The 104,178-nt window shown below is 34.9% G+C and overlaps 3 protein-coding genes across 4 annotated transcripts; 2 read left to right on the plus strand and 1 right to left on the minus strand.

Moving 5' to 3' along the window:
• Positions 1–13,488: 13,488 nt before the first annotated feature.
• LOC104881154 (cell wall protein IFF6-like) lies at positions 13,489–20,507 on the minus strand. The gene is made up of 2 exons (XM_010660349.1): positions 20,309–20,507; positions 13,489–13,739 (listed from the first exon to the last, which is right to left on the minus strand). The coding sequence occupies exons 1-2, from the start codon at positions 20,505–20,507 to the stop codon at positions 13,489–13,491; spliced, it is 450 nt and encodes a 149-aa protein (XP_010658651.1).
• Positions 20,508–42,284: 21,777 nt separating this feature from the next.
• Positions 42,285–87,733, plus strand: LOC100258101 (regulator of nonsense transcripts UPF2). The gene is made up of 18 exons (XM_010660161.3): positions 42,285–42,460; positions 43,393–43,491; positions 44,423–44,510; positions 52,160–52,362; positions 52,686–53,030; positions 57,694–57,798; positions 57,948–58,075; positions 60,098–60,271; positions 60,418–60,499; positions 73,275–73,568; positions 73,678–73,875; positions 73,974–74,075; positions 74,546–74,797; positions 74,885–75,103; positions 81,373–81,543; positions 83,391–83,576; positions 85,871–86,344; positions 86,757–87,733. The coding sequence occupies exons 2-18, from the start codon at positions 43,429–43,431 to the stop codon at positions 87,252–87,254; spliced, it is 3,582 nt and encodes a 1,193-aa protein (XP_010658463.1). The 5' UTR covers positions 42,285–42,460; positions 43,393–43,428; the 3' UTR covers positions 87,255–87,733.
• Positions 87,734–95,004: 7,271 nt separating this feature from the next.
• LOC100263240 (AP2-like ethylene-responsive transcription factor TOE3) lies at positions 95,005–98,922 on the plus strand. Of its 2 annotated transcripts, XM_002275591.4 has the most exons (10): positions 95,005–95,917; positions 96,005–96,030; positions 96,159–96,189; positions 96,328–96,415; positions 96,490–96,635; positions 96,854–96,898; positions 97,011–97,114; positions 97,228–97,316; positions 97,562–97,678; positions 98,458–98,922. In XM_002275591.4, exons 1-10 carry the CDS (start codon positions 95,370–95,372, stop codon positions 98,755–98,757), a joined length of 1,494 nt encoding a protein of 497 aa, XP_002275627.1. In that variant the 5' UTR covers positions 95,005–95,369; the 3' UTR covers positions 98,758–98,922. The 2 variants fall into 2 exon arrangements, with proteins under 2 accessions (XP_002275627.1, XP_010658461.1); XM_010660159.3 differs by lacking the exon at positions 96,854–96,898 and having other exon boundaries at positions 95,006–95,917.
• Positions 98,923–104,178: the final 5,256 nt, after the last annotated feature.

Genomic DNA, 104,178 nt, shown 5'->3' on the forward strand with positions numbered 1-104,178 from the left:
TTCAATTATGTGCCTATTGTGATTCTGATTGTTGACGTTCCATTATGGGGTATTATATTTTATTTCCTTGCCCACCAATCTCCTGAAGATCTGAAAATCAATCAACATTATCATGCTCATCGGCAAAAGTGGAATATCGTGCTATGGCTACTATTTGCTATGAGATTACTTGATTGCATTATTTACTTGCAGATTTTTGAGTTCACCACCTTAGCCAATGCTTCTATACTACATATTGCTATTAATCCAACTTTCTATAAATGATCTAAGCACATTAAATTATTATCACTTGGTCCGTAAAAATATTTGAAATGGAATTGTTTGTACTCAGTTTATCAAGTCACAACAATTCGTGGATATTTATTTTGATGAAATCCCTTGGTATTGATATTTTCCATTGCTTAGTTTTTAAGATGGGTGTTTGTGATCTTTAAATGCCAGAGAAAGGGGATATTTAAGATATGAATTTGTTCTTGCTTAATCTTCTTCATCATGCCAACCCTTGATCGTGATTTGTTTATATATATATATATATATATATATATATATATATATATATATTTGAAAGTAGAGAATTTGTCCCTACCATAGTCATTCTTTGGCATGCACAAGTAACATGGAGGACCCATGCACTACAAAAACGATCATGTGATATTGTAAATCCTTGAAGATGATATGCGTAAGCGGCATGCTTGGGAGGTTGTTATGCACACAAATATACACAAGCCATTTACGCTTAACCTGCCTAACGCATACCTGCACAACTCTTAAGCAAGATTTGAGTTCCAATTCCTCATGCTATAAAGCTCTGCCAACACTTCTTTCTAGTGTTTTAGGGTTTTTAATCAGTTTATGTTGCTTATTAGGGTTAGTTTTTGGGTTTGCCACGACCCATGCACCTTAAATTGTATATGCGTAGTCATAGGGTATAGGGAGAAGATAGTAGAAAAGAGAAGAATATCATACTAAGATAGGAGAGTTGGGAGGCAATTTTTTTATTTATTTCCAATTTAATATAATTTCAATTCATTTAATTCCTTTATTCTTTCTTTTTCATTGCAACCAAAAAAGGGTTATGAGGAGGAATCGTCCATCATGTTTGGTTGATTTTATTTAATCTAGGGAAATTAGTGTTAAAAAAAGTAAGCATTGTCGTTGGTTCAATCATATTTTAATAGGGATGAAAATAGAATTGGTTTTTTCAGGTAGCTGTCTGCATTAGAATATTTTATACAAACTTAGGGGATTTTTTTTACAAAACTTGAAGATGACTCAAATATTGCCTTATTCCATCCTACCCCACCCCACAACCTAACTTGATTTATTGTGATTGCATTTGAGGAGGGATATACAAAATGAATGACAAGTTTACATGTTTGTAGACATAAAATTTTAGTGGATTAAATTACCACTAATTTAGTCTTCAAAATGAATAAAAATAAAATAAAATTTTCTTATGGATAAGTTTCCTAAAAAAAAACTAATCTCCAATAATAATAATAAGAGAAATATTATTAAAAATTGCTAAAATCAAGAAATTAAATCATTTGAATTAAGCAACTAAAATTTGGGAATTTCAAAATTCAAATTCCATATCTTCACCTATAAATAAAGGTGTAATCTTTCAAGAACAAAGGGGGCGGGGGGAATTCATAAATCAGAAATTGAGAAAAAAAATTCAAAAAAAGAAAATCCTAAGGAGAAAATCCACAGGCAATACAAAAGAACTACTACACATGTTTTTCGCCATTCAACGAGTTCATTTGGAAATAAGTCACTTGTGACTCTCGATTGATCTTCAAACTGCTACACACGTTCTTTACTATTCAACGAGTTCATTTGAGAATAAGCCACTTGTGACCCTTAATTGATCTTCAAAATCAAGAAAAAATTTCATCATCGTTCTTCAAGTTGTGATCAAAGCGAAAGAATCAGAGGGAAAATATTCTTTTGTAAAGAATATTATTTTTGATATTGTACCGTAATATTTTCAATTTTGATAAATATTTTGACTTTTATCTGACCTCTCTTTGGGGGAATTCTAACAGATTTTCCCTCCTTCAAAGGTTTGGTGGACTTGTTATCCATTGCTTTGATTTTTTTTTTCCATATTTACCAGAAGGGGAAATAAAGTGACAAAAGATATCAAACTCACTAAAGAAGAAGAAGAAGAAAGAGGAAGAAAACAGGCAGGCAGGTGTTGTGCAGAGACAAGTGCATGGGGTCTATATATATACAACTCTGTTGGGGGAGCATATAAGTTAATTAGTCACTTACAGAGTTTCATGCAGTGTGTCCATGAAGAATCTTCGATTCTAAATAGATTATTGAGTGGTCACGCTTTAGTGGATTTGCACCAAACCATCACACACTAGATGGAACTTGTTGAACTTTATACTACATCTTCCAGTTTCTTCTATGCTCCCCCTCTTTCCCGAACTTTATTCTAACAGTACACATTACTCTTTCCTGAATACACAGGAAGTATTTCAAGGTTACATTAAGGAAACCAAGCTCAATGATCACTAAATTAATGGAAAACAAGGCAAATAAAAGTGGCCTGGAGCATTAAAAGAACTTATGAACAACCAAAACATGTAATTTGTTAATTGGGTCTGGACTATTAATCCAAAGCTTTCAGAAACTGTTCTCATTTAGGAAGCATTAGGTTTTTGTGATCATTTTTCAATGACTCGTGCACACACAAATTTTCAGTATATGTTTTGAAGACTTTTCTGCAAGTTCTAGAAAAGTACCCATTGTAAAGTCCTTGCTAGTCTTAGTACAAGCCATCATATCTTTTATATTCAAATATACGTATGTATATTGTCTCTTTTGAACCTTTCATTACAACTTATGCTCCTGTCTTTTTGAAACATTTGGTATCAGAGTTGGTGCCTTCGTTATCTGCAAATGGCTGGCTACATGACTACAGTTTTGAAAGATTCATGTTCGGTCAAAAGACATTGTTTTATGCTTTCTGGTAACAGAATACTGGGTTATATATTGTATATGAGGCAGACCTGTTCGAATCTTTACTTTCTGCCTAATGCATTTTTCTCTGGTTTTTATTTCTTTTCTTTTCCTTGACCTTTTGGGCAGTTATATCATGATGACCAGATCACATAACGCAATGACGTAAGACAATGAATTACACGAAATGAGGATTTCGACAACTAAAATCAAGACACAAATTGCAGTGCTTCCTCCACGTTGATGCGTTACGGTCCAAGAATGGGATTTATTCGAGTCAATGAAAATATGTTCTAGAATTACCGGAAGAGTTTGGTCTTCTTGAGACACATCTTTCAAAAACTCCAATAAAACAAAGTATGAAATTGAGTAAATCAGATGGAGAACCTTTGTTAAATGCTTCTTATCACGGACGTCAAAAAGGGAGGGTTCCTTTATCTCACAGTGACAAGGCTTGACATTGCTAATTGTGTTCAAATTGTAAGCCAATTTCTTGAAGGGAAGGTTCCTTTATCTCACACTGACGAGGCTTGATATTGTTATTGTGTTCACATTGTAAGCCAATTTATTGATTACAAACCAATGCAGTCTCATTATCTTGCGGCTACACGTATACTACACTATTTAAAGAATCATTGAGGTCAAGGAAGTCTTCTGTCTCCCTCCAGCACTACCCAATCACATGCCAACTGTGATTCTTATAAGGGAGTTGTCTAGATTCTTGATGTTCCATTATGGGGCATTTTATTTTATTTGATGCCTCACCAATATCCTAAAAATCTAAAAAGCAATCATCAATACCTCGCTCATCAACATAAGCAGTATATCATGCAATGTCTACTACTTGTTTTAAGAATACTTTGTCTAATCTTTACTTCTTGTCGTAAGATTACTGTCTTTGATTCAATCATATTTTGATAGGTATGATAATGAAGTGAGTTTTTCACATACTAGTCCTACATTTGAGAAATTTAAATAGGTTTGAGAATTTTTTTTTAAAACTTGGGTAAGACTTGGGTATGAGAAATTTCCCTACTTGTCTTATATGCATGGTTAACGTTTTTCATTTTTTTATTTATTAACATGGATGGGAATTAATTTAATCATAATGATGGGTATAGGAGTGACTTGTCCTATTGCCTTCCCTATGTTATATTAATGGAATGAATATATCTCTATGTACTTTGCCCCTAATAAATTACTATGGATGGTTATTAGTGTCCTTTGATGCTTGTGGAACACTAGATCATTAACCAGACTTGATCTATTATGATTGCAAATTGAGGAGGATATATGTGTTAGAAACAAAAAAACAGAATTAATGTTTTATGTTAGTCTTTATTATTAATTTTATTTTTTATTTTTTTTATGATGATTATAATCTCTATGGAGTTCCTCTTGGTTGAGGGATGGTCAATGCATTACTTGGTTTGGTGATGCTTGATCGATGGTTAACAAGTTTAGATCGATCATGCATGAGATTGAGAAAATTATAAATCTCACAAATGAATTAGTGCTTAATTGTTAAAACAAAAAACAAAGATTTAATAGTAATATTAGACACTATCAAGATCCAAACTTAACTTACTAAATTAGAGTTCTATATTTAAACTAATTTTAGGATTTGGTTTATCATTGGATTGACACTTTAATCATCAAAGTGATCGGAAAACCTCCACTTTCTTTTAGCAAACTTGAAATCTGATTTGTGGCTATCTCCGGATGCTTTTTTTTTATTTGTTAATTTTATTAGATATCTTAGTTAATAATTCCTTAACTTCATTTATTTTAGTTAATTTAAGTTTCTATTTAGATTCAACATAACTTAATGATGATCACTAAAAACGATAACCCCATGGTAGAACATACTATGATTTTCAATATATATAACATGCTGATATGAGGCATGTGTACAGACCATAACTCCTATTGGCCTAAACTTAGTGCAGGCCACCCATATTACTTCATAGCTCATTAGTCATTACTTTCACTTAAAATGCAGGCCTTGTTACTGGTTTCCACCACCACTGCCACTGCCACCGCCATTGCCACTGCCACTGCCACTGCCACCTTCATCTGGGCTGGTTTGCACTCTTGCCTTGCTGTTTTTCTCGGCCACTGCCCCTTTCACTCGCTCAAACATCTTGAACAGTACCTGACCTCTCGGTGGAGGAATTTTGGCAGACTTCCCCCCCTTGGATGGGTTAGTGGACTTGTTTTCCATTGCTTTGGTTTTTTTACCTAGAGCAAAAGGAAAGTAAAAGGACAGAAAGATATCAAATTCACTGAAGAAGGAAGAAAAGAGACAGGCAGGTGTTGTGGAGAGACCAAGTGCATGGGGTCTATATATATACAACTCTGTTGGGGGAGCTAGCATATAAGGGAGTAAGTCACTTACAGAGTTTCATGCAGTGCGTCCATGAAGATTCTTCGATTCTAAATAGATTATTGAGTCTTCATTCTTTGGTGGATTTGTGCCAAACCATCCCATTACATGGAACTTGTTGAACTTTATGCTATATATTCCAGTCTGATCTATGTTCCTTCTCTTTCAGGAACTTTATTCTAACAGTGCACATTGCTCTTTGCTGCATTGGAAGTATTTTCAAGGTAACATTAAGGAAACCTAGCTTAATGATCACCAACTTGATGGAAAACAGGGAAAATGAAAGTGGAAGCTTCAAGAAAACTTATAAACAACCAAAAAAATATAATGTTGTAAACTGGGTGGGACTATTAATCCAAAATTTTCAGAAACTGTTCTCATTTAGGGAGCATTAGGTTTTTGTGATCATTTTTCAATGGCCCATGCACATACGAATTTTCGGTATAGTTTTTGAAGACTTTTCTACAAGTTCCTGAGAACTAGCCACTGTAAAGCCCTTGCCACCCTTAGTACAAATGCCAAGAGAGCCAATTATTTTAATCAAAGATATCTTAATTATATATAGATTATGTCTCTTTTGAACCTTGCATTAGAACTTATGCTCCTGTCTTTTTTAAACATTCATGATCAGAGTTGGAGCCTTCATCATCTGCAAATGGCTACATTACCACAGTTTTGAAAAGATTCAGGTTCGGTCAAAAAATCAACCTAGTTTTACGCCTTTTCATAACAGAATAGTCAGTCATATATGGTATAAGAGGCAGACCTGACCTGTTTGATAGGTTCTTTATATCTTTGCTTTCTGCCTAATCTTTACAATATGTTAATTATCATCTTGATATTAATTTAAACAAGCTGCTTGTCCAACTATCTCCACTGTGTATAATGTAATGGAATTCCAGATATTGAACAACTAAACAACATTGGCTGAAAAATTCCTATAGTTTTAGTGAGGACATTGTTTTCTTAAAGTAGTATGGATTACTCTGATGAATTACAACAAATAGACCGACGGTGCAGTAGACATCGATTAATTATCACAAAGGCTTCTAATTACCTCAAATCCCAATCTCAGGTAAACAACAGGTAGAACAAGCAGGGTACTTATTATTAGAGATCTAAATTTCAGTTTAAAAGATTTCCCACTTTCCATGATATATTTATCATATTAATCTGGTAATTTAGGGGCAATTTTTGAGCTGGATTTTTAATAATCTTTACTTCATCTTTATTGGGCATTTCTATTGGTGAGATTCTCGGATATTGACACCTAATCTTTACTTAATTTCCTTGTTTGGAGTGTAATCCTACGCTTAAAACTTGTCAGCAGCCATATTTTGACTTCATTGTGTTACATCTCTCATTCTTTTAGAGGCAGGCTGGGGGTGGAAGTGTCATAGGGACTTGGACGAAGTGTCATTTTCAGATTCCATTGGTGGGGGGTTTAGGCTATGAAATAATTTCTTGTTCCTCGTTTTTCATCAGTTCTTTTAGGTGTGCCTTGTACACTGTATGGGTATTTTGTGGGTTTGCTAATATTGTGCCCATGTACTTGGGTTGCACTAGTGCCTTTGTCGTTAGGTGCTTTTAATAGTTTTCTTCCTGGTTAGAAAAACATAGTTTAAAATTGATCTTATGTTCGATTTCAGGTCAAAGAAAATTCTGCTGCTGTACTTTGGGATGATGATCTTTTCTGTTTTGTTCTTTGTTGTGTTTGGTCTGGGATTACGGCTAAGTTTTTTTATATAAGGCAGCATCCAATATTTTGATTCAGGCTTTGCCTTAGTCGTCAACTGTCAGTTAGAGTTGTTAAGTAGTTAGAAGGCTGTCTGTTGTTTGGAACTAATTCCTGTATATAAGAAACAGAGCACTTATCAGTGGACTGTTGAGTTGTTCAATTTTTCAGTTTTATCTCTCCTGTTTTCTCTCAAACAGGTGCTCTGAATCTCTTCTTCTCTCCATATCTCTAACTTCTTTCTTCAACATCCTTGCTCGGGAAATTCTTCCGCCTGATATCTCTGTTAACAGTTTCTAAAACTTTTTTTTTTTTTTTTTTTTAATGTAAGCTTCTTAAAATTGAGTGTGTTGATGATAGGGGAATATTTTGAGTTTTTGAGGGCATTGAACATGTTTTCAAGGTCAGGATTGTAAACCGACCAATGGAGTTGGATTCTTCAGTGTGTATGGTGGTGCAGTTCTGTATATTTTGCTGCTATGGGTTCTTTTGGGGTTGGATTGGAATCTCAGTGAGAATTTAAAAACCATGCAACCCCACTCACAAAGTGATGCCCGCTTGTCATCTCATCATATATGCCGTGAAATTGTATGCTTCTCTTCCTTTCTTTTACTTCTGGGTGGTTATATATGTCATAGAGATGTGGTTTACAGGATGACATGATGCCATGATGTAAGACACTGAAGTCAAAGAAGACGCTGAGAAGTGGGTCTGTTCATATCCTTTCTCACTGTTATCAACCTGTCTGTTCAGGCGAGTCTTTCACTTTTTCACTTGCAGGGAATCGTATTCCAAAACAAAGTTTAATTCAATGCGCCCCACAAAACCAACTAAAGCTCGGTTCCTTAGTCAAAGCCTATTAATTTACTAGTATGAGGAATATGTGGAGGATGTGGGTCACCAGCATTCAGGGTTCTTACGTGTAAGTTGCTTGCCTAGTTTGAAATTAATAGACACATAACTGTTACTGTAGCATAGAAGAAATGTAAGTTTCCATAACCAAAACCTCCCAAGAGAATTCTTCTTGTTGCTTGTTCTTAAATCCATATATGATACTTCTGCCTTGTGAACTAAACCCATGCCGCACCGTTTTTGGAAGACAATAGGCGGATCGCAGCACCAAAATTTTAAACTGAATTGAACCTGCCTGTTGAGGTTCAGAGCTCAAATTTTATATGAGAAGCAATGATGAGGTGGGTATCGAGGAATTTTATTCCTTCGCTACAGATTAATTAATTCCTCTTCCATGAATAGGAAATATTTTCAAGGATACCAAAAGGAGACCAAGCACAATGATCTAAGCACATTAAATTATTATCACTTGTTCCGTAAAAATATTTGAAATGGAATTGTTTGTACTCAGTTTGTTAAGTCACAACAATTCATGGATATTTATTTTGATGAAATCCCTTGGTATTGATATTTTCCATTTCTTTGTTTTTAAGATGGGTGTTTGTGATCTTTAAATGCGAGAGGGAGGGGATATTTAAGATATGAATTTGTTCTAGCTTAATCTTCTTCATCATACCAACCCTTGATCATGATTTGTTTATATATATATATTTGAAAGTAGAGAATTAATTTGTCCCAACCATAGTCATTCTTTGGCATGCATGAAAATGCACAAGTAACATGGAGTAAGCATTACATGGAGGACCCATGCACTACAAAAACGATCATGTGATGTTGTAAATCCTTGAAGATGATATGCGTAAGCGGCATGCTTGGGAGGTTGTTATGCACACAAATATACACAAGTCATCTACGCTTAACTTGCCTAATGCATACCTGCACAACTTTTAAGCAAGATTTGAGTTCCAATTCCTCATGCTATAAAGCTCTGCCAACACTTGCTTTCTAGTGTTTTAGGGTTTTTAATCAATTTATGTTGCTTATTAGGCTTAGTTTTTGGGTTTGCCACAACCCATGCACCTTAAATTGTATATGCGTAGTCATAGGGTATAGGGAGAGGATATAGTAGAAAAGAGAAGAATATCATACTAAGATGGGAGAGTTGGGAGGCAAATTTTTTTATTTCCAATTTAATATAATTTCAATTCCTTTAATTCCTTTATTTTTTCTTTTTCATTGCAACCAAAAAAGGGTTATGAGGCGGAATCCTCCATCATGCTTGGTTGATTTTATTTAATCTAGAGAAATTAGTGTTAAAAAAAGTAAGCATTGTCATTGGTTCAATCATATTTTAATAGGGATGAAAATAGAACCGGTTTATTCAGGTAGCTATATGCATTGGAGTATTTTGCACAACTTAGGGGCAAGTTTGGGGATTTTTTTATAAAACTTGAAGATGACTTGAGTATTGCCTTATTCCATCCTACCCCACCCCACAACCTAACTTGATTTATCGTGATTGCATTTGAGGAGGGATATACAAATGATATACAAATGAATGATAGGTTTACATGTTTGTAGACATAAAAATTTTAGTGAATTAAATTACCATTAATTTGGTCTTTAAAATAAATAAAAAATAAATAGATATCACTTTATGGATAAGTTTCCTAAAAAAAGAAACTAATCCCTATAAAAAGGATAATAATAATAACAAGAAAAATGTTATTATTATTATTATCTTGTTGGTAAAACCTTCAAGAGAGAAATTGCTAAAATCAAAGAACTAAATCCCTTGAATTAAGCAATTAAAATTTAGGAATTTGAAAATTTTACCTATAAATGAGATGTCTTCTTTCAAAAACAGAGATGAGAGAAATTCAGAAATCAGAAATTGAGAAAAAAAAAATCAAAGAAAAGAAATTCCTAATGAGAAAATCCAGAAAAAGAGATTTCACAACAAAAGAACTGTTACACGTGTTCTTCTCCATTTAAGAGGCTTCACAATAAAAGAATTGCTACACGCGTTTTTCCCCATTCAACGAATCTATTAGGGAATAAGCCATTTGTGGCATTATCTTCGAAATCAAGAAAATGTCATCATCGTTCCTCAAGTTGTGGTCAAAGCGAAAGAATTAGAGGAAAAATATTTTTTTGTAAATAATATTATTTTTGAGATTATATCCCAATATTTTCAATTTTGATAAATATTTTGTTTGCATTATTTTTGCTATTGTTTTACTAACATCGCAGGACCATTTGCGAAATTTGTGCATACAATGTTATAAACAAAAAATAGAATATTTCATGTTGTCTTTAATCTTAATTTTTAATTTTCTTTGTGATGATTATATTCTTTATGTAGTCCCTCTGGGTTGAGAGATGCTCATTGCATAAACTAATTAAAGGAGGCCAGACCTCTTACTTCATAGCTCATTAGACATTAGTTTCATCTAAAATGCAGGTGATAGTAATCGGTTACACCACCATTGCCACTGCCACTGCCACAGTTTTTGGGGCTGGTTTGAACTCTTGCCATGCAGTTTTTGGCAGCCACTGCCCCTACCACTCTCTAAAATATCTTGACTTTTATCTGACCTCTCTTTGGGAGAATTCTAACAGATTTTCCCTCCTTCAAAGGTTTGGTGGACTTGTTATCCATTGCTTTGATTTTTTTTTTTTTTTTCCATTTTTATCAGAAGGGGAAATAAAGTGACAAAAAGATATCAAACTCACTGAAGAAGAAGAAGAAAGAAGGAAGAAAACAGGCAGGCAGGTGTTGTGCAGAGACCAAGTGCATGGGGTCTATATATATACAACTCTGTTGGGGGAGCATATAAATTAATTAGTCACTTACAGAGTTTCATGCAGTGTGCCCATGAAGAATCTTCGATTCTAAATAGATTATTGAGTAGTCACGCTTTGGTGGATTTGCACCAAACCATCACACACTAGATGAAACTTGTTGAACTTTATACTATATCTTCCAGTTTCTTCTATGCTCCCCCTCTTTCCCGAACTTTATTTTTACAATACACATTACTCTTTCCTGAATACACAGGAAGTATTTCAAGGTTACATTAAGGAAACCAAGCTCAATGATCACTAAATTAATGGAAAACAAGCTAGGCAAATAAATGTGGCCTGGAGCATTCAAAGAACTTATGAACAACCAAAACATGTAATGTGTTAACTGGGTCTGGACTATTAATCCAAAGCTTTCAGAAACTGTTCTCATTTAGGGAGCATTAGGTTTTTGTGAAGACTTTTCTGCAAGTTCTAGAAAAGTACCCATTGTAAAGCCCTTGCTAGTCTTAGTACAAGCCATCATATCTTTTATATTCAAATATACGTATCTATAATGTCTCTTTTGAACCTTTCATTACAACTTATGCTCCTGTCTTTTTGAAACATTTGGTATCAGAGTTGGTGCCTTCGTTATCTGCAAATGGCTGGCTACATGGCTACAGTTTTGAAAGATTCATGTTCGGTCTAAAGACATTGTTTTATGCTTTCTCGTAACAGAATGCTGGGTTATATATTGTATACGTTACAGACCTGTTCGATAGATCACTAAATTAATGGACCCATGCATTTTTCTCTGGTTTTTATTTCTTTTCTTTTCCTTGACCTTTTGGGCAGTTATATCATGGATATATAGCTTGAAGGATGACCAGATCACATGACGCAATGACGTAAGACAATGAATTACACGAAATGAGGATTTCGACAACTAAAATCAAGACACACAAATTGCAGTGCTTCCTCCACGTTGATGCGTTACGGTTACGGTCCAAGAATGGGATTTATTTGAGTCAATGAAAATATGCTCTAGAATTACCGGAAGAGTTTGGGTCTTGAAACACATCTTTCAAAAACCCCTATAAAACAAAATCTGAAATTGAGTAAATCAGATGGAGAGCCTTTGTTAAATGCTTCTTATCACGGACGTCTAAGAGGGCAGGGGGGTTCCTTTATCTCATAGTGAGAAGGCTTGACATTGCTAATTGTGTTCAAATTGTAAGCCAATTTCTTGGTTCCTTTATCTCACACTGACGAGGCTTGATATTGTTATTGTGTTCAAATTGTAAGCCAATTTATTGATTACAAACCAATGCAGTCTCATTATCTTGCGGCTACACGTATACTACACTATTTAAAGAATCATTGAGGTCAAGGAAGTCTTCTGTCTCCCTCCAGCACTACCCAATCACATGCCAACTGTGATTCTTATAAGGGAGTTGTCTAGATTCTTGATGTTCCATTATGGGGCATATGATTTTATTTGATGCCTCACCAATATCCTAAAAATCTAAAAAGCAATCAGCAATACCTTGCTCATCAACATAAGCAGTATATCATGCAATGTCTACTACTTGTTTTAAGAATACTTTGTCTAATCTTTACTTCTTGTCGTAAGATTACTGTCTTTGATTCAATCATATTTTGATAGGTATGATAATGAAGTGAGTTTTTCACATACTAGTCCTACATTCGAGAAATTTAAATAGGTTTGAGAATTTATTTTAAAACCCGAGTAAGACTTGGGTATGAGAAATTTCCCTACTTGTCTTTATATGAATGGTTAAGATTTTTTTTTTTTTTTTTTAACATGGATGAGAATTAATTTAATCATAATGATCGGTATAGGAGTGACTTGTCCTATTGCCTTCCCTATGTTATATCAATGGAATGAATATATCTCTATGTACTTTGCTCCTAATAAATTACTGTGGATGGTTATTAGTGTCCTTTGATGCTTGTGGAAAACTGGATCATTAACCAGACTTGATCTATTATGATTGCAAATTGAGGAGGATATATGTGTTAGGAACAAAAAAACAGAATTAATGTTTTATGTTAGTCTTTATTATTATTATTATTATTATTATTATTTTATGATGATTATAATCTCTATGGAGTTCCTCTTGGTTGAGGGATGGTCAATGCATTACTTGGTCGATCCGGTGATGCTTGATCGATGGTTAACAAGTTTAGATCGATCATGCATGAGATTGAGAAAATTATAAATCTCACAAATGAATTAGTGCTTAATTGTTAAAACAAAAAACAAAGATTTAATAGTAATATTAGACACTATCAAGATCCAAACTTAACTTACTAAATTAGAGTTCTATATTTAAACTAATTTTAGGATTTGGTTTATCATTGGATTGACACTTTAATCATCAAAGTGATTGGAAAACCTCTACTTTCTTTTATCAAACTTGAAATCTGATTTGTGGCTATCTCCGGATGCCTTTCTTTTATTTGTGAATTTTATTAGATATTTTAGTTCATAATTCCTTAACTTCATTTATTTTAGTTAATTTAAGTTTCTATTTAGATTCAACATAACTTAATGATGATCACTAAAAACGATAACCCCATAGTAGAACATACTATGATTTTCAATATATATAACATGCTGATATGAGGCATGTGTACAGACCATAACTCCTATTGGCCTAAACTTAGTGCAGGCCACCCATATTACTTCATAGCTCATTAGTCATTACTTTCACTTAAATTGCAGGCCTTGTTACTGGTTTCCACCACCACTGCCACTGCCACTGCCACCGCCATTGCCACTGCCACTGCCACTGCCACTGCCACTGCCACCTTCATCTGGGCCGGTTTGCACTCTTGCCTTGCTGTTTTTCTCGGCCACTGCCCCTTTCACTCGCTCAAACATCTTGAACAGTACCTGACCTCTTGGTGGAGGAATTTTGGCAGACTTCCCCCCCTTGGATGAGTCAGTGGACTTGTTTTCCATTGCTTTGTTTTTTTGCCCTAGAGCAAAAGGGAAGTAAAAGGACAGAAAGATATCAAATTCACTGAAGAAGGAAGAAAAGAGACAGGCAGGTGTTGTGGAGAGACCAAGTGCATGGGGTCTATATATATACAACTCTGTTGGGGGAGCTAGCATATAAGTAAGTCACTTACAGAGTTTCATGCAGTGTTTCCATGAGGATTCTTCGATTTTAAATAGATTATTCAGTATTCATTCTTTGGTGGATTTGTGCCAAACCATCCCTTTACATGGAACTTGTTGAACTTTATGCTATATATTCCAGTCTGATCTATGTTCCCTCTCTTTCAGGAACTTTATTCTAACAGTGCACATTGCTCTTTGCTGCATTGGAAGTATTTTCAAGGTTACATTAAGGAAACCTAGCTTAATGATCACCAACTTGATGGAAAACAGGGAAAATGAAAGTGGAAGCTTCAAGAAAACTTATAAACAACCAAAAAAATATAATGTTGTAAACTGGGTGGGACTATTAATCCAAAATTTTCAGAAACTGTTCTCATTTAGAGAGCATTAGGTTTTTGTGATCATTTTTCAATGGCCCATGCACATACAAATTTTCGGTATATTTTTTGAAGACTTTTCTACAAGTTCCTGAGAACTAGCCACTGTAGAGCCCTTGCCACACTTAGTACAAATGCCAAGAGAGCCAATTATACTAATCAAATATATCTTAATTATATAGATATTGTCTCTTTTCAACCTTGCATTAGAACTTATGCTCCTGTCTTTTTTAAACATCCATGATCAGAGTTGGAGCCTTCATCATCTGCAAATGGCTACATTACTACAGTTTTGAAAAGATTCAGGTTCGGTCAAAAAATCAACCTAGTTTTACGCTTTTTCATAACAGAATAGTCAGTCATATATGGTATAAGAGGCAGACCTGACCTGTTTGATAGGTTCTTCATATCTTTGCTTTCTGCCTAACCTTTACAATATGTTAATTATCATCTTGATATTAATTTAAACAAGCTGCTTGTCCAACTATCTCCACTGTGTAACATTTTATATGTATGTATAAGGCCATATGCTTTATGTAATGGAATTCCAGATATTGAACAACTAAACAACATTGGCTGAAAAATTCCTATAGTTTTAGTGAGGACATTGTTTTCTTAAAGTACGTAGTATGGATTACTCTGATGAATTACAACAAATAGACCGACTGTGCAGTAGACATCCATTAATTATCACAAAGGCTTCTAATTACCTCAAATCCCAATCTCAGGTAAACAACAGGTAGAACAAACAGGGTACTTATTATTAGAGATCTAAATTTCAGTTTAAAAGATTTTCCACTTTCCATGATATATTTATCATATTAATCTGGTAATTTAGGGGCAATTTTTTTCATAATCTTTACTTCATCTTTATTGGGCATTTTTATTGGTGAGATTCTCAGATATTGACACCTAATCTTTACTTAATTTCCTTGTTTGAAGTGTAATCCTATGCTTTGTCAGCAGCCATATTTTGACTTCATTGTGTTACATCTCCGATTCTTTTAGAGGCAGGCTGGGGGTGGAAGTGTCATAGGGACTTGGACGAAGGTGTCATTTTCAGATTCCATTGGTGGAGGATTTAGGCTATGAAATAACTTCTTGTTCCTCGTTTTTCATCAGTTCTTTTAGGTGTGCCTTGTACACTGTATGGGTATTTTGTGGGTTTGCTAGTATTGTGCCCATGTACTTGGGTTGCACAAGTGCCTTTGTCGTTAGGTGCTTTTAATAGTTTTCTTCCTGGTTAGAAAAAACATAGTTTAAAATTGATCTTATGTTCGATTTCAGGTCAAAGAAAATTCTGCTGCTGTACTTTGGGATGATGATCTTTTCTGTTTTGTTCTTTGTTGTGTTTGGTCTGGGATTACGGCTAAATGTTTGGTATAAGGCAGCATCCAATTTTTTCATTCAGGCTTTGCCTTAGTCGTCAACTGTCAGTTAGAGTTGTTAAGTAGTTAGAAGGCTGTCTGTTGTTTGGAACTAATTCCTGTATATAAGAACAGAGCACTTATCAGTGGACTGTTGAGTTGTTCAATTTTTCAGTTTTATCTCTCCAGTTTTCTCTCAAACAGGTGCTCTGAATCTCTTCTTCTCTTCATATCTCTAACTTCTTTCTTCAACATGCTTGCTCAGGAAATTCTTCCGCCTGATATCTCTATTAACAGTTTCTAAAACCATTTTTTTTTTAATGTAAGCTTCTTAAAATTGAGTGTGTTGATGATAGGGGAAAATTTTGAGTTTTTGAGGGCATTGAACATGTTTTCAAGGTCAGGATTGTAAACCGACCAATGGAGTTGGATTCTTCAGTGTGTATGGTGGTGCAGTTCTGTATATTTTGCAGCTATGGGTTCTTTTGGGGTTGGATTGGAATCTCAGTGAGAATTTAAAAACCATGCAACCCCACTCACAAAGTGATGCCCGCTTGTCATCTCATCATATATGCCATGAAATTGTATGCTTCTTTTCCTTTCTTTTACTTCTGGGTGGTTATATATGTCATAGAGATGTGGTTTGCAGGATGACATGATGCCATGATGTAAGACACTGAAGTCAAAGAAGATGCTGAGAAGTGGGTCTGTTCATATCCTTTCTCACTGTTATCAACCTGTCTGTTCAGGCGAGTCTTTCACTTTTTCACTTGCAGGGAATGTATTCCAAAACAAAAATTTAATTCAATGCGCGCCACAAAACCAACTAAAGCTCGGTTCCTTAAGTCAAAGCCTATTAATCTACTGGTATGAGGAATATGTGGAGGATGTGGGTCACCAGCATTCAGGGTTCTTACGTGTAAGTTGCTTGCCTAGTTTGAAATTTATAGACACATAACTGTTACTGTCGCATAGAAGAAATGTAACTTTCCCTAACCAAAACCTCCCTAGAGAATTCTTCTTGTTGCTTGTTCTTAAATTCATATATGATACTTCTGCCTTGTGAACTAAACCCATGCCGCACCGTTTTTGGAAGACAATAGGCGGATCGCAGCACCAAAATTTAAAACTGAATTGAGCCTGCCTGTTGAGGTTCAGAGCTCAAATTTTATAAGAGAAGCTATGATGAGGTGGGTATCGAGGAATTTTATTCCTACACTACAGATTAATTAATTCCTCTTCCATGAATAGGAAATATTTTCAAGGATACCAAAAGGAGACCAAGCACAATGATCATGAATTTGACAGAAAACATGGCAATCAAAGTCGGGAGTGAAGTATAAATTTGGAGGAAAAATTTAACATATGTATATAATTTCACAAAAGAAATTAGTTGCAGAGACTATAGCTAGCAGTTTCACTACAATTTCTTGAAGATTTTACAAGTTCGGAAAACTGACAGTTGGCTTTCTGAAACATTTGAAATCCAATTGATGCCCGGATTATCTGCAATTGGCTACATAACTAGAGTCTAATCTTCACAGCAAGCCTCCATGCATTAGTTAATATGGAATCCATGACGTGTATTTTTCTTTATTAAAAGCAATGAAATCAAGACATTTTCCCTTTTAATAACTTGGAAGCTTTAAGTAAAAGCATCTAATGAGTTAATAAATCCTCACTTTCAGTGACTTTTCAACGGCTATGACTTTCACCTCTCCTTTCGTTTCTGTATATTTATATATATCATGAATAGATGGAGGGCGTGGATTACCAGCATACAGGCTTCATAGATGTATGTTGCCCACACAATTTGAAATTCGAGCCATTTTCTAAGAAATGAGGGGTTGATAGAACTCATGCATTCCTTAGAGTTCTGTTTGTTTTTAGAAAATCTAATAGAAGAAAAGTAATTTTTCATGAAAAGGCTCCTATAAGAATCATTCTCATAGCAGGTTTTCCTTGAACTTGTTAGCTATACTATGAACTCCTGCCGTGCTATTCGCAGAAGATGGATGAGTGGATCTTTGCGGTGCAAATTTGAATCTAATTTTGTTTTAATGAAATAGTCTAATTTGACATGAGATTGTTTGAATTTGGAGGCTTACTTAGTGCTCAAATTTTATAAGTAGAACTTACTATAATTTTCAATATAACATGCTGGTATCAGGCATGTGTACAGACAGTAAATCGTATTGGCCTAAACTTAATGCAGGACTCAACTCTTACTTCATAGCTCTTTAGTTTCGTCTAAAATGCAGGCATAGTTAGTGGGTTCCCCCACCACTGCCACTGCCACCTTCATCTGGGCTGGTTTGCACTCTTGCCTTGTTGTTTTTGGCGGCCACTGCCCCTGCCACTCGCTGAAATATCTTCACTTTTACCTGACCTCTCTGTGGAGGAATTTTAGCAGACTTCCCCCCCGTGGATGGATTGGTGGACTTGTTTTCCATTGCTTTGATCTTTTAACCTTGAGCAGAAGGGAAGTAAAAGGACAAAAGGATATCAAACTCACTGAAGAAAGATGGAAGAAAAGAGACAGGCAGGTGTTGTGGAGAGACCAAGTGCATGGTGTCTATATATATACAACTCTGTTGGGGGAGATAGCATATGAGTGAATGAGTCACTTACAGAGTTCCATGCAGTGTGTCCATGAAGATTCTTAGATTCTAAATAGATTATGGAGTATTCATTCTTTGGTGGATTTGGGCCAAACCATCCCAATATTAGATGGAACTTGTTGAACTTTATACCATATCTTCCAGTCTTCTATGCCCTCCGTCTTTCAGGAACTTTATTCTGACAGTACACATTACTCTTTTTCTGAATAGGAAGTATTTTCCAGGTTACATTAAGGAAACGAAGCTTAATGGTCACCAAATTGATGGAAAACAAGACAAATAAAAGTGGGAGCATTAAGAAAACTTATGAACAAACAAAGCATGTTATGTTAACTGAGTGGAGACTATTAATCCGAAAATTTCAGAAACCTTTCTCATTTAGGGAGCAATAGGTTTTTGTGATCATTTTCCAATGACTCGTGCACATACTAATTTTTGGCGTATTTTTTGAAAGCTTGTCTGCAAATTGTGGAAGACTAGCCACTTATCAAAATTGCCAACAGAGCCCCGTGCACAGTCTCTTTCGAACCTTTCATTAGAACTTATGCTCTCCTATCTTTCTGAAACATTTGATAACCTTTCATTTGAACTTATGCTCCCGTGCACACAGTTGGTGCCTTCATTATCTGCAAATGGCTTCATGACTACAATTTTGAAAAGATTCAGGTTCGGTCAAAATCAACGTAGTTTTAGCTTTTCATATATTGTATAGGAGGCAGAGCTGTTTGTAGGTTCTTTGTGTCTTTGCTTTCTGCCTAATCTCGACGAGGAGGACCCATGCATTTTTCTCTTGTTTTTGTTTGTTTTCTTTTCCTTGATCTTTTGGGTAGTTATACCACGGATATGTAGCTTGAAGGATAACCCGATGACATAATGTAACGATGTAAGGGAATGAATCACAAGAAATTAAGATTTTGAGAAATGGGATAGGTTTGGGGAGTTTTTTTTTTCAAAACCTGAAGATGACTATAGGTATTTTCATATCCTATCCCATCCTATCTCTTGATTATATGTATGATTAAATAAAAATATTTTTTTTTTATTTTTTAGCATATTAAGATAAAAATAAAAACTTATTTCTCATAATAATAAATTATAAAATTTATATTATTTATTGAAGTGTATTTACTTTTTTTAAAAAATAAAAAAACAAAACGAGATAAGACAAGTATAGAATTAACCTCTAATAAATGGATGATTATTGGGGTCTTTTGATGCTTGTGGAAAACCTGGTCATTAGCCTAACTTGATCCATTGTGGTTGCAATTTGAGGAGGATATACAAGATGAATGATGGGTTTACATGTTAGAAACAAAAAATAGAATGTTTCATGTCTGTCTTTAAGCTTAATTTTTAATTTTCCCGGTGATGATTATATTCTTTATGTAGTCCTTCTCGGTTAAGGGATGGTCATTGCATTACTTGGTTTGGTGATGATTGATCGTTGACCAATGAGTTTAGATTGATCATTCACAAGACTGAGAAAAAAATCTCACAAATGAATTAGTGCTTAATTGTCAAAACAAAGAAAACAAAGATTTAAGGGTAATCTTAATTAGAAGACTAATTTAAGAATCTGGTTTATTATTGGATCGACTCTTTTGATCATTGAAGTGAGGAAAATTCTCTGCTTTCTTTTACTAAACTTGAAATCTGATTTGTTGACTATCTTTGGAAGCTTTTCTTTCATAAAAAACGCTCCTAAAAGAATCCATCTCATAGGTTTTCCTTCAATCTGTGTGCTATACCATGATGAAACTCCTGCCATATCTATTCTCAGTACAAGATGGATGAGTGGGTCTTTGCTGTGCCAACTTTGAATCTAATATGTTCTAACAAAAATATCTATTTGGAAATGAGATTGCTTGAATTTTGGAGGCATACTTAAAGCTCAAATTTTATTAGTAGAACATACTATGATTTTCAACATAACATGCTGATATTAGGCATGTGTATAGACAATAACCGTATTGGCCTAAACTTAATTTAGGCCACACCCCTTACTTCATAGCTCATTAGTTTCATCTAAAATGCAGGCGATGTTAGTGGGTTACACCACCACTGCCACTGTCGCCGCCATGGCCACCTCCATTGCCACTACCTCCTTCCTCGGGGCTGGTTTGAACTCTTGCCATCCAGTTTTTGGCGGCCACTACCCCTACCACTCTCTCAAATATCTTGACCTTTATCTGACCTCTCTTTGGGGGAATTCTAACAGATTTTCCCTCCTTCAATGGCTTGGCGGACCTGTTATCCATTGCTTTGATTTTTTTACCTTGAGCAAAATGGGAAGTAAAAGGATAAAAAGATATCAAGTTCACGAAGAAGAAGAAGAAAAGGGACAAGCAGGTGTTGTGAAGAGACCAACTGCATGAGGTCTATATATATACAACATTGCTGGGGGAACTAGCATATAACTGAATGAGTCACTTACAGAGTTTCATGCAGTGTGTCCATGAAGATTCTTAGATTCTAAATAGATCATTGAGTACTCGTTCTTTGGTGGATTTGCGCCAAACCATCACACTAGATGGAACTTTTTGAACTTTGTACTATATCTTTCAGTTTCTTCTATGCTCCCTCTCTTTCCCGAACTCATTCTAACAGTACACATTACTCTTTCCTGAATAGGAAGCAATTTCAAGGTTACATTAAGGAAAACAAGCTCAATGATCACTAAATTAATGGAAACCAAGGCAAATAAAAGTGGGAGCATTAAGAGAACTTATGAACAACCCAAACTTGTAATGTGTTAACTGGCTGGGGCCTATTAATCCAAAATTTTCAGACACCATATATTCTCATTTAGGGAGCATTGGGTTCTTATGATCATTTTTCAGTGACTCGTGCACATACAAATTTTCAGTATAATTTTTGAAGACTTTTCTGCAAGTTCTGGAAAACTACCCATTGTAAAGCCCTCGCTACACTAAGTACAAGCCATCATACCTTAATTATATGTATGTATATTCTCTTTTGAACCTTTTATTAGAACTTATGCTCCTGTCTTGTTGAAACATTTGATATCAGATTTGGTGCCTTCGTTATCTGCAAATGGCTGGCTACATGACTGCAGTTTTGAAAAGATTCATGTTCGGTCAAAAGACATTGTTTTGCGCTTTCTCGTAACAGAATACTTGGTTCTATATGGTATATGAGGCCGACCTGTTTGATAGATTCTTTGTATCTTTACTTTCTGCCTAATCTCGACAGGAGGACCCATGCACTTTTCTCTGGTTTTTATTTCTTTTCTCTTCCTTGACCTTTTGAGTGGTTATATCATGGATATATGGTATTAGGAGAGAATCAATCTCATCCACAACTCAAGCATCATAGTCAACAGTCAATGTATCTTTACTTCGTATAGCTTATATGTATTTTGAAAAGTGTTGTATATATTTAAAGGGTTGTAATGTATGCTATAGAATAATATACTTTGACCATTCTTCTTTCCTATATAGCTTGAAGCTAGGATGACCGGATTACATAATGCTGATGTAAGACAATGAATTACAAGAAATGAAGATTTTGAGAAGTGGGATAACTAAAATGATCAAGACACAAATTGAAGTGCCTCTTTCACGTTGGAGTGTTATAGTCCAATAATGGGATTTATTTAAGTCAACGAAAATATGTTCTAGAATTACTCGAGGAGTTTGGTCTTCTAGGGCACATCCTTTAAAAACACGATCCCATGAAGCAAAATTTGAAATTGAGTAAATCAGATGGAGATTGAACTTTGCCAGATGCTTCTTATTACAAACGTTTGATATGGGAGGTTGCTTTATCTCATGGTGGCTAATTGTGTTCAAATTGTAAGTCAAGTTCTTGACAAACTAATGCAGTCTCATTATCTCGCAGCTACAAGCATGCTACACTATTTAAAGAAACATTGAGGTCAAGGAAGTCTTCTGTCTTCCTCTAGAACTACCCAATTACATGCCAACTGTGATTCTTATAAGGGAGTCGTCTAGATTCTTGATATTCCCTTATGGGGTATTGTATTTTATTTAATGGTTCACCACTATTCTGAAGATCTAAAAAGCAATCAATGATACCACACTCATTGACAGAAGCGATATATCATTTTTGTAAAATTACTTTGTCCTTGGTTTGATCATGTTTGATAGGTATGACAATGAAGCAAATTTTTTTAAGGTACTCATTCTACACTCATAACTTTAAATAGGTTAAAGGTGGGTTTGGGAATTTTTTTTCAAAACTCAAGAAGGACTCAAATATTGCTTTATGCCACAACTTTCTTGCTCCACCGCACCTTGATTATATGTAATTAAATAAAAAAAAATTAATTTTAATTTAATAATTTTTTTTAGAAAAGATTTAAAAAAATGAAAACAAATTTTAAACTTTTTCTTTAAAAAAAAATAAATGAGGTGTGAAGGGTTCCCGTTTAGTTTGTTTCTTTTTTTTTTCCTAACATGGATGAGAATTTATTTAAATAATCTGGTCAAGATAGCAGTGAGTGGAAAATTAGATCATTAACTTGACTTGATACATTATGGTTGCAATTTGAGAAGGATATACAAGATGAATGATAGGTTTACATGTTATAAACAAAAATTAGAATGTTTCCTGTCTGTTTTTATTTTTAATTTTTTTTTATGATGATTATATTCTCTACATAGTTCATCTTGTTGAGGAATGGTCAATGCATTACTCGGTCTAGTGATACTTGATCATTGGCTAACGAGTTTAGATTTAATCATTCGTTAGATTGAGAAAAAAAAATTTTACAAATGAATTAGTGCTTAATTGTTAAAACAAAAAACAAAGATTTAATAGTAATATTAGAGACTATCGAGATGTGAACTTAACTAAGTTAAGAGTCCTATATTTAAACTAATTCTAGGATTTGGTTATCAAAGTGAGGAAAAACCTCTACTTTCTTTTAGCAAACTTGAAATCTGATTTGTGGCTATCTCGGCTTTTCTTTTATTTGTTAATTTTATTAGATATTTTAGTTAATAATTCCTTAATTTCATTTATTTTAATTAATTTAAGTTTTTATTTAGATTCAACATAACTTACATAATTAAACACATTAGTGATGGTCACTAAAGACAACAACCCCATAGTAGAACATACTACGATTTTCAATATAACATGCTGATATCAGGCATGTGTACAGACGATAACTCGTATTGGCCTAAACTTAGTGCAGGCCACCCTTACTACATCATAGCTCATTAGTCATTAGTTTCATCGAAAATGCAGGCGTTGTTACTGATTTCCACCTCCACTGCCACTGCCGCCCCCATTGCCACTGCCACTGCCACTGCCACTGCCACTGCCACTGCCGCTGCCACTGCCGCTGCCACCTTCATCTGTGCTGGTTTTCACTCTTCCCTTGCTGTTTTTGGGGAGCACTGCCCCTTTCAGTCGCTCAAATATCTTGGACATTACCTGACCTCTCTTTGGAGGAATTTTACCAGACTTCCCCCCCTTGGATGGGTTGGTGGACTTGTTTTCCATTGCTTTGATTTTTTTTACCTTGAGCAAAAGGGTAATAAAAGGACAAAAAGATATCAAATTCACTGGAGATGAAAGGAAGAAAAGAGAGGTAGGCGTTGTGGAGAGACTAAGTGCATGGGGTCTATATATATACAACTCGGTTGGGGGAGCTAGCATTTATGAGAACAAGTCACTTACAGAGTTCAATGCAGTGTGTCCATGAAGATTCTTCGATTCTATATAGATCATTGTGCATTCATCCTTTGGTGGATTTGCGCCAAACCTTCCCATTAGATGGAAATTGTTGAACTTTATACTATATCTTCCAGTTTCTTCTTTGCTCCCCCTCTTTCAGGAACTTTATTCTAACAGTACGCATTACTCTTTCCTGAATAACAAGTATTTTCAAGGTTACATTAAGGAAACCAAGCTTAATGATCACCAAATCGAAGGAAAACAGGGCAAATATTCAAAGTGGGGGCATTAAAAAAACTTATGAAAAAACTGGGTGGGGACTATTAATCCAAATTTTCCAGAAACTGTTCTCATTTAGGGAGCATTAGGTTTTTGTGATCATTTTTCAATGGCCCTTGCACATACAAGTTTTCGTATATTTTTTGAAGACTTTTCTACAAGTTCCTGAGAACTATCCACTGTAAAGCCCTTGCCACACTTAGTGCAAATGCCAAGAGAGCCAACTGTATTAATCAAACATATCTTAATCATATATATATAATGTCCCTTTTGAACCTTGCATTAGAACTTATGCTCCTGTCTTTTTTAAACATTCATGGTCAGAGTTGGAGCCTTCATCATCTGCAAATGGCTACATTACCACAGTTTTGAAAAGATTCAGGTTCGGTCAAAAAATCAACCTAGTTTTACTCTTTTTCATTACAGAATAGTCAGTCATATATGGTATAAGAGGCAGACCTGACCTGTTTGATAGGTTCTTCATATCTTTGCTTTCTGCCTAATCTCGACAGGGAGGCCCCATGCATTGATATTGAAATCTATACAATATGTTAATTAGTATCTTAATATGAATTCAAACAAGTTGCTTGTCCAGTTCTCTCCCTGTATATGTATGTATAAGGCCATATGCTTTTATGTTTATGGAATTCTAGATATTGAACAAGCATGCAACATTGGCAGAAAATTCCTAGAGTTTTAATGAGGGCATTGTTCTCTTAAGTAGTATGGATTCCTCTGATGAATTGCAACAAATAGACCGACCGTAATATATACTATGAACTAGATTTTTTATAACTTGTTCCATCTCATGTCTCAATTTTTATCTTCATTTATTTCTTGTATGAACTAGCTAGATTTTATAATATATACTAAACTGACATGATGAGCTTGAAGCAAGTCTATCAAGGGCATCCGTTCAAATTTGTGGGCCTGGTGCAGAGGGATTATCAAATTATTAACTGACAAAGGAAATAGTATGTTAAGTTGGGGGGCCGGAGCTGAGGTTAAGGCTATGTTTGGTACAGGGCAGAATCCAATTTCTGAGTCGGGCTTTTCCTTCTCTGTGAACATCAGCTATTTCTAAGCATTGTTGTATGAGATTACTATTTGATATCTGCCTCAGCAAATGTAAACTGGCCCTTTCTCTAACCCCTTGGCTGATCTTATCCACATGTAACTGGTGATTTAGACTACAATTTCAACCTTTTAAAGGCAAAGAACTTGTTTTCCGGCTCAGTTTTGCAGCAATGGACCATCATTGGGACATGTAGATTTCCACATGGGCGGGGGTGGGGTTTGGCTGAGAGAAAGATGCTGTCGTGATGTGGGGTAAGGTAACGAATGCCCTTAAGCTCATTCAAAGATCCAAATGGACAAGACTTTTAAGCATTGGTTTCGCAACACAAAAGACAAGCCTCACGCACATGGGCTATAGCATGCGGATCCTCTCAAAGCTTGGCTTTTAATCAACGCCAAGTGGAATCTACCCCAGACCCCAATTTTTCTTTTTTCCTTTTTTTATTCTATACTTAATTAACTGTAATTTCTCTCTGCCTTTCTTCTAGTTGTGGGGGAAGCTACGTCATACATATGACATAATGTTATGATGTAAGCCGCTGAAGTGAATGGAAGATCTTAAGAAGTGGACCCATCCAAATCTTTCCCTCTCCTTGATCAGTAGTTTTCCTGTCAATGTCTTTATTCGGAATTGGAGGATGCAAAACATTCAACTCACTTCAGTGGACCCCATCAAACCAATCAAGCAGAAAATGGTTTCCGCATCATGACTCTGCCTTATCCTTTAGTCAGAATTTTTATTACCCAACTTTGAACTCCCACCCCCAACCACCTCTGTTTTTTGGTTTATTCGTATAAAAGGTTGATTGAAACCCAGCTTTGGAATTTTTATTTTTTTTTGTCATTTCTGGTCTTATTTTACCCAAAATACCTTTACTTTTTTTTATATAAAAATAACTTTAAAAAAAAAATTATATACACGATGGTATTTATTTTTTTATTTAATTTTAAATAAAATTTTAATACTTACTAGGATCAGGATTATTTGTTTTTTTTAATATTTTATTTTTATTAAGTATTAAAAAATAAATAAAAATTAATATTTTACTTTTATAAATAAAAAAAATTAAATATTTTATATTTTTTTATTCAATAAAAAAATTTATAATAAATCATAAATAAATAATTTAGAGTGTAAAAGCAAATTACTTCTTCTTTTTAACTAATTAATTCTTTTTTTTCCCTTCAAAAATAATATCACTAGCAAGCACAAAGGGAGACGGTCTTTATTCCAAGTAAGTAATCAATCTTTTTGTTTTTGTTTTTTTCCATGAACATGATTTTTGAGCTGATCATTCAGATTGGAAGCCAGTCGACTAAAATTAAACCTAAGAAGAAACAGAGGGAAAATAGAAGTAGGCCCGTTCACTATGGCTTCGTCTGGTTTACCAACTTATGATTTTGGATACAAACCTAAGCTGAATACATGTCACTCCTCGCCAGTTTCTAGGCGCTGGTAGCGGTTGGGGAAAGCTGAGCGTTTGGCACCCCCTCCTGCTTCCGGGCATCCTTGTTCCTCGTCATTCGGTTGAGTAGGTTTACGGCGATCACCGCATCTACCGCCGCCTTGAAGATCCTGCCTTTGACCTGACCTCTCCTTGGGGGGACTCTAACTAATTTCACTTGCTTGGAGTCTTTCTGTTCCATTGCCTTCTATCTTCTGTTTTTTTCTGAAAGTGTCGATGAAGAAGCAGAAGGAAAGAAGAAAACAGAGGAGGAGGTGCGATGTGGAGAGCCCAAGAGCATGGGATCTATATATAAGAAATTCTCGGGTTAGTGAGCCCATGAAGTGTCTCCCTCATGATTGTAAATAAACCATTGACTACTCATTCTTGATCTGAATATATGCCAAACCCGAGCGCCCCATCAGATTTTGTCCCTTTTTTTTTATATGATGGATATTTAGCTTTATTCTAACTTTATAAATTTCTTTACAACAAAAATTATAAGTAATATTCACAACAAAATTAGTTATACTCCCCGTAACCATTATCGGGTACTCCAAGCAAGGATCGAACCTAGGACCATACATAGAGAAATTCATCCCAACAAATTAGACACACTATCAAGCTAAAAAAGATTTAATTTCATTCTTTGATTTCAAATTTCATCGATTGTTTACCCAAAATCTTTATAAAACATTATAATAGAAATTATGCACATGTCTTTTTGAAGGATTTAATATCCAAGTTGATGCTTCCTTATCTACAAATGGCTGCATAACTCCTAGTCTTAAAAGTACTCAAAAGAGGTTTTGTTAAATCAACCTATTTTTTCCCTATAGTTCCTAATGTGATTAGGACCCATAAGGCAATATGTGAAGGATGTGTTACTTTATACCTCTACTTTCTTCCTAATCTTTCTGATTGGGGCCCATAATGGTGAGATGGTATTGATTTGATTGTAATTAAGAAGATGGAATAATATCATGGCTACTCCTTTGCACAAATTCCTACAGTATTAGTTTCTACTTGAAATGGTGTGAGTTCCAACTTTAATGCTAATCAGAGTTTTGGGATCCAGCTATAAATGAATCCCAGCTTAGTTAATTAGTTGTTAGGTATAAAATATTAAAAAATTATCGGGTATTCAATCGACGCCTATCAAACTTGTAATTTCAAGTATTAAAAAAGTATAATTAAACTAAAGTCGGTTGATGACGATATGAAATTAAAATATTAAAAAGTAGGATGCAAGTTTGAATATAAAAATAACGTGACCAAATTAATTAGTCCTGCTTTTTTGATTGGTAAATTTGTGAAATGGGATGAGGTCCAAAGGCTCTACGTGGCTAAATCCAAGTCATTCAACTCTCAACAAATTTTTGAGAATCCTAGCTTGAGCTTCATGCCATGGCCCTAGTAGAATTGACGCTTCAAACAGGCCCCTATCCTACCCTTAATTAGTGGATGACGGCCTTTGACCAAAGGTTTAGTCCAATATCCCAATCAATCCAAGTCTTAGCCCATTGAGCACACCAGCACAAAAGGCACGTTTTGATTATACAGCAAGGCCAGAAAGTAGTAGTGGGCGATGGTCTGAATGGTTGTTTGACTGAAAATCAAACAAGAAGTATATTTTAGGGGCAAACTTATATTGTCGCTTGAGTGGCTTTACTTTAATTGCGTCACATAGCATGTGAACTTATGTAAGAGAGTGATAAGCCTTACATTTTTAAATATACATTATACCCACTTGTTTTCTTTTTCAAATGTTTTATTTAAAAAAAAAAATTATCTGTTTGGTTCCCAATAAGAAAAAAAAAATTACTAAGTAAGGGATGGAAAAAAATGATTTTCTTTTTTATGCTTAGTTTTTTATTAAAATAATAAAAATAAATAAATATAATTAAAATTATTTAAAATTTATATATTTTTAAATTATTTAATCTTTATAAATTAAAAAATAAAATAAAATAAATTTAAAGAAATATATAAAATTAATTTATTGATTTTAAACTTTATTTTTATTTTTTTTTCTTATTTTCTTTTCCTCGTATTTTTCTACAAGTTTTTTTTAAACCAAATATAACCAAAATGATTCATACTATATATTAAATCTGAATCCTATAAATTTAAATATTTAAAAAAGTTTTAAAGCTTAATTTAATGGAACCCTCTCAAATTTATATGTTTATTTTTTTTTCAATTTTTTGGCATCTCAACCCCGAGCAGAGGATTATTTAAAAAAAAATCTTATTTATATTATAATTATATAAGAATGACGTGTCAAAATAATAATAATAAACATGTTCTAAAACAATAATTTTGGAATAATAAGAAAAAGGTAACAATATCTTCCGGATTGAAAGCCTAAAAAATCTTATCCATTGATGGCGATGAATTCCTTTCATTTTGAAATTATTATTTAAATAATAATAATAATAAATAAATAAAAACCCTAAAAAATAAGCACGTTCCTAAGGTTGAATTCAACGGATGACGCAACGTCAAATAATTAATATACGCAAGGATTGAGGATATTTTCCTTTGGTCTTTGCTTAAAATCATGTGCCAAGGGGGATGAACCGCTCATGCACATGTGCTACCAGTATGCGTCTCTTTTCACTTGGAGTCTGTAAAGTATCACGAGGCAAAAAAATAATAAGGAAAATATTTTTTTATTTGATTTATTATAAAAAAATAATAATAATAATAAACTAAAATATAATTAAAATTTCATGTCTTTTTTAATTTTCTAATATTTATATAGAAAATAAATAAATGAAATGATTTTGAAAAGTATGTAAAAATAATTTATTAAGTCTAAATTTATTTTTTATTTTATTTGATTTGTCCTTTTTCTCTTTTTAATTTTGTGAAAATAATGAATGGATGTTAAATGGAATAAAAATTGTGATGAAAAAAAAAACTAAAATTTGAATAGAGTTAAAATTGTTAAAAAAAAAAAAAAACATGTATATTTTAGTTTTTTTGGAAAAAAAAAATTGTCTCAAATTTAATGAATTTAAAGATAAAGTTTTCGCCCCAAATATAACTCTTTGAGCAAACTCATCTACTATTGGCTTTTCTACACATGGTTGTGCCTTATTGCTAATCAAAATTTTGGGATAGGAAGTGAGTTCTATTTTAATTTATTTTTTTTATTACCCAAAATATTGGATAATTAAGCAATCCCTTGAATAATTGTGGATGAATAATTTCCAGTTCTAAAAACATTGTTTTTAATTAAAAACTGATTTTAAAAATATTATTACCAAACAAGCCAAAGTGAAAGAAGAGGACGGTACTCATGCAAATCAAGAAAGAGAGGTAGGATTTCACAATGAAAGAGTCTGAAATCAACATTCAAACCCTTCTTATTCACAAGCGCCTTACTAGTTACTTCAACATTCCACTGCGTCACTCAAAACAACATAGAATTTATTCAATCACTGCAAGCCAAACTAGCTGAACCAAAGTCGATGATCACTCTCCTCCTCAGGCTTTGATTTTTCTCGCTGGAAGCGCGCGGCCGCTTTAGCCGGTGGGATTGCAGATTTTTGAGCTTTCGCCACCTTCTCCTTCCTCTGTCTTCCCTGTTCGCACTCCCATTACGGAGAATACCTTCTCTGCCACATCTCCCATCACCCAAGCTTTTACCCGTCCCCTCCTGGGTGGAAGATCGGCCCTTTCTTTCTTCACTGGCTTGGTGGATTTGCTGTCCATGGCGGCTTTCAATCGAAAGGGCAGAAGGGAAGAAGTTTTCAGTGCCTACAGGGACTGAAGCACGGGAAAAGAAGAAAAGCAGATGGAGGTGGGTGTGGTGGTCAGACCAAGGAACTTGGTGGGGATCTATATAAGGTCTTAGAAGCCGACGGGTGAGGTGTCACCGCACCCAGTGTGAATCCATCGAGTTGAATTTGACTAATGGCTTTTTTCCTTAGGTGAGCGCCTCCAAGTCTCTACAAGCAAACAACGGCATCGGCAAGCGGATTTGGATTCATGTCCCACTTACTAATACCACATTTTCATGTATTCACTACTCACTTTAACCGATCAATTATTCTTCATATTTATACACTTATCTTTTAAAATATCTTTTTTAAAAAGTGAAAATAATAAATAAATAAAAATTAAAACATAATATTTGGGAACACTATTTAAAACAAATTCATAAAAAATCCCCTTCCATAATATAAAAGATGCTTTAAAAATATGGACACAGTTTTTTGTTTTTAAAAAATAAAAAAATTGTCTTAAAAATAATTAATTCTCCAACAAGGGCTTAACTTTTTTTGTGAACCAAACTAAAGGGTAGGAGCATTTTCAAGTGACGGCACATTCATCCATTAGTACCGAACTCCATATGTTTTTTAATTAATAGGTTAAAAATAATGAAATAATCCTCATATTTATGAAATTAAACCCTCCTATGTATTTATTTAAAGAATAACTCATTTTTGACATAAATGTCCTTAACTATTTCAAGTATTTATACGTACATTTTAAAAGAAATTATTAATTTTACAATAAAAAATAAGGATATTTTGATGAAAATGAAACCAAAAAATGATGGAGAATTAAATTTCTAAAATCAGGTTTTCAATGACCCTTTTAATCAATTAACATTATATTTTTTCATTTAGTGGGCTATTTCCTAGAAAACTCTACCTATCTATGAACTAGGGTTTAGGCCCGGACAAATAGAATAATACAAAAGATACATGCCAATTTTATATACATATAGAAAGATTCATTGTCTGCTAATGGCCACATTACTAACTAAATAACTAAAAGAACTGTTTACCCCCAATTCCCAAGTATTTAAAAAGAGGCAAGAAGAAGCCAACTTCCACCCAAACTTGTCTTCATTTTTTTTTAGTTTATAACAACTACCTACCGTCTCAGGATAGAATTTTCAACCATATTCTAGAGGGTTTTTCTCTTTCTTTCTCACTTTTGGCTTTTTTTTCCTTGTCATATTTTTATTCAACAAAAAGTATTCATATTAAGGATAAGGAATAACAAACTGAAATTCAATTCTACATGGGAAAAAGGAGAAGAAAAGAAAAGAGAAGAAACAGGGGAATCTGCAACTACAGAGCCAATCCCTGTGTGGATCATCTCCTCCAACCAGATAACCCACATTCTAAATCTTTGAAAGACAAGGAAAATGAAACTTACAGGGCTAAGACTTTACAGACCTATGCTAAATAAACTATACTGTAATTTCCCAAACCAGAGAGATCCATTTTTCTATGATAAAAATGTTATTTTCTTCAACACCCATCTTTTCATCAGTGAAAAGAATCTGAGAATCTATCAGACTGCAACTAAAAGGGGCAGAATTTTGAGGTTCTGCTTTTAGTTATTGGTATTCAGGCATCATCATCCTGGTCACAAATCTGAGACTTCCCATTGGAAGCGCCTGCACAAGGAGGGTTTGTCCACCGACTCCACCCTGAGCTTCCTGTGCCACCTTCTTTCTTTTTTCCCAGCCCTGCTACTGATGCTGCCCCCGTTACTTTCTTCGCCAAGATCCCAAAAATCTTGCCTTTTATGCTTCCTCTTTTCGGTGGAATCCTTGCTTTCATTTTCTTCTGGGGACTCGTATCTCCAGTGTCCATTGCTTTGAATTATGGAGAACACTGAAATCGAAGTGGAAGGATTTGTGACAAAGCAGCAGAGAGAGAAACAGGGGAGCGAAAGTGCCTGTTTTCTATAAAGGAGAAGAGAAAAAGAAGGAAAACCAGAGAAAGTGAGGAAAAGACTGGTGAGACGGGGGTATATAATATGACGTCGTGGGGGCACAAGCCAGTTCAGTCAGAAGGGTTCCCACAGTGTGAACAAGACTCAAGTGGGGCTTGAATTCAAAACCAACAAATGAAAATTCTTCTTCTCATTTGGAACTCTCTCTCTCTCTCTCTCTCAAAGGTACACCTCACCCATAGCTGTTTTCCTCCAGATGATAGTGTGGTATCACATAGGATGACTTGGAAGGTTTATGGATATGTTGGGTTGTCATCTTCTCAAGTCTCAATAGTGACAACAATGGCTCAGAAGAAAACTCACTTTGAAACCCGTTCACACTTCTGTAAAATATATGAGAGGGACAGAATCTAAATCATAAAAGATAATGAGAGAGATAGGCAAGCTATATGCAAATAAATTAAAATACTCAAATAACCTTTTTGGACTTATATGTAAATGGGGAAATAAATTTGTAAATTATGAAAAGACCCGTTAAATCAAGTTCTGATACTATGTTAAAACCCATTAATTATTCTAAAAATTTGAACTTATAAGATTTAAGGTCGATATACATATAATACTCTTTAACAAACTCCCACCATTCATTGAATTTGGCATGCCTCCCTGGTATGAGAAGCACAGGACTCTTCCATAGAACCTTCGGGGAGAAAATTGAATGAAGGAGAAGAATTTTCAGAGCATATATCTGGAAAATTAGGCACCATTTGATGTGAAGTGATGAAGAAAAGGATAAAGCCTAGTCAAAGTCAGCTACTCTCTTGGAATTTCTTTATTAATGCTTCTGCTATATAGACTTTATTTCAAGTGTGAAAGCAGAAATCTTAGCCGACCGCATAGTCAGCTAAGATAGTGTCAAGAAAAGGATGTCAGTAGGACCCTTTTTTCCACGGCCAATTTACCACCCACTTGATGGTGTTTGAAAAAAATAGGAAGTGATAGTTTAACGTAAAGACTTGAATATTTTTACCTCTTTATGCTCTTTGATTTGTACATCCTTGTGATCATGGAAAATTCTTCCTTTGATTTGTACATCTCTAGTGACCATGGAAAACCAAGGATGACAAAATTGACTCTATATCAATTTGATATATCACAAAATGGGGAAGTCGGTATTGAAATTTAGAGTATTTTATGAGTTATCAAAAAAATAGTTAAACATCATTAATGAATTACTTTTTCAAAAGAATGTGGTAATTTGTAGAGTCTTGATTCATAGAATATCATAATTTTAAAACTCATTATATATTTATATTCCCCTAATTTACTATATTTATGTGTAAAACCGAAGAAAAAATTCTCCAAAAAAGTAAATAAATAAAAAGATATTGTATCCTTGTGCATGTCATTGCATTGTTCCTTTGATTTGGATGTCTTTCATGTCCGTGGAAAACGATAAAATTGACTATCTATCAATTTGATATATTACAAAATGGGGAGTGTCTCTCACCCCCATAGGACGAGAAAAATGACTATATAACAATTTGAAATATCACAAAATGGGGAACATTGATATTGAAATTTAGGGTATTTTATGGGTCATAGAAAATCATATAAATATCATCGTTGGATTACTTCTTCAAAATAATGTAGTAATTTTATATCATATGACTTTTTCTAAAATTGAAAATATTTATATATGTTTTATAAAATTCAAAATATTTATACATTTTACAATTTAAAAGTTCAACTATCAATTATTTTTCGAACTGCTTTTGAGAGGAAAAAAAAATTAAATACAAATCAAATTTATAAACATAAAATTATAGAACATGTTATCTAATGACTATTGTTAAAAGGGAGTATTTATTAATTAAAATTCAAATTTTATAAAGTTCATACTATGTTACTAGTGGTTATAGAATATAAAAGTTTAAGAGACAATTATGCTTTAAGGGCAAATAAAACCAATAATGGGCCTAAGATTCAAAAAATGTGTAAAATTCAGTTCAAAGGTTAACAAGCATTTATGATTGAGTTAAAATATATGATTTTTTTTTTTCATAATGTCAAAAAAAAAAAAAAACCATGGATATGAAAATTATATAAAATGAATTTATATTATGTGACTATATTGTATCATTTATCATGTACCCTACTTCTTTTTTTTTTCTTTAGATTTTAAATTTTCTAGTGATTTATTTTTTTAATAATAAAAATAAATAAATAAATTAATCTCAAGTACAAAATAAAATCTCTTGATTTGAAATGTTTATCTCAATGTATAACTTTAACAAATTTTTCAAAATACAATTTAAAATGAAAATATTAATTATTTTTTAAATGTTTTCAATATGATTTTTTTTATTTCATTTAATAACAATATATATATATATATATATATATATATATATATATATATATATATATATATATATATATATATAGGATCAAAATTCTAAAATATATACAAAAAAATCTAAATAAAATAATAATTGCTTTCTTTCAAACATATGAAAATTACATTTAAAAAATGGTATTATCAATATTAAATTTTAATGAAAATTTTATTAATTACTTTCAACCACGTTACTAAAATTTTATATTATTAATAATAAAATAAAATAGGAAAATAAAAATAAATTTAAATTATAGAAAATATTTGTTTTTACTTAAAAATTAACTTAAATTAAAAAAATATAACCAAAAGTCTATTAACATGTCCATTGTGCTTTCCTTTTTCAAATTTTTTTAATAAAAAATATTTTTTAAAAAATAAAAAAGGTGAAATAAATGTGATACTTTGAGATAAAAAAAAAGTAAAAAAGAAAAAGAAAAATATATATAAAAGTTAAAATTAAATAATCAAAAGGATGAGATCCATAAACATATTTATTTTCCTGATTTCTTTAGGGATGTTTATGTTTTTCATATTTCATATCCTTATTATCAACTACGTTAGATATGTGAACCTTAAATCTATAATCTGTTTTAATTAATCCTAAATCATGATTGTCCCAAACTTTAATATAAAACTTTTCCCAATAAAAAATTAATTTTTTTTGTATATTAATGAATATTTTTTATAAGTAAAATGCTATCCATGTATATCGAAAAGAAAATAACAATAACTCTAAAATAAAAATTTATTGAACAAATTAAAAACCAGCTTGATTAGTGAATATTTCATTCAAAATTTCAATTATCGATTTATTTATTTATTTATTTATATTCTGTAAAATTCAACTACCGATATCTTAATTACAATTAAAGTTTTCATCGTTTTAGACAACTATATACCCATAAAAGGAAAAAGCATAAGGAGACTGCCACAAAATTTGCTTGCCACGTGAACCAAACGATGTATTTCAAACCTAAAATATGTACATGAGATTATGTTTATTCTTTAAAATCAAATGACTAATCATTTAGGACAAAAGCATCAGCAGCAGTTATGCCTCAAAAATTTCACATGTGTTGGGGGAACTTAAAGATGGAAACTATGGGTCATATGTTAGACAATGATTTAAGAAAGTGTTTCTAACTTTTTTCAACACTTAAGAATTTGTATCATTCAAGTATTAGGAATGTTATAAACGTTTTTTAAAATTACTATCAAATATACTCTTAATTTAAAAAATGATTAAAAAAAAACATTAGGTATTTGATTTTTAGGAAATACTTTTAAAATTTTAAAAAATCATTTATAATATTAAAAAATCACTTTTCCTTTTTTTAAAAAAAAAAAAAAATACTTTATAGGTAATTTTTCTAAAAGCACTTCCAGATAAAACATTTGTACTCAAAACATTTCGAGTAGAAACAATGTAAAACGCACTCTTAATTATTGGATTGCTTTGCGAGCAAAAATAGAAATGAAAAATTATTGGGAATTTGATGGTTAAAAGTTTAAAATTTATAAAAATAAAAATAAAGTAAAATATTGTATTGATTTGGTAAGCCAACAAATATTATGAAGTAAAAAAATTCATAATGAATGGAAACCACAAGGTACCAAGAAACGACGGCATAAAATTCCCTTTAGATTGAACACTTGGCGAACGGCCAAGGAGCCCTAAATGAGAGGACAAGAGCTCTCATATTTGTCATGTTTATCATGATAAGAGGCATTTTTTGGAATGAAGAGGTGTCACTTTCCAAAGTCCAGACCAGGGCTGCAGGCACCATGGCCACAGGATGATGAGTCCAAAATGCATCACTAATCATTCAAACCCTAACTTTTGTGCCACAACAAGATGTGGACGCCATGAGATGCCTACTAATATCAGACTCTTTTCATACTTTCTACCCCAATCATTCACTTCAGTCTATATCAACTATAATCCCTCCCTTGTGAACTCCACAACGAACTATCCAATTTCAGCACTGCTCTCTCTCCCTCCCTCCCTCTCCCTCTCTCTCTCTCTGCGAAGCGAAAATGGTAACAACTTTCTCTATACAATAAAAATTTATTAGAATGGAAACAAATTTTTGTTAATAATAATAATAATCTCTCTCTACGAATCACCGTTCCCGTCCCATAATTACTTGATACCTAAAGTCTTTGGGTTAAAATAAAGACTTCAACATTTTTATCTATTTTTACTTTTTTTTTTTTCAAGGAAGAGATATCGTATCCTTGTGTGTGCACTTGCATTGTTCCTTTGATTTGGACGTCTCTTGTGTCCATGAAAAACCAATGGTGGCAAAATTGACCATATAGCAATTTGATGTATCACAAAATGAGGAGCGTGGATATTGAAATTTAAGGTGTTTTAGGAGTCATATAAAATTATTTTCGAAAACAATTTTTAAAAATAGTTTTTGAAAAATATTTTTTTGATATTTTGTATAACAAAAGTTTATTTAGAAACTTAAAATATTTTTAATCTATTTTTAATATTTTAAAAATTAGTTTTTATATCTAATGTTTTATTTTGAAAAATCATTCTACACCTCTATCTATTTCTTAATAGTTCAACAAAGTCATTTATTTATTTTATTAAGGCCTTGTTTGGTAACTATTTTTTAAAATTATTTTGAAAAATAGTTTTTGAAAACTGTTTTTTGATGTTTTGTAAAACAAAAATCTGTTTTGAAACCCAAAATGTTTTTAATATTTTTAAATATATTTTTAAAATATTTTTTTTATCCATAACTTTATTTTTAATCATGATATATATATTTATATAATTATTTTTTTAAAACATCTTAATACAACTAAAAAATGTTATTTGAAAACACCACATTTTTTGTTTTTTGATAACAAAAAATAGAAAAATGCTCTTGGAAGCAATTCCCAAATAGGGCCTAAGCTTCTATTAAAATATTGTATTGATTTGGTAAGCCATCAGTATGTAATTAATATTCTTGAATATTTCAAAATGTTAACTTTTGTATTTTTATGATCAACCAAATTTGGATAGTTCAATTAGTCTCATAAGGAAAATATTGTAATCATAATTAAATCTTAGTTCAGTCATTTCATTTATATATGTTAACATTTATACAAGTAAAAATTTTCATAATAAAACTTTATAAGAATGGAAACAAATTTTTGTCCTACTTCTATTTTTATTCCCAAGAACCACCAAAAATATAAATAATAATAATTCTGATATGTAAAAACCCTAAACTTGATAATGTCAAGATTTTGAATTTTTTAAAAGTTTTGAGTTGAATTGTGATTTTTGTATATAAAACAAGTTTTATTTTTTCTTTGTTCCTTGTTAGCACAAACAATGAATTTTACGTTTTGGCTTTATTTGATTATCGAAAAGTATCAAAGATAGAAAAAATGTTAAGAAAAATAGTTTTGGTTTTCCCATATTTGATTTCATCATATATATATATATATATATATATATATATAAAATCAAATATTATTAATATTCCTCAAAATTTTATATATTTTAAAATTATTTAAATCGAGAAAAATAAATAAAATTAGTTTTAAAAAACAGTAAAAAATAATTTATTAAATTTAAACCTTTTTTTTTCTTCCTTCTACTTTTCCTCTATATTTCCTTTCTCTTGCAATTTTTCCTCAATCTTTTCATGGCTAACACTTAAATGAATTGGAAATAAAAAAAAATATGAATTTCAAATTCTCATTTCTTATTCCAATTTTTGGTTCCTCCTCGATATCTATCCATTTAGCTTGATTAACTAAAACACAATAAGAGTGTGTTTGATAGTAATTTTAGAAAGCGTTTTTAATATCTTTAAATATAAAAAATTTTAAGTATTAGAAAGATTAGAAATACTTCCTAAAATCGTTATTAAACATACTATAAGAACGTATTTGATAGTAATTTTAAAAAGTATTTTTATCATCTTTAATATTGTGAAAGATAAAAAATTTTAAATGTTTAAAAAACTATAAATACTTCATAAATTCATTGTCAAACTTACTCTAACTTATACAAACATATTTGGCGAAAACTTCAAATTAACATGTGTAATAAAACATTTTTTTTTCTTTCCACATCATACTTTCCATACATTGCATACTCATTTTCTCAACACATAGAAGTCAACTAATCCTCTTGTTTGTGGGGTTTAGCATCATCGTCATCAAGCTTAGAAGCCGGTACAAAAAAATTTGGTTTTGATCTTATTCTGTACAGAGGCGGACCCATCTTGTAATTAGCTTTTGACATTGTAGAATATCTTGGTTCCCCTAATAGCGAATGAGTACCGTCTTCGTCGATATCTGCAGAAACCTTTGACGCTATGAGGATCATCATCAACATGACAATGAAACTCATTGAGATCTTTTGGTTTGAAGTCGCCATGTTGAGTGGGGCTCAAGAAATGTTGGCTGAAAAGGATTTATTAGTGAAAAGATGGCTCATTCTGAAAGCAAGGAATGATGAGTGAGATTTTATAAGGGGGGAGGAGGGGGTGTTTGGATGGAGTTAAAATTGGTGGAAAGTTGTTTTGATGGTTATTTTGGGGTTTGATTTTGTTGTTGAATGGCAATTATGTCTTGGAGATTTGGTCAATTTTAATTCCAAGAATTACGGATAGCCATTAATTCTAATTACTCCAAATAGTCACAACTTACGGAAGAGGAAATTTTTTTTTTTCGAAACGTGTAAATAAATTTAAATTTAAAATTTTTAACATACAATTTCTTTTTTCAAAAGTAAAAAAAAAAAAAAAAAAAAAGTAGGTTGCAACTTCGACAGGTTGATTGAATTAATGACTAATTTAAATTGAATATGAATTAATAAATAATTAATTCAATCTCAACCGTATTGAAACTCTAACCCAAGATACTCAATTCAAACATAATTGAACTTAATTTTTTTTTTTTTAACTTAGATTGAATTTGAGTTAATTGAGTTAAACTCGGGTTGGTTGGATTAAATTTGGGTTAATAGGATTATATAATTCAAAACTTATCTATAATGATTTTTAAAAAACTTTATATATATATATAAAGTGGTGAATAAGATAAAATTTTAAAATAATAATAAAAAAATGAATAAGTTTTTGTATTTGTTCCAAAAAATGAAAAAATATATGATATAATTATAATGTGATTTTTAAAATTTTTTAAAAATAAATATTATTATACATAATAATAAATATTATAAAAAATATTAAATCGGATTTAAGTTAGATTGTTATTTAAACCTTAGTTTAAATCCAACCCAAATTGAGTTCGAGTTAAGAAGACTTAACCCAAACTAAACCAAAAAATTGAAAATGTTTAGCCAAACCCATTAAAACATCGGGTTGGATTCTAGTTGGATTGGATCAACTTATTCAAGTTGCACACTTTTTTTTTAAAAAAAAAAGAAAAAATAGTTTTAAAATTTTTACAAAAGAAAAAGAAAATTTTGAATTAACAAAAATGTAAAATTATATTTGATTTTTGAAAATTTTGAAAGAAAATACTAAGAAAAGAAAATAAGGAGGAAAACTAGAAGAAAAAAAAAATATTTTTATATGTTTCTTTAAATTTATTTTACTTATTTTCTTTTATTACGTAAAAATTAAATAATTTTAAAATACATAAAATTAATTTTAATTATATTTTGTTTTCTTCTATACTTTTCTAACCAAATATAATAAAACTATTTTTCTTAACTTTATTTTACGTAAAAATTAAATAATTTTAAAATACATAAAATTAATTTTAATTATATTTTGTTTTCTTCTATACTTTTCTAACCAAATATAATAAAACTATTTTTCTTAACTTTATTTTTTTTATTTCTTTAATACTTTCAAGAAACCATACAAAGTCTAAATGAAAAAAATGTCAATGAAAAGACACATTCAATTGGAATTGAAATTACAATACTTTTATAATGTACTTATTTTTGCTTTAATTTTATATACTCCCTTTTGGATGGTAAAATTTAATTAAAACATCAATTTAAGCATAGCATATTCCTAAGACTAGATAACATGAGTATCCATTTTTATAATTATCGAAAGATAGACAATAAATATAGTGAAAATACATATTCTTTGGAAGGTTTTATAATTACCATTTTCAATGATCCAAGACAAGAAAAATGATTATTTATTAGAAGAGAACTTTTTAAAAAATGACATGGAAATAACTAGAAAACAATCGATAAAACTTGGATGAACTAACAAAAATCAATTGAAAATCTCAAAAATTTAATTGGACAAACATGAATCGCATGATACATCAAAAATATTTGAAGGTACATTTGGATTCACGGTATCGGAAATAGAAAAGGTGAGTTTGTAGAGACTCATGTAAAATAATTACAAAATAGAAATCCCTAAAAATAATTCTATTGGAAGAGAACTTTTAAAAAAAATGATGTGGAAATAACTAGAAAACAATCAATAAAACTTGAATGAACCAACAAAAATCAATTGAAAATCTCAAAAATTTAATTGGACAAACATGAATAGCACGATACATAAAAAATATTTGAAGGTACATTTGGATTCTCAATATCTAAAATGGAAAAGGTGAGTTTTTAGAGACTCGTGAAAATAATTACAAAATAGGAATCCTTAAAAATAATTCAAGTTTCATATACTCACGGTTTAAATATAATACCTAAATGATCAAATGTAGTATCTATATCACTAAAATGTAGTATTTGAATAGTTAAAGTATTACATTTGACCAAAAAGTCCATGAAATGCTAATTATTTGTAGATAAGTGTTTGAAATTTATATTTTATAAACTTAGATTCTTATTTTATGGTGAAGAAGAAGAATAAAAAGTTTTTATGCTATGAATAAGGTAATATTAACCTTATAAAATTTTTTTAGCTTTAAGCTATGTTTGGTTCAAAAAAAAAAAAAAAAGGTAAAGAAAATAATTTTCTTATGTATGATTTTATGGTAAAAAATCCTAATAAAAGTAAAGTATAATTAAAATTATTAAAAATTTATATGTGAAATTATTAAATTTTTATATAAAGAAAATTAAATAAGTAAAAAAATAAAAATAATTTATTGAATTTAAATCTATTTTTTATTTTTCTTCACTTTTTTATTTTATTTTATTTTTTTCTTTATTTCCTTTTTCAGATATATTTTCTAAAATTTTTGAGTAACCAAACATCACCTTAAATTTAAATTTTCATATACTTTAGACCATAAATTAAGGCAGAATTCATCCAAATATATACCTTATAAACAACATTTTATGAATAATTTTAAATCTTGTGATTGATTTTCTTCATGAATTGTATTAATTTAATAAAAAAATAATCTTTTATTAAAATAAACTAGAATAAAAAATTATCATCACTAAGGCAGGAAAGCCACGTCGGATGCGACGTTTCGGTATGTAATGTGGGGCCGATGTTCTGACGTGTAATTATGTGCCACGTGGTAGAGAAGTATCCCGTATGGACAACCCTTGCTCTGAGACAAGCGGCCTCGCACCCACCCACACCCAAGTAAGTTCCCATTTGGGGGTTTCGTTCCAGACTAGGGGTTAGCCTTTCTCTTTCTCTCTCTAAACGACTCGCCGCTGTGCTGACAGAGACTTTCCCTACTTGTTCTCCGGCGACTCTCCGACCAGGTACAGCCCTACCTCCACCTTATTTTTTTCTCTCCCTTTTCTCGTTTCCCATTACCAGGATCTTCGATACTAGCCGTGAGCAATCTCGTGTTTCGATTCCATTTTCCAATCATATTCGCGTCGTTGCAGTTCTGTCTCTACTCAATTTCCGTTAATTTTGTTTTATCTAGTTGAAATTGGATTCGTTTTACGCTATTTTCCTTCTTTTTTTCTTTTATGTATCCTAATCCAACCCAGGATTTGGTGAAATAAATTTTTTATTTGAGTAATTTAGTTCCGATTACATTATGCTTTTCAACTGGTTGTTTGGAATAAGGGAAATAATCCATAATCATTCGCTCAGAATATATGTATTCTAGCTCATTTTGTGATTGTTGTAATGGATGTAGTGGTTATTCGGACGAGGTTCCGCAATTAATTAAGAACAATCAAATTGTCTTTTAGGGTTTGTAGAGGGGGGTATGGACATCTCAAAATAGGAAGCCAAAGCCATAGTCTCTCTTTTTGCAAGCTTGTGGGCCTTCAAATCAGCCAAACCTAGAAAGTTAATAGAAGCTATGCCTAAAATCCACTGAGAGGTTACTAATCAGTTTATATTGGATGAACAAGTGGGCATATTTTGTTGGAGGCCTTTGCTCCTTCACTTGACGTTGACTGAAGAATACTTTCTTTGGAATTTCTATTACAATTGGAAATGTAAAATTAATGAAAATTTTGTTGTTGAAATGTATGACATATTTATTGGGCAACTTGGCAGTTTTCTAGAATCAACTGGAATACTGCCTAGTTTGCAAAGATGTTTTGACCATTGAAGAGGATTTCTAGTTTCTACAATGGTTTACTGCATGTTCAATATTGCATTTCTGTTTTGTTTGCCTTGTGTTTGGGTGCAAATATTTTGCTTATTAATCCATTTGTTGCTTATTATACAGGTGTCTGTTGAGCCATTGAGGAATAAAAACAGGATAATGGATCACCATGAGGATGACTGCCGTGTTGGAGGTGACCATCATGGAAAGCAAGATGGCGAGGTGAGATATCAGTATTAGTATTTGATTCTTTGAACCTATGATTAATGACTTGGACAATTTGAGGCCTGCTGAACAGTTTAGTTAAATTTACCTGGTTTATAATCCAGAACTGTTATCATTTTATTTCACTTACTAAGAAGAATTTGTCTAGGTAACTAAGTGTGTGTTTGGATACAAGACCTCTTAGAGATTTATTTTAAAAAGCTAATGGTTTTTAACACTGTTTAAAGAAAATTGAGGTAGTAAAATTTTTTTAATACATAAAGTTTTAAAATTTTGGAAAGTGATTTTTAAAGACATAGGCTCAGCCTATATTTTTTGTATGACAGTTTCACTTTTTATATGGAAGTTCTTACTACTTTTTTTTTTTTGGTAGATAAAAAGATGTATATATAACGAAAAGAGGAAGCACCAAAAGCAGTGCCCTCAAAGTATACAGGGAGTATACAAAAGAAGCCCAAAGGTTCAAACCGAAGGGGCAGGGATAGAAACAAAAAACATCACCTGCCCTTACTTAGAGCTTAACCAATCAAAGAAACTTACAAGAGAAATTACATACAAAAAATTTTTCAATCTTTGGAGCGAAAGCGCCTCGGTACCAAAAGTTAACATATTCCTTTCCTTCCAGACTGACCAAAACTGTGTGTCCAAATGGACACTAAGTTAATTTGGTAGCTCAGGAAGATTTTAGAAACTACGTAACTTTGATTTTGTGGCTTAGACCTTGCATTTAGTCAAGGTTTTCCATATTCCATATATCCAGTGGAATTGGAGTCACCATTGTATGAGTACTAGTTTTGCTTTCTCACATGGTGAAGGTTTATTCTTTTTTAACATTATGACTGAGTATTTTCCTTGTTCACTTGGCCCCCTATATCTTATGGGTCTCACTTTTAGGAAGGAACTTTGTTAAGATGGTTTTCTGTTTCAGGAAGCCGTTGCTCGTCTAGAGGAATTTAAGAAATCAATGGAAGCAAAAATGGCCCTTCGTCGGACTAATTTGAACCCTGAAAGGCCTGGTTAGTAAAATTGCAAGAATTTGAGGCTTTATTGTGCACATTATCGTTTACCGGTTATTCTGATTAAAAAAAGTACTTAGTTAATAATCTAATGTCAAAGTTATATATAACCTTTGCTAATTATTTATTGAAGAATTTTTTTTGTTTCAATGGGAAAAGAACACACTTGTTGATTACTTCATGTTTCCTACTTAACTTAATTACATAAGTTACAAAGGAAAGCTAATCATGCTCTGGATAATTAAGACTTAAAGTTTGTTAAATGTGCTAGAACCATTATCACTAGTTTTTTGTGCATTAATTTGTGTATATGTGTGAGGGTGGATGCGTGTGTGTTTTACCTGTGAATATTTAATGTTATCTACATAAGTGGAAGCCCGAGTGTCTCATTGAGAGTCCTACCTGCCCCAACCTTGTCGCTTGTTGAGTCTCTCTTTCAAAATTTCACATATTTTCATCTCAAAAGAAGTGCTGCATTGCCGCTTATATCCATGTTTTAGTTGTTGTTGCTTCTCAATTGTAGAGTTATTCTAGAATTATACTGCCACTTTGTTTGGGGGTGTTCCATTAAGTTATAAGTGAGTTGGCATCTTATTAAGAATTGGGAACCATTTAATACTCACGGTTGAAATTGTATTTTCAGTCGTTAGGTTCAAAAAGGCTTTGGGAAGACTGAGTAAGAATTTGCATGTGAACTTGGGAAGTAATAAATGAAATTCTGTATGCTGGGTTAATATTTTGCATGTACAATGAAGGCAAAAAAGGAAATTTTTAAAAGATAGGCTAGTATTTCGCATGTGAATGAAATTAAAATGATGCAGAAATGGAATTTTTGTTCTGTAGGAAATTGGGTGAAGTGAAATTTCTGTTCCAATAGGTTATACCAACAGTGTGCATGGATGTGTGCTGTTTGTTCACTACAATAGTTTCAGTTTATGAGATCGAAATAGGGATAAATAGCATGTTAGAAATTATAGAATCATGCTTTAGAATCAAAAAGTTTTAGGATATGAAAAACTAAAGGAGATTATATGGAATGCGAGTCTAGTAAAGCAAGGACTAGAAACACTATGGCTAATATATACTTAAAATGGACTATTTAAGTTAATTTGAATTGTTCATCTTTACATATGGGTGAATTTAATTTCCAAGGGATGGTTTATTTAAGAAAAAGGTAGGGAACGTTGTTCATGGATTAAATGTGGGATGGAGAAATTTGGAAACTATCATATAGGTGTTGGGGGATGCAGGGAATATCTTATAAAAAAAAGGGCTGCCATGATTTATGGTGCAGAGTGATGGGCATCTAAGGATGGCACAACTGTGAAATTAGTGTTGCTGACATGATGGTAAGGATAGAATGAATGGTGTATCAATGCCCACACTCTTTTATCTGTTTGGTGCATGATACTGAGTTTCTTAAATATAAACACAAATGTTGCCTTGAGAAGCTTTTTTTCTTTTTGATAGACAAAGAGAAAAAATTAAATTAAAACACGCCAAAATAGGGGGCGCTCCCTACGTACACAGGCAATATACAAAGAAAGTCAAACCCAAGGCAACAAAAGAAGGAAAAAAACCTATAAAGGAAAAAGTTAAACAACAATCCAATCAGCCAACAAATTCAGAAAAGAGAGATAGTCCAGGTCCAGAAACTGTTGAGACCACTCAAGAAGAGACCGAAGAAAGCGATTCCTCAAGCTCGTATCTGACATCTCTTCCTCTTGGAACATTCTTCGATTTCTCTCTCCCCAAATACACCAAAACAGACAAATAGGCGCTATTCTCCAAACTGCACTCCTTTTCTTCTCTAGTCCCTTAATTTTCCATTCAAGAAGCAGATTTCTCACTGAATCCGGGAACACCCACACCAACCCAAAAGAAGAAAGCAACAAAGACCAAAGCTCCCTAGTCTTACCACAATGAATTAGAATGTGGTCCGCCGATTCCTCATTCTCTTTACAAAGATTGAATCTATTAACCATAGACCAACCCCTCTTCATTAACATATCTACAATAGAAATTTTACCCCAAACTGCTTCCCAAGCAAAAAAACGAGTTCTTAAAAGGGCATACGAACCCCAAACCACCTTTGTTGGAAATAAGGGGCTGTTCTCATCCTTTAAAGACCTATAATAAGATTTAACACTAAACTTTCCTTTCCTCTCAATCTTCCAAACTAAAGAATCCTCTCCTTCTTGAACCTTTACTACAGAAATGTGATCCAGAAAACGATTCACCTCCTCTAATTCCCAATCTTAAAAGGATCTTCTAAAGTGCACCTCCCAACCCCCACCACCACCTCCTTGTCTCCCCCAAAGATCAGCCACTACAGCAGAATTATGGGTTACAATTCTGAACAGCAAAGGGAAGAGATCCTTCAGCTTAGAATCTCCTACCCAAATGTCCCACCAAAATCTAGTGTGTCTACCATTTCCAATACGAATCCTAGTTCTAAGAAAGAACTCCTCCCATCCCTTTCTAATGTCTTTCCAAAGGCCCATCCCATAAGACTCCCTCACCTCTCTGGTGGTCCAATCCCCTTCCTCCTCTCCAAATTTACCAACAATGACTTTCCTCCAAAAACTCTCCCTCTCTAAAGGAAATCTCCAAAGCCATTTTCCAAGCAAAGCATGATTGAAGTTGATGGGGGAAAGCCTTTTAAAGTTTATTCAAGGGAGAAAGGGAAGACCTAAGTAAACTTTAAATAGGATTAATATAATTAGAATTTGAGTCATGATAGGTTATTAGAGTCCTAGTAGAATAGGTTATTAGAGTCCTAATAGAATAGGTTATTAAAGTCCTAGTAAACTTTGGATTTCTTAGAGAAGCCTATAAATAGGCTAATCAATGTAAATCAAAGGGATGAATTTTGATGAATAATATTATTCTTTCTTTCATTGCAAGGTTGCAACTCTCAATGGTGAGACTCCATTGATTTTCTTCTAGGTGAGACTCCTAGAAGGCCTTAGTGAGACTCTAAGGTTTTCCATCTTTTCTTCATTGTTTCTTCTTTCTCTCTATTTCTTATCTTATAATTTTCTCTACCATAAAGTTTATTCCTTGTTCCTCTCCTTACACCCTAAAAATAAAACCCTAGCCCACCTACCCTTGAGTGTAGGCAACCATCCTAGGGTTGTCCTACATCAATTTTGGTATCAGAGCCAAAATTCTTGGCTTGAAGGCATATGCAATTAAGGAGCGGAGCAACTTATGCAAGCATGAGTTCCAAAAAAACTTCTAGCAATCAAGATGCCGATACAATACGCTTGGAGGAAATTTCAGCCACACAACAATCCCATCAAGATGCTATAATACAACTAAATAGCAAACTTGATGAGATCATGAAGTTATTAGAAAAGAGTCAAGAAAAACGACCAATTGAAGAGGAGATCGCAAGTCATCAATTTAGACAATCGCCAAATCGATCACGCGAAGAACAAGACAATTTTATGATGGGGAATCAAAGAAGGGCCAAACTTTTTGAGCTAGATGATGATGTGACAAAAAAGGTACGTCTTGAAGTTGCTGAATTTTATGGAAAACTAAATCCAACAGCTTTTCTTGATTGGATTATGTCAATGGAAGATTACTTTGATTGGTATGCAATGCCCGAAAATAGAAAAGTTCGTTTTGTGAAGGCAAAGTTGAAAGGAGCAGCACGTCTATGGTGGCATAATATCGAAAATCAAGCTCATAGAACTGGCCAACCGCCTATTGACACATGGGATGAGATGAAGTTGAAGATGAAGGAGCACTTTCTCCCAACTGATTATGAACAACTTATGTATACAAAATTGTTTTCCCTTAAACAAGGTACCAAGTCCGTTGAAGAATATACAGAAGAATTCCATGAATTGAGCATTCGAAATCAAGTGCGGGAAAGTGATGCTCAACTTGCAGCCCGCTACAAAGCTGGACTTCGAATGGAGATTCAACTTGAGATGATAGTTGCACACACTTATACCGTAGATGACGTTTATCAACTAGCCCTCAAAATAGAAGAAGGCCTCAAATTCCGGGTTTCCAGGCGTCCAAGTTCACAAATTGGGAGCACTTTCTCCAACAGGACAGCAAGCAAACCTTTAAGCACGTCAAACTTCAGAACTCCTAATCATGTGAATGGTGGGGGCAACACTCAACAAACTTCGAATGTGGCTTATAAGAATGGTAATAAGGGTAAAAATTCAATGAGTAATGGAGATAGAAAAGTAGACGCGACTCCTTTATGCTTTAAGTGTGGTGGGCATGGTCATTATGCTGTTGTATGCCCAACCAAAGGTTTACACTTTTGTGTTGAAGAACCAGAATCTGAATTGGAAAGTTACCTAAAGGAAGAAGAGACCTACAATGAAGATGAAGTTAGTGAAGAATGTGACTACTATGATGGTATGACGGAAGGACATAGTCTTGTAGTACGACCTTTATTAACCATTCCAAAAGTAAAAGGAGAAGAAGATTGACGACGTATTAGCATTTTCCAAACACGTATTTCTTGCCATGGGAGATTATGCACCATGATCATTGATGGAGGTAGCAGTTTGAACATAGCTTCACAAGAACTTGTTGAGAAGCTAAACCTTAAAACAGAGAGACATCCAAATCCATTCAGAGTAGCATGGGTTAATGACACCTCTATCCCGGTAAGTTTTCGTTGTTTAGTAACATTCCTTTTTGGTAAGGACTTTGAAGAGTCTGTATGGTGTGAGGTCTTACCCATTAAAGTAAGTCATATTTTACTTGGAAGACCTTGGCTCTTTGATAGAAAAGTTCAACATGACGGCTATGAAAATACATATGCTCTCATACACAACGGACGTAAGAAGATCCTTCGTCCAATGAAAGAAGTCCCTCCAATTAAGAAGTCGAATGAGAATGCACAACCAAAAAAGGTACTTACTATGTGTCAATTTGAAAATGAGAGCAAGGAAACTGAAGTTATTTTTGCTTTAATGGTTCGGAAAGTGGAAGAATTTAAAGAACAAGATAAGGAATATCCAGCAAACGCACGTAAAATCCTTGATGACTTTTCTGACTTGTGGCCTGTAGAGTTACCTAATGAACTCCCTCCTATGCGTGACATACAACATGCCATTGATTTGATTCCCGGTGCATCATTACCAAATTTACCAGCCTACAGAATGAATCCAACAGAGCATGCTGAATTGAAAAGGCAAGTTGATGAATTACTTACTAAAGGCTTTATTCGTGAAAGCCTAAGTCCTTGTGGAGTTCCTGCCCTACTAACACCAAAGAAGGATGGATCATGGCGGATGTGTGTGGATAGTCGTGCAATCAACAAAATCACAATCAAGTATCGATTTCCAATTCCAAGACTTGATGACATGCTAGATATGATGGTTGGATCAGTAATCTTCTCAAAGATTGATCGAAGAAGTGGATATCATCAAATACGTATTAGACCAGGGGATGAATGGAAGACATCTTTCAAAACTAAGGATGGATTGTATGAGTGGTTAGTCATGCCGTTTGGACTAACCAATGCTCCAAGTACTTTCATGCGGATTATGACGCAGGTATTAAAACCTTTTATTGGACGGTTTGTTGTTGTCTATTTTGATGATATTCTTATCTATAGTCGATCTTGTAAAGATCATGAGGAACACTTGAAGCAAGTAATGCGCACTCTTAGGGCTGAAAAGTTTTACATTAATTTGAAAAAATGTACTTTCATGAGCCCTAGTGTTGTATTTTTTGGCTTTGTTGTGTCTTCTAAGGGTGTTGAAACAGATCCGGAGAAGATCAAAGCTATTGTTGATTGGCCAGTACCAACAAATATCCATGAGGTGCGAAGCTTCCATGGAATGGCTACATTCTATCGACGATTTATTCGAAATTTCAGCTCCATTATGGCCCCAATTATTGAATGCATAAAACCTGGTTTATTTATTTGGACCAAGGCGGCCAACAAGGCATTTGAAGAAATCAAATCCAAGATGGTGAACCCTTTTAGCCCACGTCCTGAGATCGAGTATGTTTTTTATGATCAACTTGTGTCTACTCGACAAGGTGGATACCAAAAATTTTTGGTAAAATGGCGAGGCAAACCACACTCTGAGAATACATGGAGTACGACAACGGATTTTCAGAAGATTAACCCCGATCTCTATGAATTGTATCAAGCATCTAACTCGTCGGAGCCGAGTTCTTTCAAGCCGGGGAGAATTGATGGGGGAAAGCCTTTTAAAGTTTATTCAAGGGAGAAAGGGAAGACCTAAGTAAACTTTAAATAGGATTAATATAATTAGAATTTGAGTCATGATAGGTTATTAGAGTCCTAGTAGAATAGGTTATTAGAGTCCTAATAGAATAGGTTATTAAAGTCCTAGTAAACTTTGGATTTCTTAGAGAAGCCTATAAATAGGCTAATCAATGTAAATCAAAGGGATGAATTTTGATGAATAATATTATTCTTTCTTTCATTGCAAGGTTGCAACTCTCAATGGTGAGACTCCATTGATTTTCTTCTAGGTGAGACTCCTAGAAGGCCTTAGTGAGACTCTAAGGTTTTCCATCTTTTCTTCATTGTTTCTTCTTTCTCTCTATTTCTTATCTTATAATTTTCTCTACCATAAAGTTTATTCCTTGTTCCTCTCCTTACACCCTAAAAATAAAACCCTAGCCCACCTACCCTTGAGTGTAGGCAACCATCCTAGGGTTGTCCTACATCAGAAGTCCTTCAAATGCCTTAACCCCAACACTCCATGCCTCTTATCTTTGCAAATATCAGCCCATCTAACCAAGTGGATCTTCCTTCTCTCCTCCAAATCTCCCCACAAGAACTCCCTTTGAATTTTCTCCAATCTAAGTCTCACTTTCCTTGGGATTACAAAAAGCGACATAAAATAGATGGGGAGATTTGAGAGAGTGCTCTTGATGAGGGTAAGACGACCTCCCTTAGAAAGATATTGTTTTTTCCACGTAGCCAATTTTCTCTTGAATCTTTCCTCTACACCATCCCAAACTCTACACGAATTATGAGGGGCTCCAAGAGGTAAACCTAGATAAGTAGTAGGGAGATTCCCTACTTTACACCCAAAAACTGCAGCAGCTCTGTCCACATCCTCCAAGAGGTAAACCTTGAGAAGCTTCTAGTTCTTATTGTCCTCCTTTTTTTCTTTATTTTTTTAATTATTTTATTTTATCTTTTTGGGTAGCAGAGTTTTGGGATCTAATGTCTCCTTCATTAGTTAGGAGTATGGGTTGAGGGCTACTCCAAATTGTGTAGCTCACAGACTGTGGCCTTCTCCCCTAGGGATTTAACCAAAAAAAAGTAATATAATCTTGTTAGTGTCCAGGCATTCTGTCCATAGATATCTTTTTATGCCTATTATGTTTTAAAATCTCAAAAATGACTTGTTCATAAGTATTTGAAAATTGTATGTTAATCTTACATCATTTTATTGTGTGTGTGTATATACATATAAATATATAACACTGCACACTCAGGGTGTTGTTTGTATATATGTAGATATAAATCACAATGCTTATTAAACTGACTCTTTCTATACAACATGATCACACAGAAACAGGTGATTTTGACAAATCCTAGTTGGAGGCATATTTTTTTAGGACTTAATATGAATTCCTGCTGCATAGATATTGAAACAGTGTGCTGTTGGTTCCAGACTCTGGTTTCCTGAGGACATTGGACTCCAGCATTAAGCGCAACACAGCAGTTATTAAAAAACTCAAGCAGATAAATGAAGAGCAGCGAGAAGGGTTGATGGATGACTTGCGAGGTGTCAATCTAAGCAAATTTGTTAGTGAAGCAGTGACTGCTATTTGTGATGCCAAGCTTAAAACTTCAGATATACAAGCAGCAGTTCAGGTAGTCAATGGAATTTCATGTCCACAAAGTTACTTGGAGAAGTCTTTAAATTTTCTAATTGGAACAAAGTTACTAAATTATTGTTACTTTTTAATAGACATGTACATGCTGTACATACGAGCTACAGTTTCTTTTATTTTTCTTTTTCTTTTTGTTTGTTCAGAAGCCATGCACTATGCACATGCCTTTGACAAAATTGTATTAATATTGGTCTATTCACTCTCATTGACTCATTTGGGGAATGCTTAATGGTCTATTTACAAGTATCTATGTGTTTTATTTGGTTTTCTGCACTGTATTTTACACACTTTCTTTTCACACAGATCTGCTCTTTGCTTCATCAAAGGTACAAAGACTTCTCGCCAAGCCTGATTCAAGGCCTCTTGAAAGTTTTCTTTCCTGGAAAATCCGGGGACGAGTTGGACCTGGATAGAAACTTGAAAGCCATGAAGAAGCGCAGCACTCTGAAACTTCTTTTGGAGCTTTACTTTGTTGGAGTTGTAGAAGATAGTGGCATTTTCATTAATATCATTAAGGATCTTACTAGTATAGAACACTTGAAGGACCGTGATACAACTCAGACAAACTTGTCTCTTCTGGCTAGTTTTGCTCGACAAGGGAGAATTTTCCTAGGCTTTCCACTGTCTGGGCAAGAAATTCATGAAGAGGTGCTACTTTTATTTGGTCATTTACATAATCTAGTACTTCTCTAATTTTGCATGATGTTTTCTTTTTATGGCTTCCCATTGTGACTTCATTAGCTAAATGCATCACCTAAGAAAAACACATCCCAACTCTCTTGCAATATTTAAAATTTAGTGAAGTCAGGACCAATCCCCTTGGAACCTCTCCTCCTTTTAGACATTGTTGAAATGACAACCTTTGAATCGACCCCTACATAAAGAGTGGATAAACAAATGGCTTTTGCCTACTGCAAACTCTCCAAAAGAGCTAATATCTCAACCTCAATGTCCAACTTTCTCATATGGGTTTTGAAGAAGCTCTGAACACTACCACATTGGTTCCTAGGAATGTCACTTATCCCTAAAAGGGCACCCATCAAAGTTTAACATAATTAGACCCTCTCAAGATAGTGCCTACATAAGAAGACTCTCCCCAATTAACCTTTTTTTAAACTGTAAATATGTCCAACCTAACAACATTAAAGCTTAAAGGAACCCCAAGAAGAACAAAGAAAAAAAATGAATCCCATATGTTTTATAATGACCTTTTTCCTCACATTTCTATTATTCGAGATGAGCCAAATCAAGGAAGGACTAGGAACATTCCAAAGAACCCTGCCTTTGAAATGATCTCCAAAACCCTTAAAGAAATGATCTTCTTTTTCATGCTTCTAATAGGAACCTGATTAATCATGAGAACATTGAAAAACTTATGCAAAAGTCACAAAGCTACCAGATGATATAGAAAGAGATGTAAAATGATTTTCCACTCTTCAAGCACATGGCACAAATATCCAGATTTAGAGCTGTATAATGTCTTCTTACCTATAGCATATTACCCTCTTATTAGCCACAAGTGATTTAAAGGCCTTAATCTTAGAGGAGCTTTAGAATTCCAAATGAACTTCGTAGGATCAAAAGAAGTTGTGTTATTAGATTGTGAAAGGACTCTAAACAATGAGTTAACTAAGAACAAACAGGAGGATGGCAAATATCATACCTGTCCATGCCTAACTATGCTCATAGTCCCTTCAAGTGCTCAACAGTTGAATTTGCTGAAGAAACTACTCCACTATCTCCAACTTCCGATCATGAGAACTCTTCAAGAAGGATATTTATTTCCCTATTCAGGAGGGATTAGTGTTCTAGGGAAAGGTGAAAAAACACTCCTTTCCCTATAACACTAATCCTTTTTCTATAACACTAATCCTTTTTGGATAGCCAAATAGATATCCCTTGAACACTTGTCCTCTTCTCCACAAACAATCTATTTCGAATACAAATCTTTACAACCGTTCACCAAATAAAACCTTGTTTACTATAGAAAGGCTTATAATATCCGGTTCTCTATTACTCTTATTTAAAAAGCCACTAACCATTTCACTAAGTGGCAATTTCCTATCTAGATAACCATTGACACACTATAAGTTTTATTGAATCTTCTCTAGCTGAATATGCATTGTCCTAGGGCTCACAAATAGGGACATAAAGTACCTATCAAAAATAAATAAATAGGGACATAAAGTAAATTGACAAGTGGAAAGGGTGCTTTTAGTGAGTATTAATCTCTTATCCTTCGCAAATATTGCCTTTTACAAGTTGTTATCTCTGTCTTGGAACATTCTTCAATCGACTATTGTATTAAACAAAACTTAAGAGGAGCTTCCAGTGGTAGATCCTAATAGGTAGTTGGCAACTTTCCTAACCTTTAAGCGAATTGTGACTCTTTTTTTTTTTCTTTTGATAAGCAAATAATGAAAATATATTAAAAAGCACCAAAAGACGTCGTAACAAAGTACACGAAACGCGTACAAAGAGCACCTAAAAGCACATCGATCACGAGACAACACAAAAAACAACTCCCTCTCTTAACAAGAACCTAACCAATCTACAAAACCGAATAAAGACATAGAACTTATATCTATATACATCTTCACCCTTGAAAACAAATGTCTAAAAAAAGAGTTTTCAAATCTTGATCCAAATGTTCTTCATTATCAGATGATCTTCAATTCCTTTCCTTCCATGCAATCCAAAAGATATGCAAAGGAGTTGCTTTCCAAACCTTCTTACGTCTTTTACCCACAAAGGGACCATGCCACCCTAGGAGAGTCTCTTTAATGGTAGCAACTTGCGTCCAATGAATACCAAATAGCGTAAACAACAACTACCAAAGAACACATCATTGACCAAAGACCACCCTTTTTTCTAAAGTTGATCTATTGTCAAAACGTTTCCCAAACTAGCCTCCCCTCCCCTCCAAAAAAAAAAATAAATAAAAAATAAAAACTAACTAACTAACTTTAGAGGGCACTCATGAGTTCCAAATTATGTTCATTGGAAAGGAAATCGATCCCTCTAGGTTACAATGTGACATATAAATACTTGATTGAGAACTTATTTATTAAGTTCATCTACACCACCTTGTCTTCCCCCACACTATCAACCACCTCTCCTTGCAATCTTGAAAATAAAACTCCACATTATCCACTTCCCAATCATTTAAAGGTCTAGATAAATAGGGGTTCCAATGACCTCTTTCCCTAGTCTGAACCCATAGATCCACGACCCATGCCTCTTTTGAAATGGCTAAGGCATATAAAGAAGGGTTTGTCCGCACACCATTTATCCTTTCAAAGCTTCACCCTCCTATTACCCATCACAAATGAAGAACTACAATAGAAGTTATTCCACTCCTTCATGATAGATTTCCATAGCTCGACCCATATTTTCCACCCTAATTTCAAAAGATTCCTCATTCAGTTGCATATCACCAATTCCATTTGCAAAAAAGCACCTTATTCAACAAAGAAAGGTGTCTTGTACCTAACCAAATCCCCAACAACCCCCCCTCCTCCTCTCTCTCCTCTCTCCCTCTTTGCTCTTCTCCATTCACACTATTGACCACTTCACAAGTTTATATTAGTCACTCCATGCAATGCTAGAAAAGTTGCATTTAAGCTTCTATCCAAAGTATCGAACTCCTGAAACTCATTTTATGATGTCTCCCCTCCTTGAAGATTGAACCAACAATTCTTTTAGGAAATGATAGTAAAACCATTCAGGTCCAAGGCTTTATCCTTGACCATATCAGCTAAAGCGCTAGAACCTTCTCATCCTCAAGGTAAGTCTTTAACCCTACTCTATCAACCACAGGAATAATTTTAGGGGGGTGTCCCCTCAATATCGGAGCTTCTAACACAAGAATCTGAATATAGGGTTGCAAAAAAATTTAGAGATCCCTGCACTGATCTTAAGAATCTCATCAAACACCATTTTCTGTCAATCTACCAATAAAGTTACCCTTTTTTCTGTGTATGAACCATTTTATGGAAAAATTTTGTACTTCCCATCCTCTTTTCTAAGCCACAGCATGTTTTACTTTTACCTCTAAAACATCTCTTTCCATGTTGCTGGATGATTGCACTCCTCTAGCACATAACAACTACCCTTCACCTCTCCAACTCTCTCTGTCAATACCCAAATTTCCCCACAGCACAAACTCCTAGCCAATCTCCCTGACCTTAACTTTTGTCTTCAAGCCATATGTAACATTTATTGTAGTTGTTGACTTGGTAATGGGGCTTCTCCTTTCCTCTTTGGGATGTGTGTCTTTGCTGGATGTCTTGTAACTGGAGAGTTTTCATGCATGCTCCTTAGGGTTCTGAGAAGATACTTTTGGCCACTGACTCTTTTTAAAGTTCATTTCTTCTCTTGCTGTAAACAGCAGTGCTGCTGTTTCAAGTATTTTATGAGTATGTTGGTCCCTATAGGATTGTGTTTTTCATTGTATTTTCCTTGATGGTAGTAAAAATATTTAAATACCATATTTGGTTCTTTAAAGTGTAGTAGGGCAAATGGAAAAAAAGGCAGGCAGACATGGAAAAAATCAAATTTAATAGTCACAGAAGTCTCTATTTATCTAGGACATAAACTACTTTTTCAGAAAACACTCGTTCACCTTCTAACAAAAATATCCGGTCCCTTATGTCACTAGAAGTTGAACTTTTCATTGTAAATGAGAAGAGTACTCAAGACATATTTGGTACTCTCTTTTGAAGGACCATATTTAATATTAATTTCTTTCAATCTTGTTCTTTCTATTCTTGACAAACTTTTAAAATAAAAAATGAGGTAGCCTAACCATTCTTGCAACTGATTTGTGGTGCCAAGAAACTCCAATTCTGTTGTCTTAAAGATTCTTGTTGCAGTAAGTTGCTGGGTCATGTACTAGCAATAGAGTGGTTCGGGAGTTTGTACAAGGAATACTTCTCTGATTTTTAACTTGAATTACTGTAAGTGCCTTTGTCCTTCACCCTTGAGGTCTGGCTCGAGTCGTGAAGGGGAGGCTTTGTGGGAGGTTCCAGGTTCAAGTCCCAATGGAGACAAAGATATACCTAGCAAAAAAAAAAAAACACAAAGAGTGCTTTTATCTTTCATAATTTTATTTTAGTAATTTAGTTTAGCAAAATGATGTTAGACACTAACAATTATCATGGTTAATTTTGATTCTAGAAACCTTGAACACATTTTTTTTCTTTTTGTAATGTTTACAACTTTATTTTTATTTTTATTTTTATTTTTGAGTTAATGGATAGCATAACAATCTTTTTCTGTTCTTTAGTTTTCTTCTGACATTTTACTGCAGTTTTTTAAGGGCCTTAACATCACAGCAGATCATAAGAAAATCTTCAGGAAGGCATTTCATACTTATTATGATGCTGCTGCTGAGCTACTTCAGGCTGAGCATACGGTGAGAGTTCTGCTACCAACTATAGCTTGTTTGTTATATTGTATGCTGATTGTTGAACTATATTACCTGACTTCTTTTGATAATCTTTTTCCATCATACTATTGTTTCCCCTCATGCTATATCTTTCTTACTTTCTGTCTTAATATAAGTCACTTCGCCAAATGGAGCATGAAAACGCAAAAATCCTAAATGCCAAAGGGGAGCTTAGTGATGAAAATGTTTCTTCATATGAGAAGCTGCGGAAGTCTTATGACCATTTGTATCGTGGTGTCTCATCGTAAGTGTTTTTCTGATTCTATTTTCCATTTTCTGGTATCTATTCAAGGCATATTGTTGAGTGGTGGTTTGAAACTGTGGGAGTGAGATGTACCCCAGAGTGACTGCAAAAATCTCTCAGGATTATTCTTGCAATGAACCTAAAATAATTTGAAGAAAGGAAATTAGTGTATAACTTAGCGTGAAAAATAAAGTTTGAGAAGGATCCCCCTGAAATAATTGTCTTGAATGCATCCATTTAATGGACAAATGGAAGTTGGGGCAACCCCAGACAAACCAAGCCCCAAATGAACTGATTCAGATTTAGGCCTCCTGTACCTGATGAGTGTGCATCCAACTGGATTTGTACCCCACTAAATCTAACTCAACAAAGCGAACTCATAATCCAACTACATGGGTTCAGCTATTGGAATTGTTTTACACCATTCAGCTTTATGTATTTCCATATCTTCTGCTCAATGTTTGCCAATCATGTCTTCTTCCACTGCTTCAGTCCCCATGCTCTTTTTCAATCCATTGTTTCCTTTTGGTCTTTTCTTCTTTGATAGGTAATTTTTTTTCCTTTTGGTCTTAAGGTCTATAAAATTATAATTTTAAATATAATTTGTTTGGCCCCAAATAAATGGGTAGGGATTTTTTTAGATAATAAACAGATAAGGTTTGAGTTGGGTGATGTTGACATGAAGTCACTTGAGCTCAATCTGTTATCTCTAAACTTACAAATATAGAGGGGTGAATGGTCATTGACACAGGGTTTGTGCATGTTTTGATGTCAGCTATACAGGCTGCTGATGTTAGCATGGAATGGTAGTAGTGTGATTAGGGAGTTCTGTTCTTTTTCTTGCTATATAACTTTGCTACTGAGTGCATTGCGGATTCTTTGATTTCTGGATTTTAATTGAAAAGAACAAAGTATTTCAATGAGAAGTAAGACAAGAAGTGGTTGGATTTATGTTGGGCTCATTGGGGTTTTGAGGGTTGGTTACCTGTTGAACAGTTTGATCTCTTAGCCTCATTATGTTTCACTTGAAGTGGACATTATCCTTGTACCTAATTCTTTCCTAATAAAACAGTTTCTCTTGTCTCCTATTGAAAAAAGAATGATAAGTGGAAAAATGGAGAAAGGAATAGAAATAACTTGATTCCTTCAACTATGGACTTTAGATTCTCATAGTTAGTGCATCAACGTGCGGAGAAACTAAGTGGAGGTATGATGATAAATTTTGTAACTGTGTACAAGGGTAAAAGACACTTTCATCGTCTTTTGTATTTTAAGCTGGTGGCAAGATCAATTTAAATTGGTATCAGCTTTTACCACGAGCAAAAGCTAGTCTCATTTGGTTGAATTATTGAAAAAAATAAAGATGTTATTGGTTTTAAATAACTCAGAAGGATGTAACTTGGTTATTATTCAAGGGTTTCAGTAAATCACTGCCTCATCATGACAAAGATAGTTACAATATTTTGTGTGTTGGTAGTTAACATGTGAAGAAGAAAAGGAATTTGCTGGGTGATGAACCAGAAGATCTGAGCAATCTTTTAAGATATAACATGAGTGATTGTGTCAGTTACAATTTTTAAAAACATGAATCTAATATCACACAACATCAAACTCTCAACCTAAAAAAGTTCATATTGGTTCTAGAAGACCATAACAGCTGTGAGAAAAGTATTGTACTGATTCATAGAGATTTAATGAGTACATTCCCCTTTAAACAGTATAGCTAATATCCATCAGATAATAGCTCTGCTAGCTTATTCCTGAAAATTGATGGAAATCTTCTTTATGGTCCATGTTTCTGAAACCTTCAAATGTTTTACAATGTTAATTCAAAATGCCCTAGAATACATGTTTCTCATAGTGTTTTATCAGGTGTCATTTTAGGGTTCCTTCCTGCTTCAATATCCTTTTCCATATCCTGCCCCCGCCCCTCTCCCTGTCTTCTTTTGGCTTTTCTCTAATTTATGTGTAATTGATTTTATTAGTTTTCCACTTTTTTCTTATAAGAATTTCATATCACAGCCTAGCTGAAGCACTTGATATGCAACCTCCGGTGATGCCAGAGGATGGTCACACAACTAGAGTCACATCTGGAGAAGATGTCTCTTCTCCTGCTGCAAAAGAATCTTCTGCTCTTGAAGCAGTGTGGGATGATGAAGATACAAGGGCTTTCTATGAATGCTTACCAGATCTCAGGTTTGTTTTGGGTGGATTATCTTTGTTCAAATGATGGTTATACATGTCAATAATTATAATCATTTTTGTTGGCTGGGTTGCCTTCTAGATGATGGCTCTTGGCAAAATACGCCTACTGAACTACACTATCTGTGTGTTCTATGCAGAGCATTTGTTCCTGCTGTACTATTGGGAGAAGCAGAGCCCAAAGTGAATGAGCAATCTGCAAAGACACAAGAGCAACCAACTGTAAGGAATCAATGTCCTGGATTTTGTTAGAGGCTTTACGTTTCCTAGAGTTATCCATCACACAAAAATTGTCTGTTTTTTTTTTTTTTTTTTTTTAAATTATAAATATTTGTGCTTTTTTATTTTACTCATATATAAACATGATTTTGCCCCAGATCTGCTCTTTTTCTTTTATTGACCAAAAAAAAAAATAGTAGTTTCATCATTCTGGGTTAAGTTCACGTCATGCCATTCCCCTTTATTCTAACCATATTTGCTGGGAATTTCAAAATGATTTTGTAGTTGTCTTGAAAGAATAGTTGGATTTTGCAACAAGTGCGCATGACTGAATTTCAGCATATTTCCTATCTGGTCCAGCTCCCAATCATTGAAATCTCTAGCCAATCTGAGATTCCAACCTCCTTGACCCAGACTAGAGTCCCACACTTCACTTACTTTGGCATTCCTATGACCCGCCAAGGTAAACAGCTGTGGGAAAATTTGAGAAAGCGCCTCATTGCCACACCACTTATCCGTCCAGAACAAAACTCTGGTCCCCTTCCCTACCTTAAAATCAATGCTCTCCCAGCACCAATCAGCTTCCTTCATGATCTCCTTCCATAATCCCACTCCATAAGGCCCACAAACTTCCTTAGTCCTCCACCCACACTCCTTTTGACCATACTTCACCCCTATCACCATTTTCCAAAGGTTCTCTTTCTCATAGGCATATCTCCACACCCATTTGCCCAGCAAGGCTTTGTTCAATAAATCTATCTTTCGGATGCCTAATCCTCCCTCCTCCTTAGGGCTACAGACCACCTTCCATTTAATTAAGTGAGCTTTCCTCTCCAAACTTCCTCCCCCCCAAAGGAAATCTCTTTGGATTTTCTCAATCCTTTTTGTAACAGACTTAGGGATGCGGATAAGGGATAGAAAGTAGATGGGTATGCTGGCCAAAGTACTCTTGATAAGAGTAATTCTACCCCCCTTCGAGATGTATTGTCTTTTCCACTGGGCTAGTCTTCTTCTCATTCTCTCTTCCACCCCATCCCAGGAAGAAGAGGTTTTATGGTGGGCTCCAAGGGGCAGCCCCAAATAAACAGTGGGTAAAACTCCCAATCTGCATCCTAGTTCAGCCGCCAGCTCCTCCAATTCATCCACTTGCCCAACAGGAATTAGGGCACTCTTAGCAAGATTAATTCTGAGGCCCGAAGCCGCCTCAAACCACGCCAAGACCCAACTTAGATTGGTTACTTGCTCTCTTTTTGCTTTGCAGAAAATGATTGTGTCGTCAGCAAAAAGGAGATGAGAGACAATCAGCTCCACACCCCCTCTCCCCCGAAGCCTACAGCCAGAAAGAAAGCCCCCCTCACCAGCCCGTCTAAGAAGGGTGCTAAGAACTTCCATACCCAAGACGAAGAGATACGGAGAGAGAGGGTCTCCTTGCCACAACCCCTTTGAGTTTGAAAAGAAACCGGCAGGCACCCCATTGATTAAAATGGAGAATTTAGCAGTGGAAATACACCACCACATCCAATCCATCCAACGAGACCCAAATCCCATCTTCCGAAGCACCTTCATCAAAAACTTCCAATTGATGCTATCATAGGCTTTTTCAATGTCCAACTTGCATATCAACCCTTTCTCTTTCCTTTTGTGCCAGTAATCAATCACCTCATTAGCCACTAGAGACGCATCTAAAATCTGTCTCCCTCTCACAAAAGCATTTTGATCTACTGAGACGACCCTATCAAGCACCTTCTTTAGCCTATTCGCTAGGACTTTGGCCAAGAGTTTATACAACCCCCCAAGCAAGCTAATGGGCTTGAAATCCCCTAAGTCTTCAACACCTCCTTTCTTGGGGATAAGGACCAGAAAGGTAGTGTTGAGACATTTGGAAAAGGACCCATGCTCAAAGAATTCCTTAAACAGATCCACCACCTCCTCCTTCACAAATTCCCAGCATTCTTGCCAAAAAGCCATTGTGAATCCATCCGGGCCTGGAGCTTTATCTCCCCTCATCTCCATCAGGGCACCGTGAATTTCCTCCTCAGAAAAAGGCCTCTCCAAGTCTTCAGCTTCCCGAAGGTTAAGTTGATTTAGATGCAGCCCCTCAATATCCGCTCTCCACTCCGGCTCTTCTGAGAGTAAATTCTGGAAGGCGTTTACAATCCCCTCCCTCACCTCTTGGTCCTTAGTCAGCCACTCCCCATTAATCATTATCCTGTCCAGGGAATTATTCCTACGGTGGGCATTAGCCATCCGATGGAAGTAGCCAGTGTTCCTATCCCCTTCCTTAAGCCACAACTCCCTTGACTTTTGCCTCCAATGGACTTCTTCCAAAAGCACCCATTTGTGGAAGGCATCCTTGGCTTCCTTTTTCTGCTCAGTTTCAGCTATAGACAGACTCCTCTCGCTCTCCACTCCATCCCAATATTCCACTTGCTGTAGGGCAGAATTTTTGTTAACTTCCAGCCTTCCAAACACCTCCCTATTCCAGACTTCAATTTTTTGCTTTAAAAACTTCAGCTTAGAGGCCAACCTGAAACTGGCCCTTCCTCTCACCTCAATCCCCTGCCACCACCCCCGGAGAAGACCTTTAAAGCCATCCACTTTCAGCCACATGTTCTCAAATCTAAACGGGGTGGGACCCCTCCTCAACCCACCACCCATCAACAAAATAGGAAAATGGTCAGAAGTAGGTCTCTACAATCTACATTGGGCGATCCCACTAAACATCTCCAGCCATTGCTGCGTCACCAGAAACCTATCTAGTCTAGCCCAGGATTGGTTATTCCTACCCCCACTCCAAGTGAAAGCACCCCCTTGCATGGGGAGATCCAGAAGTTCTAATTCATCAACAGTTTGGGCAAAAATTCTCATAGCGCCAGTCAGCCTTCCCTGTCTACTCCTTTCCCTCTGGGACAGGATGACATTGAAATCACCCCCTAAACACCACGGATCTTCCCACAAGCCTCTGATCGCCCCTAGCTCTTCCCACAAGCATTCTCTGTCTTCTTTGGAAAAAGGCCCGTACACACCAGTAAAAATCCAGGTTAGCCCATTTTCCACATTCCTAATCCTACAGGAGACAGAAAACTTCCCCACCTCCGTCTCCATCACCTCCAGAGACCTTTTATCTCAACACACCACCATCCCTCCTGCAGAGCCCACGACATCCAAGGCCACCCAATTAGACCACCTACCAGAGCCCAAACTTCTCACCAGACCCTCTAACAATGACTGAATTTTGGTCTCCTGAAGACAAAAAAGATCCACCCTCTGACTTCTGATCACTGCCTTGATAACCCTTCTCTTGGAGCTGTCATTAGCTCCACGAACATTCCAACTGAGAAGTCGTAGCTTCATTTAACTTCCGTAATCTGGCACCCCCTTACTTGCTCGTCACCATTTTGCTTCTTACCCCCTTCATAGTTAATGGAACACTCTAATATTTTCAGTTTTCTCTTGAATTTAGATTTCTCCAGCAGGGTTTTGCTATGAACTCTTTCCCTTCTCTTACGAATTTTAACCAAGAAGTCCATAATATCCTTTTCAAGACCCTCTGTCGAAAATCCCAAGAATTACTGAACTTGGCTAGATCACTTTTCTCCCAGCTAAGCTCCCCCTCTGCCTTAGTTGCTCGTGGCACTATTTGGTTTAAGGCCATCTCCTTTCCACTATCTTCAGTTCTGCTTTTGTTGACCTTCACCAAATCCCAGCATTCGACAGTCTCACCCATAGGAGACTTCGTGCCAATGAGCATTTGAAGCGGATTTTCTCCCTCATTGCGCTCCTTTTCATCCCTAGAATGGTTGCAATACTCCCCCACTGGAGTCCGACCGAAAAAAGGAGAAGGAAAAGAAGGGGTCCCAAAGACCAGACAATCGGATTGAAAGAAAACCTTATCGTACCTCATTGCTTCCTCAGCCAAGGCGAGATCAGTCATCGATCTCTCTTTTTGGATGAACTCAGCCTCGCTTAGCCTGCGCATGCCATCCTTCTCCCAAAACAGGGGATCTTCAGAGAATGGTTTCCTCGAACGGCTTGGGCCACAATTCTGGGCCACACTAGATTGGGAACTGGTCTCCACCGATGGGCTTTCTTCGGCTACCAATCCAACACCCTCCATGGGCTTCCAGATTTTGGACCGTCTGAGATCCACCCTCTCCTTTGGCCCAAAATAATCCACACAAGGGGGGGGGGGGGGGGAGGGTTAAGACCCTCAGGCCCACGAGACTTCTCCAGAAGGCCCATCGCTAAAGGCCCGCCCTGCATTCTCGCCATTCCCTGAAGCCCTAGGTGCGACCCACCCCTCCCGCGAAGACAATCCATGGGTTGCCCCGACCCAGCTGTCAGCCTCCACGTCCCATCCGCCAACTGCGTCTGATCCTCGAGCCTTGAGCCCCCTTCAGCCTCCATCACGCGCTTGCCCTTGCGTGACTGAACCTCACCCTCTACCTCTCCAGCTGCTGCGAGGGTTTTTCCTTTTTCATCGGCCGACAACATTCTTAACGTCGGCCTGGTTTCCCACCACAAGGCTAAAGAATAGCACATGTTCTCAACCCATATGTCCACCATATTAGGGATTCTCTCTTCTTTAATCCTTACCCGAATCCTAGCCCACTGTAGCTCCTCCATCCTCTCCGTTTTGGCATCGATGTCCAAGAATCCCCCACACCCCTCTCCTATCTTACGGAGGATGTCCCGATCCCATAAGGAGATGGGCAGGCCAAGTATTCTCACCCAGGCCTCTCTCTCCTTCTCTTCTTCCATCAAACATCCCGTCCTTTGGCTCCATTTCTCTAGTTGTATGTCGAATCCATTGACCGATATTACACCATCTTTTAGGGCTTTCTCAGCTTCTATTTTTAACTCAAATTCCAATAAGGCCTTGCCGTCTTCCAATTTGGCCAGGCCTAAATTGCCCTTCAAACCCCACAGCTTTGACATTTGGGTCCCTCAGCTTCTCAGATCTTCCCCTCTTCCTAGTGTTGGGTCCCAACTTCCAACAAGGCAATGAGCCAGTTTTTCCAATCACACTTGATGGCCTATTGTCAATTTTCACCCGCACCACCTCTTCTCCGATGCTGCGATTCTGCTTCACCACCTCTGCGAAGGATTTTCCCAACATGGGACTCCAAAACTTCTCCTTATCTTGCTGTCTCTTCTGCCTATCTGAAACAGGCTCCATCTCTCGCAACGCCTCCTCCAGAAGGGCCCAACCCCCTTTTGTTCCTTTGCCTTTGGGTACAAAAATACTAAATCTTTTCTTTTCCCGATCCGTAACACCCAGGCGTAGGAAGCATCCCCCCTTGTTTTCGCCGCGCGTTAAAGAGAAGGTCCTCCCATTCTCTTGCCAAAATTTCTCCCAATGTCCGGTCCTCGTATCCTTGGTGCAGAAAACCAGGCCTTCCATGAGCGGCCCTAAACTCGCTGGTCCCAACTTTACCCAAGAGGAGACCCCTCTCTTTCTTTCCACTATGAGGATTTGCGTCCTACCCTTCTTTCTCTCTGTCTCGACCTCAAAGGTCTTCGATTCTGCCCCAAAACTCCTCCTTTGAACTCCTGACTGGATGAAACCCACTGCGTCCCCGCTCCCACCCTAGCCCCAGCTTTCTTCTCCATCTCTCTCACACACTCTCTCTCTAGGTCTTTCTCTCTCCTCCATCTGGCACATGACTCAATTTTGAAATTCTTTCTTCACTTTAATTTCATTCTCTCATCTACCTCCCTTAGTTTTTGTTAAATGGACCTACTTCCTGAAACTTCAAAATTTCATTAGATACCCCCATATTTTGAGAGGGTTGAAAGATAAGTGAAAAAAAAATAAAAAATCAATGAGTTTGTAATAGTCTAATAGATAATGAATTAACCCACTTTCTTTGCCTGAACACGTGAAAATGTTTTCCCAAACTTCCATGCATTGACTTTCAAGGAGGCGGCAGTAAAATTCCTCAAAACTGCTCAAGACTTAAGGCCTACTTAATAATTTGTAATTGCTTATAGTTTCTGGATTGATAATTCTAGGATGATGATATGTGTACACACACACACACACATAGGTATGTACGTACATTTGCTCGAAGTTACTTGTGATATTGTTGTTAGTTTTCTTTTTCTTTTTTCCCTTTTGAACGATGAACCATTTCTAGGTTTGATTGTGGTAACCAGGAACTTTCCCAATCCTTTCCTAGATAATTCCTGAATCCTAAGTGGCCATTGGAGTTTGACAGTCAATTTGTGTGGTGTTAGTCCTGGCTCCCATGGTCTGCACTGATAATTTTTGGAACAGGACTAGATAGATGTCCATAGCAAGCTAAGAAAATTCAGTGCCAGTAACATGCCCTTTGTTTTCACTTTTTATGTCATATGCTCTAGTTGCCTATCAGAAAAAAAATAAAAAAATACCCTTTGTTTTGTCATATTATGTGTGTTGAATAGCTCTATTAGAACGTATCACTTACATAATTAGGAATGTGTTTGACCCGAAGGTTTGGGTCCCCATGGGGATTCCCAAGGGCTGCTATGGAAGGTTCCTTGATTATAAAAAATAATAATAAGAATAATTAAGAGTGTTTGTTTTGTGGGCATCTAATTGAAGAATGATAATTAGTTTTAGAGATATAAGATTACCATGTTTGGAAAGACTATAACTTGTGATATTTTAATTTCTTGGTATGATATCTTCTCAAATTAGGTGAGTTTCATATTCTTCCCAACCTTAATATTTTCTTTTTGTAATTCCCATTGCTAGGGCACAAAAAAAAAATTTGAAAGAGGACAAGTATGTCCTTGACACTATGAACATGGTTGAAGGAGAACTATATATACCTTTACTTATTATTATTATTATTATTTTGATAGGTAAAAACACAATATTATATATAAAGAGAAAAGGGCACCTAAAGGCTAACCCAAAGCATACATGGAGTATACAACAAGCGCTTGAAGGAAAAAAAAAATAGAGAAGAGGAGCTACAAAAAACCTCACCTGCCCTCATCTAGAACTCAACCAATCAAAAAAAGTTGATTGAAGGTAAAGGTCCTTTCGTCAATAAACAACTTAGTCCAAGACCAAAAACTACAAACAAAAGATTTTTTCAACCTTTGAATCGAAAGCTCCTTTTTTATTGAAAGCAATCTTGTTTCTTTCTTTCCAAACCATCCAAAATAGACATAAAGGGGTTGCCTTCCATGCATTTTTGCACTTCTTGCCAACAAAGGAACCATACCAACCAAGGATGGTCTCTCTAATTGACAAGGAAAGGACCCAAGTTACACCAAAGAGAGCAAAAAGTAATTCTCACAAAACCCTAGCCTTAGTGTAGTGAATTAGAATGTGGTCTATAAACTCTTCTTTGACAAGGCAAAGGAACATTTGTTAGCTAAAGACTACCCCTTCCTCTTCAATAGAGGGGAAGGAAACACATAAAGCAACGTCTCTACACCATTTATCCTTCCAAAACCTCACCCTTCTAGCATCACTCATTGAGAACACAATTCTATTACTAAATAGGTACCCTTCCTTCCTAATCTTCTTCCATAAACCCACACCATACCCCTCCCTCACTACTCAAGTACTCCATCCCCCTTCTTGTACCCCATACTTCCTACTAATAATGTGCTTCTAAAGAGCTCCCACTTTCATCCACTAAGCGCTAACTCCATTTATATAAAAAGGCCCTATTAAGTGAAGAAAGACATCTAACACCCAAGCCACCTTTTCTCTCATTTGAACAAACAAGCGCCTCCTTTACAAGGTAAGGCTTGCACAACAAGGACATAAAGTAAATAGGCATGCTAGATAAAGTGCTCTAAATGAAAGTGATTCTCCTTCCTTTAGAGATAAATTGCCTTTTCCACATGGTTAGCCTTTTATGAAACCTCTCCACCCCATCTCAAACAAGTCACGGATTTATACAGAGCGTCCAAAGGAAGCCCCAAATAGGAGGAGGGAAGTGCTCCCACCTTGCAACCAAGCTCAAATGCCAAAACATCTAAATTCTCCACCTCACCCAATCGGTAAAATCTCACTTTTGTCCAAATTGATTCTCAGCCTTGAAATGGCTTCAAACCACCTTAGCAACCAACTCAAGTAAGTCATCTGATTTTGAGAAGCCTCACAAACTACAAGCATATCATCAGTAAACATCAAATGAGAGATTTGAACTCCATCACCACCCCTCCCCTTCACCCTACAACTTGACAAAAAGCCCCCACTTACAACTCTCTTAATGAGGCTATTGAGAGCCTCCATCCCAATCAAAAATCAGTGGGGCGAGAGAGGGTACCTTTGCCTCAATCCTTTAGTGTTATGAAAAAAACTTGATAGAGTGCCATTGACCAAAACAGAGAGCCTCATAGTAGGGATGCACCACCTTATCCAACCTGCCCACTTCTCCCCAAAACCCATTTTTTGCATCACAAGAAGCAAGAAGTTTCAATTTACATGATCATATGCCTTTTCTATGTTAAGCTTACAAAGTACTTTACTTTTATTTCTTTTCAATGGAGTCTATAGCCTCATTAGCAATCAAATGGGATTTGGTTCAAAGTGGTTGGGTTGGATGTGGAGTTGTTTATTTTCAGCCAAGTTCTCAATACTAGTTAATGGGGTACCGGCTGGATTTTTCCCGAGTTCTAAAGGGCTACGCCAAGGAGATCCCTTATCTCCTTATCTGTTTGTTTTGGGAATGGAAGTTCTAGATGCTCTAATTAGGAGGGTTGTTGCCGGGGGTTTCCTTTCAGGGTGTAGTATTCGGGGTGGAAGAAGAACCAATCTAAAAATTTCTCATCTTTTCTTTGCTGATGACACAGTTATGTTCTGTGAGGCTAATAAAGAGCATCTAACTCATTTAAGCTGGATTCTATTTTGGTTTGAAGCTGCTTCAGGTCTAAGGATTAATTTGGACAAAAGTGAAATCATCCCAGTTGGTGTGGTGGAGGAGATTGATGAGATGGCAGAGGAATTAGGGTGTAGGGTGGGTTCGTTGCCTTCTCAATATTTGAGTTTGCCATTAGGGGCTCCTAACAAGGCTCCTTCTGTGTGGGATGGGGTGGAAGAGAAAATGAGGAGGAGACTTGCGCGGTGGAAATGGCAATATATTTCCAAAGGTGGGAGAATCACTCTCATAAAAAGCACCTTGGCTAGCATGCCAATCTATCATATGTCTCTATTCCGGATGCCTAAGACAGTTGTTAGAAGATTAGAAAAAGTACAAAGAGATTTCCTTTGGGGAGGGGGAAACGTGGAAAGGAAAGCTCATCTAGTTAAGTGGGAGGTGGTTTGTGCGGACAAGAACAAGGGAGGGCCAGGCTTAAGGAAGCTAGCACTCTTGAACAAAGCTTTGCTTGGTAAATGGATTTGGAGGTTTGCTTGTGATAAAGATAATCTTTGGAAGCAAGTGATAATGGCGAAATACGAGCAAGAAGGTCATGGTTGGAGAACAAAGAAGGCTTATGAGGCGCTCGGAGTAGGGGTGTGGAAGGAAATTTTGAAGGAAACTGATTGGTGTTGGGATAACATGGTGTTCATAGCTGGGAAGGGAAGCAAAATCAGTTTTTGGATTGATGTTTGGTGCACTGGTATAGTGCTGTCCCGAAATTTCCCTCATCTATTTGATATGGCTTCCCATAGGAATGCTACGGTGGAGGAGATGTGGGATCAGAATTTTGGTCAAGGGGGTTGGAATCTAAGATTCCTGAGGGATTTTAATGATTGGGAGTTGGATATGATAGAGGATTTGCTCTATGTTCTGAGGGGTTACAAGCCCTCTATGGAGGAAGATTCAATTTGTTGGAAGGGAGGAAGAAATGGAAAGTTTAGGGTCAAAGAAGCGTACAGCTTGTTGGGAAATCCCAATGACATTGTATTTCTGTCAAGTTGTATTTGGGTGGCTATAGTTCCAACCAAGGTTGCATTCTTTGCTTGGGAGGCTACGTGGGGGAGGGTGCTCACTCTTGATAGGCTCCAGAAAAAAGGATGGCAGCTCCCTAATTGTTGCTTTCTATGTGGGTGTGAAGAAGAAACTGTAAATCATATACTTATACACTGTATAGTGGTCAGAGTTCTGTGGAATATTGTCTTTGGGTTATCAGGTGTGCAGTGGGTCTTTCCAGAAACTATAAAGGAGGTCTTAACTAGCTGGAGGGGCCCTCTTGTGGGGAAGAAAAGGAAAAAGATATGGAAATCTATACCGTTGTGTATTTTTTGGACGGTTTGGAAGGAGAGAAATAGACTAACTTTTAGGGGGGGGGAGTGTTAGATATTCAAAAGCTTAAGAATTCTTTTGTTTGTAATTTATGGAGCTGGGCTAGATTGTATATTGGAGAGACACGTCTTTCCCTTATAAGGTTCTTGGAGTGGTTAGCGTCCAATTAAGGGGTGGTGAGGCTCCGTTGGTCTTCTTTTTGTTTTGAGAGATGCTAGTTGCTTTGTATACCCCCTGTATGCTTTGTAGCTTTTCGCCTCTGTTTTAATACAATTTGCTTTACTTATCAAAAAAAAAAAAAAAAAAAAGTCGCATCAAGAATTTGTGTTCCCTCGATGAAAGGATAGACAAAGGAGGCTTAACTTTAGCTTGATTATATGGAGAGAGATTTGCATTTTGATTTTTCTACTTCATTTATTTATCTAAGTTTGAGTTTGTTAGATCTATATGATTTCTTCAAAGAATTTAATGCATATTTGAGTTTTTCTTCTAATTTATTTTTATAGGTAAATATTTCTTTTCTTTTCTTTTCTTTTTTTTTTGCCCCCGCTCAAGCTCGAACCTAGCATCTCCCACTTGAGCCAGACCTCAAGGGCAAGTTTTTCTCTAAATTTTTGTTTGTTAGATTTGATTTATTGGGGTAAAATTATTGGAGTTATATAGATTTTTTTCCTAGGAGATTGAGTTTTTTATTTTTGTAAAAGAATATTAATTTTTTTTATAAGAAAAATAGAACATATATTGAAAACGTCTATGAGGATGCTTAGCACATTACACATGAAGTATACACAAAATGCCCAACATAGGCGAAAAGGTTAAAAAACACAAACCCACTCTCCTTACTTTAAGTTCAACTAATCTACAAAATCTATCATAGACATTGTATGGTCCTCTATATACACCCTAGCCCAATTCACAAAAGTATACATTAAATCAGATTTGATTGTATGGGTAGAGGGTGAAATTTTGGAAAGATAAGTGATGTGGGAATTTGTCCTATGGAGAGGCTTTTTTTGCTTTGTTTTCTGTAGCTAACACAAAAGGTGTATGCATAACTGAGGTGTGGGATCAAGAGGGGGAAAAGGGATATTGGAACCCTTGACTCTCAAGACAACTCCATGACTAGGAGCTAGAGAGGGCAGAGGTTTTTTTCAAGCAATTACAATCTTAATCTATTGATAGGGACATTCAGGATAAAATGGTATGGCAAATCTTGAAGGTTGGCCTTTTTTCCAATTAAATCACTCTACCCTCTATGTCTTCTGTAAGAACAGAAACCTTCCCAACATTGTTTGGAATTCTTGGGCTCCAGTGAGAGTAAGTTCTTTTTCCTAGGAAGTTGCCTGGTGTAGGATATTAACATTGGACCTACTTAAAAACAAGGGGTGTACGATACTGAATAGATGCTATATGTGCAAAGAAGAAGAACAAACTATTGATCATCCTCCTGCACTGCTCAAAACCGACAATCCTGTGGCAGCTAATATTTGCACTATTTGGTATAGAGTGGATAATTCACTCTTCAGTAAAGAAGGCACTCCTAAATTGGCACGGATCTTTTCTAGGGAGCTAGAGGAAAAGAACTTGGAGAAATGCTCCCTTGTGCCTATTTTGGACTCTATGGAATGAGAGAAATAGGTGAGTGTTTGAGAATACTGAAAGAGTAGATCGAACACTCAAACAATTGGGAGTTGATTCCTTGTCCATGTTAGACTTGATTGACTGGCTGAGGTCAATGTAGTGGATGGGGGTTGATTTTTGCGTACCCCTCTACTTGATATGGCTATGTAGTGCCTTTGTATACACCATGTATACTTTAGTGCGCTCCTTTGTTAGATGTTATTAATATAGTGAATATTTATCAATTAAAGAAAGTATCTGTTGGGCTAGGTACACATACAAATATTAAATCATGGGGTTATGAAATATTCTTTGACCTCTACATGGTCATCTTGGCTGTCTCCAGATCCTATAGAGCTTTCATTCTGTTTATCATTTATTTCACTCAGCTGTGGTTCCATGACAGGTTTTACTAGACCTTCATTAAGTTTCTCAAACTTCCTATCACATATCTGGACCATATCTAAGTCATGCATTCTCTATTTGCTTCCAGTTTTCTCTTGTCTGGCCTTACAGTTGTCATTCATCATTCTCCTTTTAAAGCTGTGCTGAATCTATGAATATGATTCCTAATGGCTCAACCAGTTGCTCCTTCAGTTACACTCATCTTATTTGTTTGTACTTCTAATTTGAGTCCTTGGAAGCTATTTTATTAAGAAGCTACATATTCTCTACATTATGTGTGGTCATATGTAATTGTGTTCCTTTTATGCCATCTCTTACTTCTTGTTAGGTGCTGATTAAAATATTCCCAGTTTGCCTATGAAAAACAATGAAGGTTCATATGATCAATACCAGAATGGATGAATGTCAAATGCTTCTATTGGGAAGCTTCCATCACTATTTTTCATTTCACATAGTTCAGTCACCCATTTTATCTCTGGACAACACGTCATAGAATCATACTTCTCTACAAGGGTTGATTCGCATTTTTTTCTGTTGATTGTATTTTGCCTAAGGATCTGGCACCTGAAGCAGACCAAAGTCAATCAGTCAACCAAGATGCTGCAGAGATCTCTGTCGACTCCTGTTCTCCGCGGGAGGGGAGAAGCAATGAGAAGGGGAAGGATAAAGAAGAAAAAGAGAAAGAAAAGAGCAAAGATCCAGACAAAGAAAAAGGGAAAGAAAGAGATGCTGACAGAAAAGGAGAAAATGAAAAGGAGAAACTGAAAGGTCTTGAAGGGACGAATTTGGACGGTCTATTGCAGAGGCTCCCGGGTTGCGTGAGCCGTGACCTTATTGATCAATTGACTGTAATCATATCTCTACTTGTTTTAGCTTTGTTGTATCATATATTGTTTTTCTTCTCATCATGTATCTCTTCAATAAGGATCTTATCCTTGTTTGTGGTTGGTTTTCCAGGTAGATTTTTGTTATTTAAATTCAAAGTCAAATCGAAAAAGGCTAGTTAGGGCATTGTTTAATGTCCCCAGAACTTCTCTAGAACTGCTACCATACTACTCACGCATGGTAGCCACACTGTCAACATGTATGAAGGATGTCTCTTCAATGCTCTTACAATTGTTGGAGGAGGAGTTCAACTTCTTGATAAATAAGAAGGTCTGTGTAGTAGTTCAATATGCATTTGCTTTGGTAATATAGTGTCTTGTTATCTTAATAGATATTTTGACAACATGATTGAGTTGAACTTGTTGCAGGATCAAATGAACATTGAAACAAAGATCAGGAATATTAGATTCCTTGGAGAACTCTGCAAGTTTAGAATTGCACCAGCTGGCCTTGTTTTTAGTTGTTTGAAGGTATACTGAGAATAGTCATCCGTTAAATAGATTTCTAGTGTCTTTTGTAGATAAAGTTCTATTATTTCTTTAGCTTGGGTCTCTAAGCACTGCCAATGCTTATATAGGACCTTTTCTTTTAGCCTTTGGTGGAATTGCTTAGAGATATTCCAGTGCGAGGGTGGATGGTAGGGGTGTCTGTTATGTGTTGGGTTGGGGTTAATGTCTCTTTTACATGGATGCAATGTATACCTTTCTATTGAAAGAGCAATGATGGAGACCTCTTAGCCTATGCCAGCTTTATTACTTTCATTAGGCATTACTTAAATATTTGCACTTGCCTTACCATGTGGTGCATTAAATTTAACTGGAAGCTGAATTTGAAAATTTGTGCTACATGTTGAGACTTGGGACAGAAGTTGCATTTTGGTTGACTTTTAGCTTGTGTTGGAGTTCTTACTCATATGAGTGATTCTTTCTGTTCTTTCCAGGCTTGTTTAGATGATTTTACTCATCATAACATTGACGTTGCTTGCAATCTTCTTGAGACATGTGGCCGTTTTCTGTATCGTTCTCCGGAAACTACTGTACGTATGGCTAACATGTTGGAGATATTGATGCGCTTGAAGAATGTAAAAAATTTGGATCCTCGTCACAGCACTCTTGTAGAAAATGCTTATTACTTGTGCAAACCTCCTGAAAGATCTGCACGAGTTTCCAAAGTCCGTCCACCACTGCACCAGGTACAAGTTGCTTTTAGTTTCAATGATTTTCCATCTGTTGTAATATGTGACGTTAGTAATCAACCTTCCATATGATGTACCCTGCAGTATATCAGAAAATTGCTTTTCTCGGATCTTGATAAGTCTTCCATTGAGCATGTGCTGAGACAACTTCGTAAATTACCATGGAGTGAATGTGAGCCCTACCTTTTGAAATGCTTTATGAAGGTTCATAGGGGCAAGTATGGCCAGATTCACTTGATTGCCTCTCTTACTTCTGGTCTGAGCCGCTATCATGATGACTTTGCAGTTTCTGTTGTTGATGAGGTTAGTACCTTTCATCATTCATTGTATTTATTATCTTAGATTTTAAACATGGTCTTGATGACAGAAAAAGAAGATTTCATTCTTCTTCCTGTGCTTTCTCCTGGTTTTTCCCTCATTACATCAAATATTCCTTGTTATGTTGCTACCACTTAGCATTTGGTGTGTGTGTGTCTTTTTTTTTTTTTTTTTTTGTGAGTGAGGGAGTGGTTTGGTTTGTTGCGGAGGGCACTTTTATGGAGTATATTAGTTCTGGGAATTTAGAAAATGTCGTGAATGTGTTGACTGGCCCAAATTTTTACATCCTTGCTAACTTGAGATCTGACTGATGGAGTCAGAAAAGATTTTAAATTCCAGTAGGCAACCTGACACCACAGTTCCAGCGTGGCTTTTATGCTCATGCTTGAAATCTTTTAGCCTTCCCTGAATTGGAACAGCAAGTTAAAGGAAAAAGTGCAGGTTTTTAGATTTTTCATACTAAGGAGACTCTGAATTCTGTCCTGACTAAGATTTAGTCATGGATATTGGATTATTTACTGGCTGATTGACTCATATTGGGGGAAATGTGACTTTGACAAAACCAGTCAAGTGTTCCAGTACATGTTCTTTATGTCCAATTCATCGGCTTAACTTGCAAACCAAACTGTTCAGCATCATCTTGTTCCATCAAACTAGCTCTTTCTTATCCTAATAATTTACCATGTAGGTAGAATTACTGCTGATCATTTGCTTAACATGAACAAAGTCCAATATTGTTCTTCCTTTACTTTTTCTTCTTTATATATACATATAACAGAACACTTCTTTGTTCTATATGTAGCATCTAGCTTTTTTATCACTTCCCCTCCATTTTAGCAGCAAGTAATATCATGTTATCATTTTTTTTCAAAGATTCTGGCTCGGGGCATTGCCATTGTTCTCTTCTGTACAGGTGGCTCATAGAAGCTTCATTTCTGTCAGGCTTTAATATCCATATCTGAAATAATATTCCCACCAAGCATGTAATTCTTCATAATCTTTGTTTGCATACTTATAAAGGGAAAGGCCCCTAAGGAGCATAACCCTCAAGGGGGAAATGGGAATGAAATCCCCCACTAAAGCCTCTAATGTAGAGTCTCCCCACTTAGCTAATTGCTCTATTGCTTGATTAGTAGATTTGAGAGCGCAACTAAAATCCTTTTGGGAGTTAATTTGTTTGGGAAGCCACACATCCAATCTCCAAGAGACCCAATGGAGAATGCCAGTGGAGTCACTTTCAACTTGAAACTTGTTAAGGCCCAAGGTATTTGCCTAAACCAAACTATTGAACATGGCTAAGATCTCTGACTCTATAGCTAACCCTTTATCAGTTGGCCTGGAGAACACTCCAGTCACTGTGCTGTGTGATCTTTGGAGACACCATCAATCCTCTGCCTAAAATTTGCCAATAAATAGACATCAAGTTGAGCTTAAGGCACCCACCCATATGAGGGTGGATTCCACACTGCCAAGACCCCTGTCTAACTCCTGAAACCACAGTATGCCTGTCTCTATTCTAGCTTAACCAAAATCAATGGAGTGCTTTGGAACTCCTCCAGACCGACTGATCTCTCAAAAAGAGGCAAGAAAGTTGACTGCTACCCTTGGGATTGTAAAGATCTATGCTTATCCTCAAAAAAATTGGCATTTGGGTCCTACCAGCTCATCCATAGGATTGCTAGTGTTGCCATCATCCACGATACTGGCCCCTAAGCCTTATAGCAAGGCTGTCAAAAGAAGTAATCTTCATATCTGCCTCAGTCCTTGGGGGATCTAGCTCATATCAGCTAAGCCTGAACAATCTGTACCATAATCCTAAATCAACTGGGTAATGAAGGGATGTGTGATCCACTGTTTGGCACTGCCTATGAAGAGAACATAGTTCTTTGAGCTAAGAGCTTTAAAACATCTCCTTATCTGAATCAAGTTGTTGGTATTGATCTTTTTGTTAGCCATCAGTCAAACAAAGGCTCTTACTTTGGGTGGAATTGGGTTGCCAAATAAAACTAGCCCGAAGGAACATGACTAGACATAAAGACTTGGAGAGGTTTAGCTAGGACTTCAAAAAAGGTGTCTAAGGGGGCCAACATGCTTACATGCATGTATGTGTGTATGTGTGTATGTATGTATTCTTTATATTGAAACTTGGGGAGTACCGTGAAGGATGATAAATTCAAGGTTTACTAAAAACTGGTCAAAAAGGAAAAGTATGCATATAATTACATGTGTAAGCAAAACAAACTGTACATCTTATGAAGGAATCAAAACAAACCATTCTATTGGGAATAATGAGTGTTTCTCTGTACTAAAAGTTCTGCGAGTTTTCAAGTGACTGCTCAAGTTTAGCAAAAGCTGCTTTGTGGGGTTGTATCAGTTGGTTGGAAGGCCTAATAGAAAACGTCATTCTGGTGGGGATGATACCTATTGGTACTGGATTCAAAGGATTAGTGCACTGTTCAAGACAATGCAACATCCCCTTGGAAACCAAAAAGAATAATTTGATTCAGGAGGGAAAGGAGAGATATCTTGTTCCACCACAGAGAATGATTTGATTCTTGGATTTCTAAGAATTTCCATGATACATAAACTGAACTGCATATCTCAGGGGGTATAAAGTCCCCAACAAAAGGCACCAATTTTTAAGCACCTCCTTTGGCTAAATGATTTGCATGTTTTAGCAAAACAAATTGCACATCTTATGGAGGAATCAAAACAAAGTACAACCCCTTACATATCTCAAGGGGGTATAAAGTCCCTAACAAAGGATACAAAGTTTTTAGCCCCTCATTTGCCTTAATGATTTGCATTTTTGGTTAGCGACCTTGAGTTGCTTGCAAAATCAATAATTTGATGGACCCACCATCATACTTCCATAGACTTTTTTCCCTCTTGGACACATAGGAAATGACAATAGCAAAGTCTCTGTCACAACCCATAACTTTGAAAAACCCCAAGCTTTAACTTGTTATAAGCCCTCTAAAAGAACATGAATCTTTGTCTCAATAGTGATACTTTCTCCAGCTAGTATAAAAAAATGCTCTATGTAATGTACCATAATAATCCCTAAACACTCCTCCCTAAATCCTAAGTTGACCAAGGTTTACCCTAGGAACGACCATCAAAATTGAACTTTATAGAGTTTGCTAAAGGGGGAAACCACTTAGTTCAAGTCTTCTTAGTTAACTTCTTGAATCTACAAATGTGATTTTCCTCCTAACCTTTAGAGGCTTGAGGCAATAGGACCTTTATTCACCCTATCTTTTTGTATTAGTCATGGAAGCCTTTAGTTGCCTAATTGAGAAGGGCAAGCAAGGAGGTTTCATTAGTGGCTTTAAGATCAAGGGTAAAGGGGAAGAAGGGATTCAAGTCTCACACCTATTGTTTGTAGATGATACTCTTCTATTTTGTGAGGATAATATAGATTAGTTGAAATATCGAAGTGGATAGCCACTTGCTTTGAGACTAAAAAGTGAAATTATTCCAATGAGGGAGGTAGAGGATGTGGATAGAGTGGCTTCTCTTTTTGGTTGCAAAGTAGGGAGACTTCCTACTTCTTGTCTTGGAGCTCCTCATAAGTCTTGTGATGTGTGGGATTCAATCAAGGAGAGGTTTAAAAGGAAATTGGCTGCTTGGAAAAAGCAGTTCCTATGGAGGAAGCTTAGTCCTTATTAAGAGCATTGTATCAAGCCTCTCAATCTATTTTATGTCCCTTTTTGCAATTTCCTTGGAAAGTGAGGATCATATTAGAGAATTCCAAGGGACTTTTCATGGGAAGATACAGGGGAAAGAAGAAAGATCCATTCGGTAAATTGGTTAGATATTTGCAAAGACAAGAAGTACAGAGGGTTGGGTCTAAGAAGATTGGATGGTCTTAATCAAGCCTTGCTAGGCAAATGATTATGGAGGTTTTCTTTTGAGCGAGAGAACTTGTGAAGGAAGATTTTAATGCCTTTTAACTCCTCGTAGAATGTGTTTTTTTGCACAGGAATCTGTTTGGGAGAAGATTTGAACTGTAGATATGTTAATGAAGAGGGGATCCATGGTTTATAGATGTAGCCTTTGTAAAGACAATGAAAAATCAGTTGAGCACATCTTGCTTCATCTTGATAAGACGAGTGCTATGGACTTTTCTGTTAGTAGGTATTTGACTTGAAATGGGAATTTCCGATTTTAATGAGAAATCTCCTCCTTGAATGGAAATTTAAGGGGCTAGATAAGAAGAGAAGAATTGTTTGGCTCATGGCTTTGATTTGCTTATTTTGGTGTGTTTGGAAATAGCATAACCGAAGTACTTTCAATGATGAAAAGCTCTCAAATCAATGATTGAAGGAGTACATTAAATAACTATTAGAGTGGTCCCATGCTTCATTGAAATGGAGAACCTCTCTATTTTGGATTTCTTAAATGCTCTTCCTTGTGGATAGCTTGGGTTGTTTTGTTGGCTAACCTTGTATATATTTGGTGCTTGTATCGTGAGGTTTTGTGTATACTATCTATATACATAGAGTGCTTGCTTCTTATTGTCTATCAAAACAAAGCAAATGTGATTTTGGTCTAGCATTAACAAACTCAAAAGGGTACCAAAAAATGCATCTATAGTGTCTAATTTAAAAAATAATAATAAAATGAAGTCATAGAAATAAACCAAGTCACAAAGAGGCTTCATTGATGTCTATCCATCCTCAAAATTACTTTCTTTCCAAGTAGTCCACATCACAATGAGACTAGACCTCATCTCTTGAAAGACCCATACACTTCTAGGGGGTGCCCAAACAATCCCAGCAAATAAAAGAAGCTTATGCTAGAGTCCCAAACTAGCAAGAAATGTAAAAAAAGGAAAAAAGAAAAGGATGATGGTGATTTCACTACCAGGCAAACACATAAGAGAGCATGAGAGAGCAAAGGACATAAATTTTTTGATCAATTAAATTAAGATGCAAATCAAAGTTATAGGAATGGGAGGAAAGAGACTATCCAAGAGCCAAAGAGATAGAAGAATTTGTAACCCTTGAAGGCTGGAGCTAGGGGCTGGCAGGGTGCATGCCCGGTTCGCCGTTGTTCCAAATTCTATTTTGTTATATTCCATTGCTTTGAAATTCTTTTTAACTGTATTTGATAAATAAATAAATAAATAATGAATGAATTGAGAATGTTCTTCAAATTGCTATATTTTTTTTCTACAAAAATTTTAATGAACTTATTTAATTTCTTGATAAAATTAAAATTTTCTTAACATCAATTATATGGTTAATCAAAAGATCTATGGATAAATGATAAGATCTTGTTGAGGATAAAGATAAACCATTAAATATGAGGATTAATTCATCAATATTTGAAGTTTTGTATTTGGTTGCCTCCTCTAAACTGAATTTCTGGCTCTGCCTTTGGGCTGGACTATTTGAAAATGCTGGGGTTTCTTTCCCCACCATAGATTTAAAGCATCTGGCATAGGATGTGAGGCACATGTAGTTTCAGCAAGCCTTATAACTGAAATGTGCACATCAGATGTCTGCTATGAACAATTCATTTTTCTGTTCCTCTATTTTGAAGTTAGTTTACTAAGACATCATATAAAATCCATTTTGTGTTGGAAAAACAATCTTCAAGGCTTTATTTGCATTAAGGATTACCTTAATGGATATTACCAGTTTTAGAGTTAATTGCCCACATCTAGTAATAGTCCAAATCTCTGATGTTAATAGACAACTGAATCTTGTTTTTTTGAGCCATGAGTCTCAAAATTATTAAAATTCACTGTGCTTTGAAGTTTTTCATTGTAGGGTCATAAAAATTGAAACCGAGGCAAGTTTAAATATTAAAATTGCCCTATGGCATTAAGAGCATTGGTTTATTTCTTTTATTTTTCTTCAAATGTTTTTTCTCTTACCTTTTAAGCATTTTGCCATTGTCTTGACACTGTTTGTCAACCCAAAACTTCTCTCTATTCATCAGGCTTGGGACTAGCAGTGTGAAAAGACACCCCCAAAACCCTGTTCAATATTAAAACTAAAATACTAAAAATAATAATAATGACAACTTACTAAATAACTCCCTGCAGACCCTCACCCACAAGGTTTTACTCCCTAACACAAAACAACGCATGGACGCCTGCATGCTTATAGTTATGTGTGTTGAAACTGTTGTAGTTAATTATTTTACTTTCATGTTTTGGAAAAGAGTAGACTGGGGCTAGAGTTGAACGCCTGCATGCTTTTAGCTATGTGTTGAAACTGTGATATTTGTTTTACTTTCAGGTTCTGGAAGAGATTAGACTGGGGCTAGAGTTGAATGACTATGGGATGCAGCAGCGACGCATTGCCCATATGAGATTCTTGGGAGAGCTTTATAATTATGAACACGTGGATTCATCTGTTATCTTTGATACTCTCTATTTGATTCTTGCTTTTGGCCATGAGACAGCAGAGGTATGGAGGTATCTTGTTTTTTAAAGAAACAATTGTTTTTTGTGTAGTCTATTTCCAGTAGTTTAGACAGAATGGCTAGGCAATCCAATTGTGCTAGGCAGTGTATAACATCAATAGCATACTTCATTTTTTTTTTTAATTCTTTTGGTTTATTATCATTATTATTTTTAACTTTAATATGGTCACACAACTTACTAACATATACGAAAAAATATGAAGGTGAGAGATTAGTGCATTTTGAAAATTGTTTCTCTAATTTTGTCTTTGCTAATGTTACAATTGGATTGATCTATTTGATTTAAGGGAAAAACTGACAACATAGTCCTGAGATTCAGACAAGAGAGGACAAACAGAAAATATAGAAGAGCCAATGTCTTATTTCTTAAATGTTAGAGAAAAGTACAATTTTAATGTCATTTGTCTATTTTTTTTTTGGGGGGGGTGGGAGGGTTTCTTTTCTTCCTTTGATGGACTTAATGTCACTTGTCATTTTATTATGATACGGTGATTGGGGAACAATAGTGAAAGTGTCTTGCATATCAAGTTGTGAGAAGTTATGATCTGAGATGATTTTTGGATCATTTGCTTTACTCTGCTCGACTAAACTAGTCATAGTGTTTGGCTATGCTGCAAACATGATAATTTAAAAATTGAAGCCATTTGTTAGTTAAGTCTATTCTTAGCTAGATAGTAAATTGGCCATGTACTCAATTGTTAGAATTGACCATGGATGTTGGGTGTCTCAGATTCCTCAATTTGTAAATGAGCATTCATGAACACTGTGGCACATTTAAATTGTGTGGTTGATCCTGTAAAGGGGATGGGCCAAATTCAAATGTGATGGTTGGTCATAACAACATTATTGTGAATTTGGTTCCATCCACAGCTGATGCAGTAAGACCATTCAGGTACCATCTTGTCCAACACATCTGTCAACTGCGAAGCCACTCAATCTTACATAGGTTCAGGTTGCAGATGATGCAAAACACATTACCATGGAGGCACCTTCCGTTGTCTGAGAATTCCATGGATATTTTAGGAATATCATTCTGGATTATGATAATACCATAGAACTCATAACTTGAGGTTATTAATGTGTGTGCGTGCTGATCATTTGGCTGATTAATTGGCAGATATTGACCATGTTCTCGAGTGTACTAAGTACCCCTGCAATGGAGGGTGACTTCCTCACTTATTTGTCTATGATTGTCTCTCTTATTGGGAGGGTTGTGCTGCAGATCCTGCCTGATCTTGCTTGTCACCCTTAGAACCAATATCTGCATGTGCATACCTTAGGTTCTGATCCCATATATGCATTCAAATGCTTCACATAACCAGAGAAGTGAAAGTGAGAATATTTATAGGAGCGCCTCCATCAGTGGATACTTCTTTCCATATAATTCTGATCTGACCTGATGTCTTATATCCTGTGTATGATGTCTATGCACGTGAAAATTGCTTATGGGAACATGAATAATGAAGCGCTTCCATCAGTGGATACCTCTTTCCATATAATTCTGATCTGACCTGATGTCTTATACCCTGTGTATGATGTCTATGCACGTGAAAATTGCTTATGGGAACATGAATAATGAAGTGACATACAAATCAGTGCAAGCCATTCTTTTCTTTTCTTTTCTTTCTTTTTTCCCTGCTTGGTCAAATCTATATTTCATGCCATTCTCCTATCAGATAAGGATGCTCTAATGTGATGAATTTATTTGAAAATAGCATGCACTTGAAATTGGCTTTTTTAAATAAGGTTTAAAAGACCTTTTTGAGCTCCTTGGATCTGTGCTGTTTATGATTCCCCTAGTTTAACCTTGTTTCTCTTTTCATATTATTAGCAAGATGTACTGGATCCACCAGAAGATTGTTTCCGCATTAGGATGGTTATTACCCTTCTTGAGACCTGTGGGCACTACTTTGACCGGGGTTCTTCTAAGAGGAAACTTGATAGATTTTTAATACATTTCCAGAGATATATTCTCAGCAAAGGTGCACTACCGCTAGATATTGAATTTGACTTGCAGGTCAGTCTCTGAAACTCCTCTTCTCCTTATGCACACATCTGCCAGATTGGGTTATATGATCTCATATCCATGCAAAACTTTGGTTTAAAATATTGTGCAGTTTGTTTGAGCAAGGAAATTTTAATAGCTGACCTTCCTTAGTTTGTGCAATTGTAAGGTCTTGTTGGCCACTTGCTTGCCATTTGAAAATCAAATTAAAAAAAAAATGTATCTTTTCAATAATCCCTTCACTTCTGAAAAGTGGTCCAATAGAAAATTTTCATCTGTTCATCTAATCAATGCTTTAAAAAAAATTCTGTTAGGCAAAGAAGGTTATGTATAATACAAAAATAAACAAAGTACTTTGAAGTATATAGGATGTATACATGAAGCACCCCCACTTTCAAGAAAACCTCACCCAATCTGCAAAATCAAAGGCATCGAGCCTTCTCTTATGTACATGCTAATCAAGCTGAAAGATTGCATAGGAATGAATGTTTTAACTTTTGCTTAGTCTTCATTTTCATTCTCATCAAGTTGTCCAAATATGCAAAGAGGAGCGACTCTTCAAACCTTCTGTCTTTTCCTCCCTACAAAGTGTCATGTCAACTTAACAGAGTTTCTTTTACCAAGTGCCTTGATCTTGATATAATGAAGTAGAGTATGCTTAATAGACTCCCCCTCAAGTTTGCAAAGAAAACATCTATTTGCTAGTGGTCACCCGCTTTTTTGGAGTTGATTTGATGTCAACTTGTCCCCAATTGGCTTGCCAAGCAAAAAAACTCACTTTGGATGGGACCATAGATTCCAAATAATGTCTGTTGGAAAGGGGATTGACTTCTTGGGTTCCAAGACCTAATAGAAAGATTTAACTGAAAACACGCCCTTCTTAGAATCCTTCTAGATCACCTTGTTGTTTTCTTCTCTCCTAACTGACAACATTAACAATCTTGAGAAAAAAGTCTCAACAATGTTTAGTCTCCAATCGTTAAAGTGCTTGGAGAAGCACAGATTCCAATGACCCCTAGCTCTCCCATAAATGCCCATCCAAGCCTCCTTGGACAAGGCAATCGCATGCAAGGAGAGGAAGGAAAAACACACCGGTTCCTTGTCACTCTATTTGTTCTTCCAAAACTTAGCTCTCCTACAGTTACCTACTTAAAAGGATGCTTTACTAAAGAAAAGATCTAACCCCTTATAGCTTATTAAAATGGGAAAACTGGTTGTGATGAGGATATTCTTTCGATTGAGTGTGTTTTATGTTGAAGGTACTGGGGGGTATACATGTATTGTAGTTAAGATAGAGGGAATGTCTTGTCGGAATAGATCTCACCCCTTAATAGCCTATTAAAATGGGGAAAACTAGTTGTGATAAGGATCTTCTTTTAATTGAGTGTGTTTTACGTCGGGGGTACTAGGGGGTATACATGTATTGTAGCTAAGATGGAGGGAATGTCTTCTCAGCCTAAAACTTGGTGTTTAACTAAAACAGAGTACGTTGACATGGATGTTCTCTGCCTTGGAAAGAAAAATTGTTTCTGAAACAAGGCAGGGTGACAAGAGAATATGGTTCTCAAAATTTCATAAAAGTAGCATCATTTTTCTAAAGGATCAAAATAGGCTAAAAAACCAGGGCAATAGATTTTGAAAGATGGGTTATATATTACCTTTGAATTTAGACTTCGGTTTACTTGAACCTTTAGTACAGCCCACTGGAACCCCAATTACTAAGGACCCAGAAAGATTTTAGGTGCTTCATAATTAGGTTCTTGTTTCAATAATTTGGGAATCGTGTCCTGAACAACACATGCTATGAAACACCAGCCAAATTATCTTCATTGGGCCTGATCTTTCAGCTTCCCATACGGTAGTCAAGTGTGTGGTTGAATTGGGAATGGAAATGCCCTCCTATGATTGGAAAAGGAAATAAAAATATGTTCAGAAGCATTGTTCTCTAAAGAATTCACCAAGTTTTGTGGGAAACTGAGAGAGAAAAAACGAATCTCTTTAGATTGTGGACAATTTTTTCTGTAGCTTTATACTGGCTAACACTTTCAAGTTCCTGCAGTTTCCAAACTTAAGGGTTGGATTAGAAGGAAACTTAAACTTGAGCTGTTAGAAGAGGCTTCAGTTTGAGCTTTTAGGAATCTGATTGATCATGGAAGTTCCTTGCCTTTTCAAAATTACTTTGGCCACCATTATGGCTTGTTTTTCATTTGTTTTTCAAAGAATAAGGCCCATTTTTAAGACATTTATGAAATTATCTCATTCTCTACTCTATATATTTGTCTAGACTCATAAATGAAGCATTGCAGGACTTATTCGCAGATTTACGTCCCAACATGACACGTTACTTATCCATTGAAGAAGTTAGTGCAGCTCTAATAGAGCTTGAGGAGCATGAACGTACATACACAACTGACAAGGCCAACAGTGAGAAGTATTCAGACACTGAAAAGCCTTCAAGCAGGACTACTTCCAATACCAGCTCAGCGAATGGACAAAGCCCTGCAAATGGTGTTGAGGAGAATGGTGGAGCACATGAGGATGTCATAGGTGAGAGTGACAGCGACTCAGGGAGTGGCACCATTGACCCAGAAGGACATGACGAAGAAGAGGAGTTGGATGAAGAGAATCATGATGATGGATGCGACAGCGAAGATGATGAAGACGATGGGGGTGGACCTGCATCCGATGAGGATGATGAAGTCCATGTCAGACAGAAGGTGGCAGAGGTGGACCCTCAGGAAGAAGCCGATTTTGATCGGGAGCTCAAGGCTTTATTGCAGGCAAGATTTAGTTTGATGCTCAGTGTGTGCCTTGGCCTTTAAATTTTTTGTTATTTTTCATATATGATGCTTTACATTCCATTTTATTAGAAAATATTTGTTTGGAAGAAATAATTTAGGACTCATGATTCGTTTAGTTTTAGATGCATTGGCAAGATTTTGTTGCATCTCGTAATGGAAGAAAATGTTAAAACTTGAATATATTCCAGTGAAGTAAGCTAAAAATAGAAATTGAGAATAAACAATTCATGATAATTTTACAAAAGTAGTGTCTAAACATATTTTAATGGAGTAGGAGTGTGGGCGCTGTAATGTTAGTTACTATCAGTGACCATTGGTGACTTTGTTTTAATAAAATGGGAGGGGTTACGGTAGACAACTTTTTAACACTGCATTTAAAACTTGGATGCAGGAGAGCTTGGATTCACGCAAGCTTGAGCTGCGGGCCCGGCCTACACTAAACATGATGATACCAATGAATGTTTTTGAGGGGTCAACCAAGGATCATCATGGACGGGGGGTTGAGGGGGAAAGCGGGGATGAGATATTGGATGAAGAGGCTGGGGGAAGCAAGGAGGTCAGGGTGAAAGTTCTTGTAAAGCGTGGGAACAAGCAACAGACAAAGCAGATGTTCATTCCTCGGGATTGCTCGCTTGTGCAGAGCACAAAACAGAAAGAAGCAGCTGAGCTTGAAGAGAAACAAGACATTAAGAGGTTGATCTTGGAGTATAATGATAGGGAAGAAGAGGAGCTTAATGGGGTGGGAACCCAGACGATGAGCTGGACGCCAAGTGGAGGTAGTAGAGTTTCCCGAGGTAGCTCATGGGAAGGGGGGAGAACATCTGGAGCACGTCATCGGCATCATCAGAACTATTCCGGTGGTGGATTTTATTATGGCAGAAGAAAGTGAGCATTTTGACTTAGGAAAAGGCTAGAACTACAGCATCTTTTATCCAGGGTACATACCTCAGTTGCCAAATTGGTATCTTGTTCCTTGCGATCCATGCTATGCAAAAATCGCAAATTTTATGAGATATTTGCATCTGCAGAGAGGAGGTCTCATCAACGTCTTTTAGCACAGAGATCACCTCTTATCTTTTTCCCTGACAAATTGATTGGTGAGGTTTATATCAGAGATTCCCGTCCAGGTCTTGTTGGAAACTAGTGTTTCGGGGAAGTGAAATCATATCCAGGGTGTCAATATATGAAAGACAGGATGGTGATTTTGAAGTATACTCAATAGGTCTGTACTGTCATTTAACATCTCATCTGGACTATATCTTGGTGTTTGTCTTTGTATATTCATCTGTGGAAGGTGGTTTGATGCAATACTTCCTCTGCTTCGCTTTTACCTGTATATTGAAGTTAATGAGAAAGCAAATTAAAGCATGAGTATATTTCCCCTTTGTGTTTATCTAGTGTGACGATAACTAACAGTGATGGAACTGAATCCTAATTCATCTCTGATTGAGAAGTGGGGTAGAGTCCTGAGTCCAGTAATGTTCCTTCCCTCTACCTTTCATTTTTATCTGTTTATTTATTTGTTTGTTTGTTTGTTTTTGTTCCCCATTTCCTATTTCCGCATACTATGCCACCACTGATAGAACCGTTAATTCGATTTATTGGTCTCGGGTTTTTGGGCTGCCTTAAAAAGAAGATTAACAGACATTTTCTTTTAACATTATGATTTTGTAATGCAGCACTGGATCCTATACCAAATCAGTTTTCTGAGCATTGCAATATTTTGAGCCTTTTGAGTTACTATATTATGGGTCTAGCTACAAGATGGAAGACGTACCCATAGAAAAGTTCAGTCAGTCAAATTATACAACTCGTGGAGCCACAGGATTGAAGAAGCACCCATCAAAAAAGTGCGGTCATTTAGATTGTACCGCGTATATCATTCATTTGTAGCTTAGTCATATTCTTCATGCTTTAGTCTTATTATCATATCTTTTTTTTATACATTTTCAACAGGTGAAAATTGTAATATCAATGGTGGCTCTTAGCATCTTTAGTTTTCTCCTTTAACCTACTCGGAGATTTCTTTTCCCTGCTTTTTAAACATCCCACTAGCAAGAATTTTTTCCCTCTAGTTGTTAGAACCTTGGAAAACTTGAATCTAGGTTTTGAAGCCTATGAATAAGATGCAAGAAAACAAGCTGCTTTATCGACCGTTTTTTTCTTCTTTTGCTGCGATAAGTATCATTCCTTCCATATGTCTAAATAAGAATTAGTGTTTTCTTCTAATAAAAGTAAAGATGCCTTGAAAAAATTCAAATGTTTAAGATTAATAAATAAATAAATAAATAAAAAATTCTAGAATCTCTCGCTTTGATTTTTATTCTTGCCTTGCCTTGAAGGCAATGTTAACCTCACCAGCCATCAGATACCTAATACCCCACCTTCTGTCTTTCTCTTCTGTTCCTGAGAGTTCTTCTAATCTCTCATAAGAACAGGAAAAAAAAGGAGAAAAAGAGAGAGAGGTGATGTGTTCATATGGAGAAGCAAGACTCAGTGGAGTCGTCACTGCTCCACGTGCTCTTTTCGGCAGGCTCCATTTGGGCCGAGAATTCAATGGTTAGAAGGGCAGGACAAGACCCCCAAACATGCAAATCATGTGATTCACAATTTTATATTAATAACCAAACCAACTCCAGTGTCCTGACTTTCCCTTCTCCTTATTGCATGAACAACTGTACATTTTTCTGCTACCTACTTGGAGAAAACTACTACCCCAGTCGAACCTAATACTTCCGCCCCAATTCTTCTCTTTCTTTTTGAATTTGTTCCTTTTGTACTTTTTTTTTTATATAAGTAAATTCCTCATCAGTATTTTTGTTTAGCACGCCAATCTTTTCAAAAAAAAAAGCTTTTTTTCATGCTCAAAGACCTTGTTAAAAAAACAAAGTACTTTGAAATTATATATATACTTTGAAATGATATAAGCAAAATATCGGTATATAACAATATAAATTATGAATACGATAAATTATTAAATTGGGTTTAGGTTAATGCTCATATTGGGTTGAGATGAGTTCAATCTCATCCTCCGGAAAATTTAAATGCAATGATAGAGGTATGAGTTATGAGAATTTTTTATATCCATCCCACACACCTTACCTCATTTTATCTGGTTTAATTTTTTCAAAATTTTTAGTTATATTAAAAATAAATGTATTTTATAAATAAATAAATAGTATAAATTACTTTATGTGTATTAGTAGGATAAGATAATACATGAACTCATTGCAAACTAGTCCAAATTTAAAAGAAAAAAAGTCAAGTCGACCTATAAACTCTTCCTTTTTTTTTTTCATCCCATTAGGAATGGAACAAAACATGATTCTTTAAAGAATTCATCTCATTGTCATCCCTACCCACATCTCTCAACAGCTAACCTGAATTGAGTTTTCTTAACCCAAATTCAACCTTAATATTTATCCAAACTCTTTAATTAAACCATTTTTTAATTTAGTTATATATATATAATCAAAACAAGGTGAGATAACACAAGACAATAGAAAAAAAAAATTAAGTCAATCTTTTAATCTATTTATTTTCATTCCAAACTCATCTCATTAGATACAAGATGGATCGATACTTGAAAAAAACTCAACCTCATCATCATTCCTACCCATTCCCCTTACTCCTTGACCTTAAGTCAATCTAAATTAAGTTCGAATTAAATAAACTCTACTCAAATCAACCAAAATCTTAAAAGTTGGCCTCCATATAGGATTAAGTCATACTAAGCTTTATTTATAAAAATTATTATTTTCTCTTCAAAATTTATACACAATTGAATCATTAAGCTTGTGTGATAGCTTACCTCCTTTCAAAAACATCTGGTTGCAGAGTTGCAATCACTACACAAATTCACATTTAAAATATTTAAAATGTAATTAGTATTTAACAACCTATAATTACATGCATGATTCATTTTGACTTTACTTTGCCAAAGTAGGTTTGGTGCTCTTAGATCTTGCCTTCGAATATGAAAACATCCAAAATGAAAAATAAAAAATATTTAATATTTAATTTAAATTAAATTTTAAAAAAAAAGGACAAAATCATGCATTCTACAATGCAACAAAAGAGTTTGTGATGTGAAATATAATGAACATAAAGTCAAAATTTTCATTATTGTAGGAAAAGAAAAATCTGTTAAGATTTGGAAGATAATCTCCTCATCATTTGCTGTCGGGACAATATCATTTTCTAGCCCCTTAAAATCAATACCCAACCAACCATGGTTGTCACCATATCATCATTTCATATTTTAACTTCTTTTTTTTTTTTAAATTATCAAAAATTAAAATATTTTTAAAAATATCAACAAAATGATAGCTTCAATTATTAGAATTTTTTTTATAATTTTTAATATTAAAAAAAAACTTTCTATAAAAAGTCATTTTAAAATTAATTGTAAATTAAAAAAAGATGAAGAGAAGGACAAAAGTGTCATATTATTTTCTTAATGATAACCGGCGGAAAAACCGCGGTGGTAAGACAACCAACCTAACGCTTTTAAACGTGGAAGGTTATGATTTAAAAAGCACGTGTAAAAAATGCAGACGAGCAATGGCAATCATGTAAATAAAGGCAAGATCGAGACTTAAAATGAGCAGTAGAAATGAAAATCAAAATACGAAAGGAGGGGAGGCGACCACGTCACCAGTGGCACACAAACCTCGTACCCTTTGCCGACAAGTACTCCCACTTCATTCATTTCTCATCAACCTTTTTAAGCCTTCTTTCTATAATAATTCAATCACTTCTATTATTAATCATATCAATTATTATTCTTCCTCTTTCACACTCTCACTTCACCCTCTTCCCTCCCCTCTTTTTATTTATTTATTTATTATTATTTTATTTTCTTACCAACATGGCATTATTATTATTATATTATTATATGATCTACTTGGGCTGATGTCAGCAATGACGTTAAAAAATAAAATATGATTAAAATAAAAATATAAAATATTCTTTTTTTTATATGTTGAATTTGTCAAGATTTGACCTTGAAGACATAATTAAAACTGAGGTGGCATTTTGTTCTTGTTCTATTGATTTTTTTAAAATAAGGTTGATTCTCTATTAGCTGCCTCCAACGTTAAAATTTTATATTTTACTCCCACGTGATTTATTTTATATTCGTTGCTATCCTATGTTAAAATTTTTAATCGTTACTCTCACGTGCTTTATTTTAAAAAATCAAATGCTGTCAATTCATTTTGAAAAATCAGGCTGATTATATTAATATTTTATTTTATTTTATTTTATTTTATTTTTTATAAAAAAGAAAAATCAATTCCTTGGACCACGACAAGATTCGCTCCATTTTTCAAAGTGACAACAAAGGTTAGTGATAACTTAGGACGCTTATAAATCCATGGGGAAGGGGAAGAGACTTTTTATTATTATAAACTAATTACATTTTTTATAATATTTTTAAAGTGTTTTATTTTTATAATTAATTAAAGTTTTTCTTTTCTTTTCTATGATTCATGCATCATTGCCTAGTCAGCAGGTCCATCATGGCATCGTGAAAGAGACTTAATGAGATATAGTTCATATTGACAAAGAAGATGAACCTACTTTTTATTATTAATTTTTTATTTAAAATATAAAGATAATATTCCAACAATTTTAAAGGAGTCGGCAGTTTCGGTGATTAGCTGTAAAAGAAAAATAATTGTGTTTGTTGAATAACAATCACGTTTTCTGCATTCAATAAACATTTATGGTATAGACAGATCATAAAAATTATGTATAAATAAGATCGTCGTTGTAAAAATAATTATTTAATAAATATTATTTTTCGTTTTTAATTTTAATTCAAACATAGTTATAACCTCGTTATTTAAGGTTATGTTTGATTTGTGAGATAAAATATAATATGGTATAGTTTTTAATTTTATATGAAATGTATATTTTATGATATGATATTTAGTGAAATATGTTATTGTTGAAAGATAAAATTCAAATTATCTTTTGAAATATTTAAAATTCAAATTAATTATTATATCCATGAATCTCTATTCTAAATCGTGAATAGAATTATCAAAATTTAAAAACTATTTATGTTTTACAATAAAAATGGCTTTAAAAAAAATAATAAAATAGATGAAATTTAAGAGATAAAGTCTTCTTGTAGAAGCATGTTCTTTCGGTCCCTAAAAACTATTCCTCCCATCTGTCTTAGATGGGCCAAGTTGACCGGCATCCAAACCCAACTCTTGATATTTAATTCCTAACATGAATTTAATGTTTAAAATAAAAAATTATATTATATTATAATATTTTTTATTTAAAAAAATATGAATTTTTTTATACTTAACCATAATTATGATTAAAAATATTTAAATTTTATAAATAAATAAAATTTATATTATGTTATTCAAAATAAAAAAATAATTTTTACATATATTAAATAATAAAAATAAAAATATTATTTTATAAATATTTTTTTATTCTACAAAATAAGTAATATAAAAAAAATGAAAATGATAATAAAAGGAGTAAATTTATGATATATAGATATTTGTTTAAACTTAAATCTAAATCATGGTATTTATTGCTTTCTTGGATGACTTTGGATGGCAATCTAGAATATTAAATTTGACTCCATGTACAATCACATCTGCCTATCCTAGACCTTATCCACACCCAAGAGAATCGCACTTATACGTGGCAGCTACTCATTGGACAACGTAGGATCGATGTTGATTTCTTGATTTTGACCCTCATATCCAACCTCATTAGCTCTTCAATTATTAGTGCGACCCGAATAAAATTGGGTTGATTAATAATTCTTACAAAACCCATGAAAAAAATAATTAAAATATGTATATAAAAATAAAAACATTGAGAGTTGAAAGCTGAGATGACTTTTTGAGAAGAAGAGGAAGAAGAAGAAGAAGAATGATTGAATTTTACCAAAAGGAGAATAATGGTGAAAGATTCAAATGTGGTGGGCATGATGGGGACTGATTGGAGATGAGGATACCCTAACTGGAAAGGGAATATGACAAAGGTCTGGGTATCCTTTGATTTTTTGTGTACACAGATTAGGGATTTGCCCGAAAGAGGAAAGCTTCTATGTGTGAGGGCGTCATCAATATTCTCGTGTTTCCACCTTCACTTGTTATTATTCTCAGAAATGGACGGCTCAGATTTTTCCTGATGTGCTCATTTTATTCATTCATTCATTCATTCATTGCCCAGGCTGCTTGGTTTCCCTGAAAAAGACCTCTCCTCTGTCTTCATTAAGGTTTCTCTCTCATCGTCATCATCATCTTCCTCCTTCTTCTCCTCTCCATTGATTCGGTGGTTGGGCTGCTTATCTTCTTCCTCCCTTTCATTTTTTCCGATTATTATAATATAATCGATAAGCGACCATGTTAATAAAATTTTGACCGAAAATGCCCATGAAAGACAGTTTTCTGCGTAGCCTCTGTGAGTGGTAGATGATGGGCCAAAGTGTAACTTCAGCCGCGGTTCGAGGAGCTTCTCCGTCTCGGTGGGCCCATTTTAAATGATAAAAGAGGCGCTTTGCCTTTTAATCAAACACAAGGGCCACTCCAATACCCCCATATCAAACACGTGATTCTCTATTTTTCAACTCCGGAAATGCTTCCCTCTATTCACGCTCACACGGTCACAACCTAATCAATCTTCCCTGACCGTCGACCGTCCCTCGAGTAATGGTAGGTTCATCCAACGGTGAGAGGTTAGCTATCTCTAATCTCAAGACCCATCCACGTGTCAACTGTGGGATTCTTGATTCAGGAAAGGACAATTCCATATAGTAACCGATCATTGTGTTCATTGTGTATAGTCAGTTTTTATATTGTCTATGTATTTTTCTGACAATACAAATGGTAGAAAATAATAATAATAATTGTCTTTTAGGTAGAGTTTTGATTTTGGGTGGGGCCAGAGACGAGAGAGGGTGTGGACGGTTGGATTTATTGAATTTGTATGGGCCTATGGGGACACCATCACATTTGATGAACATGGAGGTCCAGCTCACCCAAACAAGAAGAGAAGGAAAAGAAAAAGAAAAAGAAAAAGTCAAAGAACAGTGCGGTCAACGATGTCCGGCATAATGTGAGAGATGAGACACTCTGATATCTCCGTCCATCTTCGGACGTTACAAACCTGTAACGGACTGCCACGTGGAAAGGCCCGGGCTATATTAAATTATGTGGTACACTGTACACAGTATGAACATTTCCCATTGCTGAATGCTGACGCTGACGGATCGTCCAATTTATTTTCTTGATTCCTTTTTATTAATTTTGATATTTAAATGGGGTAGAATGTTAATTAATAAGGTAGTTACAAAAATAGAATATCGAAATTTAAGGTGAATTAGAAGTCACATTTTGTATGGCCACCTAAATTCCTAATTGTAATACAAGGACATTTGAAGTGGGCCCCGCTGCCCCATCAGACGGGCATTACTTACGAGAGTAGTAGTACCGAGTACGCGTGGTACAAGTACTATTAATAGTAAGGAAAATGTTACTATTATTGAAAACATGGTCACGGACCCCTTCAGATTGTCTGTCTTTTTTTTTTTTTTTATTATAAATATTATAAGGTATAGTTCTATACTCATATTATATATAGATTTACAGAGTGGCATGTGTGGGAGTTAGGGAGAGTGAGAGAGGGTGAAGCAAGCAACTTGGGTGGCAGCTGAGCAACTGTTATTTCTTTTTTTTTCTTTTTTCTTTTTCTAAGTCATTTTCCCCTCAAACACCAACCACTCTCTCTCTCTCTACCTTTGCAGGCTTCTTTCTTTCTCCTTCCCCACATCTGTCTCCCTCTCTTCACAAGCTGCCGTTACTTCACCAACCCCACCTCCCATCAAATGCATCTCTTCTCATACCTTCTTCGTCAATCTTTTCGCTTTCTTCTTCTTCTTCTCTGATCTTCAGCGGTTACGCCCGGAAACTGTTTGTGGGAGCTTGAATTGGGGTAGCTTGTTCATTGTTTGCTTTGTTTAGATATGTGGGATCTTAATGTTGAATCTGGTTGTGATGAGGATGAGAGGATGATAGTGGTGGTGGTGGAAAAGGGGGAGGAGGAGGAGCTGGTTCCGGGGGGGTGTAGGAGCCTCATGGAGGATTCCGGGACTTCGAATTCCTCGGTCGTCAATGCCGACGAAGCTCCCAGCAATGGCGGCGACGAGGACTCTTCTAACAACTCCTCTGCATTCAATTTCGGTATCTTGAACAAGTTAGGACGTCATGTGCCCACCTACGGCGCCGTGGAGGAGACCCCGGAGTTTGTGACCAGGCAGCTTTTTCCGGCCACCGGAGACCGAGGAGGCGGGGAGTCGGAGCTATGCTCCGGATCGTCTTCGACGTCGTTTCCGAAGCCTCAGTGGCTTAACCTCTCGTGCCCTGAACCAATTGGGCAGCAGAAGCCAAAGCAGCAGCAGCAGCAGCAACAACAACAGGTGAGGAAGAGTCGGCGAGGACCGAGGTCCCGGAGCTCGCAGTACCGTGGCGTTACGTTTTACCGGCGAACTGGTCGGTGGGAATCGCATATATGGTGCGTTTCTTGATGATTCCGTTAACTCTTTGTTACGAGTTTGTGTTGTTGAATCATGATCTTGATTAGTTTTTCTTTGCTGTGTAGGGATTGTGGGAAGCAAGTGTATTTGGGTAAGCAAATGATGCCATTTGGGGCGGTTTAATTTCATTGCAGAAAGATGAATTTGGTGAATTATTCCAACTTCTCGGATTTTGTGATGAATTTGGGTGTTGATCTTTTCTTTCTCTTCCTTCTTTAGGTGGATTTGACACGGCTCATGCTGCAGCAAGGTAAGAACATCTTCTTTTTGGGGGAATTAACATTGATTTGGACCACATGAACAATAACCTTATTCTTTTTTCTTGATTAAAATTCTGGGTTGTTTCATATCTTTGTGAATTTCCTCAATTTGGGTTTTGTGAATTCAGAGCATATGACCGGGCCGCAATTAAGTTCCGGGGAGTGGATGCTGATATCAATTTCAGCATAAGTGATTATGAAGAAGACATGAAACAAGTGGGTTACTCTCAGTTTGATCTTGTAAAGCAACTTCTTCTCTGATTCCTGATTGTAACTGAATTGGTATGCAGATGAAGAACCTGAATAAAGAGGAATTCGTGCACATACTTCGTCGTCAAAGCAATGGATTCTCACGAGGGAGCTCAAAATATAGAGGTGTGACCCTTCATAAATGTGGAAGATGGGAAGCTCGAATGGGGCAATTCCTTGGGAAGAAGTAAGAACCCCTCAAACTGAAGCTATATTTTGGATGATTATCTAGTTACATGTAGTACATAAAACTTGGTACATGAGGGTGCAGACCCTATTTGTGATTTTTAGGTCCTTAACAATGTGCTCTTTCCTTTTGTGGAAAATAAACCTAAGATGGATATTTCAAGTAAGAAATGATTAGGGACCCATTTTTATCCATGAGAGTATGATGCTTGCTTGCAGGTATATTTATCTTGGGTTATTCGACAGCGAAATAGAAGCCGCAAGGTCCTTGTGATCATGAATTCATTTCTCTTGATTCTGAATTTCTTGCACTTAAATGTCAATTTTGATAGGTTCCATCCAAACATGGATCTCCAATTTCATTTTTTGAATTCAGGGCATATGACAAAGCTGCTATCCGATACAATGGAAGGGAAGCGGTCACCAACTTTGTGCCAAGTACCTATGGAGAAGGGGCAATCTTAGAGGCCAATGACAGAAGTACAATTTTATTTTGTTCTTTTTTTCCACTGAATTTTCTCATTTCATGTGCTCATCTCTAAGAATTCATTTGTATTGTTCTGTACAATAAATTTTGTTATGCTTTGATGCAGGCAGTGGGCACAATCTTGATTTGAACCTTGGGCTTTCTTTCCCTCCCGATGGTCCTAGGGGAAATGACACAGTTGGGAGGAGATCCATGGTAACATTCCAATTAAAATGCTTGAGTTTGATTGCATTTCCTCGACTTCCTTTTCATCCTTCAAATTTCCATGGCGTTTTCATTATTCAACTATTTTTGTCCCTTTTATCTTTTGGAAAGCATTGCAATTCATGAAGATTTTGATACGGTTTTGTGGGTTATTCTCACCTTAAGATGTCTGTCCCTGCATGCTCTTTCTCCAGTTCATTGATACTTACAGCCCCCTTGGTGGCGGTTTACTGCAGGTTGAGGGCTCCACTTACACACTAGTTGGTGGACAACCCCGCCATAGTCTAACCACAGTATCCAAGCACCTTCCCATGATATCCGGCATATGCACTAGTTTCTTACCAATTCACGAGGTGATCTCTCAAACTCAAATCACTAGTACTTTGTAAAAGGTTTAGACATTGAATATTGCAAATATCTGAAAGCCCTTATACTAGTTTTTGTTGCATTAACTGTGGATCCCAAAGCATATATCAGGTTCTTTCCTTGTTTTCATTGCTCTAGGATTCTTGCTTTTGCATTATGGATTCATATTCACAGTAATCAGGATCTTATAACTTGCCCAATTAGCCTCCTACTAGTAGAATGAAGTAATCATACTTAAAACTTAAATCACTCTCCCATCTCTTACTAGATTGAATCTCTTTATTGGACTTGGTGGAATATAATTCAGGCATGAGGTAGGGACTAAATTATCAGGGGCTTATGGCCTTATTTCAGTGTTTTCTACATGGGAATTTCATCATTTAGCAGAGCAATGTTTACTGATTGATCGTCTTTTACGAGCTCTACCTTTTTAGTAAACACTGACTTCATCTCCCAACATATTCCTGTGTATTTTTGTTTGTCTTTTGGATGACATTCCACATCTAATGCGGAGAAGGCTGCTTCTTGAATATTTTTCACTCCTGTTCTGTATTTTTCATTTGTTCATTTACTCATTTGCCTGTGAGTAGACTGGGCAAAGTCCAATTTGTCTATTGTGGCCACTTGAGGCTTCATTGAAATAGATAAATGGAAAAAAAAAAAAAATTAGAACCCAAATGTATTACAAAAGGAAAGGGAAACAAAGAGGGAAAGCAGAAAGAGCTAAAATACAAAAAATGATGCTTACTTTTTCTTCTTTTACCAGGAAACAGCCCTGGAGAAAAGGTTGGACGGGGTTTCTTCACCAAGATTCTCAAACTGGGCAAGGCAAGTGTATGGCCATGGTGTCAATATCCCAATCCCACTGTTGTCTACTGCAGCATCATCAGGATTCCCTTCTTGCTCCACCATTGGTCCCTCTGCAACTCTTCCACTATTAAATCCCAGGAACATTAATCCTGCCCTGCAGCCTCCTCCACAAATCTCCCCACCAACTACATCCACCACCAACAGTACAAGTTGCTTCTACAATTTTGGGAGCTCAAATCAACAGATGCAGTTTTGATAATTTTTTCCCCTCTTTCTGCTTAGGAAGTGACCCTGCTGGAAAGCAAAACCAATTAGAGAGTCGTTTCTGTGCTTGTTTTCTGTTTAATATGAAGCCATGTAAACTGATCATAACAGTGTACCTGGTACTTCTACTTGAAGCACTCCATTTCGTTTCATTTCATCACTGCTGTATTACCACTCTCCTAATGGCCTTATCATCAACATGTAGAACAAGAGGCCATTGACAATTGTAATGCATTGAAGCAACAATGGTGAAGCCGAGAGAGAGTGGGAGGGAGAGAGAGAGATGGGGTTGTGTTGTATTGTGAAGCTGAGTTGGGGACAGCAGGGAGTCAGTATCATTGAAGTGATGGGGTGTGAATTAACAACATGGGCTGAATTGGGAATAATAACAAGCTCATAAAGTGCTCAGACCATTCAATTCATGTGCCATGCAAGGTAGATAGAAAGGAACAGCCCCATTCACAATGTCACTTCATATCCCATTTTGCCTCTCTTATGTTTTGTTTGCTTCCCATAATTCTATAGGAAGCTACTAAGGGGACAAAAAAAGTTGTTAAAAAAAATGATTTTCTATTATTTAGTTTTGTAATAAAGCATAAGAAAAAAATAAAACATAATTAAAAATATATTTTTAAATTATATAATTTTTATATCAAAGTTAAAATACGGGAAATTATTTGAAGCAACATATAAAAATCGTTTATTTCGTTAAATCTATTTTTTTGTTTTTTGTTTTTTTTTCTTTCTATATTTTTCTTCAAGTTTTTTAGGACCAACAAGAAAATAGAGAGGAAAAAAAAGAGAGGAAAATTTATTTATTTATTTTTGGGTTGCATTTGGTCTAAAAAAAGGTATTAAGAAAAAAAAAGGTTATAATGAAAATTATTTTATCTATGAAAAATATAAAAGAAAATTAAATATAATTAAAATAAGTTAAAATTTTATGCATTTTTAAATAATTTAATCTTTATATAAAAGAGAAAAAAAAACAAGTCAAATGAATTTAAAGCAACATACAAAAATAATTTATTAAATTTAAATTTATTTTTTATTTTCCTTTTTTCTTTCTATTATTTTTTTCTTATATTTTCAAAATTAAACATAATCTACATTTATTTATTTATTTTTTTCCTTTCAATGAAATCCAAATTCCGGAACCACTATCGGTTTTTTGTTTCTAAAAATAGAAAACATTAACAACTTTTGTATTAAAAATAGAAATTCTTATACAAAAAAATATATGTTTACCTTATATTCTTAAACAATACATTTTAAAAATCATCACTTTTTTAATATATTGTCATATGCTATGCCCAAATGTTAAATATGTCATTTTTTTAATAAAAATATGGATGAAGAAACTTATGTGATCAACATGTAGATAAATTAGACATATTCAAGCATATTATATAAAAACCCATACAATAGAATGATTTATTGACATTTAGGCATAGTACAAAGGTGAGATTACTTAAAAGAACTTTAGAAATTAAATTGGTCACATTATTTTGTACCCTCTTATAGTCTTATTTGTCATCATTGTTTTATATCCCTATCTCACTTTTTATTTTATTTTATGCATCTTTCTTTATTTATTTATATCTTGATGCATATATTTGTACATTCATTCAACTATACAGATTTTATCATATACTTTAAATTGATGATATCTAAACTTCAATTGGTACAAATACTTAGATTCTTCCCATCTAATAACAAGTATTCTTCATTCATAATCGGAAAATTTTAAGATGTATCATAGAACAACCCAGAGATTAAATGAATTAGTAGTCATTTTAAATTTAACAAAAAAAAATCAAATTTTTAGTTTTTATTGATAAACAAAACTTCATGCAAAATAATTAATTATTTTGAAAATCATAATAGATTCAAAAACTAAGAAACTATGAAATAATAATCTATGATGTTAATAACACTTTCGATAAAAGTTTTTGTTAACAATAATCACTTTGGGAATTCTTTGTTAAGATTTTGAATTCACCGGTCTTGAAAAATAGGTGAGTAATATGAGTTTGTGTACGTTGTTTCAAATAGTGATGAAAATATCATGAAATATTGTTGATTTTTCATGAAATATTGATTATTTTGTGGATAATTTGTTTGCCCTATTAGTGTTTCTATTCCTTTACAAATTGAAGGGTTTTTAAATTTAATAAAAATACATAAATTTTTAGTTTTTTTTTTTATCGATAAACAAACTTTATGCCAAATAATTAATTACTTTGAAAGCCAATATAATAAATTCAAGAACTAATAAATGAGAAAACGATAATCTATGACATCAATATCACTTTTAATGTGAGTTTTTGTTAAATCTTTTTGTTAACAATAATGACATTGTTGATTTTTTATTATGATTTCGAATTGAGTACTATCGTATAATAGATAAGTCACATGGACTGAGGTATATTGTTTTAAAAATGAGTTGATGATGTGGTTTCAAATTTATTAAAAATATCATGAAATATCGGTTTTTTTGTAGATATTTCACTCGTCATGTTAGCATTTCTTCTGTCTTTTCATTTAAAAAATTTATGGATTTTTAAAACCAAAAAAATAAATTATTTGTTTTTATTAATAAACAAAACTTTATGCAAAATGATTAATTATTTTGTAAATCAACATAATATATTTAAGAATTAAGAAATGACAATACAATAATGCATGATGCTAATAATACTTTTGATGTGAGCTTTTGTTAAAATTTCCTTGTGAATTTTTCTCTTTACGATTTTGAACACGTTTTTTTTCTCCTTTCCTTCAAAAATTTGAAGGCTTAGTGTAATGGGCCTGAGAGAGAAAGTAACAAAGTAGTCCAAACTAAGCCCATTTCAATACAGTACTTATGTGTGATGAAAGAAACCAAGCCCAAGCATACTTCCCGATGATGAAGGAATGCAGTGTTCCTATTAAAATTTTGTTTGACAGTAATTTTAGGAAATACTTTTAGCTTAAAAAGCATTTTTGAAAAGACATTAGGAATTTGAGAAAATTTAGAAAACATTTTTAAAATTTTAAAAAATCATTTTTTTAGATTAACACATAATAGTTGATTCTCTTAAAAATAATTGGGTAAAGACACTACTAAACACATTTAAAAGCATGTTTGACACTATTTCTTGTGGAAGTGTTTTTATTGAAAACGTTTTCTTTTACAACACTTTTGTGAAACTTTGATGAGAATTTGGAAAAGTAATTATAGTGTTTTTGATGATATATTTCATACATAAAAAAACACTTTTAATAATAATAAATTACTAAAAAATATATTTATTAATATATATATATATATATATATATATATATATATATATTTATTATAGTGTTAAAAAAACTAAAAAACATAATATTTTTATGAAAAGGAAATGAAAGATGAAGAGGAGAGTGAGAAAGAAGTTAAGAGTGTAAAGGAAATGGAAGATAACAAAAAAAGGGTATTTTAGGAATACATAAAAAAAAAAAAATTGAAGTGGTTCTTTTCACAAAAAAACACCTCCAAGTGTTTCTCTAAACAACACTAGTGTTTTTCTAAAATTTGAAAAGTATTTTTTAAAATACTATCAAACACCTATTTTTTTACCTTCAAAACATTTTTAAGTATTTTTAAGGCTAAAAAAGCTTTTAAAAAATGTTGTGGCTCGAAATCTATTAGTTTTTCCTTTTTTGGTAAGGAAGGAGTGAGGTGATCCTTATTAAATCCATTAGTTTTTTCTTTTCCAACTCAGTATTGCTCTTTAAATTTGGTGATTCTGATTTCTAACCATGCAGTTGTATATATTAATCACCTTTTATATATATATACATACATATATATATATATATATTATAATAATTAAATATGAGACAAACAAAAATTTATAATTAAAAATTATGAATATTTTTAAATAAATTTTTTTATATATATATAATCAATTATTTTATATTCTTTAAAATATTTAAATTAACTATATCATAATTTTAACATTGATGTGCTTTCAAATTTTATATATTATTACATATTGTCGTAGAATATATCATATAACTTGAAATTCTTATGTTATCATTTAAAATTATTTTTATGAATTTTTATCAATTTTCGTCTTATTGATATTTTGTAATATATCCATAATATTCAAAAGTTATACTTACTATTTACCAACTTAAATGAATTCACATAATAATATGGATTATATTTTTCCATATTTCTCTATTATACAAAATAAATTTCATCACGGATTATAAAAATTGTAACACCACTTCAATAAATAAATAAAATATTTAATTCCTAGATTATAATTTTATTTTTTCATATATAAGACTATTAAATGTCTTATCAATTAGTTCACCTACCAGCCAATCAATTGATATACTTTTTCACAAAATATAATTCAATATTCATTATTAGGAAGAAATTGGTAATTGTTGTTGTCAAACCAATGTTTGGTTAATCTTGATTTTGATGATAATAAAACAAGATTTAGAACTAATGATCATATTTCAAGTGTGATTAGGCAAGACGATTTCCAAAGTGGCAATCACAAAGATAAATCATGTCAATGAGAAATCATGAAGAAGAAGACCACCTCAAAAGAGAAGAGTTTTTCAAGACCCAAGCTTCATAAGATTTCTTTGTAAGGTTGTTGATGCAATAGAACTTTCATGCATTTCATTCTTTATTTGTGCACCAAAATCATCAAAGAGTAATATTGTTTTAAATATCTTTAAAATTGGATGATTTTATGTTTTCAACTAAAACCTTATGTTAAATGATTTTTAAACTTGTGTTAAAAGGTTTTAAGTTGAAAAAGGTTGGGTGTTGAGCCAAAAAATGGCTCAGCCGGTTCAACCGGTTAAGGAACTAGTTGTACTCGTCTAGTCAAGTACCGGTCGAGGGAGGTAAAAAAGTTTCTCTCTTTTCTAGTGACCTTCTCTTCCCGGTGGAGGTGATTCTCTTACCGGTCGAGGACCGATCGAGGTCCGATTGAGGCTAACGGTCACCTGCCAAACATTTAATGCCAACGGCTAGTCAACCGGTTGAACCCCCAAACGGCTAGTTTGACTTTTCTCTTCTATAAAAAGGCTCCAAATTTCATTGTTTAGTAAGCTTAACCTTTCAAAATATTTCTTGATTATATTTGAGCCTTGGAAGAGTATTTTTGAGTGCACCATTATTTCAAAACTTGTATATCTTTAGTGCACCATTCAATCTTAGTTTTTCTTGTATTATTTGAGCTTAAAGTTCTTGTACTATGATTTTTGAGAGATCATTTTATTTGTAAACCTTTGAAATGAAGTTTCTCAAGTGTGAGGTATCATTTGAGGGGTTGTTCAAGAGTGAGATATCTCTTGAGAAGTGTAAAGGGTGCTTGGAGCCAAAAGTCTAAGAGGGTGAATTAGAATCATAATCCAATTG

This window comes from Vitis vinifera, chromosome 13, assembly GCF_030704535.1.
Source record: "Vitis vinifera cultivar Pinot Noir 40024 chromosome 13, ASM3070453v1".
Classification (NCBI taxonomy): domain Eukaryota; kingdom Viridiplantae; phylum Streptophyta; class Magnoliopsida; order Vitales; family Vitaceae; genus Vitis; species Vitis vinifera.

Coding starts and splice junctions, on each gene's coding strand:
- LOC100258101 (XM_010660161.3), top strand. CDS start 43,429: ATGGATCACCATGAGGATGACTGCCGTGTTGGAGGTGACCATCATGGA. Junction 73,569..73,677: donor ACCTTATTGATCAATTGACT/GTAATCATATCT, acceptor TTGGTTTTCCAG/GTAGATTTTTGTTATTTAAA. Junction 75,104..81,372: donor CAGTTTCTGTTGTTGATGAG/GTTAGTACCTTT, acceptor TTTTACTTTCAG/GTTCTGGAAGAGATTAGACT.
- LOC100263240 (XM_002275591.4), top strand. CDS start 95,370: ATGTGGGATCTTAATGTTGAATCTGGTTGTGATGAGGATGAGAGGATG. Junction 96,031..96,158: donor TGGGAAGCAAGTGTATTTGG/GTAAGCAAATGA, acceptor TTCCTTCTTTAG/GTGGATTTGACACGGCTCAT. Junction 97,317..97,561: donor CAGTTGGGAGGAGATCCATG/GTAACATTCCAA, acceptor GGTTTACTGCAG/GTTGAGGGCTCCACTTACAC.
- LOC104881154 (XM_010660349.1), bottom strand. CDS start 20,507: ATGGATAACAGGTCCGCCAAGCCATTGAAGGAGGGAAAATCTGTTAGA. Junction 13,740..20,308: donor TGGCGGCGACAGTGGCAGTG/GTGGTGTAACCC, acceptor CTTTTGCTCTAG/GGCAAAAAAACAAAGCAATG.